Source organism: Glandiceps talaboti, chromosome 15 (assembly GCF_964340395.1).
Source record: "Glandiceps talaboti chromosome 15, keGlaTala1.1, whole genome shotgun sequence".
NCBI lineage: Eukaryota > Metazoa > Hemichordata > Enteropneusta > Spengelidae > Glandiceps > Glandiceps talaboti.
In genome coordinates, this window is record NC_135563.1 from 21,775,660 (window position 1) to 21,907,150 (window position 131,491).

At 35.2% G+C, this 131,491-nt stretch overlaps 4 protein-coding genes across 5 annotated transcripts in view; 3 read left to right on the forward strand and 1 right to left on the reverse strand.

The window, feature by feature from the left end:
* Positions 1–24,916: 24,916 nt before the first annotated feature.
* LOC144446702 (inositol polyphosphate-5-phosphatase A-like) lies at positions 24,917–88,712 on the reverse strand. Its single transcript, XM_078136522.1, has 17 exons — positions 88,050–88,712; positions 61,547–61,588; positions 60,903–61,003; positions 60,357–60,444; positions 37,441–37,504; positions 36,335–36,441; positions 35,125–35,177; positions 34,543–34,606; positions 34,146–34,201; positions 33,141–33,225; positions 32,347–32,436; positions 31,780–31,854; positions 29,273–29,346; positions 28,795–28,906; positions 28,350–28,412; positions 27,760–27,796; positions 24,917–25,421 (listed from the first exon to the last, which is right to left on the reverse strand). The coding sequence occupies exons 1-17, from the start codon at positions 88,110–88,112 to the stop codon at positions 25,351–25,353; spliced, it is 1,245 nt and encodes a 414-aa protein (XP_077992648.1). The 5' UTR covers positions 88,113–88,712; the 3' UTR covers positions 24,917–25,350.
* A 6,194-nt stretch (positions 88,713–94,906) lies between these two features.
* LOC144446969 (m7GpppN-mRNA hydrolase NUDT17-like) lies at positions 94,907–98,208 on the forward strand. The gene is made up of 6 exons (XM_078136835.1): positions 94,907–94,990; positions 95,205–95,318; positions 95,813–96,022; positions 96,879–96,971; positions 97,254–97,486; positions 98,034–98,208. Exons 1-6 carry the CDS (start codon positions 94,907–94,909, stop codon positions 98,197–98,199), a joined length of 900 nt encoding a protein of 299 aa, XP_077992961.1. The 3' UTR covers positions 98,200–98,208.
* Positions 98,209–100,516: 2,308 nt separating this feature from the next.
* LOC144446432 (ADP-ribosylation factor-like protein 6) lies at positions 100,517–108,503 on the forward strand. Of its 2 annotated transcripts, XM_078136193.1 has the most exons (6): positions 100,517–100,922; positions 101,553–101,649; positions 103,442–103,475; positions 104,098–104,192; positions 104,632–104,817; positions 105,422–108,503. In XM_078136193.1, the coding sequence occupies exons 1-6, from the start codon at positions 100,800–100,802 to the stop codon at positions 105,448–105,450; spliced, it is 564 nt and encodes a 187-aa protein (XP_077992319.1). In that variant the 5' UTR covers positions 100,517–100,799; the 3' UTR covers positions 105,451–108,503. The 2 variants fall into 2 exon arrangements, with proteins under 2 accessions (XP_077992319.1, XP_077992320.1); XM_078136194.1 differs by lacking the exon at positions 103,442–103,475 and having other exon boundaries at positions 101,553–101,683.
* A 17,042-nt stretch (positions 108,504–125,545) lies between these two features.
* LOC144446939 (solute carrier family 4 member 11-like) overlaps positions 125,546–131,491 on the forward strand; it is a 12,196-nt gene continuing 6,250 nt past the window's right edge. Inside the window, exons 1-11 of the mRNA XM_078136784.1 lie at positions 125,546–125,654; positions 125,685–125,804; positions 126,320–126,399; positions 126,706–126,907; positions 127,464–127,545; positions 128,376–128,499; positions 128,720–128,830; positions 129,114–129,224; positions 129,746–129,827; positions 130,209–130,331; positions 130,752–130,865. Coding sequence (XP_077992910.1) covers positions 125,546–125,654; positions 125,685–125,804; positions 126,320–126,399; positions 126,706–126,907; positions 127,464–127,545; positions 128,376–128,499; positions 128,720–128,830; positions 129,114–129,224; positions 129,746–129,827; positions 130,209–130,331; positions 130,752–130,865 — 1,258 coding nt within the window. The remainder of the gene's footprint in view (positions 125,655–125,684; positions 125,805–126,319; positions 126,400–126,705; positions 126,908–127,463; positions 127,546–128,375; positions 128,500–128,719; positions 128,831–129,113; positions 129,225–129,745; positions 129,828–130,208; positions 130,332–130,751; positions 130,866–131,491) is intronic.

Consider the following 131,491-nt stretch of genomic DNA (forward strand, 5'->3'; position numbering starts at 1 on the left):
CGTGATGGTGGTAGGGTGAGAATATTTATGGTATCAGGTTTATTCAATAGCATCATCATCATCATCATCATCATCATCACCATCACCACCACCACCACCACCACCACCACCACCACCACCACCACCACCACCGCCGCCGCCGCCGCCGCCGTCGTCGTCCTTGTCTTTGTCTTTATCACCACCACCACCACCACCACCACCACCACCACCACCACCACCACCACCACCATCGCCATCGCCACCATCCCACCACCACCACTCCCCCCTCACCACCACCACCACCACCACCACCACCACCACCACCACTCCCCCCTCACCACCACCACCACCACCACCACCATCATCATCATCTTCATCATCATCATCATCATCATCATCATCATCATCATCATCATCTTCATAATCATCATCATCATCATCATCATCATCATCATCTTCATCATCATCATCATCATCATCATCATCATCATCTTCGTCGTCGTCGTTGCCGTCATCACATGTTTTATAGTTACCACTGGTGAAGTATCAACTACTTACCGAATTCCAAGCAAGAAGAATAGACATGTTGGTGAGATAAAGAAGAGAGAAGACGAGAGAAGTGTCCGTATATATCGAACTGTACAAAATTATCCCATATATAGTGTAATACATATGTAGTATGCCTTCGTTTATGACGTGCTGACCTGAAAATTATCAAATCAAATATTGATATTTAATAATATAGGCAGTAATACACAGGCCACATAATATTGATAGAACACAGTCCCCAAGCTCACTTGTACAATTTCACTGCGATCGTTCCAGAAATGAATGTCAAATTATGATTGATTTCATACGTGAACCTTAGCCACGTTTTCAGCTTTCACGACATGATTGTAGAATGACGGCGGATTCACTTACATTGGCCCTGTGGGAGTTAGAATGATGGATATTCTATGGTTCTAATGCAATCTAAGAGTATTTATGATAGTTCTCGAAAAACTTTCACCGCCATAACATTACCAGCTGGGGCAGATTTACCTCTGTAAATATATCAACGGAGACGTGCTTCGATTAAATATAGCACATCATTGCAAACGTAGACTATGACACCAGAAAATTACAAAAGTCACAGTCTGGATGATATCCAACATACTTTTTAAAAATAATAATTATGAGAGATAGAAAACATTAAACTCTGAACGTATTATTAGCTCAATTTTTGACACTTTGTCATTCTATTATTTGGTAACTCGTTTTATTATTGCTAGAGGACTTTCTGAAATCATGCGTCGACAGTCTTATTTTAACTCTGCTGAAACGCATCCAATAGTTGTCATGGTAACGTACCATCAAACAAGACTGAATTTCATCAAATGGAATACAATATCGCTTAAGTATGGATATTTTAATTTTTATGGCAAAATCACTTGAAGTCACGTTTATTATTGCTTTAAGGTAGTCATAAGCCACCCTTGGAGGTTAGGGGAAGAGGTTGGGGGCTTCAGTATGTCTTACCACCACGGACATATTGACAGTATACGACCAATCTATATATGAGCCATGGTTTGCAATTGAAGCAAATTAAGGTGAAACAAAACATCGCCTGACTCAACAAAACCTTACTAACATATCTACATCATATCGCCTGGTTCGATAACAACCTCAGTAACATTGTTTTGTAATCGTCTGGCCTAACCAAAATCTGACCAACATTGCTAATCTAAGATTTCCGTTGCGTGAGCTACCGATCGTCGTCAAATCAAGTACATTGTAACAGTGTATACTTTTTCAAGTACATTGTAAAAATGTATACTTTTTAGGATTAAAATGTAGCAATTGTTCCTCAATGTTCAATTAGATATTTGTCGAGACGGACGACGATTTATTTCAAGTTCACTTGCATCCATGGTACAAGTATGGAACATGAACAACGTACACTCACATTCTGACCAAAACAAATGATTCGATTTAATATCATCATATATACCGAGTCTCTGTGAAATAGGTATGTCGTTTTTACCAACATCTACAGAGAGGAAATTTTGAATGATCGAAATGCAAAGAATAAACCTTTATATACAGATTTCGTTAGAATTCTCACTTTTGGCATTTATATGATTAAGATAGGGACTTCATTTTGGATCGTGTCCTGTGATGTTTTGCTTGAAACCCTTTAACTTACATTAAAGGGGAACGTTACTCTAGCAATTGTATTTTCATGAACTTTGGGTTCTGCAGAGTTTTTATTTCATGATTTTACATCACATAAATCAAGCTTGATCGCAACGAAACACCAAATTGAATCGCTTCTTCGCCTTTGTTGTTCTACCAGTGGGACACTATTATCTCGTGGGTCATAACATACATTGCATACGTATTAGATTAACAACACATATTCATGACTCCTAAGTGCTTATTACTGCTAGAACAGTAGAAGTGAAAACGAGTTTTAATTTGTCCTTTCTTGGCAATCGAACGAAATTTATGAATTTATGTTATGTGAAATCACAAAACGACTCCAGAACCCAACGTTTTGAAAAATACCTTTATTTCATTGAGTGGCTTTCCCTCTCAAATTATAATCGTAATACCACCATGATTGTGTGAGTTAATTTTGACCTACAATACTTAAATATGCTTGAATTATTTGACGAATAATAACAAGCAGCAAAAATATAGTTATTTGTATATATATACATATATACAAATATAACCATATTACCCAACATTACTCAGTTTATAAGAAGTATTATGGATGGGAAATAGGTATTTATTTGTGATTTTTCAGAATACAACATCTTTACTATATTTTCCTACTTGTAAAACATATCTTGATATGTAGTCAAATGAAATGTAGCAGACAGTAGTGTTTTGTCGAGTCAGATGACATTTTGTTACAGGTCACACAGTTTAACATGTAAATGAAAGCTTTATAACTGAGTCGTCGAGAGAGAAAACCCTAAGCAAAACACATCAGGTCGCCTCACTTTGCAAAAACACTAACAATTTGGGCCACCCACGGTGAGTGATGAGTCTTTTAAAATGTCAACTCTCTAAAAAAATTGTCGGGGTAAATATTGCATGCAAAACTTCGACAAAATATTGATAAATCCAGAATTGTTTTCTTGCTATTCTGTACACAGTAAGTACAGGGCAATAACACGTTTAGTCAGTAAGGTGTACTTTATACAATTTAACCCCAATAATGACATTTACTTTCCAGTTTCCAGTCAAGTTTCCATGTAACGATATATCTGATATCATCTTCAGGAATGTAATATTTCATCATTGCTAATGATTTGTACTCATTTATTTGATATATTAGTCATGTCCCATTAGCCCTGTATTCTCTTTTCTGCATTTCTCCGTCATCTAGGTCACTATATCGGACAGATTCTCTGGATAAATGACATTTTAAAACGTACCACGAATGTTACCATTAAAGCAATTCCACATAAACGACTAGTGTCGAGGAATGGCCGGCCCCTGGCCCCTTGGAATTACATATCAACAATATCCTCTGATAACCAGGCTACCAATAAGCAATTATATCATAACAAATGCCAGTGAAGGTCATATGCATATTACATGTATAATATTTTGCCTGCCAAAGGTCTACTTTAACATGTGGGCATGGTCAAAATGTTGGTAAAGAGTCGAAGAGAAAACATAAATGTGATAATGTTTAAACTGTGTAAACTTTAAATTGTGCTATGTTCACTATTAAACAGACCACTTTCACATACATCAAAGTCAACGGAAAATGTGACAAGTATTGTCACATTTGTAACCAATATCATCCTTGTGGGAAATGACAACTTTAGCCAATAATATGATGAAATGCATTTATAGCCAATACTACCCTTGGTGGAAATGACCAGTGTAACCAATATTACCCTTGTGAGGAATGACCACTGTAGCCAATTTTGCTCTTATTTGAACTGGGGAATAACCATTGTAGCCAATACTACCCTTGGTGGAAATGACCATTATAGCCAACGTTACCCTGTTGGAATGACTGTTGTAGCAAATATTATCCTTGTTCACAAATGACCATTGAAGGTAGTATTTCCCGTGTGAGGAAATGACTATTGCAGCCCTTGTTTGAAATGGCGTAGCCAACATTAGCATTGTTAGAAGATAACCATTGTTGTAGTTAATATTATCATTGTTAGAAGATAACCATTGTTGTAGCTAATATTATCATTGTTAGAAGATAACCATTGTTGTAGCTAATATTATCATTGTTAGAAGATAACCATTGTTGTAGCTAATATTATCATTGTTAGGAGATAACCATTGTTGTAGCTAATATTATCATTGTTAGAAGATAACCATTGTTGTAGCTAATATTATCATTGTTAGAAGATAACCATTGTTGTAGCTAATATTATCACTGTCGTGTGATCTGAGGAACCATTGTAGTATGTTGATTACAGTGTGATTTCACTGTACAAGGGGGAAGGGTGGGGAGGGGGTCCGGGAGGTGGCAGCGGCGGCGGGGACGATGATGATGATGATGATGATGATGATGATGACGATCCTTCATATCATATAAACAATAGTCATCATGCAAATTAAACATAACAAATAGGAAATACACATGCCATTGTTTTATTCAATTGACATTGAATAATAACGTTGCCTAAAATATAGCAACTCTACTCGTCGTCACGGTAACCAATGTAACATTCATTGTATATTACTCTGTAAGCCAAGTCATCACTATGCCACTGGAATGAACGTTTATATCTCTATAGGGGGGGGGGGTAATAATAAACAATTTTGAACCGAACAGCTATTGTCCACAACATTATTCTGACGACTTTAGGCCATTTATATTGAATAAACAATTATTTGGGTTTAGAAATGACACGTCATTTGAATTTCCAATAATGGTTTCTTGGGTCAATATTTCTCTTAAAATAAGAGATTCGGTAAATTAAATATGAAATGACTTTTATCGTGATTTACTAAGTATTTTGACGACAACACACCACTGACTTCAAAGCACCATGGTATTTCTTGTGAGAACGGAAAATTTCCTGTGGTTAGTGAACATTATCGATGTTACTAAAAATTCATATTTTGCTTTAATACACTTAAACTGCTCCGGTAAATATGACATTAGGCCTAAAAAGTAATTGTTTGGTTCAGGTTACCCGACCTCCACCTAATTTTTCACTGCCGACGATAGTTTTTTTTAATTTTAATATTCGAGAAAAAATTTATAAAATCATGAAAATTGTGTGAAGTCTCGCCAGAAATAGTGCACGCGGAAACTGACATCAACTTAGAAAGACAATATAAAACTGTTCTTCCAATCTGTAATGGCTGTACATCTGATGGGAAGAAATAAATAATACAGAGACCATTTGGAAAACTCATAACTACCTGAACTAGACACTCACAACTGGAAAACAAATAAATTAGAAAATCTACCTACCCCACCTTTAAAATTGAGCGTTATCTGAACCACACAATTTTTTATTAGGCCTTATAAAAACACAGGAATGTAAAAATAATAATAATATACGATAAATCTTGGAGACCAAAATACAATACTCACATAAATACAATACTCACATAAATACAATACTCACATTTAAATACAATACTCACATCTAAATACAATACTCACATCTAAATACAATACTCACATCTAAATACAATACTCACATAAATACAATACTCGCATAAATACACGGCTTTACAATAGTATGTTCTTTACAGTTAGATAGATACATTTCTTTTCAAATGAGGTTCGAAACTAGTCGGAAAACTAAGCCGCATGTTTACTTATTTACTGCAGGTATAGTTAACTATTCAAAATCCCAACAAGTATTCTTTGCTCTTGTATTATATTCTATTAAATACAGGAATAACCTTTCGTCAATTTAGTTCATACAGCTGATGAATAATTATTTCAACATGATATAGAGTAATACAGAGATTTAGTATGACTCACACTGTCTGTTTTATACATGTAAATTGTCCTTTGCAACGTAAGCCACTAAATGACATATATTCGATAATAGTTTCGTCCAGTGAAAAGTATTATAGAATGATTGTCATTCTTGAGCGTTTGTCGTTTAAAGTTGTGCTATGATCAATTCATCAATTTTAATCATCTTGTAAAAGTCCATGATGTAGTCCTTGGAGATCGTCAGATAACTCATTTACCACAAATGAGATTTCTCTGCTACACGATGCGATTGTTTTATGATTTAGGGAAGTGTAGTTAAAAATGATACCAGTGAAAGAGATTGTAACTATCCAGAAGTCAGAACTCCCTTACTACCACTTTATTGTGTTCATCATATGATTGGTACTACAAAACTCAATTTAAGTATTTAGAAGCTCGGTGGTCGTCAGCCACGAATGTCACAATTAAGTATTTTTTCTCTTAAATTTGGTTTGTTATTTTCACCGCAGTCTTTGTAATTTATCAAAAATAAAATATTAAGAATTGTGACTACAACACTGAAAATTGATAAACTTTCCGATGTACATCACGAATGTGCCATACTCTTTAAGTTAGTCAACCTCTCTCGGCGGAAATTTGGCATCAGTTGAATTGACGTGAATACATTTAGATATCAAGTACATTTAGAGTTGGTTTAATTAAACCATAACATATCCTACCTGCCAATCTAGTCACCATGGCAACTAAAAGCGATAACAAATCCAAATAGATTCTATTCTTTTGGGGATATGAAAACATAAATAAACGTCGGGAAAAAACAGAATAAAGGGACATTAGAACAGTCATACACATACTCATCAACTTAGTATACACGCTGTTCTGATCACGTTCAAGCTCTTAACAGGTAAAAGCCTTCAAGCGTTCAAGTAATGAAGAGTGTGCCGAGGGGATCAATTGCCAAAGTTCTTAAATTCTCTGTTAACTTTGCTACACGAAAGGTTGTTCATTATTCTTTTGAAATAATGAAAGAAATTTGACAATTCGCCGTCCTGTTTTCAGTCTAATCTTTTATTTTCTCCATAGAGTTTATGGCACAATTGGTATTAATTGGTATAGGTTAAAGGTCAACAATATTGGAGTTTCATTTGATATCATTCTAATCTCTATTTCCCGGCAAATTTTGTACAGTGACTGTGACCTCTGAGAGAGTGGGTTGAAACAGCAAAAGTATATATATATTTTTTATCTGAGAAGCATATAATACTACATCCTTATCCACCTGACTTTGTCTTGGTTCAGACTTAGTTACTTCACTTTTCTTTGTTTCCCCTTTGATTGTCGGTTTTCAACAGTGTCCACCAATTTCCCCTGAGGTATATAATTTCTTCCCCATTTTTACCGTTTAGTCAATTTTACCTTGCTTTAGAGCATACTTTTCAATTTAATTCTTGGCCTTCAATTTTACCTTCCTTTAGCGCATACTTTTCGAATTAATTCATGGCTTTCAATTTTACCTTGCTTTAGAGCACACTTTTCGAATTAATTCATGGCTTTCAATTTTACCTTGCTTTAGAGCACACTTTTCGAGTTAATTCATGGCTTTCAATTTTACCTTGCTTTAGAGCACACTTTTCGAATTAATTCATGGCTTTCAATTTTACCTTGCTTTAGAGCACACTTTTCGAATTAATTCATGGCTTTCAATTTTACCTTGCTTTAGAGCACACTTTTCGAATTAATTGATGGCTTTCAATTTTACCTTGCTTTAGAGCACACTTTTCGAATTAATTGATGGCTTTCAATTTTACCTTGCTTTAGAGCACACTTTTCGAATTAATTCATGGCTTTCAATTTTACCTTGCTTTAGAGCACACTTTTCGAATTAATTGATGGCTTTCAATTTTACCTTGCTTTAGAGCACACTTTTCGAATTAATTCATGGCTTTCAATTTTACCTTGCTTTAGAGCACACTTTTCGAATTAATTCATGGCTTTCAATTTTACCTTGCTTTAGAGCACACTTTTCGAATTAATTCATGGCTTTCAATTTTACCTTGCTTTAGAGCACACTTTTCGAGTTAATTCATGGCTTTCAATTTTACCTTGCTTTAGAGCACACTTTTCGAATTAATTCATGGCTTTCAATTTTACCTTGCTTTAGAGCACACTTTTCGAATTAATTCATGGCTTTCAATTTTACCTTGCTTTAGAGCACACTTTTCGAATTAATTCATGGCTTTCAATTGTGTGTTTTTGTCATTTTGCACTGAGGGCCTTTTACATTTTAATATACGTGCACGTATCCGGCTTTGATTTCATCTTAATTGTCTGCTGTTTTAGCTTCCATATTGTAGATCTATTGCTTCATTTTTACCCAATGGATTTATCTTGCACACTTTTCTGGATTTTTTATCTTTATTTTCCCTTTTCTGTTTCAGTCCTCGATAAAGGCTTCTGTGGAACGTCGCTAAGTTTTAAATAAATGCTGGATTAAAAACCCTGAACTTGTCTGTCTTGAACTCACTTACTAGAACTTAGAAGACAATAAAGAAATAAAATATCAAAAATAAAAATTCGGGTTCAGGTATCATGCCCTTGACTTTCCGGCAGTTGTTCTTTGTGCAAGGTGTTTGTAATGTGCTGTTAACAATTCATTCAATAATCTGTCGATTGAAAGATGTATTGAGTGCATGTACCCAATTCAGGAAGACGAGGTCCGGCTATAGGTTTCAATTATTGATGCAAACGAGAGTAGCATCGTTGTCTATATACCCATTTCAGTCTGTCAACATCATAACACCATGACAACCAGATGTCACCTAACTCAAACAATTCTATCAACCATTAATTACCATGATGTGATTTTTAAAATGAAAGAGTTCACTTGTCTATAATGCACTTAATACAAAATACAAATGTCCTTAGAATGATGATATGTGAGAGATGTTCAACATGGAAATTACTATGATCTCTTCCTCTGTAATGCAATGAAATGTAGCAATGACGGGTTATTGGCTGTCGTTTGTAATAAATTGGCAAGGATCCACTCAGAGTGCTATATCTCGCATTATCAATCCAATTCCAAATTAAAAGTCACATTAAGTAAGCTGAAATTGACGACAATGCCGCTCGTTCCTTTCACTAATAATCTAATTAAATGGGATTGAGTCTTTAAATTACCAGTGCTTAAGAGATTTGATTATCTGTAAGGAGATGATTCCATTTAGTGGTCTGATAGGGAAATTGGATGAGAGCATAAATTCCTGTATGCTGAGGATTTCCGATACAGTCAGATTAGTGTACAAATCTATTCGCGCAGCTGTTAACAAAATACAGATGAAACGGTCGTGGAATGGTAACAAAGTGACGTGACCATCTAACAGTAATTGATCTCTGCGTAAACGGTGTGTGTTACTTTTGATTGATAACTAGCAACTGACTTACAGGAGTGAGACGCGTAGATTAAATATATTTCAGTAAAGCCATTTTCAGCTTCTCGTAAATTCGGTGGAAGGGTTTCATTACGTTTTACATCTCTCACTTTCCAATTCAGCAACTATTCTAACGTTATTTTATAAGGAGAGGAATGATGGACGCCAGTTACGACATACGACGACGTCTTGTTCGTCGTTTACGAGTAGTTTTAATTAAGGTAGACAGGTCGTCTTTGGTGTTAATTAAACCTCTCTCCCAAGCATTTTAAAGTAAATACCTCAACTTAAATACAGATTTACGTATTCAAAACATTGCTTTTATCTGTCATGAGTCTTCAAAACTTATTTTGAGGGTGTCAAAAACTTTAAAGGGGCACAAGCTGAGTTTACACGTATTTAGGCGTAGTTTTACTGTATTATTTAAACCGTACTCGCAGTATTGCACTTACTGAAGCACACTTTTAACCACCACTTGCAATTGACTGAACTCAAACCTGGTATAAGGTATACTCAAAAACTATCCGATGACGTAATTTATCATACGTATCAAAAAATGTTCAGGAAATCCCTACTACACTATGCAACCAACTTTTCGATCAATGCCAGAAGACAATCGCAATGTTATAGATTACAACACCAACATTAACATTGTAATAATACTGGACTGTGGTTTTATTTAAATATTTTCATTTGAGTAGAAGGCGTATAAACTAAGGTTGTGCCACTTTTAATATGTGATTGAGATTTATTTCCCCTCTCGGTTTAAAGGGACATGGGCCACATCTGAACATTATGTCGGGGTTGTTTTTATTAACAATTGCATTATGTTATATAATGTACTTACTGTATGTTTCATCATTACTAGAAATTGTAATATTTGTGGCATACTACATATCAGTTTAATAGGTATATGGTTCGATGACGTGTGATATCGGAGTACATCTAAACATCGAAGAGGAGGGGGGGGGCATTGCCACTGACATTGCGAACGTAGAAGAAATGTACATACATAAACCTTTCAACAATATATGTAGATTTTGTACCCATTTCAAGACATAAACCAAAATTAAAATAATACCATCAATAATATCTGATAAAAGCGTAATCGAAATTAATAGTACTTTTCACGCACAGACACAAGTCATTGTGTAAAGATAGGTAGTAATACCACATTGAATATATGTAATGGAGTTGCAGACGCAAGATAGCAGAGCATTCCATAAGCATGGAGTAAAATTAAGAATACCCTAGCATCATTATAAACAGTGTTGCCGAGTGGTTGATGTAGATAAATTTAGCTCATTCAGTTCTTGTGTAGTGTATAGCAGACACCACCGATATCATTTTTTCGTACATCTAATAATATTTAAACCCTGGAAATATTTGTGTTTTTATTATCAAGTTTTGATTTATTAGTGCACAACACACAGAACAAAATGTGGTGAACTTTCACAAGCTATGATACATCTTGTAATCAAATTTGAAAGGCAGCAGGAGACATTCCATGAATCCATTTATTTATTGTGTGACCGTTGCTGTATGTTGTATTTGATAATTGATAAGAGAGATAAGATTTGAAACTCAGACAACATTATTGTTATTGGTTTTCTGATTTTAAGGTACTGTGTAATGAAATTTGACCTGATTTTATTAGTAAGATTTGCATTTGAAATGGAGCTCAGGTAAATATTTTGGAGTTAATAGAAAACATCAGTTTCACAGGAAACACAATGCTAGTTGGAAAGACTCCCGATGTCTCACTGAAATTCTGAATGATTTTTGACAAAAGTAATACATAACTTATACACGGACTGGAAATTTTATACGCGCTCTGTGCAGCTTGCAGAGTTCCTATCCCATTTCTCCATCTTCGAGTAGTTTTTAAAGTCAACATTACGCAGACGTGTTTCATGTATATGTCGCATACTGTGAAAGCCTTAAATGCTACGAATAATATTTATGAAAGTGTCCAAGCAAAGTATGAATTAATAAAGCACACACACTAGTCAGTCAAATATATGAGAGATGGTGAGTGGTAGGCAGTGATCGATGTGAACAGGAAGAAAACTACTGTACAGGGGGTGTCGCTAATATATTATAGAGATTGATCAGTATAATCATTCACTGGAAGTGTTGCCTTTTTTACGTGTCCTTACACTTGATAGCTTTACTGTTCTTTACTAGGACAAAAGGGAGAGAATGTTTTTATGCGATTTTTGTTGTTGCAAAAGATTCTATTAATTGCACATCACTACGGCAGTATCTATGTTACTAATACTGTATGTATGTATGTATGTATGTATGTATGTATGTATGTATGTATGTATGTATGTATGTATGTATGTATGTATGTATGTATGTATGTATGTATGTATGTATGTATGTATGTATGTATGTATGTATGTACGTATGTACGTACGTACGTACGTACGTACGTACGTGTGTGTGTGTGTGTCTGTCAGTCTGTCTGTCTGTCTGTCTGTCTGTCTGTCTGTCTGTCTGTATGTATGTATGTATGTATGTATGTATGTATGTATGTGTGTGTGTGTGTATGTATGTATGTATGTAAGTACGTACGTACGTACGTACGTGTGTGTGTGTGTGTGTATGTATGTATGTATGTATGTATGTATGTATGTATGTATGTATGTATGTATGTATGTATGTATGTATGTATGTATGTATGTATGTACGTACGTATGCACCTATCCATTTGTCAAATCCACCCCTCACTCCTCCCACCATCCATTCACCAACCAACCAACCAACCCACACATCCGTCCTTCTCCATCCATCCCTCCAATCCACCCGCACACCCACCCACCCCCACCTTCCCTCCCTCCCATCCCATCCTCTCTCCACCCGCACACCTACCCATCCTCCCTCCCATCCATCCATCCATCCATCCATCCATCCATCCATCCATCCATCCATCCATCCATCCATCCATTCACCTTTCCAGCCAACCATCCTCTCAGATTTACGGTTTCGTCTTTCAAGTGTTTGCATTGTGGTTTTATATATCGTTCGTAGAACTGAACTACGCAGTTAAAGACAATCGCGTTCGTAAAGTAGAGCGACAACATCCAACTACTGTAACAGTAAGTTTTAATACACATTCACACACACAAAAAGTGTGGCACGTGACACCTAGCTGTCTAACTCCTCACTTGATCAGATCTGGAAGGTGTAACTTCGAACTTAGCATGACTCCTCTGTTATGACGCATAGCCGTGGACCAATACAAGATTGTCATCAATGTGAATTACTACTTGCAACCTATTACTATTATTATAGCGCCTACGTGAATAAAAACATTAATTGATATTAACAGTGACTTGTTCATCATAACAGGGACACGGTATATGGGTAATAACCAGTTTTAACTAAACCGTGAGCTTATGACAGTTGCACGTGTGTGTGTGTTCAACTTAATTAGGATTCCTTTCACATCCATAGATTAAATAGCGTTGTAATTGAGATAATATGCTTTACATTCGACCTAAATGAATTTGGTAATTCCCTTACCACGCTTTATCCCTAATTATGAGATCCAATCCTTAATTAAGAGGTTCTTAATACCCAACTTAGTAATTGGCATCATGCTTGTGGGCCTTAGGGTTGAAAACTAAAAAAAAATCCACACATTCTAATCAATTGTTAACACGACGATCATTGTATTTCGATCGGGACGTTCGCAAGCCACCTGTCTGTTGATGGCGTATCACCAGTTCAGTCAAATTTGCTATTGGTTAGCCAATGGCTATGTGTTTTGTTGGTGGCATCTCATTGCATCTACGTGTACAACCATTGTCGTCGTACCTATCCATTTCAGAAATGTCATCGTGAAAGGGGCGTCGTTCTGTTTTGTCTTGCTGAATAAGTTAAAAAACTATATATTTTTTTACATATATATATAATCCATATGTGTTATTATTTTCAACTTGTGGTGTTTTACTTTGATGAAGGACTTATGACCACTTGATCAAATCCTAGTCATATTTTACAAATCGGTTCTCAGGGGAGGTGGCATTAGGAGAGGACCACATTTTACTTTAACTTTGCAAAATGTTTGTGATTTTGGCATCCCACCGCTGCCACCACTGTCAAATCCCATTGCTGCTACATCCCACCACTGCCACCATTGTACTCTACTATTAGTCAAATCACTGCTGACATCCATGCAGTGAATCAGTAGTTTATTGTGACGTGAGGGTAAGACTGGGTCTCACAACAATGTCTCAATGTCTATTAATACTCAATTGGATCAGTAAATTTTCCTCGACACCTTACCCCTGGTTGGAGGGGTGGGTGAAGATGGGAATGTTAAACTTACCCCTGGGTGGAGGGTGGGTGAAGAGGGGAATGTTAAACTTACCCCTGGGTGGAGGGTGGGTGAAGAGGGGAATGTTAAACTTACTCCTGGGTGGAGGAGGTGGAATGTTAAACTTACCCCTGGGTGGAGGAGGGGAATGCTAAACTTACCCCTGGGTGGAGGGTGAATGCTAAATTCAACTCTGGGTGGATGGGTGGGTGTAGGGGGAATGTTAAACTTACCCCTGGGTGGAGGTAGGAGGGGAATGTTAAACTTACTCCTGGGTGGAGGGGGAATGTTAAACTTACCCCTGGGTGGAGGAGGGGAATGTTAAACTTACCCCTGGGTGGAATGTTAAACTTACCCCCGGGTGGAGGAGGTGGAATGTTAAACTTACTCCTGGGTGGAGGAGGGGAATGTTAAACTTACCCCTGGGTGGAGGAGGGGAATGTTAAACTTATTCCTGGGTGGAGGAGGGGAATGTTAAACTTACTCCTGGGTGGAGGAGGGGAATGTTAAACTTATTCCTGGGTGGAGGAGGTGGAGGGTTAAACTTACCCCTGGGTGGAGGGGGAATGCTAAACTTACCCCTGGGTGGAGGAGGTGGAATGTTAAACTTACTCCTGGGTGGAGGAGGGGAATGTTAAACTTATTCCTTGGGTGGAGGAGGGGGGAAGTGTGAAATGCTACTTGTCAAAATACTCCTACAATATTTGGATTGATATCGTTTCTACATTAACTATCTCTAGTTGTGAGATTTTCAAATTGTAAATATTGGATAGAAGAGTTTAGATTACATTTGGATGTTCCATGTGTTTCTGGTTTTTGGGTGTTTTGTACTTTTTTCTTTTTATCTGTTTTGTATATATGAAAAGTATTTATTATATTTTATTACAACTGCAGGAAAAACAGTTTGTTGATGTATTGCTGTTAATAAATAAATAATAAGTTTAGTTTAGACATAAGAAAGTGGTTCCGATTACATTCAATTTTTGAATAGGTGGGGTACGTAGATTTTTAATTTTATTTGAAAAAACAAATTTTCATACGTGTCTAGTTCAGGTAGTTATGTTTTCTGTTGTTTTCCAAATGGTCCCTGTGTTATTGGTTTCTTCCTATTAGATGTACAGCCATTACAGATTGAAAGAAGTTTTATTCTGTCTTTTTAAGTTGATGTCATTTTCTGCATCCACTATTTCTAGTGAAAGTTCACACGATTTTTGCGATTGTATTATTTATTTTCTCAAATAAGTAAAAAAAAAAAAGTGTAGGGTCAGTGTGAAAAACTAGGTGGGGGTCGGGTAACTGGAACCAAACAATTTTTTTTTATTAGGCCTTATAAGGAAAATTCTTGATGTAAAAATCAAGACCAGCTTTACAAAAACAACCACTCTACTATCAGATAATATACACGTACACATACACCGATGGCCAACAGTACTGAATAAACGATTGATTGATACACATACACGTTTAGAATGAACCAAATCCACTTTAAAAACATGATCACACATAATGTCTTATTTCTAGTAATAATTTTATTGGAGTAATCTGATTTGGAGTATTATATAGAATAATATTAAAAGTTACATTAGTAGCACAGTTATTAGATAAATATTTCAAAATAATGACATGATCTATCCTGCCAAAATCTCATCAAGACTTCATCAAATATCATATTCAACTATTACATTGCACTATAACACCTCCATAGTTTGATACATGGAGTAAACACTATAAACTGAGGAACAATTACAATATTACATTGACCTGTCAAAATAAATATAATAAAATATGGATTAATCTGGCCAAACAATGAGATTTGTTATAATAGTTGTCACTACCTCTAACACTTGGGGGAAACTATTAATATTTGATTGGACAAGTTGAAATTGACACACACAATGGGGTATAATAATTCAATTGATTATGGTAAAAGCCACAACAGTTTGTCATTATCTATATTGAAACATACACATTCATTGTTAAATTTGGTAAATTTTGCACTTCTAGCTAATAAGTACGGTTCAAATCAAACCAACCACACTCCATGCTGTTTTCTCCAAGGTGATCAAATAAATCAATACTATACATTATCATTCAAAGTGTTTTTTGTCTGTGGAAAGTGTATTATTTGTTTTTGGAAAGTGTGAGAGAAGAATGATAGCATGAAATACAATAGTTACAAAAAAAAATATGTAATACTTTCAGCCGTGACATAATTAAAAATAGTAAATAAAACAGAATAAACATAACATTCTGGCTTTACAAGTAACTTAAAATAACTATAAACAACTAACATATTTGCACTTGGTTTTAGAGTGTTGAAATTCATCTTCAGAATAAGCTGCCTTGTTTCGTAACAACTTGTGATCTCAGCCTATGAGCAAAGTCAAGTAGTGTCTATACACATAATGGTCTATAGTGATATCTATCAGATAGTAATACACACACACACACACACACACACACGCACACGTATGTCAAGGACAATACATGTGCAAGAGCTTAAAAATAATGCCACTTCAATTTCAACACCAACAGCTTTACAAACCCAACCCTCTGAATTCTACATAAAATAAAAAATCAATTTTTAATGTTGATGATAATTCTTATATATTGTGAACCACACTGACTAAATCTGACAAAAACACATTTGATAACAAATATATGGTTTATATATGCAAGGTGAAGTAATCAGTTGGTGTCTCTGCCATCAAGTTTAAGTTTAATAGTTACTTTTTTTACCTGTTTAAATGCTATGTTTGACATTAGTTATGGCAGACAGAAATCATACATATGATCTTCCACACTATGTGCTATTATTTGTGCAACTTTTTATAGAATATTGGAAACGTGTGTCATCATCATCATTGAAAAAAACCCAGATACAAGATGAAAAAAGAGATACAAGATGGCTTTGAAACCCTTACTGTACTAATGTTTCACTTGAAAAGATTCATTTTTGTGTCAAAAAAAACAAAAACTAAACAAACCAAATAACACAACACCCCTAAAATGATACAATGTGTTATTTGTCAACCTTTCGTCAAGATTTGCCTTAATTCCACAAAACAAACAACAAACTTTGTAATTACTAATCGCAAGCATACAACTGACACAAACTGTTAGTGCCAAGGTGATACAAATTGCACAAATACTCATTATAAGGCTGTTAATTTACAATTACTGAAAGATTAGCCAATACCTATCTTGGTGACGTAACATAGACATTTGATATACATTATATATCCTATTATCAATACTGTGGGTATAACAACTATTGGCAGTGAAATACAAACTTATGATTCAATATACCGTCAACCATGCACAAGACAAGTTGTACATATTCACACAGAAAATATGGGATCTATTTCTACATACAGACAACATGTGCCTATGTCATTTTTTGGGGCTTCAATTAGGAGTCAAATTGTAAAGAATTGTCGGTATTTTCCCATTTTCCTAAATGCACAGGTATAATCACATTAATATTTTTGTTTATTCAGCCAGAAAATACTTGTGGCCCTTAAGGTTTTATCACAACGAGTCATATATGAAGGCTCTGTATGTCATTCTTATTTCCTCAGATGAATGAAAAGAAATGTCAGGGAATACCTAACTAATATCACTATACTATAAATTTGAGTTTTACCAACAACTATGAATAGGAACTTTTCTTTCTATTCAAATCGACATTTCAAGGGATATGGAATGGTTCTCTCACTCCATTATTTATGGAAAAAATATTTCAGTTTTGCTGTTTAAACTTTGCCTTATTATTACATAATTTATGTAAAAAAATATACAAAATTTAAAAGAATGCAGCATGAACATAATCATCTGTTTCATAAGATCTTGTTTGTTTGCCAAACCCAAAACAACAAAATAAACAAGTCTGACCACATAATGGAGCATTGTTTGTTTGCCAAACCCAAAACAACAAAACAAACAAGTCTGACCACATAATGGAGCATTGTTTGTTTACTAAACCCAAAACAACAAAACAAACAAGTCTGACCACATAATGGAGCATTGTTTGTTTACCAAACCCAAAACAACAAAACAAACAAGTCTGACCACATAATGGAGCATTGTTTGTTTACCAAACCCAAAACAACAAAACAAACAAGTCTGACCACATAATGGAGCATTGTTTGTTTACCAAACCCAAAACAACAAAACAAACAAGTCTGACCACATAATGGAGCATTGTCTGTTTGCCAAACCCAAAACAACAAAACAAACAAGTCTGACCACATAATGGAGCATTGTTTGTTTACCAAACCCAAAACAACAAAACAAACAAGTCTGACCACATAATGGAGCATTGTTTGTTTACCAAACCCAAAACAATAAAACAAACAAGTCTGACCACATAATGGAGCATTGTTTGTTTACCAAACCCAAAACAACAAAACAAACAAGTCTGACCACATAATGGAGCATTGTTTGTTTACCAAACCCAAAACAACAAAACAAACAAGTCAGACCACATAATGGAGCATTGTTTGTTTACCAAACCCAAAACAACAAAACAAACAAGTCTGACCACATAATGGAGCACTGTTTGTTTACCAAACCCAAAACAACAAAACAAACAAGTCTGACCACATAATGGAGCACTGTTTGTTTACCAAACCCAAAACAACAAAACAAACAAGTCTGACCACATAATGGAGCATTGTTTGTTTGCCAAACCCAAAACAACAAAACAAACAAGTCTGACCACATAATGGAGCACTGTTTGTTTGCCAAACCCAAAACAACAAAACAAACAAGTCTGACCACATAATGGAGCATTGTTTGTTTACCAAACCCAAAACAACAAAACAAACAAGTCTGACCACATAATGGAGCATTGTTTGTTTACCAAACCCAAAACAACAAAACAAACAAGTCTGACCACATAATGGAGCATTGTTTATTTACCAAACCCAAAACAACAAAACAAACAAGTCTGACCACATAATGGAGCATTGTTTGTTTACCAAACCCAAAACAACAAAACAAACAAGTCTGACCACATAATGGAGCATTGTTTGTTTACCAAACCCAAAACAACAAAACAAACAAGTCTGACCACATAATGGAGCATTGTTTGTTTACCAAACCCAAAACAACAAAACAAACAAGTCTGACCACATAATGGAGCACTGTTTGTTTACCAAACCCAAAACAACAAAACAAACAAGTCTGACCACATAATGGAGCATTGTTTATTTACCAAACCCAAAACAACAAAACAAACAAGTCTGACCACATAATGGAGCATTGTTTGTTTACCAAACCCAAAACAACAAAACAAACAAGTCTGACCACATAATGGAGCATTGTTTGTTTACCAAACCCAAAACAACAAAACAAACAAGTCTGACCACATAATGGAGCACTGTTTGTTTACCAAACCCAAAACAACAAAACAAACAAGTCTGACCACATAATGGAGCATTGTTTGTTTACCAAACCCAAAACAACAAAACAAACAAGTCTGACCACATAATGGAGCACTGTTTGTTTACCAAACCCAAAACAATAAAACAAACAAGTCTGACCACATAATGGAGCACTGTTTGTTTACCAAACCCAAAACAATAAAACAAACAAGTCTGACCACATAATGGAGCATTGTTTGTTTACCAAACCCAAAACAATAAAACAAACAAGTCTGACCACATAATGGAGCATTGTTTGTTTACCAAACCCAAAACAACAAAACAAACAAGTCTGACCACATAATGGAGCATTGTTTGTTTACCAAACCCAAAACAACAAAACAAACAAGTCTGACCACATAATGGAGCACTGTTTGTTTACCAAACCCAAAACAATAAAACAAACAAGTCTGACCACATAATGGAGCACTGTTTGTTTACCAAACCCAAAACAACAAAACAAACAAGTCTGACCACATAATGGAGCATTGTTGCTCTCCCAATGGTGGACAATTGCTCGGCACAAATTTACATAAGGTAAACTATACACAACACAAACAATGGGTTATATTTACTACATGTGCATATATAATGAGGTATGACTGATTCTAGCCTAAAGCTTTACAGCTTCCATTTATTAGTGTTTATGTTTGCTTACAAGTATTTTACTCACAATTGCACTTCTTCACTCAGTGTACAACTTATATTTTATTTACTTCTATTTTTCTATGAATAACTTTGTACTTTATTCTAAATATAAATACCTACGTAGCCACTGTAAACCACTGGTAGGACTATCTTAAAATGTGGCATAACTGATTTATTAATAGTTTTTACACAAAATCAAATAATACTGTCTATGTCATGCAAAATAAGCTGAAAATACTGCACTTATTTAGCCTACCTAGGTAAGCAGAATAAAATAATTAATTTTCCCAAAGAAAAACCCGTATTGTGACTCTTTACCCCTTATAATCCAAACTAAATTATTCAAGAAAAATTGTTGTTTATCTCTTAGCTCCATTTTAGGCTGCAATTGACAAAGTAATAATACTTAGTTGTGAATTTGTATTAAAACTGTTTTAGCTGCCAATTTTTTTTTACACAAAATTTTTAAGATTGTCTGACTTATCAAATTGCTTTCAGACTAGAAATAATCCTGACTGATTTATTGATGTCAAAATTTTGGTTTTAGAGTGATTATATAAACAAACCGATCAAACCATGTCAATTTTAAACTTCTGCCAGAACACATGACAGAAATGGTCTGTAACAAGGTGAAGGACAAAACCATTTTTAATATTTAGAAAATCAAAACACACAAAACTGTTAAATGTTTTGAAATTTCCATCTTCATGAACCAAGTTTTACTCAAACGGTAAATGAATTATCAAGGCAGTTACATACAAAATTTATGAAGTAATAGGTTAACATTGTACAATTCTTCAGCTTCGAGCTACAAATGCAATTTCAGAATTTGAAAATTTTCATTTGGTATGATGAAGCTGTGATGCCGATGGCAAAAATGTCAGAGAATGTATTAACATACACTAACTATTATATTTCAACTTATGGTGGCTCGTCATTATCCCCCCCCCCCCCCTGACTAAAGTTTTTATGAGGCTTTCTATCCGTATGAAGACTGAAAACAGTGTACAGTGTTCAACATTTCAATATACTTAATAATGGTGATATATCCAAAACAGTTCAACAGTCACAGAAATGGCCGAGCTCTGCAATTATATGTCACTTTCTGTTTCATTAGTGAGCTAGGGAGTCTTGTGAGCTTCTGTTAACATCTTACACCTACAACACACAATCCCTGTACAATGGCAACATGAAACTCAGCACACAAAGACTCCCTGTATCAGTCTACAAATGCAAACAGTGTGATCAACTTATCGATACTGATTTAACCTAGAGAGCTGATAACTTTGTTATTTAACAACTGAGTGTGTAATTTTCTACACTTTCATGTAAATAAGTAATAATTCAAGAAGTAGGCCTTGGATTAACAAACGAAAAACAGATTTGGAAAGAGCAAAAAAATATTAGGTCGAACATTTTACAGGAGGTGGGGTGGGAGTGTGCATCATAATTCTAGAATGGCAGTTATACAACATATTTCTTGTGGTTCATGTTGTCTACTTGATATCAATCCATACTACAGTATCCTTCAATTACCCCTGACTTGGGGGTGTCATAATTTGATGTCAATATTGCAAGGCTTGTCTACTAGCAAGGTGTAGATGTTACAGGAAACTACAGTCCCATGCAGTCTTGAATTTATCCAAGAAAGCCTGATTTAAAAACCTGATCTTAATGTCAAACTTTACTTCAAAGCAAGGTGTAAATAATACATGATTGTAATGATATAGTACATCTATTGTCAACCTATGGTAATTAAATTGTACATCCGTACATACCTTGCCATTTAAGCAATCATTTGTAACTTAACATAGCTTGGACAACTAGGCTACAATTTGTCAGTCATATCAAACTTAACTCCCGGCTTTTTGAACTAATCTGATATCATGCACACTTATAAACACTTTGAATCTATACCAATCTGATTGTCACAAAAAATAGCACACCTGGTTTTATCCAGTATTATGCCAATAAGATTGTCATTTTCACTCAATTGCATAACATCTTATGCTTGTCATTGGTTCATAATTTGCTTTGGCAAAATAAAATTGTCCCTTTAAAATAATCGTACAATATTGCTTTAAAAAATACAGTAGAAATTCTATGTTTTTTGTGGTGAAATTCAGCCAATTAAAAGGTTACCTTGTAAAGGATCAAAAACTCAATTCAACTTAACATATAACATGTTAATAAACACAATACAATTTACAATAAAGTGTATAACTTTTACAGATATTATTAGGATAAATTAGATTATTTAGAAAGTACACATACATAAAAAATACTACCCTTCCATTATACATTACTTAAACTAGCATGATGGACAAAATAAAATGTTATGGAATGATAGTTTGCATAACATAAAACAATATAATGATGGCCAAATAAACGAATAATGGCCATGCAAAAAAATACTTGTGTTAGAATGATTTTAATAATACATCTCATACTGAATTACAGCATAGACAATGGCCATCATTATGCGAGAATGATGTCATCAAAAATTCGGGATTTGCTTCCAAGAAATATTTTGACTCTGTGTAGAAATTTTCATTACTAAACTGTAACAGATATAAAAGCAAATATTGGCACCTGGATTTGTGCAGCATTTAGCCTAATAAAACTCCACTTCTAAGATTAACGTTAAAAGGAAAAGTTAAAACAGACAATGAACTATTATAATTAACTTTTTGAGGTACAACTTACAAGTTCTTATACTTATGTTACTCCCATTGTCTAGATTTTTCATACTGTATATAATCGCTGATAATATTAATATGGGATTTGTATCAATGTTATTATGGGTATATAGCCATAGATCTGTCAATCTAAATATGGTTTATCTGTCAATGTTATTATGGGTATATAGCCATGGGTCTATCAATGTTATCATGGGTATATAGTTGTAGATCTGTCAATGTTATTATGGGTATATAGCCATAGATCTGTCAATGTTATTATGGGTATATAGCCATAGACCTGTCAATGTTATCATGGGTATATAGCCATATATCTGTCAATGTTATTATGGGTATATAGCCATGGGTCTGTTAATGTTATTATGTGCACAACCATAGCTCTACTCATATGACAGGCAAGGCCTTGTCTCAAATCACAAACCAAAATAGAATCATGTATTTAATACACAGCACACAGAAGATGTAAACATTACAGCAGCTATACTAATTAGCATATTTATGCATAGGCAGAGAGTTATTATGCATATTGATATTATATATAATGTTATAGTACTATATCTTAATGCCATATATAGTATAATAAATAGTAACTATTCAGTGCTGCCATGGTGATATATCTGGCTAATATTATAGTTTTTTTTAAAGTCGTAAAACATTTATATCAGTGTATGGTTAATGTCTTCAGATAGACTAGATACTCAGTTCAGACAACAGAACATACAAAATATGAAAACTAAATACGCAGCATAGCAGTAGATGTCCAATAAACATAGGGACTGGTAAGTAATATTTTGAAAATAAAAGTTCCAATTTACTGAGAACGCTGATTTGCTATCTTTGAGAAATCAGTTGATTAAACCTTCACCAAACATTAGTGAATTAAACGAATGTGTCCTTGATTACAATCTACTGTGTAGGTTGACAGAATTTGAATTTTTATATTAAGCAAAGGAATTGTCAGAATTTTCACATCGATAGAGCTTTGGTAAAGGGCAAAGGGATTGTATTTTGTCAATGTGTTATAACTGAAAACTGTATATCCACTTTCAAGGTTAAATTTTTTGTTTTTGTCATTGCTTCCAAGATTGTCTAAATTATAAATTGTATTTATTGACTGATAAGATACAACTCCAAAATCATTTTTCTCTCAAAAAGTCACGAAAATCTACCATAGTGACTGTAAGTATGTATAGCAAGCAGTATGTATCATTATTTCAAAGACCATGGCTGTAGGTAAACATGACATAATCCATGAATCATGAATATTCATGTTTGCTCATGAATATTTATGGTGTTTAATGATGAATATTCATGACTAAAAGGGAGGGGAATATCTGAAAGTTTCACAATGAAAGTAAAGGTTCTGACATTTCAGGAAACATGCAACTAATGTTAAACGTTATACAGAACTGTATTTTCTTTGACTACATTAAGTTTTGATTTAAAATATTAATTTGGACACAAAGAGTATTTAAATTGGGTGCATATGGGTGTTAAAATCGGAATATACCTAAAGTATTTCCTTCTGCTTATTAACAAAGCTATTCATTAATTATTGAACATCACACATATCAACCTAATGGTAACTCTTGTTTAAAATCACAATGACCTGGGATGACCCCTGGGCCAGCTCATTTTGAAGTTCCTGCATTTATGTCTATGTACAGGTCTTTTTAAAATCTGTGCACTTCCCAAAGCTACTATAGTATGGTCATCCCTATATTTAAACTATACATAACACTTTCTAAATTAGTAATTATGTCATGATAAATTCTGGGGAGGCAGTAGTCATATAAATTCAAATGCACAAATATATACTAAACAATGCTACCAGTGAAGGTGTTTTCCTTATCTCTTCTAGGGGTAGCACCCCCTGATACGATTCTCTGTAGTTAATTACCTTAATGATATAAAAGCATCATGATATGCTAATTAAAAACTATGCCCTGTAGCATATAGACATTGCTTGCGATATCTTCCAGTCACAAATTTTAACGGCGATAGACACATTGATGTCAGATTGAAATAATAAGAAGATAAAAATCACTCCACAGTTTATGATATTGCCAACTTCTTAAAATCCTTTAAAACAAAATTTTAAAGCAACTCCATCTTGTTATGTTTAAATGAATAAATGGACAGGTTGGCAATACACTGTTTATTTCACAAGGACACATGGACAGGTCGGCAATACACTGTTTATTTCACAAGGACACATGGACAGGTTGGTAATACACTGTTTTTTCACAAGGACACATGGACAGGTCGGCAATACACTGTTTATTTCACAAGGACACATGGACAGGTCGGCAATACACTGTTTATTTCACAAGGACACATGGACAGGTTGGCTGTTTGTTTCACAAGGACACATGGACAGGTTGGTAATACACTGTTTTTTCACAAGGACACATGGACATGGTAATACACTGTTTTTTCACAAGGACACATGGACAGGTTGGTAATACACTGTTTATTTCACAAGGACACATGGACAGGTTGGTAATACACTGTTTTTTCACAAGGACACATGGACATGGTAATACACTGTTTATTTCACAAGGACACATGGACAGGTTGGTAATACACTGTCTTTTTCACAAGGACACATGGACAGGTTGGTAATACACTGTCTTTATTTAACTTTAAAATAGGGTATATTATGGTGAGGTACTGCTAGTTGCTGAACACTTCCACAGTCTGGTATCATCAGATGATGTATTGGACAGCCATGGTCAAGCAGTAACATTAGAAAGCAGCACTACCTATAAGTTATTATATATATATAATATTGCAGAAATAGTATACTGGAAATCTGGCTTGCTAGTTTACTGCTTATTTTGCAGACTATAATTTTGTTGACTATGCACATCTTTTATCTTCAATAGGTACCAATTAAAATCTTCATACATTACACTGATGTCTCTCTGATGATGATTGGTGCAGGTCCATTGTGTTTATTTGGGACATAGTATGACACTCCTGCAGAAGAAAACCATGACAAAACATTTTAAATTGATAACATGATAAATAATACCACAATAGGAAGATATTTCTTTAGCTTACCTCATGTACTGAAGGTTGGAAAAAAACCTAAATTTCTGTCCGGAATGTTTAGCATTCATTCAAAAGTTAAAAGACAAAAATAAAGTTTGCAACATTGAAGATGTTACTTGTATTGTTAAGGAGAGAACAAGAAAATAGAAGCTGGCTGAAAAAGCTTTACTGCTTCATGGGACTGATGATTTTGAATTTATCACATTCCATATATGGACATAGTGGACCAATGCAAAATATAATTTGGATTTACCATATTCCATATATGGACATATCAGGGCATGTAATGGCCTGAATCCACCACATTCCATATATGGACATAATGTACTTGGCATGATATCATTTGAATTCACCACATTCCATATATGGATATATTGTACTTAGAGCCGCACTATAACAAGGTCCACAAAAACAATATCTGGGTCATAAAGGTATTATCATATACTCTATGAAATGCTGAAAAATATATTTTGAAATAAACAATTTTAAAATATTGGAGTTCAGGCTGGATGTGATATTGGAAATTTAATTGCTGTTTGGCTCATGTCACAAAAGCCATGACAAAGCTGATTTACATAAATGACCTTATTTGGGCAAGGGGCCAAACATTATTGCATGGGTAGAGCTTATGATTTCTCCACAGTAATAAATAGCGACAAGATAAAAGATTTACAATAATAATTGGTACTTTGATAGGGATTTACATCATTAGTACTGTCTAGTGGTGAGTGTTCAAACTGTTACTACGGTGACACAACCCAGAACGTTACTTACTTTACATTCATCATAAGTAAATCAACATGGATAACACAAATAATTGACAAAAGGTTTGGAAAAATTGTGAATGGTTCTACAGGTAATTGGTATTACAGTTATAAACAAACATATATATGATATCGGTTTACCTTGGCATGCACCTAAACCTTGTTGGGATCAGAACGTCTACGTTTTGTAGGGGGTTCTCCTACTAGAACTGTAAAAATAACAATGGAAAGAAAGAAAACAAAACAGCATGCAACATGCAGTCAAAAATACAAATGAAATATTAACATATCAAAATATCACAATCCGTGCTATGGGTTAGGGAGGGGAGGATGAGTGTGGATTTGGGTTATATAAAATCTGAGGGTGTATCATGACGGAGATGAGATTGCTGTTAAACAAATAAAAACTGGACAGTATGCAAAAAAAGTACAATATTTCAACTCAATAAATATATGGACTTATTGTTTCAAAGTGACTGTGTACTCCCCTCCCTCACATGATGGTTGAAGTGCAAAGAAAGTGAATTCCTTCAGAAACAAGACTTTCCACTTTGGTATGAGAAGTGAAATTGGCTACTTCAAAAGACACGATTTTACACTTTGGTACGAGAGTTGTCATTGGCTACTTCAAAGGCAAGATTTTACACTTTTGTATGAATACTGTAATTGGTTACTTCAAAAGAAAAGACAGCCAACTCTGGTAAAACAAGAACTGTAATTGGCTATTTCAAAGACAAGACCATTAACTTTGATACGATAACTGTAATTGGCTATTTCAAAGACAAGACCATTAACTTTGATACGATAACTGTAATTGGCTATTTCAAAGACAGCCTGTCCACTTATGAGTATTGTAATTGGCTACTCCGACAACTTGTTTTGGTCTAATGTCACTTTCTAACTTATCTTTCTAGTTCTAATTCACCTTTTCTGACAAAATATTAATTTCCAAAGAAAACTTACAGACACAAAATTCAGTTATCAACATGTACATATGACTTTGTAATTGGTCTGTCTAATGATGATACTCTATCATTACATATATGGGCTATGAATAAATCTATAGTCTAGTAACACAAGTTTAGGCAAAAAATACACCAATAAAAATTAGGCCCCAAAACTTTACCTCCAATATTATTTTACAGATTACATTATGATTTTTTAATAGACAATATACTTATGTGCTTAACTAACCCTGGAATATTACTATGCAGACACCAACTATTACATTCCCCTTCAATTTACAATGTAATTATTCTTTTAAAAGAATACTTTTTATACCTCTTACATGTTAACCTACCAGATAGAGACTAAATTTTGCTATCCTGAGTAAAGTAAAGTGCATTATTACTACGAAATCATATGTACAGGGGAGACATAAATACAAACACAGTAACAAATGACTTCTAAGGACTGCTTGACTTGGTGCCTTTACACAACAATAACTACCAGACAGGTGTAATTATTTACTACATATAAATGGAAATGACCATACTTACCTTTGCCACCTATCAGTTTCAATGTCAGGTATATTGGCTGTCAACAAATGAGAACATGAAATCAAAAGTTACGAATAGTAATATCTGATATTTTTCATTATTTTGTGATTGTTATGACAACCACAAATCATCATCATTTATATTTGCCAACACAATAATAAATATTACCTTCCAGTGAACTCTGTTTCACAACCTAAAATGAAAACTAAAATCTCCAAAAATGTTTCTCACAAATACTATTCACCCTGTCCCCCCCCCAAACAAACAACAAAACAAACACTTACAGTGCAAATGAATTCTGATTAAACAACAGGCTCTGTCAAAATGTCTGTTTGCTGGCTTTACTACTGTAGTAAGTAATTAACACCCTTGGTCATGATACAACAACTAATTATTGATGTGGTTTACAGACCTGATGTACATTTTCAAGGAAATCTGTAACATTGCTCCTTTCTTTGTTGATTTCATATAATTTTCACCATAAAATCACAGAACATGATATGAAAATTAATGAAATTTTGACCAGATTTCTTACTCACTGTTGCCATGGTTTCTAAACCTTACCAAACAGTCTGCATGTGTGTACATACCTTGTGGTCACCCATACACACATCAGCACCAATGACACTGTAGACGGCTTTGTGACTTTCATCCTTATGATATAACACAAGATATACGACGTTGTTAGTTTAATGTAATTATTAGATTTGACTTTAGCTAAAACTCATGGTAATATATGTAATTTAGAACAAAACTTTATCACAAGATGGCGACTCTCTCTAGTGTAAATGGCTTGGAACCTGCAATTTGATGGTTTGTGCTGTGTCGCTACCATTTGTTTCAAGTTGGGACCTGGTTGGACAGCAGTACCTTGTTGCTATGTGATTGAATTAATCCTATGCACTCACAGAGGCTGCAATGAGTTGAGAAAATTGAGTATGAGAGCTGTTGTGCCATTATCTGTCTGTGCTCAGGGTAAATGGCTATACTTTTTCTAGCTTTCAATGCAATGTTTTGACAAATGATTGCTCTTACCTGATGCATTAGTTCTTTTGCGTTGTGTGACATTAGAATCCTATCACACCATGCAGGACATCGTGTTGCCATATATTCATATGCTTCAGCTATATCTTCACTGTATGGGTAACTACAAGTTTTAGAAGAGAATATTGTAAACAGACAAGGCAGAGGCAAACAGACAGACAGACAGACAGACATACATACAGACAGACAGACAAGCAGAAACAGACAGACAGACAGACAGACAGACAGACAGACAGACACAAGCAGAGACAAACAGACAGAAAGACAGACACAAGCAGAGACAGACAGACAGACAGACAGACAGACAGGGACAAGCAGAGACAAACAGACAGACACAAGCAGAGAAACTGACAGACAGACAGACAGACAGACAGACAGAAGGACAGACAGACACTACACCATGACTACAACTGAAAGTTAACTCATACTAAAAATATGTACTGTACCTCTGACTGGAATGCATTCTTACCTTGGAGGGAAGTTGATGTCAAATTCATGAAGTCTATCAACGAAATACCTTGATTCTCTGTCATATTTACGTAGCTGAAAGAAAGATGATGGTATATGTCAGTTTTACTCTTCTCTAAGAGACTACAAGTTCCTGGGTGCTTATAAGACTATGTAAATATACCTCTAATTAGGGTATTGGGTTCTGAAACATTAAAAATAAACCTGGGATAATACAGAGTGGAGCCTCCAGCAGGACTTCATGCTAGCTGTTTGTCATGATTACTTTGTATTTTCCGAATCAAATCCTGAAGTCCTCATGACCATTTCAGATAACGTATGAAGAAGTATAGCTACATGTATCATGAGTTTTGCATTGCCACTCCTGTTTGATAATCCTTAATTTTTCCATACACAATATATGGCGGCCATTTTGGATTCTAAAATAGGCTCATCTTAAAATCATTATGACCTCCATTTCAAATTCTGCATGGTGATCAATCAATTTTTTACTTGATTTTAATTGAGTTCGGGTAGAAGTATTCTTGAACAAAGTAATGGTACAAGTTTAACACTTTTAATTTCCAGGCACATTTTAACATTACAAAATTGTATTTATTAATTCCATTTTGAGTTCTTTATCTTGTAGAGGTAATCTCTTTATCATCTTACAAGTTATAGGTAGAGGGAATCCTCTTCCCATGCCCTCTCCTACAGATACCCTCTCATATCATATACCTACCCATCTAACCTCTCCTACAGATACCCTCTCATATCATATACCTACCCATCTCACCTCTCCTACTGATACCCTCTCATATCATATACCTACCCATCTAACCTCTCCTACAGATACCCTCTCATATCATATACCTACCCATCTAACCTCTCCTACAGATACCCTCTCATATCATATACCTACCCATCTAACCTCTCCTACAGATACCCTCTCATATCATATACCTACCCATCTAACCTCTCCTACTGATACCCTCTCATATCATATACCTACCCATCTAACCTCTCCTACTGATACCCTCTCATATCATATACCTACCCATCTAACCTCTCCTACTGATACCCTCTCATATCATATACCTACCCATCTAACCTCTCCTACTGATACCCTCATATCATATACCTACCCATCTAACCTCTCCTACAGATACCCTCTCATATCATATACTTACCCATCTAACCTCTCCTACAGATACCCTCTCATATCATATACCTACCCATCTAACCTCTCCTACAGATACCCTCTCATATCATATACCTACCCATCTAACCTCTCCTACTGATACCCTCATATCATATACTTACCCATCTAACCTCTCCTACAGATACCCTCTCATATCATATACCTACCCATCTAACCTCTCCTACAGATACCCTCTCATATCATATACCTACCCATCTAACCTCTCCTACAGATACCCTCTCATATCATATACTTACCCATCTAACCTCTCCTACAGATACCATCTCATATCATATACTTACCCATCTAACCTCTCCTACAGATACCCTCTCATATCATATACCTACCCATCTAACCTCTCCTACAGATACCATCTCATATCATATACTTACCCATCTAACCTCTCCTACTGATACCCTCTCAAATCATATACTTACCCATCTAACCTCTCCTACAGATACCCTCTCATATCATATACCTACCCATCTAACCTCTCCCTCTCATATCATATACTTACCCATCTAACCTCTCCTACAGATACCATCTCATATCATATACCTACCCATCTAACCTCTCCTACTGATACCCTCTCATATCATATACTTACCCATCTAACCTCTCCTACAGATACCCTCTCATATCATATACTTACCCATCTAACCTCTCCTACTGATACCCTCTCATATCATATACTTACCCATCTAACCTCTCCTACTGATACCCTCTCATATCATATACCTACCCATCTAACCTCTCCTACAGATACCCTCTCATATCATATACCTACCCATCTCACCTCTCCTACTGATACCCTCTCATATCATATACCTACCCATCTCACCTATCCTACTGATATCCTCTCATATCATATACTTACCCATCTAACCTCTCCTACAGATACCCTCTCAAATCATATACCTACCCATCTAACCTCTCCTAGATACCCTCTCATATCATATACTTATCCATCTAACCTCTCCCTCTCATATCATATACTTACCCATCTAACCTCTCCTACTGATACCCTCTCATATCATATACTTATCCATCTAACCTCTCCCTCTCATATCATATACTTACCCATCTAACCTCTCCTACTGATACCCTCTCAAATCATATACCTACCCATCTAACCTCTCCTAGATACCCTCTCATATCATATACTTATCCATCTAACCTCTCCCTCTCATATCATATACTTACCCATCTAACCTCTCCTACTGATACCCTCTCAAATCATATACCTACCCATCTAACCTCTGCCTCTCATGGCATATACCTACCCATCTAACCTCTCATACTGATACCCTCTCATATCATATACTTACCCATCTGCCTTTACTTTCTTTATAAATAACAGTATTGCTTGGACTGAAGGTTTTCTTTGCTAGTGTCAAAACAGTCTGTTAAGAGAAAAAAACAACAACATTCATGTTTTACCTCTTAACTAGAAATCTATTCTTGTAAAATGTGACTACCATATTCTTGAGGTATTACTGATATTACATGCATTGTAAACTTTCATACATCCCCTTTTAGAAAAATTGATGATTTTACTCTGTGATAGGTTTGTAGAGACTAAATTTTTGTATTAGTGTATCTCATGCATTGCATTAACATACTAACGCTGACAAAAGCCAAGTTGATAACTTTATATGTATGTTTTTTTCTCTATGAAATATTAAAGCAAAATGTTCAAGTTTATAGTACTGTAAATGCAGTTTAGAAGTAGATACATTTTGGATTAATATTCTTTGTGGATGTAAGTGTACATTACTATGATTGACAGAGAAATTAGTTGCATCAACAGATAACTGTAAATCTGCCTTGTATTCGAGCATATCACTTGTCATTTCTCATAAGCATCAGATTCAGAGTGTGTCCAATATTCTTACCTTTCCTTGGTTTTCATTCTCTATGTATGTGATCTTTTGAACTTCATCTTTCTCCTTCTCATACTCTGCTGTGGCCTTTGAGCATAGCGACTGTTACGAAGACAAACAGAAACAGACATTAAGAATAGCTCTCACTTCTCATTACCTCAGTTATGATTAGTCAAATCTCAAATACATGTACCATTCTTTATGCAAATAACTACTTAACATGCGAGTACACGCACAACATAAATTATGCAAGCCAAGTTTACAAATATTCAATAGCATTCTAACTTAGTTATGGTTGATCAATTTCAAATACAGTTACTATCCTTTATGCAAATTACTAATTAATATGTAAATGAAACCCAATATATGCAAGCCATGTCTCATAATACTAAAGCAAGTTTGTGAAACATCTGTTCTTTTAATATGGAGGATTTATGTCAATGGCTGTCAAGTTTCAAATGTATACATTATGCAAATTAGTACTTAATATGCAAATAATATCTTCTAATATTTTATTTGTAACTTCATACATGATCTAGTTTTGGCTCATTTGACTTGTATTTTGTTCATTTGTAGATAAGTTTAGAGTATTTTGTAAGCTTACAATTTTTGGCAATAAAAATATTATTATTGATACTTAAGGCAATTGTGTGGCACACAGTTTTAGTTTGGTCAATGTATGTTATCAGGAGGTCACGGAAGGTCTCAAATTCAAAAATCTCTCAGTATGTAGAATAAATTGAAATAACCTTCACTTTTAAAAAATAACTCTGAACATTGACATCACACATAAAGCCAAAGCTTACCCTAATCACCCCATTCAGATCAAGTCGGAAGTTAAAATCACCAAATATAAAAACCGGAACCTTGTCGTACTTGTCTGATGCAAACCTATAAATAGAAATGAAAGTATTGAGAGGCACAATGACAATCTGAGGTACATTTGAAATTAATGTTGGGCAATGAATCAGATTGGATTCCATTTGAACTGGGTTCATACACTTTAAAAGTCACCTCAATTTAAACAGCAACTGAGTGGGCCAGAGGACTGACTCTACAAAAGATACATATTTGTATCAAACCTAGGGAGTTAGGTGAATAGGAAATACATAAGACCCCTTAACTAAACTTAATATTGTAACATCATCCATGGTTCTACATTTATTAGTAAGAGTTCCTTGTGTAACCCCAATTTTAAGTTTCACTACATTTCATCATTATTTTATCAAGAAACTAAAGGGACTGTAACAAAAAGTTGCTAATTTAGGTTCAGGGTTGTTTGTTGGTGTGCTTAGGGCAATAAATATATTGTGTTTTGCACTATGACCCTGGTGAAAGTAATGGGTTGGGTGGGGGGAGCAAAATGAACTCTTTCCCATTTCTGTACTGACTTCTTCACCATGACTGTAGTCTTATCAACATTTTATAAATGATATGACATGATATGATATGATATATGATATGATATATGATATGATATGATATGATAGGATATATGATATGATATGGTATGGTATGGTATGGTATGGTATGGTATGGTATGGTATGGTATGGTATGGTATGGTATGGTATGATATGATATGATATGATATGATATGATATATGATATGATATGATATATGATATGATATGATATATGATATGATATGATATGATATAATATGTATGATATGATATGATATGTTTCACTCAAATGTGTTAGACCGTAACACATCACAATGGAATTCTTGTACTCCACTATTTCATAGGGAAGGAGCAGATTACTATTCCTAATTTGAGAAATTGTGAAAATAGGTAAAATAAGTACTAACCTTTGAAGTACATGCTCCAATGCTTTCCTTCTGTGGTTACTATACACTGATGGCGTCTTCAAGAAGAGTTGGTTAAGAAGAAGAAAAAGAAATAAAGTTAAAAAAACACCAGAAATATCCCGAATAAGCTACATATTCCATGATATGGCTCTCTTTCATACTTGCAGTTCATTAAACACATCATCACAAGGACATTATTTTGTGTTGAAACTACAACATTGTACACTTAAGAAATTTAAAGAAAATATCAAATAAACTAGAAAACATAGATAAAAGACGTAGCACTGATACACTAAATAAAGACATGCAATATCATGACAGTGACTACCCTCTAACTTGATATGCACATTTTGTTTTGGTTGATGGCAATTTTCATTTTTTATAAAAAGAGACTTACCGTTTCTGCAGCTATAATGTTTGATGCATCATGAAACAAATGAATATTCACCAAATCAAATATACTATGGGAGAAATGAAAATAAAGAACAATATTAGATCAAGTCTTATCTGAATAATTTCAAAATTTATGCGATGAGTCATACAGTTGATGCAGAAACCAATACATGTATACACTTTATCTGAGGCAATATTTGATGCAGTAAAATCGCTAAATGCACCCAGTCATGGTGTCAATAGGGACCGAAACTTGCATCCATTTTGAATCATGGGACTATTTCTAACATATTGGTAATAATCTAATCATCATAACTTTGAAATTTGTGAATACTGCATTGTGGGAAATGTGATTTCATTGCATTAGTAAACATGAATCATTCAAAGTTTGTAAACAATATCGTTACATTGTAAACATATTTACTAAAAGACACTCACAAGAGGGCTATCCTTTCAAGCATACCAGATGATGTATTTCCACATTTACAAATAATCTCACGGTCAATTACATGTTGATACTTTGTTTAGATTGTAAATTGGCTACTAATGTTATACCCAATACACTCTGACAACACAAATAACTTACCTGTCATTTATACTCCATCTTGTTCTAAGAAAACCCTTTCTAGACCATTTTGTCTAAATTAAAGTAATGAAATAATAATAATAATAATAATATGATTTATTTCCCAATATTTAAACATACAATATGCAAGGAAACAATACAATTACATGATAACGGGAAAGAGGAGATTGGAAGTAGTTATCAAGTAACTAATCGAGTCCATCCCCTTAAATACGTACTTAATCAAACAAAATGCAATAGTCTGGGCTTATGTTCAAAAAACATACCGCTACAACATACAATATATACATTGAAGAAAAATAACTAACTATTAACTAATTATTGTTTACAAGAAAAACTAGACACATGCAAATATTTTTTGTATTCTCGTTTTGAATTTGGACCTGTATTGAATATTTCTTATATCAAGTGGTGATTAATGTTCTATTATCACTATCACTAATAGGATCTATTGGAATCATCATGGTTGAATGCTTAGAGTGGGTGGCTCACAATTTGCAAGTTAGTGCTTCTTGCGTTACCATGTCATAATTGTTTCTAAATAATTAAAGTCTCTTGGCATGATTTGACCCATGACTGTACTCTAGTCAACCCAGCTCTATAAATACGGACCTTGGATGGGATAGTGGTTTCTATGTGAAGGATTTAATCCTATGTGCTTGGTGGTAGTATGATATGACCATCACATCTATTCAACCCAGCTGTATAAAAGGGGACCTGATAGGACAGAGGTTGCTATATTTCTCTAAATCTCACAGAGAAATACTTTGCATAAAGCCATTGCAGACTGCAAACAGGAAATTGAGATAACAGTACCGTCACTCAAATTGGGGGTATCATCACCTCATAGTACCGTTTCTTATTAGAGCTTTGTTCCTTGGATTCTGTAGAAGTGTAAATCAGGAATGTTTTTTTTTTTGATCTTTCAGACATCGAGGAAAGCAGCAGTGCTCTATGATTAAGTGAGTAACCTATACCATACATGTATATACCCCCAAGGAAGGTACACACAGACAGGAAGTAGAGCGCCACCATGGCAAATTTTGGAAAGGCCTATTCAGGTACAGCTCCATAAGCATTGGGAACGTATGTATTTAAAGTTTTTACATGTACAATGTAACTTAAAATCAAGAACTTTGATAAACTGTCACTCTGTATAAAATGTTCTTTGGTTGGCACAATGTGTAAGCATAAAGAAAGATGAACATACCTCTGGGAAGAATTCAAGTGGAAACTTTTCTTTTTCCTTAGTATGTGCTTCATTGAATTTAGTACCCATGTACATTTCTCTACCACTGACAAAGCGAAATTTGCATGCTGTAATCAAATTAAACAATATTTGATTAATGATACACTTTGTCTTATTAATTACTTTTTCTTTACAATTCATGAAAATTCCAAGTGAGTTTTATTACGACAGACTTTCCTACCTACACATTTGCAATCACAAAAAATTATATATAAGAATATCAATGTACATGTATGTATATCTACAAATTTATACCATGATATACAATTGCCTCTATACATGATATACAAGTCTATCATGTCATCTATACCATGGTATATAAGTCTATCAATTCATCTATACCATGATATACAATTGCCTCTATACATGATATACAAGTCTATCATGTCATCTATACCATGGTATATAAGTCTATCAATTCATCTATACCATGATATACAATTGCCTCTATACATGATATACAAGTCTATCATGTCATCTATACCATGGTATATGTCTATAAATTCATCTATACCATGGTATATAAGTCTATCAATTCATCTATACCATGATATATAAGTCTATAAATTCATCTATACCATGGTATATAAGTCTATAAATTCATCTATACCATGGTATATAAGTCTATCAATTCATCTATACCATGGTATATAAGTCTATAAATTCATCTATACCATGGTATATAAGTCTATCAATTCATCTATACCATGGTATATAAGTCTATCAATTCATCTATACCATGGTATATATGTCTATAAATTCATCTATACCATGGTATATAAGTCTATCAATTCATCTATACCATGGTATATAAGTCTATCAATTCATCTATACCATGGTATATAAGTCTATCAATTCATCTATACCGTGGTATATAAGTCTATCAATTCATCTATACCATGGTATATAAGTCTATCAATTCATCTATACCGTGGTATATAAGTCTATCAATTCATCTATACCATGGTGTATATGTCTATAAATTCACCTATACCATGGTATATAAGTCTATCAATTCATCTATACCATGATATACGTCTGTAAAGTCATTTACATCGTATCCTCACCTTTAAAATCATACAGGAATATATTGTGAAGATTTTCATGAATGAAGAACAAACTACCAAGTGCCTGTAATAGAACAAATGAAGAGAAATGGGTACATATTATAGTAGTCTATTTTGATCAACAACAAACTTGACTTTGATTATATAAGTTTATGAGTCACAAAACACATTTCATCAACATGTACATTTTGTATGGCTGATGTTTTTATTTAATAGACTTTTCAGAGTCAAAGCAATCCACATTGGCACCTTCAATTATGATTTGACGTTCCTATCTAACCTGATGTACAATTGGTCAAAAGTTTATTTGTAGCCTTTACAAGCTGACATGCTATTGGTCAAAAGTTGACAGACTTGCAAAACAAACTGATAGGCTATTGGTCAAAAGTTTATGAGTTTGCCAAACAAACTGATATGCTATTGGTCAAAAAGTTTACACGTTTGCTAAACAAACTGATATGCTATTGGACAAAAGTTCAAAGTTAGCTTTACAAACAGATATGCTATTGGTCAAAAGTTCAAAGTTAGCTGTACAAACTGACATGGTATTGGTCAAAAGTTCAAAGTTAGCTGTACAAACTGACATGGTATTGGTCAAAAAGTTCAAAGTTAGCTCTACAAACTGACATGCTATTGGTCAAAAATCCATGGTCAAACCAATTTGAAATTTGCATCCCTTTGATGAGAATGTACTTTAGAGTTTTAAAACCGGATGTAATATTGGTGAATATTTCTGTTACTTATCTTAGATAGACATGTATGTCTGGTTTCACAGTTGGGAATACAAACATCAGTAATCCAATTATACATGGCTTGAAAGTAATTGGGTTATTCCCATGGGCAAGCCAACAGCACATCAACTGTACAACTATGGCCATTGAAAAGTATTCATACGTTACAATATTTGACTTTTGTTCAGACGGTAAACCACTTCCCTTGATTGGGACAAAACATGTCTTGACCTGAGACAGTCTCAAACTGTTTGGTCAGCTAATAAAGGCCTAAACCTGCCACAAATGTTCAAATTTTATCTTTTAGTTTGCCTTATACATGTATGATGTGGGCCTAAACCACCCACAACCACATATTCACACTTGTTCAAATAGTTGACTTGAGCCTAAATTAGCTAAACTGTTCACACCTATTCTTCTTGTCAAGCTGGGCCTAAGTTAGCTAAACTGTTCACATTTATTCTTGTTGTCAGGCTGGGGCGTGAACCACCCAGAACCACATGTTCACATTTACATTATTTTTGTCAAGTGTGGGTCTGATTTTGTCCAAACTGATTAGACTTGTTCATTTAAATGTATGAAGTGTATGAAGGAGATCTACTCTGTAATGTCAACACCTGTACAATGAGTTGAAATTAAAATGAAGTGTCTCTATCTTGTTAACTTCTACAGCTGTTTAATCAAAGAGATGAAGAACTGGTAAAATTACTGTATTCTGTAAACATGTACATTTTCTGTAATTCTAATATTTGGAAGCCTAGAAAGGAGTGCGGGGAATCCTCCTAAGATAAGACTTATTGGTAGTAACAGGCATTTAATACTAAATAGATCTTGTCTACAATAAGTCTGAAAACGTGATAATTCACCCAAATACTGCTTATAGTAAAACATGTCAATCAAATGGCCAACAAGGTGTCTACATCAGATGTTGTTACTACAGATTGATAGTTGACGAACTGTGTAATTTCAATGCAAGTGTCAATGTCCAGAGTACACAGAGGTGACCATGACTTTACAATGGACTATTGACTGTGTACATGTACTTGACTATCGCAAACAGATTTTTAGTTGATAAATATCAATGCAACAGTGGAAAAAATTCCAGTGTTTCTCCATATCTCTAGGCACTTAATGCAGGTGTTGAACAAGCACACTCTTCAGACAACTGTTGTCCCATGAAATATTATCTCTGTTTTTTTTAAGACCTAGGTCAAATTGTTACTTGTCAGTATACAATGTACACTTGTTCCCAGCTGGTGTTTGGTCAGTTAATCTCCTTAAAAGTCCCAGCTTTGCAGTATGCCAGTTCAGTATGATGCATTGGTGGTTGGCAATGCTCTACCAAATACCTTCGGATTAGACACCACAATTTGTCTTCCTCCTAGCAATTCACTACTCTGTTGTTGCTATACTACTCAATACGTTTTATGTGTTTTCTACGGATTCTTTTTTAGCTAGGTTTTACTTCAAGTTACACACCTCAAATGTTCAGATCATAAACTACATTGGAAGGCTGGATTCCAGCTTATGTTCAGCAAATAGTTCTGAAATCTACAGGATCACAAAATAATCAAAGTCTATAGAGGAGAATATGGAGAGAATGGTATGTGTTGTTCACAGTAGTACATCATATAACAGTTAGCCAAATTAAAAACTACCTGTTGTCCTTCCTGTGTCAATTTACACAGGTAAAATTCCTGAGCAATTAGGCATCTTGATGTGTGGAGATTTCTGGGCTTGGGAAAGGTTTAAATGTCTGAATTGAAACTCTAGAGTGTGTAAATGATGGAAGGAAGAATATATCTCAGAGACCAATTTGTTTGATAATCAAAGTATCTCTAAAATTGGTTTCTGCAAGTTATGGACAAGAACTAGTTGCTAGAGCATCACCACAGCCTTTTTTGAAAGATCAATGTGTCAGAACAGCAATACACACAACATAGCAGAGGTAGAGTTTTAGAGATCTTCATGAACTCTCCTGCAGTATGTAAAACTCTCTAGTCTCCCAAAGTTTTGCCATGTGAAAGCTTGTTTCAGTGGTACTCTTGAAATGATTATAGAACTTTGGTTGTTAAACATCTTGTTGTCAAGGAAATCCACAGAGTTATTAAAATGAGTTTGGTGGCCATGTTGGAACATAATAATTGATAATATGGATAAATTTTGAAATCATTATGTTCTTTTTTTTCAAAAATATTGCATAGTGACCCCTCATTTATCGTCTTGATTTTAACTTAGAATCCGTAGGACTATAACAGTAAAAGTTTAGTATCATTATTTCTGAGGTACGATACTCTTAACGATGAATAGAAAGACAATGCTGAAAATTCTCCCCTTGTAGTTAGGTATCTGAACTATTTCTTACCATAGTCATTTATACTCATAAAGAAAATAAGCTTTGTGTTTTTAGGTGGTACTCACTTTCAACCACTGTACATCTGTATATGTGGTCATGGGATAAAAATTGCATAAAACACTGTGGTATGTGTATATTTTTGCATGTCTGTTTCACAACATGAAATATTTTATTACAGTAGCCAATTAGAAACTGTTTCCTTTGTATTCTATCCTATAAACCACTATGAACTATGTTGTTGTACACAGAGGACAAACTTTTTGACTGGATCATACATGTACCAAGGTTTCTATAAGGAAGGAAGATTTTATAAGCCAGACAGATTTTGAGATCTATGACTTTATAAGTTGTATATATCTTGATTTGCTTCACTTAGTTTTAAAATTTCGCATTGTAGAAATTTGGAGAGAATCTTTGCAGTTTTAAAATAATGCACTATCTGATATCTACAAGAACACAACAAAGACCCTAATATGATAGGTGGTGGTTAGGTACTCTAATGGGATAGGGAAGGGTTTGGTCCCTACATGTACCTCTAATGGGCTAGGGGAAGGTTTGGTCCCTACATGTACAATGTACCTCTAATGGGAGAGGAGAGGTTTAGTCCCTAAATGTACCTCTAATGGGATAGGAAAGGGTTTGGTCCCTACATGTACCTCTAATGGGATAGGAAAGGGTTTGGTCCCTACATGTACAATGTACCTCTAATGGGAGAGGAGAGGTTTAGTCCCTACATGTACCTCTAATGGGATAGGAAAGGGTTTGGTCCCTACATGTACCTCTAATGGGCTAGGGGAAAGTTCGGTCCCTACATGTACAATGTACCTCTAATGGGAGAGAAGAGGTTTAGTCCCTACATGTACCTCTAATGGGAGAGGAGAGGTTTAGTCCCTACATGTACAATGTACCTCTAATGGGAGAGAAGAGGTTTAGTCCCTACATGTACCTCTAATGGGAGAGAAGAGGTTTAATCCCTACATGTACCTCTAATGGGAGAAAAGAGGTTTAGTCCCTACATGTACCTCTAATGGGAGAGAAGAGGTTTAGTCCCTACATGTACAATGTACCTCTAATGGGAGAGAAGAGGTTTAGTCCCTACATGTACCTCTAATGGGATAGGAAAGGGTTTGGTCCCTACATGTACAATGTACCTCTAATGGGATAGGAAAGGGTTTAGTCCCTACATGTACCTCTAATGGGATAGGAAAGGGTTTGGTCCCTACATGTACCTCTAATGGGATAGGAAAGGGTTTGGTCCCTACATGTACAATGTACCTCTAATGGGATAGGAAAGGGTTTAGTTCCTACATGTACCTCTAATGGGATAGGAAAGGGTTTAGTCCCTACATGTACCTCTAATGGGATAGGAAAGGGTTTGGTCCCTACATGTACCTCTAATGGGATAGGAAAGGGTTTGGTCCCTACATGTACCTCTAATGGGAGAGAAGAGGTTTAGTCCCTACATGTACCTCTAATGGGAGAGGAGAGGTTTGGTCCCTACATGTACCTCTAATGGGATAGGAAAGGGTTTGGTCCCTACATGTACCTCTAATGGGATAGGAAAGGGTTTGGTCCCTACATGTACCTCTAATGGGAGAGGAGAGGTTTGGTCCCTACATGTACCTCTAATGGGATAGGAAAGGGTTTAGTCCCGACATGTACCTCTAATGGGCTAGGGGAGGGCTTGGTCCCTACATGTACAATGTACCTCTAATGGGAGAGGGGAGGTTTAGTCCCTAACATGTATAATGTACCTCTAATGGCATAGGAAAGGGTTTAGTCCCTACATGTACCTTTAATGGGATAGGAAAGGGTTTGGTGCCTACATGTACCTTTAATGGGCTAGGGGAGGGTTTTGGTCCCTACATGTACCTCATGTGACTTGATCATTAAGAAATAAGGTGAAGAATGACGGTACATCACCAATTATATGCATTCAAAAGACTAAACATTTAGTTGTGGCAACATTTCCCAACTGCTATAATAGCTGATAATGAGCATTTCAGGTTCATTTGTCATATGTGTTAAGACTAAGAGTTCAAGATCAAGTCTTATCCTACGTATCAATTTCCGACAACAAAACTGCTCACATTAGATGAATGTAAATATTATTTTTAAACATATTTCATGCCAATTTATTGTCATAAATAATAATATAATTTGTCAATAATCAAACATATTCTTGACATTTAGGCTTTGAATTTAATATTTGATAGCAGCTGGTCCAAATTATATATTCTACTCAAAATGTCATTAACGTATTATTTCCATATATATTTTGTAGAACTATTAGAATGTCTTAATGCTAGCCTTGACTCACAGGCAAGATTTTTTAAAAAGAAAACTGCAGCAGAATTCGAAGTAAACAGTTGAACACTAACAGGTATATTTGTGGTTCTGCTTATCTGCTATGTATAGATTTTATGAAAATAATCTCTCCTTTACATTCACATAGGATTAGCAATAACTTAGGTGTTTTAAAGTCTCTATGTAGGATTAGCAATTAACTGTTTTACAGTCTCTATGTAGGATTAGCAATAACTGTGTTAAAGTCTCTATACAGGATTAGCAATAACTGTGTTTAAAAGTCTCTATGTAGGATTAGCAATAACTTTTAAAATTAAAGCTTCTATGTGGGATTAGCAATAACTGTGTTTTAAGGTCTCTATGTAGGATTAGCAATAACTGTTTCAAAGTCTCTATGTAGGATTAGCAATAACTCAGGTGTTTTAAGTCTATGTGTTTACATATAGATGGCTAGAACGGTAGTCTTTGCCTAGAATCACTCTATGTAAATGTCTCTAGATTAGTTTGACAGGGTGAACATTCAAGTATACAATGACCATGTTTAATTCTAGGGTCTACTTCATGACTTTATTATTTAACTGACATCAACATCGACCACTGTACTTTATTATCAAATACAGAGTGTCCAGTAAAAAGACAATCTTATGACGTTTTGCAGGATGATATACTAGTACATGTATAGTGTACAAGTTTGGTGATCTGAAAGTTGGTAATCTTAATATTGGACAAAAGGCAATGATACAGAAGTACCAAGCTGTGTTGTCATTTCTGAGTACTCTCTCAAGAAAATGAAAGCTACATTTAAACTCCAAACCAAGAAGCACCAAGCTGTGTTGCTGTTTCGGAGAGAGTACTCCCGATAAAATGAAAACAAGAATTTAACCCAAGTTATCTCCTGTCAAAGTAGTCTCATAATTGTCATTGACTATAATTTTAGTTCAGCTTATATCAAAAATTCTGCTTTCAGAAGGATGGAGACACTTCCTTTCTATACTTAAAATCAATGACATGACTGAAGTATAAATTGAATACTCTCTATACATTGCCTTGTGAAAACATTCTCACGGTCTATTTCAATTTCAGATTCATATTACTCTTTGGATTCTTTGTATTTGAATATATTTTCAGTATTAGGAAACTAAGAATTCAGATAATTAAAACACAGGTTATTTTCAGATTCAATTCAGATTCATATTTGGATTCTGAATTTTGAATTGGAATTTAGGCAAACCAGAGTTGATATTAAAGAGTGCAGGAGTTACTGAGAGTTTACATGTATATAAATTTTTATACAAATTATTTCCAACCAACAGGAGCTGATATTAATAATGCAAGTGACTACAAAATGATGTTTTTTTTCATTCAAATATATATCTTACAACTAACATGCTCTTTACATCTTTCAAATGCTCGCTTGCCAAGTTCCTTTCGTTCTTAATGACTTCTGACTTTGTGTGGTCAGCCTGACAACACTAACGACCAAATGCGTAAGTGAGTTTAGCCTCCTAGGAACACACACACACTTCAAGCAATTGTCACAGTGATTTTGATAGATAGTTTCATATATTTATTTATACATTAAACTGCTTGGTTGGCATGTTTGTTATAACTCATGGTGTCTTACAGCTTTCCTGTAGCAGTCATCCCATCAGTTAGTCATTACTACTGTGGATACCAAGCTTTCGGCTTACTGAAAAAGATATGAACTATTGTTGTTGGATGTGGTACTCCGTTACAGTGGGAGATAGAAGTACCTTTGTTGTTGGGATATCAATTATAATCACTGTGTAATCAACTGCAAGGTCATGGAAGTCATCATAGAGATGCCTTACTGTGAAACTAACACCCATTCAATCGCTTACAATCTATACGAACATATCCCAACAATAGTTTTAGTATATCTCTATCTCAGTTAGCTGAATACTGCCAAGTTTCCTATGTCATACAAATCAGCCATCATACACAGTACATCACTGTATACCAATCATCATAGGACGATCAGCTGTGAAAACAGATTTCCGTCATCACCACACATACTACTGTGAGTGGGTATTTGACACAAGTTGTATGTCAACGATAACCGATAACACAACAAAAACCGTAGCGTGATAATCACCGTTGACAACTATGAGTAAATACATGTATGGGAAGAATGTATGAATACACATTGTATTAGGCATGTTCCATCACTTGATAGCTAACGAAAAGACCAAACTAAACTGACCTGTATATGTACTTCATTATATGGTAAACCATTGTAAATAACATATTTATGATCACTACAAGATTTCCCATACTTTCATCATCCTACTAATTGGTGTACAATTTATTGTCAATTTTACCACATTTTACCTCTTCCCACTGAATGCCACGATTCACCTTACGGAATGAAATGTCTGGATTCACAGGTCAAAGTTGTTGGAAATAGAGAGGTGATGAAACTGAAGCCAACATGAACTCTGTCATACAATTGTTAAACAAGTACAGAAGTAGCATCAATAGATTGGTTATGAAAGATTATAATCTTGTTTATACATGTATCATAATTATTCACTCTTTAATACCTTGAAGGTAAAGAACTATATGGTTACAGTTTATATATTTTGGATAACATTATTAGCTGTGTTAGTCACATTTATGTTATTATTATATATCAATTTACATGTATTTATGAATAAAGGTATTTATGTATTACTATTAGTGATCAATGAATGAATGAATGAATGAATGAATGAATGAATGGATGAATGAATGAATGAATGAAAGAATGGATGAATGAATAGATGGATGAATGAATGAATAGATGAATGAATGAATGAAAATGAATAAATGGATGGATGGATGAATAATTGATGGATCAATGACTGACCGACTGACTGATGAATGAATGAATGAATGAATAAATGAATGAATGAATGAATGAATGAATGAAAGAAAGAATGAATGAATAAATGAATGAATGAATGAATGAATGGATGGATGAATGAATGAATAAATGGATGGATGGATGGATGAATAATTGATGGATCACTGACTGACCAACTGAATGATGAATGAATGAATGAATGAATGAATGAATGAATGAATGAAAGAAAGAATGAATGAATGAATGAATAAATGAATGAATGAATGAATGAATGAATAAAGGAGTGAACATACATATTTCATGTATTAAAGTCACTTGAAAATAAAGTTCATTGTAAACACATTAAAAGACCATTTTCACTGAAAATAAAAAACATTAGACTTTATTTGAATAAATAACAGAAGAAATGAACATACTGCTATTTAACATTGCAATAAATGTGTATGGATACATTAAACTGTTTTTATCTTCTAGTGTATTTTGTTCTACTCTTTACTGGTCCAAGTAGGATGTCAAAACAGCCACTCTTTGACACCTTGTGTATGACTATTTAATCAAAGGCAAGTATTTGTAAAGAAACACATGTGTTTGTCATAATCCATGCATTCCCCTGTTACTAACTATATGACACCTACACCATGCTTTGTAGCTATTGCAACGATTGGTGTGCTTTATTGAAGTTCTTAACCTTTGACCTCGGCAGTAAATTGTCCAAGCAGGTGTGTGTATTATAGCACTGCCAATACCACCATAAGTAGAACCATATGTGACTATATGCAGAACAGACAATGTGTTTAACACTGCAGTAAACGATTGGATGATACATGTACGTTTGGCCTTGCGACACAACTAGTGTTGCTAAGCTCTGACTATGTGTAATTACGTATCAGGCTGGAAATATTGGATTCTTGTATGTGCAATGCACTGTTATTTCATTGCTGTACAAACATCTATCTCATTTATATTTTCATGTCGGGTACTTAAACATTTATTTCAAATTTAAGGTGTGGAAATTATATCACAACACATGTTCATTACAATCGGCCAAAAAATATTTTATATTGAGGATAGTACGTGTATAAATTTTATCTTTGGTAAAACAATTGTACTGTGTAAGATCATCTTGAAATTCAGAATATTTCAAGTTGTACAATGTTTTATAGGTATTAATGCAGGTGGGAAGGGGGTGGAGGAGGGAGGGGGGAACGACAGACAGCAACATTCACCTCCAAATTTGTACAAATATATATGTGTGCCTGCATGTTTTAAATGTGTGCACATACATGCATGTATATACATTGTATGTACTTGTGTGTGTGAGTGCTCACGTGTGTGTATATGTGTATGTGTGTATATGTGTATGTGAGTGTGTATGTGTGTGTGTGCGCATGTGTGTGTGTGTGTGTGTGTGTGTGTGTGTGTGTGTGTGTGTGTGTGTGTGTGTGTGTTATTTATACATAAATATTGTGTTTGGATGCATACATACATGTAAATGATGTATGAAAAGATAATTACACAATACACATTACACACCATAGTATGTTGTGTATCTACGCATTAGACTGGATCTGTTGGTGTGTTATAAGACATTGCTGTGTATCACTGAGTGGCATAGATGTACATGTACAGAGTACAATGTATGCATCAAATACTGACTCACAGGGAGCAGGTAAAAACAGTATTTCACAGATATTTAGCTGTCTTTTCTTCACACTTTGATGATTTTTCAAAGACACAACAAAGAAAATGACTGATTACTAAGTTGCTGCTAGAGAGGCTTGAAAGATTAATTATCATTAAAACAAATCTATTCCATTTATTTTATGTGTCTCTCTTTCTACGGCTAATTATATTGTTACATTAGTTGTCATTAATAGTGTAAATGATTCACTTTAAACTGTAAACCAGTCTATGTCAATACAGACGTATTTTAATGCACAGACTGACTTCAAACATTGGGATTACAGTCAAATACAATCCACTCAGCCTGGCCATTTCAGTTTTATACAAGGTGAGATTATATCTATAAATATGTGTAGGTAAAATCACAAAGTGTACAAGAGAGAGAATGGAGCGTGCTGATAAATGTATTGAAAATGACGACCAATAAACAGAAACTGACATATGGCACATTAAGAGTCATTAACAAGTAATAAATCAGTCACAATAATATCCAAAAGAATAGACTTCTAATCTACATATAACTTTTAACTGAAAAAAGGCAATAATAAAACGTTTAAAATGATTTCATTTCAATAGGAAATTCCTGAAGTTCGACATTAATTTTATAGCAGGGTGATGAAATCATTGCGCTTGTCATTTCAGGCATATTTATCTTCATTCATTTCTACGAGTTTGACAGAAACAACACATTCTTACTTTTACAAAGAGACTCACTGGTTTCCATAGCGACAAACACTATCAGTCACGCATGGCAAGTGTTACTTTTTAGACAAATCAATGTATTTCTGATTCTATCATTTGCCATTCTTCTGACTATCAGTGATTGCTATATGATAACTATGGACACTGAAATAAATGCTTTAGGCATTGATGAATTCACATTATCAACTTGTTTTCAAATATTGACCACATGAATTGAATTTTAACACTCCATATCACATTTTTATCTCTGAATTAATAGATTTCATGTTTACTGCACAAGTACTCTCTACATCAATGGTTTTCACATAATAGGGCTTACATCTACATACATCAACAATCAATGTATATCAATAGTTTTCATATATTTTACCTATATTTAACCATACAATTTGTTCTCCATACATGTATCAAGTTTTCATATATTTTTCCATATCTCTATATCAATGGTTTTCATATATTTTTCAATGTCTATATCAAAATAATTTTCACATATTTTACCATACAATTTGTTCTCTATATCAATAGTTTTCACACATGAATATTTATCTCTAAATCAAGAGTGCTCTCTCTCTCTCTCTCTCTCTCTCTCTCTCTCTCTCTCTCTCTCTCTCTCTCTCTCTCTCTCTCTCTCTCTCTCTCTCTCTCTCCATTAACAGTTACACACACATACACACATACATAGACACACACATACATACATACATACATACATACATACATACATACATACATGCACGCATACATACATACATACATACATACATACATTTACACACATACATACATACATATCCACACACACACACACACACACACACACACACACACACACACACACACACACACACACACACACACACACACAATATTGACTGCTTACATCACTCAGTAATCAGATCACTTTCAAAATAAATGATTGCTTAGATCAATTACTATCCCGCTCTGGGACTCTTTGGCGTCGACGAGACGGTCAAATCTCACATGCACGGTAAAGGGGGATATTAGTTTATTACTTAATATGGACTGCACTTAGAATAAAACTTGTCTCTCATACAACAGAGATCTCTTTGCAATGATTCATGTATATTATCTCCTTTCACAAATGTACAAAATGTAGATTATTTGCCTTGTTGTCTATTGTCTACCTATCCATCAATGCATATACCTTTTTCTTCTTTTCCATGCCTGATTTTGACTTGCCACTCTATAATGTACATGTACATATGTCTACATTGTATGTATGTAAACTGATTTTTCAAATCTGCTATAATTTCAAGTAGACAAACTCAAAACATTTCCACCTTTAAATAACCTTTAAATGAGGCCCAACATATCGATCGATCTTTCAAAACTTAGAGAGATCATTACTGAAATGTTTTCTTAGCACCATACAGCCATTGTAGTACAAACTGTACCAAACTACATTTGTATATACAAAATCTGTGGTAGCATCTTTCCACTCTGACCAATGAAATACATGTTTGTATTAAATATCAGTATGTACATGTACATACATTTACAACGTGAATAATAAACTTGTTGCATGTGCTAACTATGCATATTTCAGGTGAAAGTCTAACATAAGGTACATTATTTTTGGTCCAAAATGTGTGCCGACAGATATTTCAGGTGAAAAAATCTAAAATTTAGTGAACTACATGTCCACTGTATTTTCTATATTTTTGGTCTAAAACAGCCTTTGCTTTCCTCCTCAACATGTGCATATGGATATTTCAGATGAAAATGTCTAAAATCTGGTAGACTATTTTTGTATTTTCAATAGTTCTCTTTTTTCCACTTTGGATTCACTGTTCTATGTGTAACTTGACTGTTTTGAGTTCTGTTTTATGTGTAACTCAATAACGCTTATCAAGGCATTGATAGGAAAGTCCTTCAGGCAAGGAGTATAAATGGTAGACAAACACAGTCATGGAGTTGACAAACTTCTTCAGTGGAGGGTCTACTTTACAGTAAAACGTTAAACCAGCTTTTACAAGATAAACACATAGCTACCAACTTTAGTCAAGTTGTCAGCCATGACCTTTGACCTTTCATACCAAAGTTTAAGGTTGTGAAAGTACAATTGCAAATATTGTACATACCTGTGACAATTTATATAAAATTGAAACATTTCATTGAGATCATACATTTTTAACCCCCAGTTTGTGTATCCCTTCAGTCTAAATTAGGTTTAAAAGTTAGGTGTGAAAAAACAGAAAAAGATTAAAGTTGGTCAAGAACAAAGAATGAAAGTATGTAATCCTTATGGATAAGATAACACTAAAGTGAGAACCTGGGATTGAAACCTTGATCTTTAACAGGTGGGGGAAATCTGGTAAAAGTTTGGTAACTGTTCCTCCGCTTCTCCCCTCCCCCAATCATCATATTAATCATTGAAATGATGAAAGGAATACAGTGTATATAAAAAATAATCACAAACTTCAGCTTCGAGGGTGATTTTGATCAAAATAATCAAGGTTTCACTTTCAGCCAATATATCTCCACTGATGTCTAAATTTTGATGTTACACATCACATAGTGGTCTGCAACTTTCAATGGTTTTTATGGTATCATTTTTGGCAAAAAAGCAAAGGTGAGACTCTTCCATCATTTTGATCGTTTTAGGTGCATTGGTACAAGACTGCCCTCTTGAGGTGTACATTGGTAAATGTCAATCATTAGGTGGGGGAGTGAGTCCACTGCAGTGATTCTTCTCGAAGTAATGTTTACATCTCTGAAAGACTTGCAACTTGGAATGATACAGGAACTTTTGCTTGTGAGGATTAAAAACATTTTGTATTTTTCAAACACAAGAGACTGACTGTCCTTTAATAGCATCTCATCTAAGTTTGCTGAAAATATTGGCTGTTTCTCCTCTTTCACTGATCAAAACAACATAATTCCCACCCACTGAGAACTCATGTGCAAACAGCTTCTTGCAAGAACAGAAAGACATGTTACTGATGACAGGATAACTCTGAGACTGAATAAATCTTATCAAAAATAATCCATTACATACAGACAATATGAAATTTGAACGAACACAGTCATAGTTTTATTGACACTACACATCTGTTGCACCTTAGCTCTGCAAATGACTTTGTTGGTATTCATGTGCTCCAACAGCTATCACACTACGACCCTCAGGTGTTATATATACATCTCTAATAGTTATAGCAAGGAACTATAGGAACTTAGCATATTATACACCTGACCTTATATCGTTCAATTCTACTAGAGTCTGACCAAATATTGGTAGGACAGGCAGAAAATAAACATTGAAAAGTCACTTGTTGGCCGTCATTGCTCAATTCTACTATAGAGTCCGACCAAATATTGGTTTGATGGGCAGAAAACAAATATTGAAAAGTCACTTGTTGGCCGTCAAATGCTATCAGGATAAATGTCTGCCCCGTTTAAATGCTCACCTTTCAAAACCAAATAAATTATGAAATCATCATATTTTCACCTTTTGGTCTAGCTTTTTTTTCACACACTTAAGAGTGAAGTGTCAAATAGTAAATAAAATTATTGCATCGCGAGATGCAATAATGATGAGATGCAGTATATTATATTACAATAGTTTCTTAATGTACCACTTTTTTTCCTGTCACTACTATTTGTTATTTATATTTATAAAAACACCTTTATCTTAACATCTTTTAAAAATGTTTGTTAAACATGAAAAAGACAGGTCAATCCAATAAAATCTGAATGTGAATAATTATTATTAGTAAAACAAAATAAAAAAATTTGTGATGGGCACTTTTATGTATTTTGCTGATCAGAAGGAAAATAGTAACCCTAGATGTATTGTTCTTATAATACTGCAATTCATCACCAAATACTATGCATGTACCTATCACCAAATGGATTTCTCATGAACACTGCTTACTATTGTAGCTGACGTCTACCTTGCATAGACTTTCTTGGACTGGATGACCCTTGACCTTAATTAAAAACTTTGTCTTAGAATTTACTACCTCTGAACTTGCATACACTTGTCTTGGACATGGTAACCTTTGACCTTGCATCAACCTGTCTTAGACTTGATAACCTTTGACCTTACATTACTGTCCTCCTGACCTGATAACCTTTGACCTTACATAAACTTGTCTTGGCCTTGGTAACCTTTGACCTTTCATACCTCCTCCTGACCTGACAACCTTTGACCTTGTATGCACTTGTCTTGGACTTGATAACCTTTGACTTTGCATAAACTTTCTTTGCATGTGACCTTTGATCTTGCATAAACTTGTCTTGGACTTATTGACCTTTGACCTTGATTAAACTTGTCGTGGAATTTGGGTCTACCCTACATCATGGTATCCCATATAACACTAAGCATATCACATGGAAGCAAACAATTGTTACTTGAAGACAGCTGTTGAGACTAACGTCTGTATAAATCCAATTGTTATGTCTTTGCTGTTATCACATCAGACATCAAATCGTGCTTGTATCACACCATCTACCAAAACATTGCAAAATACTCAAGTCAATTTATGACAAACATATGGATGCACTGTATTAACTCCAAGCAAAGTGTCACCTTCAAGATATTGCTGTAAAACAATCTGTAAACCTTACAACACGACTGACACAGATAAATATGCATACACAGAACTACACACAAAGCCATGGTCTTGAAAATGAAATGAAAAGCGATAACACTTCGCTGTTAAAATTGATCAATTTCAAACTGTTGGTATTGAAGATTTGCAAAGCATTGTGGGTAATGTAGGAAAGTGAGACAACTGTAGCCATAAATTGTGGTAAAAATCTGAAGAGAAAGTGATGAAAGTCGGATGTACAAGTACGGATCTGTCAAATTGAAAACATTGCTATCAAGTATCATAATGACTTCAAGATTTCTCAGTGTATACCAATTGTAATGGTATATTTATAATCTATAAGGCGAGCCTGTCACAATAATGTGAAATCTGATCAGGACCAGAGTTGAGTGTTTAGTTTACACTAAATCACTATTCTATAGGTAGTTGTGTCTTATATTAGAAGAATGATAGTTTATACCAGTAGTCTGATGAATTGTCAAATCTCTCATCTGTACGTGACTGCAAGTATTCTGGTTTTCAACCCATTTCAGGATATTTAGTTGGAGCCAGTTTTGCACCAAAATAAGTCACCATGTAAATGGAGTTACATGTATTTTCAAAGATAAATTTTATGTAACTACTTTTTTTTTCAGTCAAGATACAACAGAATTCCTTCATTGGCAATCAATAAAAAGACTGTCTGTCTGCTAAAAGTGTGCGTGCTGACATGTTCACAATGATTTTTCCAGACTTTCCTGTTATGATCAGAAATTCTAGGATTTCAAGGTTTACCAGAACTCTTGGAGCATGATTTAGCCAAGAGAATTGGCATTAAGACTTGATAATGCTATTGTCTAGGAATGCCAGTATGAAGATATAATATCAAATATTTGGGCTAAGGAGTTATTAACAAACCTGATCAGGATTGAAACTTAAAATTTTTCCTATGTATACTATTATATCAAGCGAACTCACAAATTTAGAGATTTTCTTGCAAAAGAAATCATACTTGGGGTTCTGCTGGAAAGAATACACCTGCCTGTCTGTCTGCTTGCCTGCCTGCATACATGTACATACATACATACATACATACATACATACATACATACATACATACATACATACATACATACATACATACATACATACATACATACATACATACATACATACATACATACATACATACATACATACATACATACATACATACATACATACATACATACATACATACATACATACATACATACATACATACATACATACATACATACATACATACACTCACACACACATATGCATGCATGAATATGAATATCAATAAGAATATGACTACATACAAGCCTGAAGGCTTGAGTACAACAAATAAAAACAGTGACAGTTATGAAATACAAGTGATGTATACCACGGCTTTTAAACATACAAACACTAGCGGTTATTCCTTACATCACAGTGAACTCTTTACTTCTAGTTGGACATGTATAATAACTCTCCACTCCCTACAGGAATGCACTTTCTTACATTTAAAAATATAAGTGAACAAAGAAAGGTAAAACTGGAGGCCATTAAGTAGATGGATACGTGGTATATACCATCAAAACCACATTAGATGAAACATCAGTAAGCGATGATGAGGATATATAAAGGCCCTTTTAGTACACAGACTATGAGAGCCGACAAACAATGAATACACAATATGGTCTAAATATCTGACATATCGTACTCTCCACTATGGATACACACACAACCAATAATTTATAGCACTTCTCATTAACACTAGGCACATGATGTCCTGTATCCTCTATTACTTACACCACTCATGGCTCTACCAGCTAGTTTCAACACACACTTCAAATTCTTCATGTAATTGACCTTTGGCGTCAGGGCAATTCTGATAGGCAGATAAGCCTCGACCATTTAGACGTTAAAAGCAACACACCGCTGAACAAATCTAGACTTCTGACATCAGGATAGTTAGCAATGGAAGGGATATCAACTACTGAATTGATCTTTGGTGAAGAATTAAATAGAAGTGGTTTTAAATCGATACAACGATGAACAGATGTGGGCTTTAAGACATGTATACTGCTTAGATTATTATGCCTGTCTTCAGGTTTAATAATTAACAAGCAGAAATGTACTAGTTGTACGCTGTCACCTAGCACCCATTTGAGGTCACCATTGGTGCAATCTTGTCAAGACACAGGTGTGTCAACATTGGAAATTACTGAGACTTGTAATGTATTAGTGTGACACAAGGTCACAATTAGACACTACAGTGGACTATAAAAAGCATTTAATATTAGACTTCAGTAATACTACAGCCATGTATCTTAATTACAAAGCATTTACAAATTGTCAAAAAAATTACATCGCTATGACAACCACAAATTAGAGTTGGGATGACCCTAGAAAAGAACCACTCTCAGTCAGGTTGTATTTCATTCATTCATGACATTACCACGAAATAGCACTTAAAATCGTGTGTAATATTGTGTTTATGACTAACGAATGATACAAACTATGAATGAGGAATATAAGTATGGTGACATAATCACATATGTACAGCTACTGTGCTACAAACTACAGATATACACACAGCTTGCATATGCACAATATTGCAGTTTTAGGTACAATTCACAGCCATTAGTTACACTGCCCTCAGTGGTGATCATGGAAAAATACTTGGAGTGCCAAGGTATGTCATACTGTCCTCTAGTGGTCAGTTACTAGATTTTGTTTCCAGTTTGCAGGTAAAGTACAAGGTATTCAATATAATTGCACTGATGTACTCATTATTTTCAGTTCTATTTTTTCAAAAGTCTTTTCTTTTGAAATCAGTACACAAGAAAATTTTGAAAACGGCAACATTCAAACCAAAAAAAGGAAAAACAATTATCATAACATTCAGGTGTTTTATATATCTACATGGTGTTTTCATCAATGATTCTAATGAAGGAACAGTGACATCACAAACCATAGCACGATAGCTGAAAGTAATTGGAACACAAAATACACAACCTCTGGATATCCAAATTGCTGACTTCATCACTACGTTTACACAATATACTAATACTTTCTGTACACAAATTCCTGAGTACCAAAGATAAATAAATATCACCCTATGATTCACAGCACCTGAGGTAATGTTCTTCCTGAACAAAAATAAGTTTTGAGGTGATCTTAGATTTACTTTTCCCAAGAGGATTTCTATAAATTATGGCATACATTGCATTCAATTTTATATCACAATATCTGTATTGTTTCATTTTACAGTAATACAACTTAAAGTATTATGTTATTTTATAAAATCAAAAATATCAATCACAAAATACACTTTTTTTTAAATAGATGACATGTAGATGTTATTTAGCTTATACTTACAAACTAACAAAGCTTTCACTTCAAAACCATGGTACATACTTTTTTAGCTACTATTACCCAATATTTTCTGTTGTGTAATTACCAACAGTTTTCAGGACATACTATGAGTATGTGAGTGCAAGGAGTACAGTATGACAGCTATTGTATGATGTAACTCAAAAGTGCAGTGAACAGGTTGCACTGTACTTGTGGCAGGAAGGAATCTGTCACTATGAGTTCAGTGAACAGATTGCACTGTACTTGTGGCGGTGAACAGGTTACACTGTACTTGTGGCAGTGAACAGGTTACACTGTACTTGTGGCAGTGAACAGGTTACACTGTACTTGTGGCAGTGAACAGGTTGCACTGTACTTGTGGCAGGAAGGAATCTGTCACTATGAGTTCAGTGAACAGATTGCACTGTACTTGTGGCAGTGAACAGGTTACACTGTACTTGTGGCAGTGAACAGGTTACACTGTACTTGTGGCAGTGAACAGGTTACACTGTACTTGTGGCAGTGAACAGGTTGCACTGTACTTGTGGCAGGAAGGAATCTGTCACTATGAGTTCAGTGAACAGATTGCACTGTACTTGTGGCAGTGAACAGGTTACACTGTACTTGTGGCAGTGAACAGGTTACACTGTACTTGTGGCAGTGAACAGGTTGCACTGTACTTGTGGCAGTGAACAGGTTACACTGTACTTGTGGCAGTGAACAGGTTACACTGTACTTGTGGCAGTGAACAGGTTACACTGTACTTGTGGTGGCAGTGAACAGGTTACACTGTACTTGTGGCAGTGAACAGGTTACACTGTACTTGTGGCAGTGAACAGGTTACACTGTACTTGTGGCAGTGAACAGGTTACACTGTACTTGTGGCAGTGAACAGGTTACACTGTACTTGTGGCAGTGAACTGGTTACACTGTACTTGTGGCAGTGAACAGGTTACACTGTACTTGTGGCAGTGAACAGGTTACACTGTACTTGTGGCAGTGAACAGGTTACACTGTACTTGTGGCAGTGAACAGGTTGCACTGTACTTGTGGCAGGAAGGAATCTGTCACTATGAGTTCAGTGAACAGATTGCACTGTACTTGTGGCAGTGAACAGGTTACACTGTACTTGTGGCAGTGAACAGGTTACACTGTACTTGTGGCAGTGAACAGGTTGCACTGTACTTGTGGCAGTGAACAGGTTACACTGTACTTGTGGCAGTGAACAGGTTACACTGTACTTGTGGCAGTGAACAGGTTACACTGTACTTGTGGTGGCAGTGAACAGGTTACACTGTACTTGTGGCAGTGAACAGGTTACACTGTACTTGTGGCAGTGAACAGGTTACACTGTACTTGTGGCAGTGAACAGGTTACACTGTACTTGTGGCAGTGAACAGGTTACACTGTACCTGTGGCAGTGAACAGGTTACACTGTACTTGTGGCAGTGAACAGGTTACACTGTACTTGTGGCAGTGAACAGGTTACACTGTACTTGTGGCAGTGAACAGGTTACGCTGTACTTGTGGCAGTGAACAGGTTACACTGTACTTGTGGCAGTGAACAGGTTACACTGTACTTGTGGCAGTGAACTGGTTACACGGTACTTATGGTGGCAGTGAACAGGTTACACTGTACTTGTGGCAGTGAACTGGTTACACTGTACTTGTGGCAGTGAACAGGTTACACTGTACTTGTGGCAGTGAACAGGTTACACTGTACTTGTGGCAGGAAGGAATCTGTCACTATGAGTTCAGTGAACAGATTGCACTGTACTTGTGGCAGTGAACAGGTTACACTGTACTTGTGGCAGTGAACAGGTTACACTGTACTTCTGGTGGCAGTGAACAGGTTACACTGTACTTGTGGTGGCAGTGAACAGGTTACACTGTACTTGTGGCAGTGAACAGGTTACACTGTACTTGTGGTGACAGTGATCTGGTTACACTGTACTTGTGGCGGCAGTGAACAGGTTACACTGTACTTGTGGCAGGAAGGAATCTGTCACTATGAGTTCAAAATGAGTAGCATTATGTCATTTTTCATGTGGATGAAGTAAAATATGAATATAATGTGTACATGTACAACTTGAGTTGCACTCTTAAAATCTGTTTGCAAAACAGTTTGTGATGGACAAAGCTCTTTTTGAAATGTGGTACTTCTTTCAATGTGATACTTTCAAGACTACAGGAAAAAAATATCACCATGGACACCAAACATCACATTAAATTTATAGGAATATAATTAATTTAAAGATCCTTGAAAAAAGATGGTTCACAACAATGTTTTTTTGATGATTTTAAAAGGGCCAGCAACAATCTGTCATATGGCAGTTTTTAGTGATTCAAGGAGCTTCACTTTACAAACAGATTGGTCCCTGAGGCTTTCTTCAGGCTTAACATTCAGGTACACATATAACTAATTTAACTATCTCTTTTAGACATCTACAACTTTAAGTTACAATGTATTTTAGCTTTTATCCCTTCTAACTAAAATGTCTTGTTTATAGCTTGTATCTATCTGTACATACTACTACAGAAAGCATACTACCGGCAAACTAAGACAGACAAACACTAAAATCATTATTGTACAGTTATGCATGTTAGATTACACAAGTTGGTGAAAGGGTGCCTTGGCTCTATGGATGTAATCACTTTGTAACACTAAATGAGGTTATATGTGCAGACACTTGAGGATACCCAGTGTTTTTCTTAAGGGTTGTAAGTAGGTAAAATCTACCAGAGTTCCCCTGTCATTTTACCAGGGTTTCCTACCAACATTATGGTATATCATATGGGAAAGCAGGCCAGTTTTACCAGATTTATCCCTCTGTGTTACCTGGGTTACCAGGCCTTACAAAAACACTGATAAACTGCTACCAGAGATGCCACTCTCCTGTGAGTGTAACTGTACATTAACATCCATTGGTAGCTTATATCAATATATCACTATGACAGAGTTAGTTTGTGTCTTAGTTTGTCGATAGCTTCATTTTTATAGGTAGTAACATGTCACAAACAATATTGTAAACAACTCTATCACTCCTTGCTCTAAACCGAGAATGATACGATACCATATATGGTTAAAATATACCCTGAAGCACCTCAAATGATACCATATATGGTTAAAATATACCCTGAAACATCTCAAAGGAAATGTATTGTCGTACACATCTGGTACATTACATGTATATTGTCATTTATAATTTAAGACATCTGCCACAACAAATAAATTATCATCAAAAGTCACATACAACAGAAAAGCAGGAGTTTCGAAAATGTCAATGCACTATAATGTCAAATTTAAATGATTTTTGTTTGTCTTGGTTCAGACTTATGATATATTAAATTAATACATACATACTGTCTTAAACATATTAAACAACCAACAAATTACAAGAATGATTTGACTTGTTTAAATATTTGATGTTTTGATTCCAGGGATTTTGAATAATTGATCATTATTATTTTTGACATGAAATAAATCCTCACTGATAATCCTTATACTGATTTTAAGGACGGATAATCTGCATTTTCCAGAATTATATCTTGACCTAATTTAGTAAGCCATGGTCACATATTCTCTAAATTACTGTGAACCATGTACATTTTGGCTCTAAACTCATTTCAAGTATTTAGCTGTAACAATATTCATACCAAATAAATCAGTGTGATAAGTTCACTGGAGAATTTGTAGTAGCTTGCGAAGTGGCCACGTATCGGCTCAATGACTAGTACAAATACACATCCTCTATACTATGCAATGATTTTTTGGTGGTTTTACCCAAGGATGCATTGCGGCACAATGACTACACATGCACGTTCTATATACTACATGTATGTGCATTCTCCACGTGGAGGGCGCTATTTATAATATCATCGTGAGGTAGCCAGTCACAAATGAATGTACCCTGTGCACGCTTATGGGCTTTGCCTAGTTAAACTATATGTAATCACTTCACTGGAGACTTCTTAGTAACTATACATAGAATCAATACATTAACTTACATAGGTTATAGGTCTTATTATAAGTACACTATGGTACATGTACGTCTTTCTACCTCAATTTTTGAGTGCCAAAATTGAAATGTTCACAGTCCCTAACCCTAAAAACATTGAAGGGGTCATTGGAGGTATATGTCAGACAAGAGACAAATTTAAACTCTACCTACTATCCAATGTAGTCAAGTATTTACCAAAATACCAGACACAAAAGTGTAAAAAATTATCTTCACATTAACATTTTTGAGAAATAAAATATTAAAATATGAGCACAATATCTAAACTTAAAAACCTTGGAGGGATTACTGGAGAATCACATATGGAAATTTATTTTTAGCAGATCCACCTACCGTGAAGCTATCTTGTGCATCAAAATTATCATCTAAAAACATCCTTACTCTGTTGTAAGGTTTTAGTTCTTCACTATCAAGTAACAACCTACAAAGAAAAGAAAAAAGAATCATATCATGTTTACACATCCTTCATAGGGGTCCAATTGTCAAAAGCAGGCACAAGTCTAGTCTCATCTGATATGACTACTATAACTGTCATTTGTTTTTGAAAGAGCAAGATGTGAACTATTACACTGCTTTGACTTCTTCTGGTATATATAGATATATAATTTAGTACTTTGTACGATAATATTTTTGCAGATGGATGGATGGAAGGTTACATATGATCAGAAATTATTGTGTTAAAATAAGGTATTTTGTTTTTCTAAACTGCAAATTGAAGTTTGGTTCTTTCTTTGACATCATTTGGCACTATATATTCTTGTTTGAATTGCCATTTCTAGGTAGAGCACGCCACATCCAGTACACTACTGAGAAGGAACACTGAATTTAGCAGTGAGTGATGTACACATACATGTAAAGTTAAACTGACGTATAACTTACTTAGTAAATGTGGAAACATGCTTCATACTAGTTCTGTAGTTCTTGCCACCCACTTCTTGGCAGTGTAGTGCTATAAACTGTGGTTGAAGATTTTGAACAGACTGTAAACAAAACAGAAAAATACAATATTACTTGAATTTCTGTATTGAAGACATGATTTTTATCATATCATCCTCTTTGAATAGGAGAGTGAAAGAGAGAAAGAGAAATAACTCATTGGATACACTGATGGAGTGACGTATCAGTACCAGGATAGACAGATATTTTGACAATGACAAATACAATGCTAAAGTCTTTTTCAGTGACAGCGCCCTCTGGTGACTAACTGATTCAATGACATCTGGTTTACACTAAGCAAACTGGTATTACATTGAGCCACTTGCAGCAAAAATATGGTATACTTTTCATTACGAAAAAACTTTTAAAAAAAATTACATTATGTTCCGGCTATGTATGGCTCTATTTTATCTGTTCATGTACAACAATTTTTTGACACATATACTCTCTATCAGTAGGATCTAGTTGGGAATGAAACCCTCAAGGACCTACAAATGTTGATGCACTCCCATGTCATGTCATGTCACATGAAATCAATGTGTTCACATTGAAATGTCAATTTAAATGCATTAAGAATGAATAAGTACCTGGAGAAATTCTGCCAACCAAGTATTCAACATTTTGTCAGGCTGTAAAAGAAAAGGAAAAATTGATAGTAAGTTAGGTGAAGAGTGGTGTGCTATAAATCAATCTTGGACTGAAGCTACTCTGTAAAATTTGCATATTGACCCCCGTATAATTTGCATATTGACCTTGTAAAATTTGCATGTAATGCTGTATTACTTCTAAGTCCGATCTGATTAAAATTCGATGTAGTGTACACATCACGATTTCTTTTTGGTTATTATGTTTACTATCGTTTGTTACATCTGACACAATACCATAGGTTTTCCCAAGCCACAAGGGAGCACTGAGTGAATTCACTCAACCAATGCAAATGTGTAATGCGCCAAAACATACAAATACAATAATTCAGCATGCCTAGGTCGAAAAGAACACAAGCACAAAGCACAGACAACAATGGTATCGTTATTATTTGGTGGTTCTCTTTCTTTCAATTTTCGAACATTGAGTGTTATATTGTAAGATGGATTCTGGTTGGCTACTCGTAAGTATGAGCTTGAGTTCGGGAAAACATATGGTATTGTAACGTATGCTCACAAAAGAACAAACAACAGTAAATGTAACAGCCAAAAAGAAATTGCGACGTGTACACTACATCGGATTTTAATCAGATTGCTTCGAAGTATAATTCACACTACAAGTTTTCCTGGGTCTGGTTTCAAGTATCTCCTTTACTCAGCATCAAAATTTTGATTTAATATTATAATTCCAGTCTATTTGACGCAAAACACATTTATGCATACAAATCTGTTATACAGTATTAGTTGCTACTTGACTCAGGAACACCGATAACAGCAAGGAAGAAATCTGGGCCCATACATTACACCACAATATTGGTGGGAATCCTGGTAAAATAACTGGGGAACTCAGGTAGAATTTGCCTACTCACTGCATACCGTTAATTAACAAAACACTACAAAATAAACACACACACACACACACACACATGCATACACATGCATGCATACATACATACATACATACATACATACATACATACATACATACATACATACATACATACATACATACATACATACATACACACACACACACATACATACATACATACATACATACATACATACATACATACATACAAAAATGTACATACATACATAATGTTGGTTTCTTATATAGCGCTTTCCCACTCCGTGCTCAAAGCGCTTTACAATTATTACCCCTGGCTCGGATCAGAATGGTACAACGGCCCTTTTAGTCTTCCTCAACTCCCCGGGGAGCATACAATCCATTGCAGCCATTTAAGCGCATAGCAAAAGCCTTCACATTGCAACCTACATCCTACCAGGTCCCCAGTTATACAGCTGGGTTGACTGAGGCACAGTCATGGTTCAAATCTTGCCCAAGGACTTTAGCCACTCAGAAACAAACAGCAGGCAGCGACGGGGCTCGAACCTGCAACCTGTAGATTCCAAGCCGGTCACGCTAGCCATTCACCCATCATGACTCCACATACATACATACACACACACATACATACATACATACATACATACATACATACATACATACATACACACATACACACATACACACACACACACACACATACATGTACACAGACTCAAACACAGTGTAAAGTATAAACACACACACTGTAAACACATGCACATGTTAGCACATACACCTAAGCATAATACCGTGATACATATTCAATAGTACAGAAAAGAAAGAGCAATTTAAATTTTAATGCAATCAAAACAAAAAGAGATTATAATTGCTCTCTGTATGTATCAAAACTCATTTTATACTTATATACTAATAACATTAGCCTATTTCATTGCAGTGTTCTTTAATATCGTTATATACTCAAATAGAATTGTCAATTTTATGTAAGGTCGTAATAAAGTTATATATAATCTAAACAAATCTAATCATATTTTTGTACACATGTACACAAAATGTTCATGTACATGTACATGTACACACATATACATGTAAATTGTATGTTTCTACACATTGTACATGTACTTAGTGAGCATATTCATGGGTACACACACATGCACTATGATGTACACTGTTAGACACATCAATACACACACAGGTATAATATAAGGTATATAATAACCAATACAGCACAAAATATTCAATATATAAATGATGAATGAGCTGCAAATATTTCCTATTATAACTAATACCAAGTCTATATTTAGGAATAAAATTAATTAAAATGATGAATGGGGTCTAACACTGATATTGTCAGCTTACAAATATTCATCAGATAAAAATAGTTTCAACGGCATTGAAACTACAGAAGAGCCATCTTTGGCGGATAATCTGACATAATACATTGAAACTCAGTTTATAGCATGCAATACTGCATTTCCTGCTTATTGAATAGTTGTGAACAAAGACAGGATTTTAGTCTCATTAATAGGCACTTGTAGTTTTGTATTTAGGGTCATATCAATAGAATAACCTTAGTTAGTTTCATACCATGGTTCTCAACAAGCTTTTCACCCAATAATTTAGGTCCACCTAGGATGTGGTTATAGCAGTTGTCATATGGAGCAAACAATTAATATTGACAATTTTTGATTTTTTCAAAATATTTAATATAGTTGTTGAACTTGCTGGTCATAAGCATATATTGATTGGTAAGAATACCCTATCAACATACCACATATTTACAATTTGTCAACAAGCAAGTAAACAGTCTATGCATTTTTCATGGCTGTTTGAACACCACATGAGCGTATATACATATGGACATCACACAAGCATACATACATTGCAGTACCATCAAAGACATTACTGTCTTAGACTGTTTCAAATACAGGTCAGGTTGTGTTTCAAAACGTAATTATTAATAAAACATATCATGTTACAGCTACTATATGTATATGGGCATTAATGGATTTATTATGATCTTTGATATAATGTTGATATTATATCCTAGTATATATATATGTTGTACTGCAATACTGTTTTCATACTAGACCACACCATTATTACACTGGTAATCCAGACACAAAACAGTGACAATGAAACAGAATTCAAAATTGTAAAATTCCAGAAAATATTACAGCTAGTTCTCTGCATGAAAACAAGGCTTATATGTATACAGTATAGGCTGAACTGTTTGAAATTAACACAGCTGTGATAATATACATGTAGTCAATGTAATAAACCCATGCAGGGAAATCCTGTTTGTCAATGGCTTATGATATTTCATACATCAGATTGGAAAATTCAAGAAATATAACAAAATATTATAATATATGTATTAAGGTTACATACAGGTTAATGTGGTTTTAATGACATTATTAATTCAACAACAGACCTTGTTGGGGTTTAAATAAAATCATACCACAGACAATGGAAAAAACATATTTAACAAATTAACAGTAATTTATGTCAGCACATTAAAAATTTATTTGTATATACAAATATTTATTAATAACGTCCATAAAAATGTTCATTTGTTGTGCTAGGGACAATTGCATAATCTGGCACACGCTCAACAGACAAACAAACATTGTTTGTTTGTTTGTTTGTTTAGGCCAAAACCCCCTCTTCCTAAACAAACGTTCACAAGTGCAACATCAAACATTTATATATCTCTGTCTTTAAAGTGGCCATATGAATGAGGATTTGTATTCATTGTGGAATTTTGAAATGCAAAAAGATAAAAAATGTATAAAATATTTGTTATTGTATGTACAATACTACACATTTTACATATTTATTAATGTTTTGTAATGTATTGATTTACAAACACGGACTTGATCTATGTTGTCCCACTTTCATTTTTCAAGTAGGAAACCATGATAAAATTGTTTTATAAATTTAAAATCCAAAGTAAATCCCTAATCTTCATCCACATGGTCCATTTTAATCTGAATTTAATTGCTAAAAATAATGACAAACACTGAAAAACTGTTGTCTACACATATCACTGCTAAAACTATCATTTGCTCATGACAACTTTAAAAATACTGCCAATTGCATTGTAGCACAACTGTACAGTTTTTAAAAATGTTTATCCATATGGTAGTCCATGCTAACAACAAGTGGTCATTTGTTGAATGACTATCCAGTTGCCTATCCAACCATGTTGCTATCTCTACGATATATGCTATCATTTGGCTGTTGCTATGGGCGTGGTCATGTTGTTAGATATATTTGCATACATTTTTGTATGTTTTTGTTCACTTGTGTATGAATTCCTGATATTATCTTTGCAATATACGTGATCATTTGGCTGTTGCTATGGGCGTGGTCTTGTTGCTAGGCATATTTACACACATTTGTTGAATGTTTATTCAATTGTCTATTAATCCCCGTTGTCATCTTTGCAATATATGTCACCATTTGGTTGTTGCTATGGGTGTGGTCTTGTTGCTAGGCACATTTGCATACATCTTTTGAATGTATATTCATTTGTCTTTCTATTACTGTTGTTATCTTTGCAATATACGTGATTATTTGGCTGTTGCTATGGGCATGGTCTTGTTGCTAGGCAAATTTACATACATTTTTTGAATGTTTATTCAATTGTCTATTAATCCCTGTTATCTTTGTGAAATACACAAACGTTTGGCTGTTGCTATGGGAATGGTCATGGTTGCTAGGGTATTCCCATTAAATTTCAGCCCAATCTGCTCAGCAGTTTGGAATTATAGATTTTTAACCAAAAAGACACATTTTTAGCCCTAATTTGCATATTACTTATGGAATCATCATGTCATGAACAAATCTTACTTTACACCCCCTTAAGAATGTTCCCACCAAATTTCAAACCAATCTGCCCAGTAGTTTCTGAGTTTAAGTTTTTTGACCAAAAATCACATTTTTTGACCCAAATCACACACCTGTCATGCGATCATTTTGATTTGAACAATTTCCCAACTAGACACCCAAGGTAATGGACCCACCAAATATCATGGCATTCGGTTCTGCGGTTTTTGACTTTAAGTTGTTTACACACACACACACAGACAGACAGACAGTCAGACAGACAGACAGACAGACAGACAGACAGACAGACAGACAGACAGACAGACAGACAGACAGACAGACAGACAGACACCGGGCGATGCCTATAGCACTACTGAACCTCAGTTCAGTTGTGCTAAAAACTAAATTTTATTTGATAAATTCTAGGTTTTTTTCCTTAATTTGTTGATAAATGGAATTGGAATCAAGGATTGAGGCTACATAATTCTCGTTTTGATTTATGAATTAAATGTCAACAATTTGAATTGAATATCATTCTTTGATATTTATCAAGATAAAGAAAAATGAGGATATTACAAAGGGGGATTGGAAATTTCCATGGATATATGGAGAGGATTATGTAGAAAATTTCCATGGATACTGAGAGGATAATGTTGAAATTTCCATGGATACTGAGAGGATAATGTTGAAAATTTCCATGGATACTAGATGTGATAACATTGGAAATTTCCAGATTACAAGTGTGATAATGTTGGAATTTTCCATGGATAATGAGCATGATACTGTTGGTAATTTCCTGGGATACTGACCAATTTTATTGCTACTGTGGACAATTTGTAAAAGAAGACATACCATCTAACTTATTCATGAGAACATTAAGTCAAGTAGGGTAGAATGTTTCTAGAATACTGAATAGCACTATTAGTAGTGTTGACATTTAGCTTTTCTCAAATTCCATTTCTTGATGTTTTCATTTTGCTGTCATTATAGCCTACCATACCATACTAAAGCCAAGTTATTGTCTTTAAACAGAAAATATGGATTATATACCCTGGTTGTTCTATATCATGACAAATCATGTCTACATCACTGGTTCTGCAGTACATTAAATATCTGTCAAAACATTTCAAATCACCATTATTTTTTCCAATTTCCATATATTATTACTTCAGTCAGCCAGAAAATACGCGTGACCTAGGGGGTTTGTCGCTACTCATCTCGTGACTCGTAGTGACAAGGCCCCTTAGGTCACTTGTATTTTCCTCAGCTGAAGGAAGAAAAATATTAGTACACTTTCTGAAATTCATGATATCGTACAAATCGTTGGTCTCTCCATTGTTTTAAGAAAGAAAAAAAGGACAGAGAAAAATGCTATGTATTAAATATATGAATATTTGATATTGTTTGTCTGGAGTCGCATGATTTGCTGTAAATTGTGACTTTGATGCAATTTTCTAACATGATTTGTACAGATGGCCCAAGCAGGGTCAGAGTAACACTATTATAATGTACTTTGTAGCATGTGTAGTTATTTTGAACACATCACACTGTAGCCATCAATATTCCATTTGTCTAGACAAAAAAATGGAGTTATGAACAACAAAGAAAAGGGCGCAGTCCTCTGACATCTAATCATCTTTCTTCTTCTAATTAAGTACATGATAAATTATCTTATTCCTAAGCCTTGACCTGGCAGTGTAAACATGAGGATAGACAGCGCCCTCACTCGCCATGAACTGAGAATGACAGTAACTAGCTGTAGTACTAAGGTGAACTCCAGATACAGAGGTTCACACAGGGAGATCCAAAAAATTGCAATGTTTAATTATACTTTGTTCTGTTGCAGACACCAAACTATCTACTGTCCCATATTTGCACTCACAATACACTTTTCTACTTCAATTTTATGTATCGAATAAAATATAAGCCATGATAATTGAATGAAATATCTTCACAATAATGGCTGCATGTGAATATTTTTGTCAATGAAAAATAATGGATTTTTTGTAATGCTATCAGGACATGCTGGCATATAAGTTTTTCTTAAAATCAATTTATCATTAATTTCACTATGCAAATTTCATAACAATTTTGCATATTTGTTTTTGATGATATAAAAAAAAGGCTGGATATGCCTCAACAATGAACGATATCACATGTAGATACAGAGTTGAATATATAGTCGAGTGAAACGTATATTTTCCATTAATAGTCTATGTTGGTATGAATGATGCTTTTATAAAATGAAATTACTGTTTCCTTTACTTAGCATACATACATTACTGGTAAATATTAGAACACACCACTTTCATTGTGTAACACATTGCATTGAGCGCCAAGAGGTGGATTTCAATTGAATATCTCCAATCTATTAATTGTAACAGAAAATGATTGACAGCTTAGGTTAATCCGTTCCTCTCACAATCAGAATAACATGAAGTGTGCACTTTTGGAAAATGTATCAGATTAGGCCAAGAAAAAAATTACTTTGTTTCTCGTCACTTTGCACATCACCAGAGAATGCAAGAGCTTTTTTTCTGGGTTTTTTTTCCCCAACCTTCTGACATGACAGGTTTAATCTCGTCTGTGCTTTTTTTGTTGTTGCCATGAGACTGTCTAAATCTAAGTTTGAATATTCAGTAACACGTCAGCACCATAAAAATGTCACAGGTACAGTTTGAGCTAGTTGTTGTTTTTTGAGCAATGAGACACATATCTATTCAAAATACAATGTTTAATGTAGAGTTGAATCAAAATTTGATAACCTGTCATAGTTTTTTTTTTTCTCTTTGTGTATAATACTGTTGACCAGTAAGATGACGCCTTTTTTAAAAAAAATATATTTTTTTCCTATGACAAGCAACAAAACAAATTTTTTTCTTGGCCTTAATGTACATACTCATTTTTAATTCACTTGCTACTTGATCCATTGTTTCACCAGGTGAAACTTGGTGATTTATCAAGGGATCAGTTAAAACCAGAAGCTTGTAATATAAGACTACACTCATTCATTTTCATAATTCAAATTAAACTTCCGTACATATTAAAGTGCATTTATGTATTTTATTAGTGCACAGACTTCAGTGAGGAGAAAGTTTTAAATATTTTGGTTCCACTTTATTTTGGCAGGTAAAATATTTTTGACTACAGCGATAGTCACATTACTCTGTGTAAAATGACACTGAATGTTCAAAGCACTCTGTGTTCATAGTATGCAAAACATCTATTCACAGAATCAAATTAAAAATTGGGAATTCGCTTCGAAGAAATTTTTGTGAATGGAAATTTTCATTTGTGTAAATAAATGTATTGATTTGTCTTTATTAATATATTGCCTGTGGTTTTTCAGCATTTTCCAGTGAAATTGATGTCATTTTCACAGATTTCTTTTAGTGCAAAAAATATATCCACTAAATAACAGAGCCAAAATATATGTATAGTATTGCAAACTTGAAAAAAGAAGCCATACACTTATTCCAATGTTATACGAAAGGCAAATAATCAAGAAATCTGTAGAAGAATATTGGATCCGATTATGTGTCTTTGCGTCTTTGATGATGGTTAGGAATAACTATGTACCATCCCTATTTTTATGTTAATTATGAAACAAAAATTGAAAAAACGAACAAAAAGAAATCTAAACCCATCTACACATTTTAAATATCTCCCCTGAAAGTTTAATTCTTGGTAAATATTTACTCTTTAAACACATTTACCAAATACCCCTATTTAAAGCTGTCTCAAGTATTGAATTGTATTGTTACTTCTGTGGTTAAATGAGCTGTGCAGTTTATAGCAAACTGGTTTGTTGGTGACATTTAAATCACTTTGAAAGGGTATTATTGTCAAAGGGATGGTCTATTGAATCTGAACACACTTTGATATTTGTCAAAAGAGACGGTTTTCCTTTTTAGCTACGTAAAAGTGAGCATACTAATTCAATTCTGAAATCAAACTGTACATACACAGGATATTCAAAGCATTCACATGGTAGAGGACTAAGTGCTATTAGTATTGGTGGCAATATTCAACTGTTTTTGTTAAAAAGTGAAAAAAAGTTCAGACTTCGTAAATTTTCTTTCTTGATATTTTTTCAAAATGGAAAGCTTTCACCATAATTTGCATAAAGGACCATAAATTTCCAGATTGTACCCCTTTAAGCAAAAGTAACCATGAGAACTATAAAGTTACAGACATGTCCCTTTAATTCACTTACCTTCTGCAAAGAATTCAGTAGTAGTATTTTTTACTCCATAAAAGTAAATCACTATTTATACTGAAAATAAGTTCTACTCTGAACTACATTTGTAGCTGCAGCAAATCATGATTTTATATGTCACATCAGTAGCTAGACTATCAGTTTAAACCTCAAGAACTGAGAGAAACATAAACCTCTGAACTACTTCCGTTTAACAAAACATTTTCCTCTAACACATTAAAGAGAGGCAGCTCCTATTACAAACATACAGTATGTATGAATGATGCCCTTCTCATTAATAACACAGGAATCTGGATATTTCAACTATGTCAATAGTATTAGTCAGAACTCTATATTATGTCACCCTAAACTTGTTAAAGTAGCGTTATTCTCATTTCTTTCATCTACACACTGTACTAACAAAGAATGTAAATATCATTTGTTTCTATGACATGTTATGATATAAATCTCTGTGATGGTCAGTGTCACCCTACGATGTCTACTCCATGTTTGGTTTTGTAGGGGCACACTGGGGTATCTCTTTATCATGTCTATCTGTACAGACCTAAATTTACAACTGTCAAGAGAATTTCTTTGATATTTTGACATACACTCAATGATCAATGTTCTTTAGTACAATGTGGTGACTCTGATGGGGAAAGGGGTGTCAGAGGTGGAGGAGGGGGTGGGGGTAAAACTTATAGATTATCATACCTTGTACTATAATTTTGGTAGGGAACCTGGCAAATACTGTAAACCTAGATCTTCTCACCACTAGGAAATTTTGCAATTTTACTTCTCGAGTCAGCTGGTTCTCAAAGACTAACTTTTACAAATTACCAGACTGGTATATTATGTTTATGTACAAGAAGGCATTTTAGTCAATACTTATTTTTGCATTTTTGTTTCTAGCGAAACAAGCAAAAATAAGTCTTTTTAGCCAAAATTTCTAGGTAAACTAGGGAACTAAGGCTACCAGGGTATTTTAATATCTGTTATCACCATCAAGGAAAAAAGTTGCAATACTTTTTAGTTTAACAATAGTGAATCTCTTGCAATTCAATGTTCCTGAGTTTTTACCTATTATTTGGCTGATGCAAGACTTTTTACCCTTATTTTCTGGCTAAAGTGTAAAATGTTAACCCTTTGGCTGACAGACTTTTGACCTTTGCACTTTCTAGCTGAAATATAACTTTTGTGCTGACCCTTACTTTCTGACTAAAGTGTAAACTTTTGACCCCTAGTTTTGGTACTCTTGCAGAGTTTGTATTTTTACTTTGAATTCTCCAGGGTACACCTACATTTGTATAACTCACTCTCCTGCCAAGTAACACCTCCCACCTCATCCCCCATCCCAGGAAGAAACCCTACTGTACATAATTTGGACTATTAAGCTCCATATGTATGGTATCTCTTCACCATCTATCCACTAACATTCCCTTTCAACGTTTTAATTAAAGTTTAACAAAGTCAAGTTCACAACTATTATTCCTTATTCCTGGAAATGAAATAATATAGCCAGCACTATAACAGTGACCGGTAGCCAGCTATTATCTACATCACTGGACATCTCCCATTTATAGTACATTGTACACTGTATATAGGGAGGTCCATTACGATTATAACATTTGTTAATACATGCTTTGAGTTCAAAATGGCTTATACACTGTATCAATTACCAAGTAGGCATTCAACACCATTTATCATCAAATAACAAATGTACACATGTGTAAAAATGTCAAAACAACAGAATATAGCTCATAAGGCTAGACAACAAATAAAAATACCGCCAATGGCGTTGTAGCACAACTGTACAGTTTTTAAAAATGTTTATCCATATGGTAGTCCATGCTAACAATAAGTGTTCATTTGGTGAATGACTATCCAGTTGCCTATCCAACCATGTTGCTATCTTTACGATATATGCTATCATTTGGCTGTTGCTATGGACGTGGTCTTGTTGCTAGGCATATTTGCATACATTTTTTGAATGTTTATTCAATTGTCTATTAATCCCCATTGTTATCTTTGCAATATATGTGATCATTTGGCTGTTGCTATGGGCGTGGTCTTGTTGCTAGGCACACTTGCATACATTTTTTGAATGTTTATTCATTTGTCTTCTATTCCTGTTGTTATCTTTGCAATATATGTGATTATTTGGCTGTTGCTATGGGCGTGGTCTTGTTGCTAGGTAAATTTACATATATTTTTTGAACGTTTATTCAATTGTCTATTAATACCTGTTGTTATCTTTGTGAAATACACGACCGTTTGGCTGTTGCTATGGGCGTGGTCATGGTTGCTACGGTATTTGCATACATTTTTTGAATGTTTACTCATTTGCCTACCAGATGATGTTTTTATTTGACCAAAATATACTGCCATTTGGTTGTTGCTAAGGGCGTGGTCATGGTCGCTAGGGCCAATTTTGTCAAAATGTTTCGAAGAATAACACTCAGAAACATCTCACCAAGTTTCAGACTCGGTGACCAAGTACTTTTTGAGATATAAGATTTTGACTAAAAATGAACATTTTTACACCTAATTTGCATATCACTCATGGAATCATGGTATGCTTAATATTTCTTTGTCCATACATCCCTACATACATTCCCATTAAATTTCAGCCCAATCTGCTCAGTAGTTTTGGAATTATAGATTTTTAACCAAAAAGACACATTTTTAGCCCTAATTTGCATATCACTGATGGAATCATCCTGTCATGAACAAATCTTACTTTACACCCCCTTAAGAATGTTCCCACCAAATTTTGCACCAATCTGCCCAGTAGTTTCTGAGTTTAAGTTTTTTGACCAAAAATCACATTTTTTGACCCAAATCACACACCTGTGATGCGATCATTTTGATTTGAACAATTTCCCAACTAGACACCCAAGGTAATGGACCCACCAAATATCGTGGCAATCGGTTCAGCGGTTTTTGACTTTAAGTTGTTTACACACACACACACACACACACAGACAGACAGACAGACGCCGGGCGATCCCTATAGCACTACTGAACCTCAGTTCAGTTGTGCTAAAAATGAACATGTCGTTTGAACATTGCAGTGAGGCTGTGGTTATGATGATGGTCGTTGTACTGAATTCATTTTGAAAGGAGTATGTCTACCACACACTCATTTAAATTATAAACTAATATATCAAATGTACTGCTTTAATCCTAGTAGTACAAGTAATACAACCCATGAAAAAAACCCAGTGCATTTGGTTGCTTGTGGTAAGCAGGAATGAGACAACGTTCATGTAAGGCATACAGTATAATTAGTGTCAGTAACTTATCAAAGCATAAACATCACAGGAGCCTGGGTTCCATATAATGAGTGTTTACTGATAAAAAAATACATAATAACTTCCACTGATATAAGCAGACCTACATGTATATCAAAGACACCTGCTGTTGTTTTTATATCAGTTGTAGTGCTGTCTTTACCTTATTTTGTCTTTTGTATGAAGTCTTTCCTAGGCTCACTGCATTCAAGCAAACACATTGGTGTTTTTCTACAGGTTGTACTTTAATATTAATTTCCTACTGCTAAGAACCTACTACATGTATGCTAAATTATCTCAAATTATAATGCATGTCAACCAGACTATATTGCATATAATGTTGTGACAAAATATACCATACATACATGTACATGTAAAATATCTATTTCCACACCTGTTGTCGATGCACAGTATTACTGTGCACTATAAACAGTGTTGAAATATATAGCATTGCACAGTGTTAAAATATAGTGATGCCTTCTGAAGGCAAAACACAATTTATACATGGCCTGGTTTCTACACACTTCTTGTACATGTACACTTCTTGTACATGTAGCTGCACATGATACTGTGAGCTAAGCTTGTTCAAATTAGTCTTCAAAGAAACTCCTGTGGTTTACAGATGTACATGTACCTGGGATGACATGCGCGCGTGCGTGCGTGCGTGCGTGCGTGCGTGCGTGTGTGTGCGTGTATACATTTGTATATGTGTGTATGTGCATGCATGCATGAATATGTGTGTGTGTGTGTGTGTGTGTGCGTGTGCATGTGTGTGTGTGTGTGTGTGTGTGTGTGTGTGTGTGTTTGTGTCAGTACATGAGGGGAAAAAATTGAGGGTAGGTACTGAAAAATTTGGTAAGTCAGTTATAGGAATAAATTATCATATACATCACAGCTAGCCTCAGGGTCTCTTTGTAGAGCAGTTGTTAGCTGTTACTCTACACACAGCTGTAAGATTATATTTGGAAACTACATTGTCATCAACTTAATTTTACTTTCAATGGATGTTTGATCACAAAGAAATGTTGCATCAAGAGCTAGTTATGATAACTAGACGTAAAGAGATATAAAACAAGTGTGAGGTATATTAAGTCAAGTTGAGTTAATAAACACTATAACAAAGAGATGTGAATGAAAGGATAGAATACATCACTATTAACATGCTGTCATGACATTTCTCTAAACAGCTACATGTATATTACAGATTAATGCTAACCATTAGTCTAGTACAATGTTTTTTTAATTCACATAACTATTGTAATATTATTAGTATACCAATATAGAACTTGCAAACCCGCCATGTTGAATGTTGCATCATGGGAAATGTGATAATAAATACTAATCAATTAGTATTGTAAGCAATATTATAACATTTTTTGTAACCACAAATAATCAATTCATAGTTACCCTGACCATTGCGGGAGGTTTATTTTATTGGTAGCTCCAGATTATGTATTACGGTAACCACAGATAATCCCATGGTCCTTTGCATCTGAGCATGCTCAGTCTGGACTGCAAGTTCCTTATTGACAGCTTTTACTTTGGTTTGATTTTTCATTCATCTTATTTTTTCAAGAAGATACAGTCTTAGAAAGCCAAAGTATTTCAGATTTATTTCTGAATTAAATTTATTTTCATCATTAAAAGCAGTCATAACAATTCAACTTAGGATGACTTCATCACAGCTTTATGCACATATTTTCATCGGAGTAAAAAATTACAAAACTCATCTTATGTGTTGTGTTAATTAGATTTGTTGATATCATATTTTTCTAATGAGATTTAAGAGTTGTCTAACACAAATTGAAAAGTGTCAGAAATTCAAATAGTTTGAAATCTATCAAACGGATGTCCCAGCAAACTCAATATGAAAAAGTTATCGCTATTAACAACTGAACAAAGTAAGATGAGGCTGATTTTAAGCTATCTGTATTTCTTTATAAATACTTTGGAGACCCAAAAAAGTAATTTTCACTAATCCTGCATCGTGTGACCTCTCTAAAATAAGCTTCTAATGATATTCATTTCCATAATGCCTCATTCCAGTGTACAACAGGCTTCTTCTAAGACAGATTTACCAATTATTAAAAGCAGTTGTATAACGCTCTATCAGCTTAAATGACATTTCTGGGTCCCCTCAGTATACAGAAATGCAGCTCACATAGAATTAATCTCACCTTTGTGCCCCTTCAACAATAAAACAGTTAAATTTGTGGCTTCCGGGTAAGCTGACCGTTTTGATTTCATCTCGTCTTTAATTGAAGAGATCTGAAATACAGTTTTCATTCCATCAAAGGGGTTCTTAGAAATCACAGGAGGCTCAACAACCCTTTGACATTTTACCATAGCAAACACTAAACTAATAAGAACACTGATGTAGAGAGAATACTCTCAAATTTCAAGAACATTCTTCTTAAAACTAATTTGACACGGTCATCACCCATAGCTTCCTGAATTAGACTTGTGAAATAAAATTGATAAAAAGTACAGATCAAAGACAAAATACTATGAATAATAAAGATATTGTGTCCCTTCTGAATGAGCCATTCTCTCTTGTGAGTCATTAATCTTGTAGAAAAGATTTCCCATGGGACTATTTCTGAAAACTATTACCATACATATTTCGGAATTGTTGACCAGCTTCTGTAGTATTTTTCCTCATCAATCACTAGATACTATTACTAGATGACTAATTACTTTACTGTTTATTTACAAATGTCTTTGGTCATGTACATGTACATGTAATTATATGTATACATTTCTATAGAGCTAACAAGACTAGCCTGTAACTATGTACATTTCAAGATAACTCTGGTCTTTCCATGGGTAGCCTAGAACCATGCCTATTTCAACACACTTCAGGTCTTTCCATGGGTAGCCTGGAACCATGTACATTTCAAGACATTTCAGGTCTTTCCATGGGTAACCTGGACGTTCCTCCATGTACATTTCAAGATATTTCAGGTCTTTCCATGGGTAACCTGGAACGTTCGCAGCTCCATGTCCATTTCAAGACACTTCAGGTCTTTCCATGGGTTAAGCCTAGAACCATGTACATTTCAAGACATTTCAGGTCTTTCCATGGGTAACCTGGACGTTCCTCCATGTACATTTCAAGATATTTCAGGTCTTTCCATGGGTAACCTTGAACGTTCGCAGCTCCATGTCCATTTCAAGACACTTCAGGTCTTTCCATGGGTAGCCTAGAACCATGTACATTTCAAGACATTTCAGGTCTTTCCATGGGTAACCTGGACGTTCCTCCATGTACATTTCAAGACATTTCAGGTCTTTCCATGGGTAACCTGGAACGTTCCTCCATGTCCATTTCAAGACACTTCAGGTCTTTCCATGGGTAGCCTGGGACCATGTCTATTTCAATACATTTCAGGTCTTTCCATGGGTATACCCTGGAACGTTCCTCCATGTCCATTTCAAGACACTTCAGGTCTTTCGATGGGTAACCTAGAACCATGTCTATTTCAACACATTTCAGGTCTTTCCACTGGTAGTTTGAAACCATGTCCATTTCAAGACAGGTTTTGACTTTCCATGGGTAGCCTGGAACCATGTCTATTTCAACACATTTCAGGTCTTTTCATGGGTAACCTAGAACCATGTACATTTCAAGACATTTCAGGTCTTTCCATAGGTAACCTGGAACGTTCCTCCATGTACATTCCAAGACACTTCAGGTCTTTTCATGGGTAGCATGGAACCAAGTCCATTTCAAGACATTTCAGGTCTTTCCTTGGGTAACCTGGAACGTTCCTCCATGTCCATTCCAAGACACTTCAGGTCTTTCCATGGGTAGCCTGGAACCATGTCCATTTCAAGACACTTCAGGTCTTTCCACTGGTAGTTTGAAACCATGTCCATTTCACAACAGGTTTTGACTTTCCATGGTAGCCTGGGGCTATGTCAAGATCAGAATGCTGTTGCCTTGGTGTTTATATAATGACTGACAGATATCTCTTCCATATACATGATACATGTACAGTATATCATATATTATCATACTCACTGTATATAATTGAGACAATCATTTCTGATAAGGTTTAAGATGTTAAGGAATGTTCTAGCTTTGATACAATGTACATGTTATATGTTGGGTCTTGAAATTTAATGTGTGACCTGGCTTAACCTCTCTGCAAGAAGTAATTTGGGTTCAAATAGAATTTTACAAATTATACACTACAGTCCTTTGGTTTGTTAGTTAGTTTGTTGGTCGGTTGATTGGTTGGGTAGGCAGGTGGGTGCATGCATGTATGCATGCATACATGCACGAGTGCATGTGTGCGTGTTTGCTTGTGTGAGTGAGCGAGCGAGCGAGTGAGTGAGTGAGTGAGCGAGCGAGTGAGTGAGTGAGCGAGCGAGCGAGTGAGTGAGTGAGTGAGTGAGTGAGTGAGTGAGTGAGTGGGTAGTTGGTTGATTGGTTCTCTGTCTGGTTGGTTGGTTGGCTGACTGGTAGGTTGTGTGAATGGCAGGCTGGTTGAGTGAGTAATTGGTTGGCTAACTGGTTGGCTGGCTGGTTGGTTGGCTGGCTGGTTGGCTGGCTGGTTGGTTGGTTATTCGCATGGATTAGACAAGGAGAACACAACTGCTAATAAATGAGTCACAAGCATACAAGGTCCCCTCACTAAACATTTTCAAACATTATGTAGTGAAGATTTAGGCCTATCTATCTACATGTATATACTGCAGCTAGAACACAAAACACAATAACATGTACATACATGTACGTGTGTACATGTCATTGTGCAACCTTTGCAGCCCTTCTTTGAGTGATAACTTTACATACAATGTACATGACATTGTACTTCCAAATTTTTATAAATTGTTGTCAATTACAAGTTGTCAGATAGTATTGATGGAAACCTCAAATTCTTATCTATTTTATGCCTTATTTTATGCCTTATAATTAACAAAGTATTCTACATGTACGTCACTGACCAATGCCAAACATAAATGATTCATGTATGACTACTTTTAATCTTATAATCTTACCTTGTGTGCACACTTTGAACTTTACTTTACCCATTAAGATTAGATTATGCATACAGGTCAAGTTATTGTCTTTGAACAGAAAATAAGGGTTATATACACCAGTCGTTCTACGCCACGACAACCCTTGTCTATACCACTTGTTCCATGATGCACAAAATATGAGTCAAAATTTTTCTAAGCCATTAACTTCCCCAATTTTTCATAAATTACATATGTATGTTTGAGGATCGAGGTATAGTTATTTTATTACCAATATTTTTCTTCATTCAGACAGAAAATACTCATACCCTAAGGGTTTTATCAATACTCATCTAGGACTCATAGTGATAAAGCCCCACAGGTCACTTGTATTTTCCTTGGCTGAATGAAGTCAATACTCATCTAGGACTCATAGTGACAAAGCCCCACAGGTCACTTGTATTTTCCTTGGCTGAATGAAGTCAATACTCATCTAGGACTCATAGTGACAAAGCCCCATAGGTCACTTGTATTTTCCTTGGCTGAATGAAGTCAATACTCATCTAGGACTCATAGTGACAAAGCCCCATAGGTCACTTGTATTTTCCTTGGCTGAATGAATACAAATACTGGGGATTAATATCTACATATTGAGTACTGTATGGCTATATGACTCATTGTCAGATTTTTATATTATATATAATTTCAAATTTATCTGAAGGAGTTTGTGCATAATAGTATATCTTTTATCAGAAATGTACAATGAATTCCATCAGTGTTTATCACCTCAATTACCTTGTTTTAGGAAGACCACTACAAATATTGCAACGGTCGTCAACTGAAAACCAATCAACTTTAGTAGTGAATCAGATTAAAGAATGACTTAGCATAAGGGTTATTACAACTAACATATAGACAATGATACATCATTCTCATTATAATAGCAATATCACGAGGAAAAGCTTTAGAAAAAATTAGTCTCCAAATTGAACTCTTTTTCACTAATGAAAACCAATTATGCATAACAATATGGAATGAATTGAATGATTCAACAAAAACAATGGTTTACAATCTGGTCCTCTCTGAACCTGAGATGTATTAGATCAATTCATTCCTGATGAGGCAATTACAAATCTTCATGACATAGTCCACAAGGTGTCTTTGTAGTATTCAGTACTATTAACCACAGGTACATATTTATGCTAGTATACATGTACATTTTGTAGTCCCTGTAACCTGTCGTCTGTATATTACCATGGTTACAGTGTGCAGAACATTTTCTCTATCATCATTATAATCATAAATGTAACTTTCGCATGTTATGTTACATAAAATTACCATTCATAATTCTTTGATGATTTTGTCTGTATTCACAACTCATGAATGAAATTCACAAAATTAAAATGTCAGTTAGGATAGCAGAAATAGTGTAGTAGTGTTAGTCCTTCAAGTCTTATCAAAGTTTCAAATTTGTTTGTTGAATGGTCACCACAAGAGTAGCACCCTAGTGCCCTAGTATTGAAGAAGCAGGAGGAAACTGGAGTATCTGGGGAAAACCTGCGTTGTTCCACCCTAGTGCCCTAGTATTGAAGAAGCATGAGGAAACCGGAATATCTGAGGAAAACCTGCTTTGTTTGGCAGGGGTAAACTGAGCATCACCCTTCTTACATACAGAGCTGGCTAAATTTTAATCAAACCAAACCAACGCTTGGTGTGTTCAAAAGCAAACTGCAGACTTAAGAGGGAATACAAGCTAAGTGCTCAGCCACCGACAACCCCTCCCTCTCTCCAGAGTCCTTCAACACCATGATATCTGTGAGCCATTTCACATGGAAGCGCCCTCTTCATAATGCAGTGACATTCAAATCCTTTTCCAGAAAACTGTATGTCATTAAAAGGAATAGTTTGGTATACATGTATGTCGTTAAACAATGTAGTGTGTTCATGATAAATATACTTTCAGTACACTTGTTTAGTACTTTCATGGGTGTATGTCGTTAAACAAGGTAGTGTTTTCATGGTAAATCTACTTTCAGTACACCTATTTAATATGTTCATGGGTGTAATAACTAGTAATTATTGTCCATTGAGTAACAGAAAAGGAAGGAAATATGTTTATACATAATTTACATGTGTAAATAACTTGAATTTCAAAATTAATTTGGATAATACAGTATCTTATTGTTATTATCATTACTAGAATTATTTAATTTACATAGAATTATATTACTATTACCATATTATCATACATTAATGTATATTTGGTTTTGTTATTTGACAATAACCTATTGTATTTGTAGTCAATATTGATATAAACAGTCTCAACAATTTGAACAAACTGTATCTCAGATACTGCAGGGCTTGAAAATTTGAAATTAACCTTTTTCTTTGGTAGTCATGAATATGCCACCAAATTCAGAAAGTTCCAGCCTAAGGATGGTGACCAGTAGTCCCATATTCCTGAACTGAAAACAGAGTTTCTCTATTGGAAATATGTCTGTTATCAAAGTACTTTCATGTCTGCAAATTTTCTATCATTTATTAAATCATCACAATAATCAGTGGTAGACTGAAGGGACTAGCTACCAAGCCCCATGACAAGAATTGGTAGTCTGTGGACACAGGACTACTGTTAATGTTGAGCCCTGTATCGTAACTTATTTTACTTTTTTTGCTGAAAAACAAAACTGCAAAAATAAATCGTGACTGAAATGCCTTCTTGTACATAAACACAATGTAAACACAATGTACCAATCTGGTAGTTAGCTAAATTAGTGTTTGAGAACTACTAAGCTGAAGACTGTAATATGAAAAAAAATTTCTTGTTTCAAAAATATCCAGGTTTACAATAAACCTGAAAATAACATGTACATGTACAGAGATCCAGGTTTACAATAAACCTGAGAATAACATGTACATGTACAGAGTTGAACTGATATTGCTGTTATTTCAAATCATGTATTGTTATAGTTTTACAGATATAGAAATGATGGCCATCAGTCAACCCAACAAAATAAAGACTCAACTGGCAAAGATCTGCTGTAATATGTAATCTTCAAGCTAAAAATAAAGACTCAACTGGCAAAGATCTGCTGTAATATGTAATCTTCAAGCTAATTTTTTAAAAAGACTACATTTGAAATTTTGCTGGTATTTTTGCTTCAATTGACCTTCGTGATACACATGATGGTCGCCTCCACTAAAGGCAAAAATACTGAGGTAAAATAATAATGAACGATTAGCCGACATGTACAATGTACATCAGATTTTAATCAGATAGTCTTTGGGATGTACAATAAATGACATATTCATGTCTGAAATTGTCTAATTTAATAGATACAATGTATATGATGATTCAGGTCAAGTGCAATCCCAGATTTGATAAAAAGATGAATTCTATCTCAATGTCTTACATAAAACAAAAATAACCATTATTTGCACTTTTTGATCAAATTGCAAAATGGAATGATGTCAATCTTTGATGAGGTTATGACTTACGAGTAATTTTTCAACAAGGCCCTGGCTTGAAAGAAATCATTCACACAATATATATGCGGTTTATGTTGTACATTTCAGAAATGCAATAATAATATTTCAGTACAGATAGCACCGAGATTACACCTTGTATACCCCTCCCCCAGCCTTAACAAAGATATGTGTCTACAGAAAGGTGAAATATTGGCAATTAGGCATACTGCCAAGATTTACCTGGGAAACACTCACAGTGCTTGAAAAATATGTGAAAAGAATTTGTGATGGAATGCACTTTTACATAATACGACATGGAAAAATTATTGCCAAGTTATCCCTTAAATAACTGTAAAGAAAGCACTGCACCTGTGAAGATGCATGAAATACAGGCCTGAGTTAAGTACATAATGTTTATCCATGTTATGTATGCAAGGGTACCTTTGTAACTTGGCCACAAAAAGGTGATTTAGCTTTGACACAATACATTGCTAATGGGAAACCAAATCAAAACAATGATATATTGCAGTAAACAGTTGGGTGTGACAGAAATAGTGTAAGTACTACTTAATCAGCTCAAACACTCTCTACACCAGTGACCACAGCTAAGTTCCTCTATCACAGACACAGGGACTGTGTCTACATGTTGTTTCCACTGTGGTGGTGTTTTTCATGCGACTGTTTTTTTTATAAGAATTTTTACAGCCTACTGCCTACCAAGTGTCATTGTGGTCATTGGCATAGGGGATCAGGTTTAGGTTTCTATAGTTTAGGAGTTACCTTGGTGGTCTTTGGATGTTGGTGAATGTATTCATGCAATTCTGAAAGTAAAATTATTTGATGTACATTCGTATTGTATCAACAAAGTGCTCTGAAATTCCAAAATGTGCTAAGATTATCTGGTAAATGTGTGCAGGATATACTGTAATATTCTGATATACGGATATGGAATCCAATTAATGCAGGGTTTGATTTTAACTGTTTAGGGTTGGTTGTCAGTGGTTACCAAGTAAACATACCATCTACAATTTTCTATTCATTCCATCAGTCTAACAAACCACCTTATAAATTTGGTATCTAGATAAATTTTTTAGTAGTCTATTCACCCTGGACATAGGATGAAAACCTTCACACAACAGTCTCTCCTTTACAAAAATGTCCTACAGGATTCCAAGATTCCTATAAAAGGATTCCTATAGGACCATCGTGTCCTAAAGGATTTTTATAGGAATCATATAGAATTCCTAAAGGACATACATGTATTTTTTGCAGGCCTAAAGATTTTCTAAAATCATGGTCATTTTACAAAAATCTTCACAAACAGCATACATTGTACTGCAACACTGCTATATCAGTTTTTATGGCGATTACAATAACAGAACTTTGAATTTTCTGCATTTTAACAAGATCAATCACAATTTCATACATTGGTGTGTTCCACCATGCAAATCCATTAGTAAATGAATTGACAGTGATGTTAAGGAATTCTGACTAAGAACTTATAACATCTACTAGAAATTAATGTTGAAAAATTTCAATAGTATTTTGAGGGATTCTACATGATTTTAATAGTTTATATACAGAAAAAAATACATTACTAGAGGTATACTGAGGGATCTTAATAGGAAGTTTTTTGTGGATTACTAATTTAAGGATGTCTTTCAGGAATATTAATTAAAAAGAATTCTTGAAGCAATGGTAAAAGATATATAAATTGTTATGTACATGTAGGGATATTAAAAATACTAAAGGATTCTTATAGGTCTAAGGACGTCATTTAGGAATATTAAAGGATTCCTAAGGGAAGTCTTTCAGGAATACTATAAAAGGATTCCTAAAGGAAGTCATTTAGGAATACTAAAGGAATAATATAGGAAGTCGTTTTGGAAAACTAAAAGATATCCTATAGGAATCCTAAAAAGAAAGGGGCCAAAATCTTACAGGATTCTTATAAGACTTTTTCCTAAGGATCCTATATAGGATATTTCGTAAGGGCTGCCCTGGAGTACTGCTACTGCTAATTCTGAGCCCTACAATGGTTCACAACAGATCCAATGACCCTACTTGCATGATTCCAAACAGAAAACACTTTAGGGTGTCCATCAACTTGGTGAAGTGTAAAGTATATTGAATTTGGTTGACCCACCAAATGGTAAGTGACTCATAAAATGTAGACATATCAGTTGTTGTTTCAAAACATTGTCTCAGACTTGTTCTGATTATCATCGTTGTAAAAAAAGCATTATTAACAAGGTCTACTTCCAACAATAACACTGAGTTCAACTTGAAACATAGTGAGAATAACTTAACCCCTTCAATACTGAAAACATTCCCGCCAAAATTGTTCGGACAAAATTCTTGTTTTATGTAAGTTTTTGGCATATATCAACTTCATTTTAGACTGGAATTAAAGAAATGTTACTTCCTAATAAAGTAATATTATTGTAATTATGAAAATATTCATATAAATTGGGTCCCCATATTATTAAAAACTCGTCTCTAGTCATGAAAGGGTTAATTGCACTGGCTTGTTCAGTCGACCTAATCCACATACCATCTGTTGTAACTACATAAACTAACATATTTTCAACGGAGGTCAACATTTGGTGGTACCGTGTATTATTACAGTAAGATTAAGTTTGCTTTTCAATTCATGTCAGCCTTAACTTTTACATCATGGCAACTCAACTTGCAAAGAGAATTCTTACATGAGAAGAGCTTCAGAAAATCAACCAATATAATTCCTGAATTTTTTTCTTGCAATATAATTTTAAAGTCATCTTAGTATATTTCATCTTGTATACTTCTAGTTCTCTATGATAATAACACATACATGTAGCGTATAGATATTGTAGACTCAGTAGAGGTATACAGTGTTTGAACATGAATGTAATATATATGACTAATGCAAACGTTTATATACCTATGGCACTTTCTCCACAATTGCATTACTAGTAAAGCTCAAAATGCTTTTCACTCCTGGCAGAGGTTTATAATGGTGCAATCCCTTTAATACATACTTCCTTGAGCTCCTGGGTAGCATACAATCCACACTGCCTTGTAAGCACATAGGATGAAAACCTTCACATAATGATCTGTCCTACCAGGTTCCTAGTTGATTAGGGCACAGTGAGGGTGCAAATTTTGCCATGGATTCTGGCCTTTCAAAAACATGTGGCAGTGAAGTACTAATACACTCATGTACCACAACCTTATTATTACTATGTTCTACCAACCAGATGAATATGTTTAAAGACAATGGCAGTGACTTCAGGTTCAATCTAGCAATGTACAGACAAGCAAGCCACGTCTCCCCATATATTACAACCTGTACATGTATGTTTACTACATTTATTTACATGGAACAGTAAATCTGTATGTAAAACCTGTATATGGACCAAGTGCATTCTCCTATATCATGCAATGAAAAATGTCAAGATACAGTGTTACACAAATTTTGGTCTCAACCAATCTGATTAAAATCCGATGTGGTGAAAGCGGCTAGATGTCCTCGCGTGGGAAGGCGGCGATCACTCCGAACAAAACAAACGTTACAACACGATGAATAGAGGTAAATAAGGACATCTAGCCGCTTTCACCACATCGGATTTTAATCAGATTGGGTCTCAACAGACCAGTAATAATGAAACCACAACACAGTTGACTTGTAAATACTTTTTCATGTTATTATCTCTGGGCCATCTACAACAGATCAACTGCACAGAGGTAGTGTTCCCATAAATACTAGGAAATCTGAATTTAGATGAATCTTTGCAGTATTACCAATCAATTTGCAAAGGAAAATCTCATGACCTACATTAACCCATTAATGTTGGAGTTTCTCTCCAACGTCTAACATCACTATGGTGATTATGTTGCAGATCCATGTACATTCTTGAAAATGTTAATTTGATTGGTGAAAACCATATTTACAAAATATTCTGACGAAATCAAAGAGTATACTATCATAGTAGATCAGTTCACCTACTCCTTTTGACAGACCTTGTCAAACTGCTGGGATAATGTCAACATACTTTGACAGTCTGTGTATACTACATTAAGTAAAATATTACTCGTGGCAGGGTTCAGTTCATATAGGTCAGTAAACTGTACCAACCAGCTCTCCCCCCAAAAAAAATCTGTACCAACCAGCTTCCCCTCCCCCACAAACTATACCAACCAGTACCCCAACAAACTGTACCAACCAGCTTCCCCTCCCCCACAAACTATACCAACCAGTACCCCAACAAACTGTACCAACCAGCCCGCCCCCCCCCCCCCACAAACCGTACCAACCAACACCCCAAAACACCGTACCAACCAGCATGATGACAATGTTACATTTATATAATTCTAACCAGTGCCAACTACACTGACAATGACTGACAAGTACAATCTACAACACTGACAACCAAGGTCTGTGTTTGTAACTCAATAAATTCTAATTCTACGTACAATGACAAACATTTTACACATTTATTAATCTTTTGCAATTTATTGAGTTACAGAAAAGGACTTTGCATATGTTGTTTGACATAGATTTTTTCAAGTAGGAGGCCATCACAAAATTGTTTTATAAATCAAAAATCCAAAGTAACTCTTCATCCATATGACCACTTTAATATCAATTTAACTTATGAATATTTATTCATATTAATGTGAATGACTAACCAACCCTCCTTTTGGAATAGGGAGTACCCTGTCTTTGGAAATTTTAATCCTCAGCATTCATGATAGACCATCTAACATTCCTGTTAGGATGGTGAGATTCCTGTCTATGGCAACCTCATCCTTGACAATATCTGAATGTCATATGCACTGTTATACTAGTATCCTAGTTTTTATTAGCTCAAAATTGTCACTATTTAAAAAAAAAATCAAGTTACATTCTCATTGGCTGAATTACCTCTAGATAGTCTTGACAAATCAATGGTGCTATTTGTTTACATTGGCTTGATATCCATATGTAAACAATCATGAATTTGGTTTGGAACTCATTACTTGTTTGTCAACACATTGTAAACTTGTAGGATGTTGATACAGTTTGATGAATGTACACTGGCAATCATAAATGTTTTAAAAGTAATAAAAAGTACCAGCTACTCAGGATTTCAGTGGTTTTAGATTGAATTATCCATTACTGCATGTTAGACATCTTTTATAGAGTCACAAAGTAACTGCATCATAAAACTTGTCAAATCAGTTAAACAATTTCAAATATTCCTCTCTCAATCTGTTGAATGTCCAATCTTGGGGTATATAAAATATATCCATGGATGTATTAGTAAGCAATATATAGATAATTATATTCTATGTAACCACTATTGTGAGGCAGATAAAAACAAAAATACATAAATTATTTGAGTTTTGAATATTTATAGTGAAACTGGATACCCCTTTTTTATTATGAATATATTTTGTTGAGTTTATACATTGTTGATTCATTGTTTTCTGAGCATACTTTGTACAAATACAGAGTTATTTCGACACCTCTGGAGTGGAGTTTTACTTCTTATAGATGAGTAAACATGCCCTATCTGGACTGGACCCTAAATCTATAAACAAGCCACAACATAAATGAATGAATGAATCATGGTTGGTTGGTTGATTCATGGAGGTAATGTCCCTACCTCCATGGTTGATTCAATATGTTGTGACCTTGATGGGTAGCAAAATAAGATTATCAATATGTGCATGGATTTCATATCATACATTTTTTGAAGCGCTAGGTGATCATAGTTGTAAGTTGAATTCTCACTTCGGACTATTCGTGTCACTGTGTCGCAATCAGCTATAAGTTCTTCATCCCTTCCAACCCAAAATAATAACAATGATACTTACGTCTTCAAATATGGATCCAACATTTGCCGTCACCAACAACACGTCTGCGAGTTTATCTGCCATAATCCCTTCTCTCTACACGTCCACGATTTACACTTGACGGTTGCAGTGCAGTGTACCACACACTCTTGCCTTCTTGGGCGTTTGAGGTCAGGTCGGGTCAAGATGGCCCTGAGTAAACGTATCGTCAGCGTCCACACAAACTTGAATTATCACCTTATTGGTGCGTTGGCAGGAAACTAGGTCAGTGATAAAGGGTCGTGAGCCGATGGTGTCAAGAGTCTGTTAGAAAACGGAAATGCCGGACACCAAGCGATAATAGACTTTCGCTCAATGACGTTTACTGACGTAATATGGTTGCAGTAATAATATGCAAATTTGACGAAAATTGATGGCCTCGAGGTCACATACTCGGCATGTTGACACTCAGTCAATTTAGGACGGGGGATGGGAGTACGCAATACCCGGAGTTGTCGCCGTGAATACTTTCTCCCACCGTGTGCAGTACAAGCGGACGACGATTAGTATCGTATGGTTTTGTAGTGGTATCTGATTGATTGCGAATAATCAAGGCTGACAGCTGTATCTGGTGTTTACGTAAATATTATGCTGACACCATACGGAACAATGCAATCGCCGTGCGATGTAAATATATCGGGTCCCCTTGCAGCGGGCAGTGTAGCGTTGCATACCTAATTAATTTCACAGCGGAACCTGATTGGCTCGCAACTCCCCCTCGTGACCTTTCTGGGAAGAACTACCCAGCCTCGTTCCAAGTTTCATTGAAAACAATCAAATAATAAAAAAATATTTATCACAATGTCAAAAATATTAACCTCTATTTCCCCACAAAGAATATGAAAGTTTATCATAAGATTAATATGTCAATGATAATAAAACGAAAAACGCATGGACTCTGGGTTCGTAGCTACACATGAAAATTTCTATTCAGCAATACGAGGGTTCTCGATTTCCCCCTTTTTTAACTTTGTGAATAGAATTGTAATTTGTATGTATATGATACCAGTAGTTATATATATATCATGGCAAAAAGAGTTGAACTGTTTTTTCCTACTAACTTCCGTATTTATTTATTTATTTATTTATTTATTTATTTATTTATTTATTTATTTATTTATTTATTTATTTATTTATTTATTTATTTATTTATTTAAGATACATTCTGATTTAATCATCTCATTTTCGTTGTTTTAGTTTATAGTTCGTGTTGGCTTGATGTTGGTCTGCGACGAATTCTTATGGATGCTGTTGTTTAACACAGCACAGCATAGCACAACACAACACAACACAGCACAACACAACACAACACAACACAACACAACACAACACAACACAACACAACACAACACAACACAACACAGCACAGCACAGCACAGCACAGCACAACACAACACAACACAACACAACACAACACAACACAACACAACACAACACAACACAATACAATACAATACAATACAATACAATACAATACAATACAATACAATACAATACAATACAATACAATACAATACAATGCAATGCAATGCAATACAATGCAATGCAACTACAATGACACTTTTAATACTCCTTTTTCTGGGAATTTCCCTGTCTACCAGGAAAACATAACTGAAAAACGAGCATCAACTGCTAAAAATTAATGCAGAAGGTAAACATAGTACATTCATCTAAAACATAAGATGCTGCTAAAGTCAAAGCCTGTCTATCGGTTATGTACTGTATAGGGGCAATGTGGATTGCTGCTGGTTTAAGGGAGTGTTCAGTTTTAATTTTCAAAGGGCTGAAGGATTCGGTGTCAGTCGGAGTGTTGTATGTGTATGGTGACCCCGCAACAGTAACGAAGCAAATTGGTAGCCTAGCCTCGACCCCGCCCAAACATATCTCAAAACAGTTTGTTACAATAACCGTGTTTAGCTAGCGATTGAAATAGTCAATTTGATTATCAGAAGAATCGAAATCAAAGTGGACATTATGATGCTGTTACTATTCTGATATCACTAATAATTATTGTCAGTGACAATGACTTTCATAGGCCGTTATTAGCTTCGCCAAATTATCAGTATTGTACATCAACTTCTATCAAACAGCAACTAGCTATAGCTGTGATAGAACTACTTTGAATCATACATGTATGCCCGTTTCTATACTTTCAATTATTCTGAAAACATATTATACATTGGGGGCATTTGTTTCATTTCTTGATTTCATTTTGACTTACATCATGATCAGTGATGTATGAAAGTTTAGCCATGGCCAATAAAATGGACAGTAAGCCGTGAATTGGCTATGCTGCTTACCTTGCAATTGCAAGTGGGATAGCATTCCCCTCCCATAGTATGTAAAAGTTTTATTTTGTGCCTAAAAAAGACGTCGCCTGACATTAGTTTTATATATAGTTTGTAATCCTGACGTAAGAAACGACCATGTTTCCTACAATTGCATGTATATATATATATATATATATATATATATATATATATATATATATATATATATATATATATATATATATATATATATATATATATTTTTTTTTTTGAATTTTGGACCATCACATTTTCGGACGAGAAACCGAAGTTACTTTGAATTGGATTCTGCCCCCTCCCCTGGGGGTTATTATAACGGACTCCGTCTTTGCGGTCCTCCATAAGTCCTTTCTATGATATGTAACATCTAATTTCATTCAAAGCTGACACAAAGGTAAACATATCATATGGCATATATGCAAGTCACTGTGTCTCGCATGTACATTAAATTTGACCGAATGGCAGTTATATTTGTATTTAAAAATCAATATTTACTGCATAACTAAAAAATCAGATTATATAATACAGTTGTATATACAAATCCCGTTCAAATGTCTACCCCACTGATATTATTAGGTGCAAGCTATCTTGATCTTCAGGGTCAAATATCATAATATTTAATTGTGGCAATTTTTTTTTTAATTTTGAATACATTAAATAAAAAATAAGGGAAATATACAAATACATGTATTTTATCCACTAGTCACACAGATTGAAGTAGAGTTCGAGGTACGTGTGTTTTCTACCAAGACTTGTTAATCTTAGCCCAAAGACCTGACTTAGTGTTACCATGGATGCATTACATCTATAAATAACTCTTTAAGCCTTCTATGCCAAACCAATACAAGTCTTTTACGCTTGGAAGCACGGAGAACTGTTCTGAATTTGAAATTACCACTGTCGACTCGTTTATTTTAATCTTACCTGTCTTTAAATATTGTATAATGATCATTGTGTATAGACCCCTAAGTGTTATTCGATAAATAATTCCTCGTGATCGTATACGTACAGTACATTACACAAGAAGAAAATTAAATGCCTATATTCAAACTTTTCCTCATCACTTACACAAAGCCCTCAATGGACTCTCTCCTGGTTCTTTATCAAGCACTCTTCGCTCATCGGATGCCTTCTGCACACAACCAGATGGAATCTGGCTTTCTATGATCACCACCCATTCTCTTCAGCAGCTCATGTACTTTGGAACTCTCTACTCTTGGATATAAAAACCTCTCCCAGTGTGAACATTTTCAAAAGACGCCTAAAATTAAAAACTCACATCTTTCAGAGAGCATTTTCATAATATAACTCTGAGCGTCACCGAACATTATTTAACTTTGGGATATTTGGCGCTATATACGTTTGTTAGACAGACAGACAGACAGACAGACAGACAGACAGACAGACAGACAGACAGACAGACAGACAGACAGACAGACAGACAGACAGACAGACAGATAGACAGATAGATAGATAGATAGATAGATAGATAGATAGATAGATAGATAGATAGATAGATAGATAGATAGATAGATAGACAGACAGACAGACAGATAGTATTTAGACCACTCGGTTGCCCCTCGCCTATTTCGCCATAGACTGTAAAATATGTCTTGTTCTTCGTTAGCCCTACGAGGCTTCTAAACCATAGTGAATGATAGCATATAGCGTTGCACGAACGTCATGTACAGTACTACAAACTAACTTCGCCATGAAGTTATAGAATTATAATACCATTGAACTGCAGCTAGGTACGTGGACCATCACCACCTATACTATACTAGCCCAAACATCTAAAACCACGTACCATTATCATAGTCAAATTTTGGCTTGATTGTCGAAAAAAGTTGATGTTAGCAAAACATAGAATTAGAAACCCAGTGTACCGTGTTATAGGCCGCATGTATCTTGTGTCCACTAATTTTCTAGTATCTAGGGGGTCTAACAGCTAAGTATTGAACTCCTTCGAGAAATCAATGGAAATTTTAATAATCTCAAATGGTTAAAAAGTTTGCAATTATTCTTTATTTAGCCAATAAACGAGGGAAAGAAATTTACAGTTTTGTTCAAACTCTTGATCACATTCTCGATGCCGCTATGTGAGCTGGTTGACATTTACAGGATAATGCATATATTATACAGTCCGCTTTTACAGACAACTGTAATATTTATTGTGCCGTGGACAACAGAGGTGACGAATATTAAGAGTAATTTCTTTAGGAAGTCACTCGTGAATCATTTAGCTTGGGTGCAATTCTCTTTGTATACTATTGCGAATTAATACATTTAATTTTGTAAACGGGTATTGATATCTAGCATATACTATATTGGGGACAGTAATAGGAAATGTTTCGGCTTCTACACTTGACGTGTCACAACATTTAGAGATATTCTTTCATTACTGGAAGTTTAGATATCGTATCTGCCCCTTTCAATTTTAAGTTTGTGATCGCTTACAGCTAAAATGACGTTGGTTGGTTTGGTGTTTCACTCATGACGTTTTTGATACAGAGCTAGATATAGTGTAACTCTAGACTAACAATAACAGAGACACAACAAACACAGCAGGATTCTTTGCCCAATCACATATTGAACAGGTAGATCTAGAGCATTGCTATTCTTTCACAGTGCAGTAGAAATAGGCTTCAAATGAAAATATTACATATGGACTTATGATTTTAATGGCTGCAAATGTTTATTTTCTAACTGATAATCAACATATCAACTTGACTACTCCTACATCGCCACTGTACACGGCACCTATGTAATTGTTTCTTTTGCATGGGAAGTTGTCTGAGGGTATGTATTAAATGTCGTGTCATCACATGAGTGAAACACCAAGCCTACATCATTTTAGCTGTAAGTTGTCTGAGCGTGTGTATTAAATGTCGTGTCACATGAGTGAAACACCAAGCCTATGATAGTAGCTGTAATCTAAATTTACAGATTAATTCTGAGTTATTTGGTTCTTGCAAGTCGGCGTCTATTTTGAATAATATTCTAATTTGAATATGTATGTTCTTAGTTTGTTGTTGAAATTCAAGTTTTTATTGTCATTGTTTATATAATTATGTTTTCCACTTATATATGAAGTTAGTTTGTAGTTTCTGACACATATGCGTCACCCATTTGTTTCAATTCGCTTAACTTGTTTCGTTAGATCACTAATTTGTGGTTGATGTATGTCATTGATTTGTATACACGAGGTCACAGACTGGTACCATTTGGTTTTGTCTTTGTTAAAGTTAAATTCCTCCTCAATAAAGCAGTATTTGAATGCAGTAAGTGTGCGATATACTGAATCGCTTGGTTTTTTTGACAAACATTTCTTGTGGAAATATGTCCAAATGATTTCCATATATTCCCATTTTTGTAGATTTTCTTGAGGGCCCAAGTATGAATGGACAAAAAGGACAAACAGAATTACGGTTTGTATTGGTGAATCAGTATACTTATTAATTCATCCATACAACCACTACTATACTGGTCTGATTAGTGTTTATCACAATATCTAGCAATTAGGCCTAAACAAATCTTTGGTTCCAGTTACCCGACCCCACCTAGTCTTTTACTGCCGACCCTAAACTTTTTTTTTTTTTACATATTCGAGAATAAAATCGCAAAAATTGTGTGAAGTCTTACGAGAAATAGTGGATGTGGAAATTGACAATATAAAACTATTCTTCCAATCTGTAATGGCTGTACATCTGATAGGAAGAAATAAATAACACAGACCATTTGGAAAATAATGGAAAACCATGAACTAGACACTCATACATGAAAACAAATAAATAAATTTTAAAAAATCTACCCACCCCGCCTATTTTAAAATTGAGCGTAATCGGACCCACACAATATTTTTTTATTACCTGCCTTAAAGTTCGTAAGCTGAAGAAAAAAAACCCTGGTTTTCATACTTGCATGTTACAGATAGGGGAAATATTTTCAAGTGATCAACATTAATATATTTTGACAACCTAAGAAATATTACATGTCGAGTGCCCGGCACAGGTGCTCATCGAAGTTGCTCACGGTTCTAGGCCATATGTACATGTATCTACGCAAGCTGTCATGCTGGCCCAGCGAATGTTCAGCCTGGCATCGCATCCTCACTTGTGTATATATATATGAACTCGTGTGGGTTGCCGTAGTTTTATAGTATGACCCTAACCCCCAAGGCCCAGCAGTGGTGACTACACAACCCAGGGGCAGAAGCACAAAAACACATTGGTTTAACCGTACAACAACTGGGAATGGTTTACACCGTCCGCGACAAAGAAATAAGTCCTGAAGAAACCCACAATATATCAAATACTTTTCGTAATGTCGCAGACTTTTCATTAATAATATCAAAATAAAATGATTGTTATTGTGATTCTACAACGATCGACGATTGCTGTACAACAGTGGGCATTATGTGCGAGTGTGTATTTATATAGGATCGGTGTCATCGTGATACGGCTAAGGTCAACAGCTGACCGGCGTTTGGCAAAGTTGCAAATACAAAGTGTGGAGCATCAAAATATGCGAATGGCTGCTAACCCTATTACACGTGTCTTGGTCCATCTACGGAAAGGAAGCGAAAGCCAATCGCATCGTGCAAAATTTACCCAGGTGACAAATGTGTATACTCTCAATATTCGAATGCACGGTGTATGGTGTGATATGTGCATGTGGTGGGTGGGTGTAAAGTCTTACAAGTTACAGTCTACAGATCCAGTACACGATGTTGAAGATTCTTGAGGAATAAATGTGCTGTGAAAACGACGTCATCAATACTAATTTGACAGGGAATGGACAAGAATTAATTGTCGCTTCTCTCTTTCAGAGTGTCTCAGACTTATTCACTGGTTGCCATGGAGAAATTGGTGAAGTTGGCTGCGAGCTCAAAGATAACAAATTATTGATATCCGACGTTGGTGGCGACAGAGTATTTCTCAAGGTATGGATATTTGTAGATTAATCATAGACCAGTGGTCAACAAACAAATGTATAGATTAATATTTCATATTTAAATTTTTTTCTCATTTTGAATTTAATGATTCATTCATTCATTCATTCATTCATTCATTCATTCATTCATTCATTCATTCATTCATTCATTCATTCATTCATTTTTTCATCCATCCATTCATTCCTTCCTTCCTTCATTCATTCATTCATTCACCCATTCATTCATTCATTCACTCTACTAAATTCATTTATTGATTCTTTTGGGTCATAAACTATTATAGGTTTTTCTTTCTTAACCAAATTCATTCTTCCATTTTATTTATTTATTTAAATAATACATAAACATGGTTTATCAGATGATATTCCTAGTAGAATACCTGTAGAATATGTAGAAACTAAAGGTAAACATAGTAATATTATGTAGCAAGTTTTTTTTCTAACTGTGTTTCTTTGCATGTTATGTTTAATATCTCTGTTTTGTAGAGGGCATCATTTTGTCCAGTCCATCATCTGAAAGTCGAAGACATACCATCCATACCAGAAGACACTCTACAAAGAGGAATAGATGTTGGAGTAAGCACTTTGATAAGAACTCAAGACAGGAGAATTCTGTTAACAAGGAGAGCCTCACACTTACGGATCTTTCCTGGTGTGTGGGTACCTCCAGGGGGTCATGTAGAACTCAATGAAAATGTAAGTTTTTTTGTTTTTGTTTTTCAGTATTATTTGATTGTTTAGAATTAAAAATGTCAATGATCTTTTACAGAACTTTTAGAATAAAACAGTGACATAACCAAAATGTGTATGTATATATACCTGTATGCAAATATACCTGTATGCAAATGAATATACAATTGATCCATACACAAAAACATATGATTATGAACATACTATCGGGTGTGCGGGATAGATACAGTAATAGAATCATATGACATGTGAGTGCCTGGTATGGGGTACTCATGGTATTTGCACTCATGCTTGTGCTTTCTGCTGCACTTTCACCTACCTTCATTAAAGTATGGCCACAGACTTATTGGGGTGGGGGTGGGGGTGGGGGATGTGTATTTGCACTCATGCTTGTTGTGTTTTCTGCAGCACTTTCAGTTGCTATGCTTGTGAAAGTTCTGCTGCAGACAACACCACCACAAGCACTCATTTAAATACTTGGAGACAGGAGTATGCCACATATACACTTATGCATCTAAGGGGATCTGTCATATTTCTGTGAATCAGTCAAGACAGATTTATTTTTGAGTAGATATAATATGTAGTACTATAGCTTTTCAACTTTGGAAGTTTGTAGCTACTACAGTTTGGTAGCACTTCAAAATCTTGGGGGGGGGGCTGGTTATAGCTTAGAATGATATAACATAAATGTTTCAAAAATATTATATTTTTCATGGAGAAGGTTACACAAATATCTTATGAAAGATAGTAGATATCTTATTGTAATGGATTCAAATTATATTATTTTAATTTATAAAGGATGTTTAAAATATATATTTCATGAAAGATATGATACAAAAATATCTAATTTCATGCTTTTCAGATAATTGAAGCAGGTCTAAGGGAACTACATGAAGAAACAGGTCTACATTTAAACCCACAAGAGTGCCCTGGCCAGATAACAGCTCTTTGGGAGGTATGTGTTATAGTGCTGGCAATAAAACTGTACATCATACATGTAGTGTCGGTTTAATGATTTCTGACAAATTTTAGCTCTCCTAAAACAAAGGACCACAGAATTGTTTAAGAACTTTATTTTCAGGGAAATTTGTCTTTGAGTCACGTTACACAGTTTTAGGATGTAAGGTAATAAGAATAAGTCATTAGTAATAAATTAAAGTGTCTCTAAAAATGCTTCAGTTATAGCTATTTCTGTCTACTGATAAACTTTACTGATTGTCTGTTGTTGTTTTTGTAGTCAGTCTACCCACCCTATTTATCTAGGGGTCTTCCAAGAAGACATCATATTGTGGTATATGTCACTATTGATGTCAAAGAGAATCATGATGTTTTAGATCAGAGAATTAAGATAGACCCTAATGAAGTCGGTGCATCGGCATGGCTGGATGAAACTTTAGTCAAAGCTATTATCGCATCAGATGAAGATGGCAGTGAAGATGAAATACCAACAGATTTACCAGAATATTTCAGGTATGAGATATATATATATTTAAATTCATAACAGTAATCAACACAAGTCTGAATTGACCTTTCCTACAAGTGTACTAAAGGCAGAAATAATTCTGACTGGACATTTCCTTAATGTTGATAGCAGTGAGCAATACAAGTGTACTAAAGGCAGAAATAAATTTTCCTTTAAGTTGAAAGCAGTTATCAATACAAATGTAATAAAGGTAGAAATAATTTTAACTGGACATTTCCTTTAAGTTGATAGCAGTAATCAAATACAAGTGTACTAAAGCTAGAAATAAGTCTGACTTGACTTTTTCCTACAAGTGTACTTAAGGCAGAAAAAATTCTGACTGGACATTTCCTTTAAGTTGATAGCAGTAATCAAATACAAGTGTACTAAAGCTAGAAATAAGTCTGACTTGACTTTTTCCTACAAGTGTACTTAAGGCAGAAATAAATCTGACTGGCCTTTTCCTTTAAAAGATGGTTGTAGTTTTGTAAAAAAATGAAATTATTCCCAAAATGTATATTTAACTTTTTCTTTTGCTCTGGTTTTACTTTACAGGGCTAAGGTTGTCAATAGTGCTCGTGAACAGATAGACACTGATTTGAAAACTTGTGTATTGTTAAAGCAAGCACCAGCAGTGCTGACTGGTGATGATATAGAACGAGTCAGTACAGGAACAAAATTTGCTCTGAATATGTTGATGAAGAAGATGTTGCCTAGGTAACAAGAGGAATGCTTGGACCAAATACTAAACTTCACATAAACTACCAAATACATGTAGTCTGACCATAGATTTCATTCAACAAGTTTTGTTGAAAGCCACTAAACTGTTACAACTTTTTAGATAGTTTGACTACCTTAAAATCTCTGAGGAAACACTCTACAAACAAACAACACATGAACAGCTGTGTGATTTTGACAGAACCTCATGACACATAAGTGCAAGTGTTGTGTAGTATTTGCATTAAAGCTTATGGTAGTCTCAGCAACCAAACTTTCATGAGCATAGCTCATGGAAACACACCAGTAAATGTCTCAAGTATTAGTGCAAATTCGTGACCCCTGAGTGCTACACATTCATATGTTCACATGTTATGGGGTTCGCTGATTACATATATTTATCCAAAATGGTAAATTTTGCAAAAAATACAACTTTGTTGTATATTTCTTGTTTGGACACTCATTTGTATATAGTTATGCGATAATACATTTTAGTTTTGCACTGTACTGCAAATATCGATAGTTATGCACACATACGCCAATACAAGTAATCAATGCTAGATACATATATAAGAATATAATATTATTGTTCATGATTTTTCATAAAATTTGCAGATGTTTCGTACTATTTATAATATGTTCTAACATCAAATGTAACATTTTAAAGGAGATTAAAGGGACAATTTTCAAAGCTGGGTGCACTGTATACTTTTTGGGGACTAATCTTTGCTGCATATTAAAAGACGTTTTAGTATTTTTTGGGCCTGATCTGAAAAAAATAAACACTTCTTCTCACAGTTTGCAGAGGATACAACTTCTAGAGAACTTGGCTGACTTTTAAAATGGAAAGAAATCTTCTTTGTATTGCTAGATACACAGTAAAGAAATTCCAAACGGCGGAAAAAATGCAAATTGTTGTATTTCCCATACTTGTATAAACCATACACGTTTGATCCAACTTGAACGCCTATGTACATTTGTATAAATCAGTCAATAATATGACAACCAGTGACATATAGCCCATTCCTAGTCCTCATTGCAGATGGAGTAAGTCAGGACTCGATTCTGACATTGACCCTCTCTTCTGTTGGTGTTGAGGGCATCAATGTGTCCTGTACATTGTCTGCAATCAGAACTATCCCCTCCCAGACATGAACATTCAGCTGCACAAATGATTTCATACATCATTCCATGTACACTACATGGACTAATCAAGCATGACCCACCCAGTGTTTATTGAACAACAAAAAATACACAAAAAAATACACAGAAGAATTCTCATAGTTAGAAATTACCATTCATATGAATGCAGTGTGCAACAAAAGACAAAACAACTTGAAAAATAAATACATGATGTAATAAAATGTAATACAATCATAACACAATAATAATGGATGACTGTGGATAGCGAGGGAAAGGTTGAGGGTACCAGCAAATGTTAACCCTGGAAATTTGGCTGAAATACAAACTCAGGTATCCTGGTCAAGAGCATGCACATTCACAAGACTGGACTGGCACATTTTTACCACGATAGATTAGGATATTAGGTGGCATAAATGCTAGAATCGCGGTGTGTTTTCAAAGTATTATAGGGGATAAAAAATACCAAATGGAAAATATGTGGAAAACCCAGCCATGGAAAATTCTTCATTTTATTCTCTGCCTATACTTTATCCATACAAAAACCATGGAGACTCAGTTACAAATAAACAAACAAAAACAAACATAGATAAATAAATAAATAAATAAGTAAATGTAAAATAAGTATAAATGACCAAATGAAAATACCATTTTAAACACAAGAATAATTGTTCTGTACAGGTATACACAGGCCTGAATACTATTAAAATAACGTACTATGTTTCTATATATATTTAATATCCATACAATTTATGGATGAGCACACCTACATATAAAAACATGTTTTGTTTTGTTTTTACAATTGTCACATGCATAATGTAAGTGATGTCAACTCATTAAAATACTTTTGAGAACCAAAAGTTTGAAATAATTGCTTTTATTTATTAACCCCTGTAATAATTGATGGAAAGTCCAGCCCTGCTTTCCATCAAAGTTTGATCTGGTTTCACCTAAAATGTTCTAATTTCATTTTAAAAAAACATCTGTTTCTAGTCGCAAAAGCAATCAAAAAAATTACTTCTACATAAAACCTTGATTGCACATTTAAAAAATGAATAAATGAAAGTACTCTCTTATCTTCCACCACCCCATAAAGTAATATGAGTAACCCTTGAACTTAGTTGCTTTGCATCATGGGAATCGTGACGCCATTTTCCCGGAAGTTGGTCAGAATCAAATACCTTTCATGTGTGGATGAGAGTAATCACGATCTGTTTGTGATCGTAGTGCACTGGAATTTGAAAACTTGACAACCTCTGAAACGTGGCGTGAAAGATCTTAAAATATCAAGGTTACTTGTGTTGCGTCTTTGTATAACTCACTGCCGTGGGTAACGTTATTTGTGAGTGGTCGATAGTCGTGTATTTATTGTTGCCAGGGGTTTGACGCCGAGATCTTGCACACTAGAGGGGAACGGATTGATACTTAGGCGTCTGTTTCTGGTAGGAAACTTTCACTTGCAATATGGGGTTTCTCGACAAACTATCGGCGTGGCTTGGGTTTAAGAAGAAGGAAGTTCATATACTGTGTGTTGGCCTTGACAACAGTGGTAAAACAACAATAATAAACCAGCTGAAACCAAAGGATGTAAGTACTAGATATAGGGTAGTTCAACTTGAAGGAAGTCTCTTAATTTCCTAGACCTCCTTCTGACATTGTCCCTTTCCTTTTCTATGTCAGAAATGAGTCCCCACTTACTCTGTCTGCAAGCAGGACTAGTGTAGAACATCATCCGTGTACACATAAAATTAAAAACTTCACAAATTGTGGTATTGAAAATATTCCCAATGCAATAGCCATTTCCCCTATGTCCATGGATGTATTGTGAGACTAGTAGTAATTACTGTTACAGAGCCCACACAGTGTAAGTGATGTTTATGTGTTATCTTTATGGTGTCTATCTCAACATGAAATCATAGACCGTGCACAAAACCTGTGATCAAGCTCACTGATCTTGATAGTTCATTTAATAACTTTGACTCACTTTGAGGAAAAGCACTGTAATAATGACCCATATCTGATTAAGATTAAAATTTGGTGTGAAAAAAGAAACGTCTGAAACAAAAGGCAAAAAGTTGTACATGAACTTTTTAAAAGAATGAGCCTCTATAATCCTCTACTGATAAGATATCACGAATGCAGAATTCTGGGATTGAATAGTGGGCCTTTAAGTACATAACTAACATCAAATGTTTGTATTTTGTATTTCACTTGTAGAGCCAATATGAAGATATAGTTCCAACAATTGGATTTTCAGTTGAGAAATTTGCCTCTTCGTCTATGTCTTTCACTGTGTTTGATATGTCAGGACAAGGTAGATATAGGAATCTATGGGAACACTATTACAAGTAAGTCTGTGTTTGATATGTCAGGACAAGGTAGATATAGGAATCTATGGGAACACTATTACAAGTAAGTCTGTGTTTGATATGTTAGGACAAGGTAGATATAGGAATCTATGGGAACACTATTACAAGTAAGTCTGTGTTTGATATGTGAGGACAAGGCAGATATAGGAATCTATGGGAACACTATTACAAGTAAGTCTGTGTTTGATATGTTAGGACAAGGTAGATATAGGAATCTATGGGAACACTATTACAAGTAAGTCTGTGTTTGATATGTTAGGACAAGGTAGATATAGGAATCTATGGGAACACTATTACAAGTAAGTCTGTGTTTGATATGTCAGGACAAGGCAGATATCAAAATCTATGGGAACACTATTACAAGTAAGTCTGTGTTTGATATGTCAGGACAAGGTAGATATAGGAATCTATGGGAACACTATTACAAGTAAGTCTGTGTTTGACATGTCAGGACAAGGTAGATATAGGAATCTATGGGAACACTATTACAAGTAAGTCTGTGTTTGATATGTCAGGACAAGGTAGATATAGGAATCTATGGGAACACTATTACAAGTAAGTCTGTGTTTGATATGTTAGGACAAGGTAGATATAGGAATCTATGGGAACACTATTACAAGTAAGTCTGTGTTTGATATGTTAGGACAAGGTAGATATAGGAATCTATGGGAACACTATTACAAGTAAGTCTGTGTTTGACATGTCAGGACAAGGTAGATATAGGAATCTATGGGAACACTATTACAAGTAAGTCTGTGTTTGATATGTCAGGACAAGGTAGATATAGGAATCTATGGGAACACTATTACAAGTAAGTCTGTGTTTGATATGTCAGGACAAGGTAGATATAGGAATCTATGGGAACACTATTACAAGTAAGTCTGTGTTTGACATGTCAGGACAAGGCAGATATAGGAATCTATGGGAACACTATTACAAGTAAGTCTGTGTTTGATATGTGAGGACAAGGTAGATATCAAAATCTATGGGAACACTATTACAAGTAAGTCTGTGTTTGATATGTTAGGACAAGGTAGATATAGGAATCTATGGGAACACTATTACAAGTAAGTCTGTGTTTGATATGTCAGGACAAGGTAGATATAGGAATCTATGGGAACACTATTACAAGTAAGTCTGTGTTTGATATGTCAGGACAAGGTAGATATCAAAATCTATGGGAACACTATTACAAGTAAGTCTGTGTTTGATATGTCAGGACAAGGTAGATATAGGAATCTATGGGAACACTATTACAAGTAAGTCTGTGTTTGATATGTTAGGACAAGGCAGATATAGGAATCTATGGGAACACTATTACAAGTAAGTCTGTGTTTGATATGTGAGGACAAGGCAGATATAGGAATCTATGGGAACACTATTACAAGTAAGTCTGTGTTTGATATGTCAGGACAAGGTAGATATAGGAATCTATGGGAACACTATTACAAGTAAGTCTGTGTTTGATATGTTAGGACAAGGCAGATATAGGAATCTATGGGAACACTATTACAAGTAAGTCTGTGTTTGACATGTCAGGACAAGGTAGATATAGGAATCTATGGGAACACTATTACAAGTAAGTCTGTGTTTGATATGTGAGGACAAGGTAGATATAGGAATCTATGAGAACACTATTACAAGTAAGTCTGTGTTTGATATGTCAGGACAAGGCAGATATAGGAATCTATGGGAACACTATTACAAGTAAGTCTGTGTTTGATATGTCAGGACAAGGCAGATATAGGAATCTATGGGAACACTATTACAAGTAAGTCTGTGTTTGATATGTCAGGACAAGGTAGATATAGGAATCTATGGGAACACTATTACAAGTAAGTCTGTGTTTGACATGTCAGGACAAGGTAGATATAGGAATCTATGGGAACACTATTACAAGTAAGTCTGTGTTTGATATGTTAGGACAAGGTAGATATAGGAATCTATGAGAACACTATTACAAGTAAGTCTGTGTTTGATATGTCAGGACAAGGCAGATATAGGAATCTATGGGAACACTATTACAAGTAAGTCTGTGTTTGATATGTTAGGACAAGGTAGATATAGGAATCTATGGGAACACTATTACAAGTAAGTCTGTGTTTGATATGTTAGGACAAGGTAGATATAGGAATCTATGAGAACACTATTACAAGTAAGTCTGTGTTTGATATGTTAGGACAAGGTAGATATAGGAATCTATGGGAACACTATTACAAGTAAGTCTGTGTTTGATATGTCAGGACAAGGTAGATATAGGAATCTATGGGAACACTATTACAAGTAAGTCTGTGTTTGATATGTCTGGACAGGGCAGATATAGGAATCAATTTTTTGTGTGATAGCTTCATGTAGTGCATTTGTAATATTGAAACAACTTTGATTCTTTACAGAGATGCACAGGCTATAATTTTTGTGATAGATAGCAGTGATAAACTACGTATGGTGGTGGCTAAAGATGAACTTGATCAACTGTTAACTCATAACGGTAAGGCCAATACCAAAACTTATCAAATGTTTCTTCTATCAGCTGTTAATTCATCATGGTAAGGCCAATACCAAGACTTATCAACTGTTAATTCATCATGGTAAGGCCAATACCAAAACTTATCAACTGTTAATTCATCATGGTAAGGCCAATACCAAAACTTATCAGCTGTTAAGTCATCATGGTAAGGCCAATTCAAATGTAGGGCTTATCAAACAGTTTTTGTAAGTTCATATGGACAAGAGGGACTTGGTCTGTGTAGTATCACATTCTTGTTTTTTCAAGTAGAAAAATATATAAAAGTTCTTTTGATTATAAATGCAGACTAAAACTTATTTCTCATCCATATGGCTACTTTCAATCTAAAGAGTTCAACAAGGTAATGGAAAACAATTTGAAGTGCTTTCCTTACTGTTCTGTGTATATACTTTTCTTACAGCTATCAAAAACAGAAGAGTCCCTGTTTTAGTATTTGCAAACAAAATGGATCTGAGAGATGCAATGTCGTCAGTCAAAGTATCTCAAATGATGGAATTAGAAACTATTCAAAACAAGGCATGGCATATATGTGCTAGTAATGCAGTAACAGGAGAAGGGTTACATGAAGGAGTTGAATGGCTCACAGGTATGTTCAAAATGATTAATTTTGTTGTTGATAATGGGGACTGTTCAGTTTGGCATATTTGTCTGTCATCCCTAAATCTGTTAACTTTGTACAGCAGGTCGGGTTTATTAAGAAATTCAGTATTTCTTAGGGAATCTCTGTATTATAGAGGGGAATATTTAGTGCAACTTGTACAGATAACCATTCTGTCTGTCTCTGTCTCTCTAAAATTGTCTTTGTCTGTCTGTCTGTCAGTCTGTCTGTCTGTCTGTCTGTCTGTCTGTCTATCTATCTCACTGTTTCTGTGTGTCTGCTTACCTGCCTGCCTGTCTGTCTGTCTGTCTGTCTGTCTGTCTGTCTGTCTGTCAGTCTGTCTGTCTGCCTCTGTCTCTCTCACTCTCTACTTATACCATGTACATGTCTGTGCCGATTTGAAGTACAAATGAGTAGGTGTTTCTGTGTTAGTTAATGTTAGGTGTTTCTGTGTTAGTTAATGTTAGGTGTTTCTGTGTCATAAAATATCTTAAAAAGAAGGACTACACACTTACATCTGTATGTATTAATGTCTCTATTTGTTGGTTTTAATTTATTTGTTATATTTTCTTTTCACCTCTTGTTTTTACAGATCAGATTCGTTCAACCCAAAGGCCATAAGTGTAACAGCTGCATGACAATCACATTTTGTGTACCTGAGCAGGAAATGTAGTTTTGGAACCATCTTTTTTCTATCATGTACGAGAAGACGCTGTAATATCTATAGACATTGTTAACTTTGGCTAAACAGGAAGTTGGTCATCGGTCAACCAGCCTTGCTTGTGGGAGAGGGATTTATCAGTGATATTGTATTCCAAGAAAATGCCACAGTTGTCCGTCACTCTCTATTGTTTAATACACGTAGTTTTGAAATTATCCCAAAATGCATTAGGGCAGCCACACTGAAATTCTATGTTTCTCGTGACCTGATCGACCTCATATTTCTTCAGTCTGGCAAAATAATAACAAAACTGCGCCCTCTATGGCAGGATTTGACAAAAACTCACAATGGCACTGATTGTCAGATGGTATTCCTATGAGTGGGTATAAGTAAAAATTATCATTTATGAAATTTGAGAAATTTGATAAAATCAAATAGTTTAAACTTTCCTTCTTACTTTAATTACCATTTCTAAGTCATTCAGACTGTTAAAGTATGATTATGAATTAAAAGTATCACCAACATGTACACGTACTTACTTTATTTTATGTTTTAACAAATTTGAACCCATCAACTGATTCATCATTTTTAAGGTGTTATGATGAGAAACATAGAAATAAATATGTGTGGCCTTATCATAGAATTAAATATGTGTGGCCTTACCATAGAATGATTCTGTGTAGACATGTTTAAGGTACATCAAGGAATCACCAGAAGAAGACAGATACAAAATAATCCTGCCACAGTGACTATAAGTGTTTTCCATGCAAACACCATTGTTAGCCCCCTACTTTCCTCAAAAGTCAAAAGTCAGGCAAGCCTAGACCACATTTTCTGTCCGTCCTATACATGCATGAGTTTGTCAGTGCACAGCCATTTTTCTGCCATGAAAAATGGTACTTTATCAAGCCTGGAGCAGTGGGAATACAAGACATTACATACTATACATGTGAGTTTGTTTTGTATTTCTTTTTTAAATGTAACAATCTTGTCCATGTTTGTTCGAGAGATCCACAGTTTATATACTTTTACCTTCAAATATAATTTCAGGTCCTGTGATGTTACAAGATGCGTCACAGAAATCTGTTGAGTTAGATTTTCTATGAAGACTGCTTATTGCCTCTTATGTTACTAGATTGTAAGATATGCCATGTCGTTCCACCCTCACTAGCTGTCACTGGTGTGTGAGGGCGCCCTGTCATGGCATACCTTTCACGCTATTTTGTTGCCTGTTGAGTTGGTTGTGTAACCATTGTAATCTGTAGTCAGGCTTAAAACAATGTTCCATTATTACAATGAAATTTCCACTTAGTGTCAACATGATTAACATTGCTGCAATAACATTTTCACCTATCACCATATGTTTTCAAAGTTGACAAAATAAACATTTTCAAAAAATATGCTGTCAAATACTTCAATTGGTAAAGAAGAATACCATTCCAAGAGTTTATATATATGTACATTGTAATTCACTCCAATCACTTGTTGCCCATGGTGCCACATGTTACAAATTGTCTCGTGTCACCTGTGTAACTCGCCCTTTATGAAGGTATGTCTATGTAAAGAGTTGCCCCTGTACATCTTCAATGCAAATTTTAGACTAGAAGAATTTAACCAAGTAGACAATAGAAATGAACTTTTTTCTGTAAAGATGAATTATGGCCAAGAAAATAGGATACACTTTCTAGAATGGCTAAAGACTTGAAATATTTAAGATTTGTAAATGTCTAATTCCATGATGTACGTCCTATTGTTTGGACGGATATCTTTCCTTGGTTTTTGTTTTGGCTTATTTGTCTTTGGTTTATTTTAATACCATTTTCATATCTAATGATGTCAAAATATGTTTGCTGGTGTTTTTCTATTGAAAGAAAGATATAAACATAGTCAACAAGTATTTTCACAGTGATGACCCTGTCGACACTCAGATGACAACTAGCTCCTGGGTACCGGGTGTTTATAGTCCAGTGGACATTCAAAATATAATGCATATCATGTACATGTATTGGGAAGGGTTCAGTTCATCTTGGAATTGCAACAATGGGTGATCTATCCCTTTGTTTATCAATTGTAGCTATACTAGTGTGAAAAATTTAATTCAGTGCACATCCTGTAATTCTGGAATGATAGCAAAGATGAAAATGAAGTGTTATATATTCATTGTGTTATGTAATATGGAGTCATGATGGTCGGATGGTTAGAGTGACTGGCTTGGAATCTGCAGGTGCCAGGTTTGAGCCCCATTGCTGCCATTTGTTTGTGAGTGGCTAAAGTCTTTGGGCAAGATTTGAACCACAACTGTGTCTCAGTCAACCCAGCTGTATAATTGGGGACCTGGTAGGATAGAGGTTGCAATGTGAATGCTTTAATCATATGTTCTTATTAAGGCTGCAAGGGATCGTATGCTCCCCAGGGAGTTGAGGAAGTATACAGGGCTGTTGTGCCGATATAGATCCAAGCCAGGGGTAATAATTGTAAAGCGCTTTGAGCACAAAGTGGGAAAGCGCTATATAAAAACCAACATTATTATTATTATTATATATATATACCTTGTGTACTTGTTTGATAAATGATATCTGAACAGTTCTCACTACCTGTAATGTCATTTTACCTCGTGCTAGATAGTCAAAATAGGAGGACAAGGTAGCCTTTAATATCTCATGCATACCTATAATAATGCATGTGTAGTGCATGGAACAGAACTCATGATGTCCATAAAGATACCAAAGGATTATTATGTTCATGTTATACTATAAAGTCGGTGAAAAATCTATTTCAGGTAGTGAGAATTGTAGTATAGAAGTGTATGTATTATGTTTGTTTTGTATAGTTTTGAGTAATGACACTTTAAATTTCACAAATATTACTTGATTTGCTGTGATGTAGAATATTTTTGTCATTCTGTGGAAATATTTGTGATATATGTACATATGATATGAAGTGTTAATTTCCTATCCTCAAATGATGAGCTGTGTATTCATACACAATTCTACTTAATTTCTTTATACTTTAGTTTCCCATTAAAGAAATAAAATGATATTGTATGTTTGCTTAATACTGACTGACTTGACTATTGATGTGTGTAACATCTGAATAATTGTTGGTCTGAAATTTGAAATCTGAAATATGTATTGTACAACAACAACAACAACAACAACAACAACAACAACAACAACAACAACAACACCCACATCATGAGAAAGTGCCAGTGTGAGATATTTGTGGAATTTCAAACAAAAAGTATTTCATTCGGTCATAGATTTGGCCATACTAGTAACAACATTGCATAAAAAGTATTTCAATCGGTCATAAGAACCCACTTCATTCGGTCATAGATTTGGCCATACTAGTAACAACATTGCATAAAAAGTATTTCAATCGGTCATAAGAACCCACTTCATTCGGTCATAGATTTGGCCATACTAGTAACAACATTGCATAAAAAGTATTTCAATCGGTCATAAGAACCCACTTCATTCGGTCATAGATTTGGCCATACTAGTAACAACATTGCATAAAAAGTATTTCAATCGGTCATAAGAACCCACTTCATTCGGTCATAGATTTGGCCATACTAGTAACAACATTGCATAAAAAGTATTTCAATCGGTCATAAGAACCCACTTCATTCGGTCATAGATTTGGCCATACTAGTAACAACATTGCATAAAAAGTATTTCAATCGGTCATAAGAACCCACTTCATTCGGTCATAGATTTGGCCATACTGGTAACAACATTGCATAAAAAGTATTTCATTCGGTCATAAAAACCCACTTCATTCAGCCATACTAGTAACAACATTGCATAAAAAGTATTTCATTCGGTCATGAAAACCCACTTCATTCAGTCATAGATTTGGCCATACTAGTAACAACAATGCCAAAAAAACCCAGCAAATTCAAGAAATTATTTGCTTTAATAAGACCACTGATCTGATAAAAACCACAGTATAATCTTCGTTTGACAATGAAATTGATATTGTGCTCATGATAATGTCTTGAGTGTTCAAGATGTCTCTAAGAGTAATCAGACATCAACATTATTTTATCATTTCGTTTTGAGTACCGATATTTTGTATTTACATGGAATAGTTACACTCAAATGTCTTTCTAATAAAAATGTGAAAGTCATGTTTAAATTAAAATGCACATGTCAATCCCAGGATGTCAATGAATAATTTTCATGTTTCTTTAAAATTCTTGTCAATATTCCATATCAAGTCACTATTCCATATCAAGTCATGGTGTCTTGCGTGAAAATTTGAGCTAAATTGTCATCGGTAGGAAACAAGCAAATTTCTTTCTGTAAATTCCTATGCAATGGATTAAAATCAATAAAGTTGCAAAATAGAGTCGTTGGTGGCGCTGTATTAGGTGGGGTAGATTAGTAACTTAAAGGAGCGCCATCAACGACTGTAAGCTTATTTTTAATACAGTCTTGCAATATCGATGTAAAATCAAGTAAACTCCCTTCAGTAAACGATTATAGTTGTAAATCCAACAAGGGCGATGCTAAACCGTGAATGCAACAACCTAGTACTGTTGTTAGACTTTATTTGATAACACTTACTACTGTACATTGCTGTATATTCTGTTGTCATGGCAATCTGGTTGAACGGTCTATGATGCCTGTAAAACAATCTACTTATCGTCTTCATTCTGTTTATTTGGCGTACCGTTCTCTTTAGTATCATCTGTGTCATTGATTTGACCTGCCGAATTTGAAGGTTGATCTCCATTTTGTGTTTGTTTTTGACTGGCCAGAGAATTTTGCCTCGACCTGGTATTATGTCCCTTGTAATCTAACGAGACTGCCGCAGGTGCTGTTTGAGTCTTACGATCGCTTGATGATCTCCGGGGTGTACTCTTTATCCTGTCACTCCAATTTTCCCCAAATTGGACGCCTACATCAACTTTTTGGCGAGAGCTACGCTCACTATTTTTTCTGTCTTCTCTCGTTTTGTTTTCCCGCTCTTCCAGCGGACGTTCACTTTTCATCGAAGTATCTAACCGAGGAGCGGTTGAAAGTCCAGCGGTGCGAATACTCATGCGTCTTGTAGGCAGTATGTAGTCATTTGAGTCTCGTGAATCAATAACCTGTCTGTAGCGTAATCGATCAAGATGAGTTTCGTCTCGTGGGTTGTAGTTAATAGGCTGTACAGGAACATGTGTGACGGTCTGACTATAAGGCTTAAAAACGTCCCGTAAAATGGCAACCTTTGTCATGTGGAGATCTACTAGTCGAACGTCCACGAGGTTAATTGCTCCGAAGCATTCTGTTGAGTAAGCGTTGAGGGCCGCATGTAATGTTTGAGCAGTAGCGGTCACTTGGCATCCGTGAACTTTACCTGTGTGAAAATGAGATGTTAGAAATGAAGACACTCTATAGGGAAAAAAATGGTGTGGAAATCCACAACCTGTTTCCAATGATCCCTTTCGGCAAATTTGAGTTGTCATTTAAAACTATGCTACTCTTATCTTTCAAACCATTGTTTTTCCCACCACCACCACCACCACCACCACCACCACCACCACCACCACCACCACCACCACCACCACCACCATCATCATCATCATCATCATCATCATCATCATCATCATCATCATCATCATCATCATCATTATCATTATGGGTTTATTCTCACTGAGGTGAAACTACATCAAAGTTGAAATAACTCTGGACTACACAGGTTGAATGAATTTGATATTTTGTTATGTTCGTCTTGAATGTTTGGTCTATGTTGTCATAGCAACATGAAAATGTGGCTGATACCCGACTAAGTTATTGACAAGGTATATATTTCTTTGATGTATATATCTAGCAAACAAATCTCAATAGTACAACTTAGAGAGGCCATACTTGTCAACTTTAAAATCAACTTTGCAACATGAGTAGAAATTATCGTGTACATACCTGTTCCCAACGTTGCCATGGCGATGGATTTTGCGTTTAGATATCTGTTTGCGAAATCAAAGACTTGAACAAAACATCCAAATAACTGCTCTCTGGAAATAAAAGGTGAATATGGATTGAACTCTGGTAACACCACAAAGAGAATATGTTTACATGACAGTTTCCCGCCACTAGTGTAAGTGACTGATTTTACTCCAAGTTGTCCATGACTTTTGGCAATTTTATCAAGTTCATACGAAATGACATCACCAGCCTTCTTAGCGATATACTTGGCAAGGGATGTTTGAAGTCTGAAATCTGAACTGATAGCGCTGACAAGAACATCAACATGTTCATCGGTAAGATCAGCCTGGTAGATTTTGACGGCTATTCCGTTAAACATTCCTCGCCACGGAGAGAGATCATCATGTACGTTGACGTTTGGTGTGCGGGTGGGTACGTCGTTGAAGGATGCGTTTGGCCATAACAGAGACGGTTGCCCGGCAACGCGATGAGGTTCCGGTGAACGGTATGCAGGTCTTTCCTTTAAAAAGTAACGGAACTCTTCTTTGGCTTGGTTCACTTCTTGCTGTGCTCCTAAGAATATTACACTGTTGTCATTAAAACTATCTTTTATCAAAACGCTTGGATGACGTTGGTTTAAATCGTCGATGATAGCCGACACATCCCGCAGAGAGGCCGACAGGTCTTTGATATTGATACGGTCATCAGGAGGCCTGACCAGTCTAGCTCGTGAGTCTTCATAGAGCCGGAGAAGGGCTGCACATGCACGATTGATAGCCGTCTCTCTCATTCTACTAGACGAATCGTACACATCTACAACACCGGGTCGTGATGACATCATCTCCACTCGAACACCATAGTCCCTTTCTATTTCACTTATCTCGAATTTCTTGACTTTCTGCAAATAACACACAGTGTCTGGGTCCAAGTGAGTTACTTTTTGGTGAGTGACCATCGTATGCATCGCCATCTTCACATGGTTTCCTCTCTGAAAGATTTGTTGAGCATGTTTTTGTTTTTGATGTATAAAATGCAGCTCACTCATTCTGAGGAAATAGTTCAGTTCTATCTTGACTAGGTGGCACACACTTCCTAACGAAAAGAAACAAAGACAAACAGTTACAAATTAAGATGAAAAATTGCGGTAAAATGTCGAGTTATCAAACAAAACAGTAACCACACGTACTGCTGTGTACTGACGGTCATCTGACGATGTACTGATGGTGTCACCGTGTACAATGAATGTGGTGTTTATGTTATCAATAATTAATCTATTGTTGTAAAAATATATATTAACGGAATAAAAGCATCGCTGTCGTCATTGACGTAAAAATGTAGTTTCTATTGTCTGGACGAAATATATGACGACTTTGCTAATATCGAGAGTATTGATATCGAAGGACAGCTCGAAATACAATTAAATTTGTAACCATAATAAGGAAAAGTAATTGCATCGATAAACCTTCAAGTTTTCAACTAAATTCCTATTATCTTTTTAAGCTAAAAATATCATGGTGTTCTCCCCTTTTCTTGGACAAGGTTAGTTTTTCCCATCGCGATCAATATTGGACTCGCGTCTTGTCACCATAATTACAGCGGCCTCAGACAACCAACTGGTTGCTGAGCAGCAGCTTATAATTATCAGACGCAAGATTCGCCCTTGATGACAGCGATGCTAAGAAATTGAAACCTGTTAAATGTTTATTTAATTTGTTATTTCTCCACAACTCAAAGCGCTTGGTCAAATAGGTCGTATTTGTTCAACACAACACCAGTCACACAAATACACCAATTGTTTATTCTTCAAAGACCTACATAATGATATGAAATACTAAAGGGAAATTTGTCTTTTTTTATAGGAAATTAAAAGTCAAGTTTCACATAAAATGGATCAAACTAGTACTATTTCAACAACAATTTTATCACACTCTCATTGAATGAGATTAATTCTGCACTGTCTTATTTTTTCCACTGAATTGGAAATAAACGAAATAAATGTAATTGTAGTGGCGAGAGTATCAAAAAACTTTTTTTTTATTAAAAAAAAACGTCTACATACACTGCACACATTCAGGTAAAACCAAACCTAACAGTGATTGTGTTAACGAGTTCGCATTATGATGTAAACAGCCAGTTTTATAGGTCTATGCTCGTTACTACCTTGTCCAATGCGACAAGGTATGTATATAGAACATATCGTGCCTGTATAGGATAAGAGATACTTTTGTTTGGGTTGATTTGAGCAGCAGACAAATACATTCTTTATTCAGGATAGCTGTAATTTGCATCACTATGTACATGTACATTTCGAATTCAGACCATCGTAACTGAGAATAATCAGATGGTACATAGCTGAGTTTAATACAGGGAGAGTAATCAGATGGTACGTAGCCTGAGTTTAATACAGGGATAGGTTGACTACTAACAAAGTTAAATCTGAGTAACCCTGTCAACAAACACGTGGCTAGGTGCCAAACAAAGTTGTTCGAAAATTTAGACACGTATAGATCCTGATAACATCATTCACGCCACCACTTCAGCTAACTACATCATTCTTCAGGTATAATATCTGTATTCCCCAGTTGACAAAGGCGTGGACGATATTTGTTTCGGTACAACAACATTCTTACATGTATGTCCAACCATGGGAAGCAATATGAACGCAGTACATCAAACCATGGGACGCAGTATGAATGCAGTATGTTAAACCATAGGACGCAGTACGAATGCAGTATGTCAAAACATGAGACGCAGTATGACTGCCGTATGTCAAAACATGAGACGCAGTATGAATGCAGTATGTCAAACCATGGGACGCAGTATGAATGCAGTATGTCAAACCATGGGACGCAGTATGAATGCATATATGTCAAAACATGGGACGCAGTATGAATGCAGTATGTCAAACTATGGGACGCAGTATGAATGCAGTATGTCAAACTATGGGACGCAGTATGAATGCAGTATGTCAAACCATGAGACGCAGTATGAATGCATATATGTCAACACATGTGACGCAGTATGAATGCAGTATTTTCTTAAACATCAAATATTATACTAACAAATGTAGTTTCAAATTTGGGGTAGATCACTTGAGGAGTCGTCATAATATGCAATAGTGAGGTGGCTTGCTTGAAAGGGGTTACCTAAACGTAATGAAAAAGGGGTGTTACTGGCAAAATAGTGACGTGAAGGACTTTAGCTTGGGCTACTAAGATAGCGATAATTTGTGTATACATACAGTGGTTATGGTAAGATTAGCCACCATTGGTACAATTCATTTAAAAATAAAATTCCGACCTACCTATCCTATTTTTAAAAAAAAATAGTTTCTAGACTTCGCTACTCCGGGTACACACCATATGGATGGCCAAATCAATAACAGTACAATATATTGTGTGTAAATGTACAGAAAACAGTATGAAATAATAACACTATTTGGTACTTTAGTAAGATCACATTGGACCTAGAAGGACCTTTATCCGTGCTCCATTTTAATATATTATTAGCCCGTTTCACAACACTTTGGGTATGTTGGGGAGTAGTTTCATTTTACACAGGCAGTAACAGAAATGAAGCCCGTTTCACAACACTTTGGGTATGTCATGACGCTCCAATCTATCGTAAGTGATGACGGTTTCCTAACTAACAGACTTGCTGTTTTCCACATCTACTCCTAAATGTACAATTAATCGCGAATAATGTATAGTTTGGCGGTGCCCTCTAATAATATGTGCAAAGAATGACATCTGACACATCACCTACTAGTAGGATTACTACAAACCCATATTAATCTCCACATTTGTTATGCCTAGTATCTATGCAGTAGACAAACATGACAGCAATTGACAAATGACACAGTGGAGGCCTTAGAGTTCAGGCAAAGCATACTACGTATCAAAATTAACAACGGTGTTCCTGATAATTGTTACCAAGTCCTACCCAACCTGATAAACTATTATCACCTAGATGTAATTCCTTTAACATTTTAACATTACTTGGATACAGGCATCTCTGTGAAGTGCGATGAATTCACTCGATTACATGTAATGAGATATATTTGACAAGTTTGGTTGAGTACTGCTGCGTTTATATTAAATGTTTACTGGCAACAATCAAAATAAAAGCAATTGAAGGAAAATACATCGTCATAAGATTTCAGCTATACTGTATTTTTTCTGTAATTAGCCGAGATGGATGTCTGCACTTAATCAGATAATTGCATCTCCGAGGCTCGCTCTGTCCCTGTCTCTGTCTCTGTCTGTCTGTCTGTCTGTCTGTCTGTCTGTCTGTCTGTCTGTCTGTCTGTCTGTCTGTCTGTCTGTCTGTCTGTCTGTCTGTCTGTCTGTCTGTCTGTCTGTCTGTCTGTCTGTCTGTCTGTCTGTCTGTCTGTCTCCCTCTCTCCATACATGTATACAGACAGACAGACAGACAGACAGACAGACAGACAGACAGACAGACAGACAGACAGACAGACAGACAGAGACAGATAGATAGACAAGGCAAGGACGCCAGGTCGGTAATATTACTAACTGTACTTACATAGTATTACTAGCATGCAATTTGAGTCGTTGAGGTTTTCAACTTTTCTCAAGATGGAGAAGCCCTAAATGATATTAAGTAACTAAAACTTGTATTATCTACCTTCAGGTACAATCATGAACTGAACAACAGTTTTGTATCTCGCAGTTGCTATTCTAAAAATTACAATAGACAACAACAAACATATTCACTGGATAACAACGGTTCATCCTGAGGCGCTCGAGTAAATAGTACATGAATTCAGGTATTACATAACAACAGACGTGCATACAGTCACTTCATAACACTTGAATGTTGACTACACATGCTGAAGCACAGTTAAGAGTAGGACCATGGCACTTACCGTTATATGGGCAAATAGTTTCGCAGTTTAGGAGTCAATAAACAGACGTCGTTCGTAACTCACGGCTAGCTCTGTACATGTCCATGAACGCAATGTGTACTGTAGAACACAACTGAGAAATAACGCTGCTTGGTAACATACATCGTCAATTGTTAACCAGTGATCGCCCAATCTACCGTCTGACAACAGGTTGTTGGTTCATGGTGTGATAATGTATGTATAGTATAGATGACCGAAACGTACCACCAAAATGTACACATCATTGCAGAAAAAGGCCTTTCTGTTTTGACAATAGACGCATACTAATAAACCTTAAGGCCCCCCAGCTACCGTGTACTATAATTGTGAGAATAAAACCAATGACAAAAGCTCTACTAAAGTATACACAGTTTAGTTTAAGGCAACAACCATGCTAATTAGTTTAACTGGAATAGAATGGTCATGTGTTTACCTCACGTGGTACAAAAGTACATTCCATTTAACAGCTGACACTGGGAAATCCGAACTCCATGACAACCAGTCCATAGCTTCAAGGAGCGTGTAAGTTGGTTAATCATAACAGATTGTTGCCATAAGCGACCGGTTGAAAAGGACAACAACTTTATCCAAAACTGCGACGAATGAATGTCGCTTGTAAATTATCGAGTTAGTCTTTCAAAGCTTTAATTAGTTCAATTATTATACTAAACTCTGTACATCATAATTCGTAGGTTTATATTCAGACATGCGCCGATTGAAAAAAAGTATGTTTATAAGTGAACTATGGAATTTCACAATTCAAGGCATTTTGTTTACTGGTCATGCAACACCGACCAGAGTAAGGATTTAAGTCGTTTTCATTATGTTCTCTTTAGTGGCACAGTCTAGTCACGTTCTAATACATGTTTCCCCTGGAGGAGTTGCATTCCGCTGTGCGTTTATACTTTTTATTATTAGTCATAACAATAGCCAAATAATTTCTAGCCTAATTTCATGGATTTAAAACAAGAATACAATATTTATTACCCAGTAACTGTCATTTCATGTACTTTGAATACAATGTTGACTGTTATACAATGTTACAACTTTGTAAACTTTGTATTTACTCTGATCTAGAGAGGAAGAGGAGGGTGAATGAGTTACGCATGTCTGTTGTTGTACCTACCAGACTGTGAAGACCTTTGACCCTTCATCAAATACAGTCTTTCGTACATGCGACGATAATTTATTGTGTTTGTTTGTTTGTTTGTTTGTTTGTTTGTTTGTCTGTCTGTCTGTCTGTCTGTCTAGAATAGAATCTTTATTAATAATAATTTATTTTGTTTGTTTGTTTGTTTGTTTGTCTGTCTGTCTGTCTGTCTGTCTGTCTGTCTGTCTGTCTGTCTGTCTGTCTGTCTGTCTGTCTGTCTGTCTGTCTGTCTGTCTGTCTGTCTGTCTGTCTGTCTGTCTAGAATAGAATCTTTATTTATCTGTTAAGAAATTACATTTCTTCATTGGATTTTCTGATTTCTGATTGTCACCTATTGCATCTTAGTTTTTAGTATCTGTTCCACATTACGATCATGATACTAACCGACGAACACAATTAAATTCACGACAAAGACACTGAAATTTCAGAAACAAGAGAACACTTGATATATCCTTGAATGTTTGTATCCTATCATCCCATATACCATTATGATAACATGATGAAAAGCACCGCCAACGGTGAGAGAGGGCATGGTGTGGCCAGTTTATCATTGGCAGCAAAACCACTGGTGCAAAACACATATTTCATCACCAAAAATAGAAAAACAAAAAAAACAAACACTAAGTATAATAATAAATATGTTAATCTATAAACTAATACAAACAGTTATAATTTTTCAAACGGCACAGAGATAAATTTCCTAAAACTGTTGGCAATGAACCTATCCCCCGTCATGGGATTTTAAAAACAAAACAATACCAATTGTGTCCGGTAAAGTTGTTTGTGTGGTTGTTATGTGAAGATATTGATATTAACGTCCATAAGGCAAATTGTTATAAGGCCAAAAAAAAAAATATGTCTGGTTCTGGTCAGCGCGCGCGTGCCCTGAATACCCCCGCGTCGATCCTTTTTTTTCCGATAATTTTTGCTTTCCCGTTCCTTATTTACAATTCCCCGTCGATCAACACTGTATGCAAGGCTAGCGGAAAAAAATTTAACTCGTGTGATGGCGCACTTCTATTTGGTAACGGGTACCCTTTTCTTCTAGTACTGTTGCATACCCATAATCCCCCGTACGATATGTGTACGTAATATGTACGATGAGCGTGGTTGATGGGAATCACGGGAAATAGTGTGTTCACTGTGCTAGGTGGTAAACCGCTCACATGTTTCGAAAATGTCAGAAGTTTGAGTACGTCGTGAGCAATCGAAATGTTGATATCAATTCAGCTGACTTTCGAGGTGTTCTTAGTTCTGGTGATCGTTTCGTTCTGCCTTCTGGATACAAAGATTTTCCTGTAGCGTAAGCAGTTAGCTCTGGATGTATGCGCTACGATGTTCGACACGTCTTTCCATCTGCGATGAGTTGGAAAGACGTGTCAAACATCGTACCGTATACAGACTGCGTATCAGACTGATGATGGACGGTGCTCGAAAGAAAACACTGCCTCCTCTACGTCCGTTGGACAGACCTATTTCTCGTTATTTAACGTTGCAAGTTGCACAATGACATTATACAGTGGTTGCAAGGCAAGACTCATTATCTTGGATGGGATTATAACTGCAAATCGGGATTATAACTGCAAATCACTGGGCGATAAGATAAATTTGTAAATGTGACTAGTGATGCCCTGATGGATGATTGATCCGCATCGTATAAAACTTGCCATACAACAGTGCCAACTTCCAGAGTTGTATGACATCTTCCGAGAGCATGTAAAGTGTCAAAAATGTGTATTTACTAATTTGCCAAAAAAAAAAAAAATTAGGAAAAAAAAAAAAAAAACGCGCGTCGTCGCACCACTTTAGAAAGTTTACCCTGACCAGAACCAGATTTTTATTTTTTTTTGGCCTAAGGTGAACACATAAAATGTTACTTTTTTAAATAATTTTTTTTTCAATAATGAACACTATCAGTAATATTGTGTAGAATTCCAGCACTAGTTTATGAGAATAACATGATGTTTATAATTGCTGTGTTGTGTTTATTTCAAAGTGCAGTAGTTATACCGCCATGTTATTAACAAATTACAATAGGATAGATTACAAATTATTGCAGTGATTTTATTACAAATTACTCTAAATTCATTACAATTTAATCCACTATTACAAACTGCTGCAGTAGAAATCCACGACATTGTGTATCTGCCTTTAGTGTGTGTACATGTCACCGGCCGAAAGTTCATGTGCCGGACCTGGAAATAAAAATGAACAAAACATAGGGGACTATGGCTAAAACATGCAAATATGAGTTACTTGAGATTAATGCTGTGAACATTATCTCGAATTAGTGTAAGGTTATGTATTGGCGAGTATATGCTGTAATTCGATCAACCTGATTTGCAGCGGCTAGTAGACTCTCTCACAGACTTCGAAGCTTCGCATAAATAGCTAAAACTTGGGTTGTTTTGCATGTATCTACTACATAATTGTACTTGTATACTAGTATCCCAGTATCCCCAGCTTCGCCTAACACATCAACAAAATGTTAGCCCTATGTGATCGATGAGGGCGCACAGTACAGGGCTAGGGATACTGGGATACTAGTATACAAGTACAATTATGCAGTAGATACATACAAAACAACCCAAGTTTTAGCTATTTATGCGAAGCTTCGAGTATTGTCAGAGAGTCTAAGCGGCTAGCGGTTTGGAAAGCATCCGACATATAGACAGCGCGCCCTCACACGTACGCTTCTCGTCCGCTCTATGGCTTTCTTAATTATACCACTGTGTATATTTAACCCCCCCCCCTGCCAAAAAAGAAGAAAAAAACATGTAAAAAACCATAAACTTAAAAAGTACGCATAGTCAATCAGCCGTGATAGAAAAAAAAACGTATATTTGAAATGCCCTATAACAGTTCTTGTTGTTGGCGCTTGACAGGTTATCATGTGACATCATGTTATCACTAACTCCGTACAATACACGGTACAATCACGTGATCATCAACCCTAACTGATAACCCAGATCAAGCAGCCATTAGTCATGTATATACATGTATGACAGTTATTGTGTAAAGATGAATAAAAATAATCAATATTTCAGATTGTTATACACCTATTACCAATGGCATGACACATCGTATGCTTCGGTGTGCAACAATTCTTAATAAAAAATATTAAAAATAAAAAAAATTCGTTTTCATATAGAAAAGAGTTTGCATAAAAAAAATTTAAAAAAATGTTTTTTCCTCAATGCCCCATTCTGTAAAATCTAAAAATGAATTCCTATGCGACAAGTCACTTTTGTGACATTTCCATCGTGACCCTTAACTTTATAAATTATAACTGTCAGATGAATAAAGTAGACGATTGTCTTTAAGGACAGACCCAAAATCAGCATTGGATCCGACGGCAGACAGCTCTTGACGCTGGCGTGGTTGATCTAGGACGTTGACAACGTAAGTTGATACTTCAACATTTTTAATCGTGTAAAAGTCAATAACGATATCATGATTTAGTATGTGTTATTGATTTTGACGAGTTTATAAAAAAAAAAAACCACATTCTCAATAATCACGTCAATTGTACGTCATTGTTCGTGACTGCAATTTTTAAGTTCAAACTTTTGTCATAGTGTAAATGCTGTTCTTGTTCGCTTCAAATTCAGTGTCAGACACTAAGCTCGATCGGTCGATTTTCATCACCCGTCGATTTTCGTCTTACAGAGCCGAATTTGGACCTCAGCCATTTCTGTGCAGGATTTGTAAGAAAAAGTCCGCTTAGATCTGATGAATTAGGTAACAATTTTCCCGTCAAACCAAATGCACGGTGCAAAACACATCATTCTTTTATGGCCATTTTCTGAATATAGAACGCTATGCATTTTTTCTAAGCCCCAAATCTGATTGGCATATTGATATTCAATACCTGTTATTTGTTTACACGTTCAACTGATGTATGAATTATTATATGAAAACATTGTGCCCCGATAAACAAGGTACTGTAATCCTGTCCGACAATTTGCATATCTAATAGCATCGTCGTAAACTACTGCTGTCCTCTTTACGGCAGCTCCACCGCACCTTACGTACGCTCTCTAGCAAACTTCAGAAAGTCTAAAAGTGCATTCTGTTCCTATCGGCGGTGAAATAGATATACAATATGGCCACATGAGATGTGAAGAGCCCCTTGTACATTTGATTCGTATTTTGACAATAATGTGTTTCTAATTCTGAGCTTGGAGAAATTTATGCCAATACAAAAATAACCCCAGTGATTACATTCGCGTTGTTCAGTGCATGCAGCACGATTTTCATATTTTATTTAGGTCAATGTGACTTCTATAACACTGTGTTTTCGATGTCGCGATCCGGATTAACTACAAACTCACGTGGTTTGAAAAAAAAATCGGATAAAAAATGTAATAATAAGATTTTACAATCGTCAACATTTATTACTCCTATCGTCGACAAAGAATTTAAAGCGCAAATCTCGTGAACGATGAGTTTGTGGGGTTTTTTTTCTTTGGGAGGGGGGAGGGGGAGGGTAAATCTTATTTATCAGTCCTTACACCTATAATGATACAAACTGCTTTAAGCATGTCAGTGTGTAATCACCACGTGCTATCCGCAGAATAGACTTCCAATCTGGTATTCTGGCATGACACATAAACAATATGCGATGACATATTTGGATAAAAGGCGAGGAAACCCTTCTTTATCTCATCAACTGCGCCACGTGTGTTAACTTCACAATGGCAGAAGATGAGCGTTAATCCCAACGAAATGTAATGAGATAATATACATGATCTTTTCACACATTGTTGACATCATACACCCTCTCAGATTGATGTCACTGAGATCACTGCTAATCCCTGGACATGAGTGCGACACGAGTAGCACCACGTGTCATGTGTTGTCTTCACCAGGCCGGATTTATTCTTTCCGATAAAAGTACATTTGGCAATCTGACCTAATATACGGAAGCGTATTTACGAGAATTGAAAACTCGTAATTACGAGAAAAAAGTCGTAATTACGAGAATTGAAATCTCGTAATTACGAGATTTTAAATTTTATTTTTTTCCTTACAACTTGGCACTAATACGCTTCCGTACTAATACCCTCATACTCAAAAAATGTTCGTACATCATTTATATATAAATATAGAATTGTTTAGCCACTCAATCAGTTGTCGCGACAATGTTTACCATACAGGCTTGTTATTTTGGGCCTAAGTCCCCTCCCCATAAGACAAACACTAGTACAGATAAGGTAAGATAGATAGGTATATGTGTACGCATCATGGTACGAGTGACTTCTCTTATCGGCTAGGACGTTCCTCCTTGTCGTATGTCCCGACATCACCTTTGTACATGTGTGTGACAAACTGACAGTATCTGTGTAGAACATCTCTATAATATTATAGATTTTTTGTAAAGTGTCGACAAACGTTGTGCTTATTTGAGTACGTAGTGAGTCTACAGTAGTGGTGTGTGTTTTCAAAATTTAAAAGAAAGAAGTTACTTAGAATATGAGCAGTTTTATTAAGTTGAATTGATATAAAATGAGAATATCGACAAAATAATGGCAAATCAGAAACGTAAATGTGATTTTATGGACTTTGTTTGAAAATTAACTTTACCATTTGAATCGTACCGTGTTGTCGTGAAGTCTCTGTAAATAACATTACTGAAAGATTCGATCGAATGTTATCATAGCAGTCACTTTAAAATGAATACTAGTATGTTACATTTATCACAATATTCTGTGATGAAATAAATTTCCTCACAATTCAGGCTGAAGGTACATTTCTAGTGACATCATGAAATACTGATATTTTTGTACTGGGTAGCATCGCTATACATGTATTTTTAACAGCATACATATAATCATATACATACATGTAAGCGATATAGGCTGTCAACGTTCTCTCAAATCAGAGAATATTTTCTGCTAACGTAATGAACCAAGGGAACGTACAAGAGCATGAGGACAGTAGTTTGCGACAATGGGTAGTCAACGATTGACGAGCTTCTACAATTTAAGACTAGGTGATGATATCGATTATATACTAAAGACCATCAACGGTGAAAAGTGGGAAGGACGCATATAAGAATAGATTTGGAAGTGTATATATAACGTTGAACACTTTATGCCCAATGTGTTACTATCCCAGATTACAATTGACATTGTGTCGTGTTGGTTCATGACTATCCGACGACGATGACGATAGCATCGACAGCGATAAAGTACTGATGACGTGACAAGTCTTTATCGCTCTATATCGACAAAAGTTAATTACTCCTAGAATGGCGGCAATTATCTCGAAGTAGACCTAAATACGCTAACTTTGTACAGATTATATACATCAATCGATTGATCCGCATGGGTAATCGATATATCTTAAAATATCTACGCTTTAAAAATAACAATTTTCAGGCTACTTTTGATGAAGTGATGATTGTAGTGTAAGCTAACAGTCACCTCAAATCAGATTAATTGAGTTCGTCAATGAAATTGACACTGTTCGCAAAGCCTTCGTCAAACAAGAAATATACTAAATACTATCGCAGCTCATTGTCATCAAGTGAAGGTACAGTCAAGTTGTTGATAATAAGTATGAGTTAAGCGTATGGGATGTTATGGGATATTTCAATGTTTTTTTTAGTTATTTATAGTTTGGTCTCGTTCACCAACGTTTATACTATCGATTTTCCGTCTATGTTCCTTTAAATAAAAAAAAAATCGTTTGCAAATTAAAAATATAATCATGACGTGGAGGTTGTATCAGATATGCTATTGTGCACCTGGGCTTTCAGATAGGTTCAATTAGGCCCCAGTGTATTTTACAGCGGACGAGCAGGCTGTTCTTTCGGTATTTTAATCAGGTACACTTATTATTCAACCCAAGTTTACAGCCCACTCTCTTTGCAATTGATACATTGAATTTGATACTTTATATTGTTTGTTTTCAAACACATGAAATCAATCAAAGATGCGACTTTTTTTGAAAAACCGACTGTGGATATTTCTTATTTACTTGGTTTGTGATTCTAAGTTACTAGTTTGTTTAGAAATGTGGTTCTATGGCACTTTTGAAACTTTCGCTGTTGTACTCATTTTCCTATATTTCAAGTCAAAGCTGAAATCTAAAGTTACGTAAGACTGTCTTCCTGCCAATATTCCAACCTTGTCCTTTATCACCAGTAGAAAAGATGTCTTGTATGTTCCACATTTCACTATTACTCCCCAAGATCACATTCATACACGAAATCATGATCATGCCTATTATATATAAAGATTGATCCTGGCACTCTCGTGTCAAAGTTGAACACGTATCGGTATGTGTGGAGTTCACAAATACTGTCTAACATTGTTTTTGATATCAAAATTACGATTCATACACAAAGGTTAATGTGTTGGTATAAATTAATTATAGTCTATCATTTCGTCTTTTTAAAGAAGCCCACCTTAAAGGCTCGCACTCTCCGTCAGTCTTGGCAGTAACGACTTGCCACTCACGGGATTTGTGTCAGCGATATATATACACCAGGTAGGAACTATTTTCAACACACTGAATAACTGACTATTTGTATAGCAGAAGAAATCATGTTTTCTGCATAGGATAGTATAAGTTGTCAATTGATTTTTCTTTCTGATCGCAGGTCGATATTTGAAATACAACTCCAAGTAAGATGTTGCAGTTGTCGGTTTGCCCTCAGGCTGGGATTCAATACTTGTTGATAATGATGCAAGCTAGGACAACATAATCTCACTGATCAATGATCCAGGTTCATGCGATATATGTAGTTTATGCGTATGCTTTTGGAATATATCAGAAATGTATGTCATAGGCGGAATTTGTCACTGCTTTGACCCAAATTACTGATATATGCGTTTCACATCAACACCGTTTATCTTGTACGTTACCACAAATCATCTTCGCCCAATAAGGTCAAATAATCATAATTTAATACCTGCGTTCATTACCCTTCCAGTCGCTTTTTTGGGGGACGAAGACCCAATAACGGGAAGACGACACAACTCGCAGGGACTACTGACTTTGATAACATACAAGGAACTTTGGTCAAACACTAAATTTGTCAACAAACTTGATCCAGTTGTAAAACCAATTTAAAGATGACTGCTTCATCGGGTGGTGCAGACAACAAAGGATTCCAGATTGATCTACAGATTGATGAATCCTACGTGGTTCCACCAACTGCTTCTACAACTACTGCTGCTATAGGTACATCAGGTCGATACCAACAGAGACAAGATGGTGGACCTACATCAGATAACGGAGGTCCACTCTCTAGATCTCGAAGTGTTTCCATCGTAGATTTAGCTTGGTATGCTACACAGATTCAAAACAAGAGGGACGATGGAGACAAATTACGTAAGTTAACCACGTGTGCATCTGTGTGTGTGCGTGTGTGTGTGTGTGTGTGTGTGTGTGTGTGCATCTGTGTGCGTGTGTGTGTGTGTGTGTGTGTGTGTGTACGTGTGTGGATGTATGTATGTATGTATGTATGTATGTATGTATGTATGTATGTATGTATGTATGTATGTATGTATGTATGTATGTATGTATGTATGTATGTATGTATGTATGTATGTATGTGTGTGTGTGTGTGTGTGTCTGTGGGTGGGTGGGTGGGTGTGGATGGATGTATGTATGTATGTATGTATGTATGTATATATGTATGTATGTATGTATGTATGTATGTATGTATGTATGTATGTATGTATGTATGTATGTATGTATGTGTGTGTGTGTGTGAGTGTGTATGTGTGCATGCATATTCGTTTGTTCTGGGCTATGTAATGATCATCGTTATATACACAAACGAATTCGTTGCGGAAATGAAATCTGGATAAAAATATGAATATTTACTATTTTTATCATTACAGACGGATGGGCACTTGTCAAGGAGTTTGTACATGGTATGAAATTAATACGTAAACACACTTTAGTATATACACATAGGCAGGTAAGTGTGGCGAATTGATCAACGTACACATAAATAACTAATTAGAGATACCCAGACAGACAGACAGACAGACAGACAGACAGACAGACAGACAGACAGACAGACAGACAGACAGACAGACAGACAGACAGACAGACAGACAGACAGACACAGACAGACAGACAGACAGACAGCAGACTGACTGACTGACTGACAGACAGACAGACAGACAGACAGACAGACAGACAGACAAAACTACCCTCTTTCCAATGTAGACAGTCATTACGATGTGTTTATGACGTCACAACTACACTCTTTCCAATATAGACATTACGACTGAAGGATTTCGCCAAGGAACGACGTTCTGGTCAAGATGTCGGAAATTTGTTAAACGAAGCCGTAATATTTCTTGATTTACCGGGAACTAATCTCCACGACGTTGTAGAGCAAATATTACAAAAGATGTTAGAAGATAACACAGATGTTGCCCCTAGCGACTGTCTCCGAAAACTGTTTGCTGATTCAACATGTGAGTATCCATCATATTTGTGACGTCATGAACATCATTAAAATATCTACATTTTCTTTCGCTCTTTGCCTGTCCAACTTTGACGGAGTAATTTAATTGTCTACCTACCTACCTACCTACCTACCTACCTACCTACCTACCTACCTACCTACCTACCTACCTACCTACCTACCCACCCACCTACCTACCTACCTACCCACCTACCTACCTACCTACCTACCTACCTACCTACCTACCTACCTACCTACCTACCTACCTACCTACCTACCTACCTACCTACCCACCTACCCACCTACCTACCTACCTACCTACCTATCTATATGCCCACCCACCAATCTTCTTCGGAGCTGTTAACCTTTTAGTTATAGAATATTACTGCAAAAGAAATCGTGACTTTATTGAGACATTCAGAATTGTTATTCTTTCGAACATTCTCAGCATACTGCTTCTCTACTGTGACGGTTGAGCGAACGGTACCTGACTCGCAATCAATAAGTATATCCTCTTCCTGTCTATACCCTAACCAAAACTCTCACTTCTATTTACTTGTCTGTAGGTCTTATGCCAGCTGATTCCATTCAAGGTAACATAATGCATGGAGAAAATCTGTACTGGGAGGAAACATGGCTAACTTTGTTGTAAGCAATATATTAGTACTTACTTATTTATTTATTTATTTATTTATTTATTTATTTATTTATTTATTTATTTATTTACTTATTTACTTATTTATTTATTTATTTATTTATTTATTTATTTATTTATTTATTTATTTATTCATTTATTTATTTATTTATTTATCTATTAATTAATTAATTAATTAATTTATTTATTTATTTATTCATTCATTTATTTATCTATTTATTTATTTATTTATTTTATTTTATTTTTATTTTTTTGTTCGTTTGTTTGTTTGTTTGTTTGTTTGTTTGTTTGTTTTGTCGTAGAGTTGAAGTGGCAAACACAACCAGTTTGCTGCTGTTATGCTCAAACCTTTCCTTTAATGATTTTTGAAATCTTCGTATGTATAGGTAGTTACCAAATTATCTAACAGACGCAGTGCGCTTATCAATATACATATGACAATGGTAGTTTGTTGTTCTTTAATTTTTATTGGGTATACGCAGACTTCATTTTTTTAATTATACAGGAGAATTATCATACATGGCATTTCGCTTTATTTAGTGCTTGGGTGAAAAAGACATAACCTCTAGATCTCCCACAGACTAACAGATCAGCCGTTGTGGGAGTGGTCTGAGGCTGATACGCCCGGACCGATGACGTCATCACATAGCTATATAACATGAAAGGAAAGTCCAGCCACACTTATATCTGCCATCGTCTTAATTACCAATTACTACCCTTAATTGCATATTATTTTGATACATGTAAAATAGGGCTGTGTAACTTACTCGACTTTGAAGTCCTGCTGCACTTGACATGTGTTCTATTTTTATGTATATTTCAGTACATCAATTAATAGTATAAACAGACATACGTATGCTATAGCAAGGCTTAAAAATTCTGTCAATATGGGACCAGGTGCCTCGGACGTCAAGTTTGTTATTTTAGTGATTTCACCCAAAATAGAGGTACGTACAATACAAAGTCTTGTCATCATAAACAGAACAGGTGAACGATTTCCAATTCAGCCTGAGTGAAGTTTATTGTGTTGTAACTCCGTTCGCTCAAACTGCTCTTTTTGTAATTTTGTGAGACCAATTCACGTCTTCTTGAACACAGTTATATTTTGTGTTTTTTAATTCCATCATATCATTTATTTTCATGTTTGTTTATGTTTTGTTTGTACAGAAACAAACAAAAAGTGCCAAAGAGACATCACTAACTTTTGCAACGCTATTTTCTGATATTCAATTTCGATGGGCATTAACAGAAGCAAAGAATAAAAAACAGTTTAAAATGGTGAGTTCATGTATGAGTAATTTCTGCCGGATCATTTTTGTTATTAAATGGGGGGGGGGAAAGGGTTTTTTGTTGTTGAAAGATCATACTTGTCATTAAATGGTAGGGGGTAGTATCAAAGATAATTCACGGGTTTGTTAAAGACGATAGCACACGATTGCTGTAAATGCAAATCAACATTTTCACCGTCAAAATCTCAGTAGCGATAGTTCGAACTGGCCGTGGTTCTTTAGAACTGGTCCCCAATAGAAACCTAATCAGTTTTTTTTGCATTATATCATAGGCTATAAACGAACGGTATACTGACCTAGTAGAACACAAAGTACGCAACGCATTACTTCGGAAAGAAAGTATGGAGAATGCAGGAGAAAGTCCCTTCCTTGAAGCTGATCCTGTGAGTATGTCACGTGATTGTGCAGTGGTCATGTAGTATGATATGTGCATTGAAAATAAAAATATTTAAACTCAACTCCTCAGATCAAGAAAAATATTTGAAACAGAGCTCAAAATATAACAATTAGGCCATTTTAGAATCCAATATGGCCGCTGAATACTGTGTTAACTCTATGGGAAAGATTACCAATTTCTAGACGGTGAAACCACAATTATTTTTATTATTTCGAAAATTCAGACCAATGTTTGATTTGGCAAAATTTGGAGACATTTCACATTGTAAGAGCTTTGATTTCAGGTAAATTGGTCCCCGAACCGTACCTTAAATAGAGGAAAATCATGTCAATTGAAGAAATTTGACAACGACAGGTGAACACAGAATAAACGAGTCACTAGAATTACTACACCTCTAAACTTCATTCACATAATAACTATATTTTATTTTTCCTTATTTTACACGATTTCTTAATTGACATGGTGTTGAAGAGTTATTTTTAAGTTCCATATTTTCTCTGTCGTTAGGGTCCTGGGTGTGGTTTTGCACGTGGTATTCGCGGCGACATCAAACGACGACTACCTCATTATATCAGTGACTACGTAGACGGTAAGGTATTGTTAACTGATAGTTAATGATTTGTTAGGTCAATTCAACACAGGTACACGTGGCAATATATCGCATTTAAAGGCTATAGCCGAAAACTTGGTCTCTTTTTAACGCGTATTTTGTTAACAAAAAATTATGTCATGGTATTGTTTTAGTACTTCTAAGTTCTATCTGTGAGTCTTTTACTTGTTGTCAGACGTGATTCAACGTGCTGTAACTGTTGCGTGGAGTAACAAAATAAACCAAAATAATCATCAATGACAAGATACATAACTTTGCACTGTGCCCTGTAACTTATGTCATGGTAGTATTTTTAGTGTTGAAAGTTTCGTAAGTTGGACGTTAGTCACCTGATAATGACGTACATTTATGTCTTCACAGGTTTCCGAAGTGGGAGTGAGATTGCTAAATTGATCACCACTATCATATTTCTCTACTTCTCTTGTCTACTCAATACTATAGCATTGGGAGCATTGAATGATAAAAACACAGAGGGTGGATTTGGTAAGAATATCCACTTCATACATCTGGTATACGTGTGCACATGCGGGCCATTGCAAAAAACAAAAGTATTAGTAGGAATGAACGATGGGGGCGTGATTTATCATAGAATTACTATATGTTGCATCTATGATTACAGCCAATAGTAATATTATTTAAATTTTCATGCAGCAGAAGTAAATGTAATTGAGTTTAATTATCACCAAAAAATTTTCATATTCTAAAATTCAAATTTGAAACGTCCAAAACACATATGAACTGTACTTAAACAAATACTTGTAGCATTTTAACATTTTATATATTGAGTACGTGTAATCACGGTAAGGAGTCTATTTCTAAAGTACTATAAGACTTTCGGTCGAATTGGTTACGATGGAAGATTTCAGAAAGCTGAGTAATGCAATTTTTTTTATGTGTTCATAGGTGTGAAGGAAGCCATGGTGGGCATATCCATTGGTGGTATAACGTTTGCCATTTTTGGTGGTCAATGTATGGTAATATTGCTGACGTCAGCACCTCTAGCTATCTATGCCAAATGTAAGTGTCTAGTAGTTTTCAGTGCGCTGTTTATCCACTCTGACATTTAAGTACGCCTGCCACCTTCAATAGTTTTGGCAAGATGTGAATGATAAAGCAACAGTTATAAGTTAATCTGCAATAAATTATTATGGAATTGTCAACTTCCAATTGAAATTTCTTGAGCAAACTGAAATCATTTATACCATACGTTTATATTATTATCTAACAGACTTGTTTGTTTAATTGTGTCCACGTATAGTTACCTTTGATTAGCGAGTCGGTTGAATGATCGAATGATTCGATCGAATTATCTAATGATTGATTGGTCGTTTGATTGATCGATTGGCTCTTTGATAAATAAATAAATAAATAAATAAATAAATTAATTGAATGATTCGTTGGTTATTTAAATAATAAATTGATTGATTGATTGACTGATTGACTGACTGACTGACTGACTGACTGACTGACTGACTGACTGACTGACTGACTGACTGACTGACTGACTGACTGACTGACTGACTGACTGACTGACTGACTGACTGACTGACTGACTGACTGACTGACTGACTGACTGACTGACTGACTGACTGACTGACTGACTGACTGACTGATTGATTGGATGGTTAGTTGATTGATTGATA

What these genes read in the sequence shown, in the direction of transcription:
- LOC144446702 (XM_078136522.1), bottom strand. Translation starts at nt 88,112, where the DNA reads ATGGCAGATAAACTCGCAGACGTGTTGTTGGTGACGGCAAATGTTGGA. An exon ending in GGTTGGCAGAATTTCTCCAG is followed by an intron (nt 61,004 to 61,546) that starts GTACTTATTCAT and finishes TTTTGTTTACAG; the next exon opens with TCTGTTCAAAATCTTCAACC. An exon ending in ATGCACAAGATAGCTTCACG is followed by an intron (nt 37,505 to 60,356) that starts GTAGGTGGATCT and finishes GTTCTATTACAG; the next exon opens with GCACTTGGTAGTTTGTTCTT.
- LOC144446969 (XM_078136835.1), top strand. Translation starts at nt 94,907, where the DNA reads ATGGCTGCTAACCCTATTACACGTGTCTTGGTCCATCTACGGAAAGGA. An exon ending in GCGACAGAGTATTTCTCAAG is followed by an intron (nt 95,319 to 95,812) that starts GTATGGATATTT and finishes TCTGTTTTGTAG; the next exon opens with AGGGCATCATTTTGTCCAGT. An exon ending in ATGTAGAACTCAATGAAAAT is followed by an intron (nt 96,023 to 96,878) that starts GTAAGTTTTTTT and finishes CATGCTTTTCAG; the next exon opens with ATAATTGAAGCAGGTCTAAG.
- LOC144446432 (XM_078136194.1), top strand. Translation starts at nt 100,800, where the DNA reads ATGGGGTTTCTCGACAAACTATCGGCGTGGCTTGGGTTTAAGAAGAAG. An exon ending in TCAACTGTTAACTCATAACG is followed by an intron (nt 104,193 to 104,631) that starts GTAAGGCCAATA and finishes CTTTTCTTACAG; the next exon opens with CTATCAAAAACAGAAGAGTC. An exon ending in AGGAGTTGAATGGCTCACAG is followed by an intron (nt 104,818 to 105,421) that starts GTATGTTCAAAA and finishes TTGTTTTTACAG; the next exon opens with ATCAGATTCGTTCAACCCAA.